This window comes from Oreochromis aureus, linkage group 11 (genome assembly GCF_013358895.1).
Source record: "Oreochromis aureus strain Israel breed Guangdong linkage group 11, ZZ_aureus, whole genome shotgun sequence".
In the NCBI taxonomy this organism is placed as follows: Eukaryota; Metazoa; Chordata; class Actinopteri; order Cichliformes; family Cichlidae; genus Oreochromis; species Oreochromis aureus.
Window position 1 is genome coordinate 26,983,219 of NC_052952.1, and position 102,768 is coordinate 27,085,986.

Below are 102,768 nucleotides of genomic sequence, written 5' to 3' on the forward strand. Positions count from 1 at the left end.
TTACCAAGAATTGTAAAACCGATTCGGCTCTTTATAAACGCTTTGGTTTCAGTTAGGCAAGGAATAACAGGCACTTTTTTTTCTCAGCGTTTCGGAAGTCAGATTATGACACTAAATAATCAATCCTAATACTTCCTGAAGTAACCGAGATTATCATTTTTACAGTAATTGTGTAGCCCTACTTTTTGCTGCTGTAGTGAGAAAAATTAAGCCACATACTCGTTCCGTTCACCACTTGCTGCTATCTCTTCTCCAACACAGTCATGTGCCTTACTGCTAGCTAATTTCACAGATTGTCTGCTGTTGTAAACAACGTCCCTTTAGTCACCCTAAAGACAGATACATGGGCCCACTTTATCAGATAAAAGAAATGTACTTGTGTAATTTGCTTTAAAAAAAAAATACAAACACCGTCGAGACCAAGTGTTATTTTTAATAAGTTCACACGATGGATGGAATAGGTGTTCTAAAGAATTTCCTGTGACCTTAAATCAACAAGCGGCGGCTCTGATTATCTACCTCTGTTACGCTGTGTGTCACTGTGAGTGTAACTGCATATCAGTGTGCGCTCTACTGCAGCTGCCAGCTTTTACTATCGCAAAGACTGTTCTAGTGTCTATGCTCATTCTCTTCCTAACATTTGCTCCATTCACCTCTGCACGCTGCTTGGATTCGTGCAGTGAGCATTGTGTGAAATTCTGTGGGGTCCTGGCATTCATGTGCAGATCGGCGACCCACTGCTTCCTCTGTTCCTGCGTGCTCTGGGTCATACACTGAAAAATAAAGAATCATGCTAGCAACAAATGGCAAACCCAAAAGTCAGCAGTTCAGTTCACGGGACACAGGATTTCACGGAATGGTAAAGTAGTGAGAGGGGAAACATGGAGGTCAAAGGTAAATGACCTTTATGTGTGCTTAAATATTAGTAACACATAGTAGCATACATTTGTACAAAACAATTTACTTAGTCTGATTGAGTGCAGAGGTATTTATTTCCATTCAAATCTTTTGGGTGCAGTTATTGCAAAATGCTGAAAAAAGCTCCTTGTGTCCTCTGTGTAACTATCATTTTCTATTTTAAGCATATTAACTGGTAATAACATTACGGATTAATGGTTAACAACATACCTTATAATCTCTTATAGTTAAAGTAATGTGTAATGGTCACATTGTAATTCCCAGGGTTTGTGTTTTGTTTTGACAAGTACTGTTATCATGTGTTGTTTACTTATTTACAAGCTTATTTGCTATTACAATAAAAAAAAAAACAGTAAGTGACATTTCCTTGTATAGACAGATTTTATCCTGATCTACAGTGATGGTGTTTATCACTAGCTAACAGTCGTCGTGTTTCACAAACTGTATTGCTTCTCTTTTATTTTAACATTCAGCTTCCTTCACTCTCTCATGGTCAGCTGGTGACTGTACACCATTTCTGAAATGGAGTCAGGTCGGGTGGTTCTGCCCTTGGGCATCTCATCCTCAGATAAAGCAGTACAATTGTCTTCTGCAGAGGGCAGTCCATGGCTTGAGTCTTCTGTGAGTTTTTTACACCTTCCTTTGCAACACAGCTTTTGCAGCATCCGCAAAAGAGCAATTCTTAGTTCTCGACAGCGCAGGGCATACAGCAGTGGGTTGACTGAAGAGTTGACCAGACAGAGGGTGCTGCAGAAAGCAAAGGCCCGCTGTTGGTCATGGGTCAGGATCACGGAGACATCTACTAGCATGAAAGAAAGCACAGGAACCCAACAGCCCACTAGTATGAGCAGAATCAGGCCAAAGGTGCGAGCCAACCGGATATCCATCCTTATGCGAGCTTGACCTTTTCCTGCTGCTCCCTGGAAGCTGGTCATTGAGGACTCATGGCGGTGGGCCTTCCACAGGATGAGAGCATAAGCCCCCAAAATCAGAACCAGAATCACAAGGATGAAGCTGGTCCAGCAGGCTTGATAGTGCTTATTGATGTAGGGAAACAAACGTGAGCAAGGTGGAGTAAAGCCTGTGGAACACCTCCAGCCCATTAGAGGTAAGAAGGAGAGGAAGATGATTGTACTCCAGAGAATCAGAAGGCTCAGCAGGGCTCTGCGCCGTGTCAGCAACACCTTGTAAGTCGAGGCCTGGTAGATGCAGAGGTAGCGGTCCAGAGCAGTCAGCAGTAAACTTCCCACTGAACCAGAGAAGGCCATGGTGACACCACCTAGCTTGAAGAGGTAGGCGTCTGGGCCATCTTTGAGATCATAGAGGTGAAAGTGTAAGAAACTTATGGTGAAGAAACAACTGGCAAAGACATCAGCCAGAGCAAGGCTGCCAATAAACAGATAGGATGGCCGCTTTCGCAAGGTGGCTGTGCTAGCAATCACCCCCAGCACAAGAATATTTTCCAGTAGTGTGACAGGGCCTGCCAGGAAACAGATGGCACCGATGGCTGTCTTCTCTTTGTCACTCAGGACCATGTAGCATGACAGATTCACACAGGACTTGTTAACTGGGAGAAAAACACAATCGGTACCGTGACAAGTCTTAGCTGACCAGTCAACTGTACATACAGATGTTCTTTTTTTATATAACACAGAACTGAATTTTACCATTTATGGAAAGCTGCATAGCTATTGTTGATGAGATATTACCTGTGTGTCCATGCTCTACAGAAGTAGCTGTCTCCCTGTCCGTCATTCCAGCTACTATAATTAGGAAATGAAGTACAAAAAAGCTGTAACAAATGTTACAAGTTATTTATGAAGCACAGATGTCTCTACAGAATCTGAACTGAATATAGGATCAGAAGATAAGAAAACTAATTTCATCCACATCTTTATGTGTTAAGATTCCGTCACGTTGACGTATGTCACATTAGGTTGGATGGGACAGGTAACTTCCCGTGGAGAAACAAACAAGCCAGAAAACGTGATTACTTTTTTATCTCGTTGTCAACATTGAAGCTGGAGCTTAAAGGGAACATAAACGTCTCTGAGTCAAGACAGAAAGTCATTTAGAGGCCAAGGCAAACAGACGATCATCACAGTATCAGCTGATGATGTTACGGGAGAGATAGTCGCCTGGTAGAACATGCTCTCAAGCAAGCCATAAAACACTTTCATTTTTACTGAAGGCTGAATTGAGTTTAAAAATACACAGAGATCTATCCTTGTGCTTGTTATGTTAAAAAATAAGCCAATTTTTCATCATGATATGTCCACTGTTACTGTGAAATTTCAGCTACTATATCTCTAAAACATTTAGCTTTCCCATTCATGTCAGGAACATTTATGCACATCAAATAAATGTTTATTCCCTAGGGTGGATACTCTGCATTATAAAATTATGTAGTTTTTGTTAGCTGGCTTTTTGTGCGTGAAATATTTCCAGGCTGCTGTTGTGCCATCACTGTACAGGAGCTCCATGTTGGTGCCCTCTTGTGGAATCAGAGGAGACTGTATTTACTCGTTTTATCAGTGGGTGAAGGTCACAGTTGAATTAAACAATCTCCAGTGAAGTGCGTCGCCCGTATGCAATCAATAGATTAAAGGGTTTGTGGGAAGCTGAGGCAAAAACATTAGATTGAAGTAAATCATGCTGTTATAAATGAAAAAAACTGCCTTTAAATGTTTGCACAAGGTGGCTTAAGATTGAGGATTTCTTTGTTCTTTTTTTTTTTTTTTTTGGTGGGGAACAGCATGACTGATGCAATACAGAGGGTTTAATCAAAATATTCCTGAAGCAATATATTTCTAGAGCAGCTGATAAACACTCAGAAATTATATAAATAAGATTAGGTGTGGCATTGTTCCAATTACACCATGCTATACTGTTTCCACTGTATCTGTGACACGGCCATGTGAAGACTATAAAAATTGCATATGTATAAGGCCAAAGGAAGCGCATATTGCGAAAGATCCTTATTGAGAGACATTTTATGAACATTGTGGTGACATGCACAGCATTGTGTGGCAATAACCCCTTGACTCACTTTTGCACCCTGACACATTGTTACAAAAGATCAGGAACCCTTTGGGCAGAATTGGAATAAAAAAAAAAAATAAAACTACTATTTGAAATCACTCTTCTTTTATGTACTGCAGGAAACAGAGACTTTATTAAAATAAGTCAGAAGTAGCAGGTCAACTCTCTGAACGTTAGATTAGAAATATTGCAGAAAACATATATTATTCTAACAATTTCACACTTGCAAAATGCTACTTAAACCAAATTGCTAAATCTCATATATAAGAGAAAATTTTTAACTGTGTTAAATAAAGTTATAAGAGCTCACCTTCTCTTCTTTCTTGGCAAACTATTGAAAGATCTGATTTCCTGCCTCTTAGCTGCAGAGCTGAAGCCGCATGACACGCAAAGCAGCAGATGTGAGTACTGGTGTGCACGTGAAGGGAGAAGACAAGGAGGGTATAGCTGTGATGACATGAGGGGGCGGGAGCTGCTTAGACGACATCGCAAGTCTGAGATAAAACAAAAACCAAGCCCACTTCTTGATCAATTATCCAATCTATGTCACAAATTCCAGTTTTTGTCTGTTTGTTTTTTTCCGTAATATTTTCTTAAACAGAAATAGAGATTACCAGTAGATCATTCAAAGATCAACCCTTTTGAATTTTGAAGTCTCTCATATATTTCAAGTATGCTTCATGAGGTTGGACTGTGGCGAAAAGCCAACAAGATTACTGAGTGTCAGATATCAAATGTTAAGTGTAAAAAGCATAATCATAAAAAAAGGAGGAAGTGGGTCATAACCACATTGGGTTTTGCAGCATATTTTGCAAGTGTCAACAGCTTCTTATGGTGCTTAAATATCTCAATAAGAGAACTTTTGTTATTTCTAACGAACTACGTAAGGTCAAGAATGAACTGTCCTAGTCACTGTGAAGCCCTCTTTCAATTAGATTATTTCTATTTAAACAGCAATTGCTTTCCACCTCTTTTTGTTAAAGATGGCTTTAATTCCTTGGTTTTCTTGTTTGTCCTGCAGGATGTACCTCGCCTTTTGCCCTATGAGAGCTGGGGTAGACTTCAACCCCCAACATGAGCCAGGAATTGGATAAGTGAAAGAAAACAGATGGTTACTACACTATTGTGAAAACCCGTATAAAGGTTTTTAGATGGAGAAGTTGGCATCCTGCATTTGGCTGGCACACATATTATGATAAATATGGTGCAAGAACACTCAACAGTTAAATGTGGATAGACATGAAATGTGTATTCTGGACTCACAAATAATTTATTCGGAAATAAAAGTTGATTCTGTTCATCTGGGCGTGGCGTTTTCAGTGGAAGAAATCACCCATTTAAGTGACTTCTTCAGTCTCAGCTCACTCCAGGTTCCCCCAACTTTATAAACAATGCATCTGCACAATGACTGAAACTAGCCCACTGAATGAACAATGGGCTGTAAGGACTACATGTTTGATTTTTGATCCTTATATTTCACCACCACATTCATTCTAATGTGAGCCACGCTACTTTGCCAGGATTTCAAGTGTCCAGTTCAGCATTTTGAAGTTGAACTAGTCAAATGCTATCTGCAGAGTGATAGCAATGACTCACTTGACTTGAAAGCCTTTTATGTAAATTGGCGAGTAGTCCACTTGCCCATTGTATTGTAGTACTGGTGGCAGTACATAGGGGGCAATACTAGGCAACCCGGATTCAGTAGACAATATGATTAAGTCAGTAAACTGGCCAAAAGCATCAGACTAAAGGTGACAAGTTAAAAGTTTGTTTAAAGATTATTCATTAGAGATACAAACTCACCAAGCAGTCCACTCAGCAATGAGGTCATTTAATTTAGATGAAGTCCCATGTGGTAAAAATAGGCTACATTAGTTTGACAACAATTTAATCAGATCTCTAAATCACATACCTGAGGCAATCTGAAATAAATTAGCAACCTATTTTAGCATTTAGAGAAAATCATGCTCAATAACACAAAGTCGGTAACTGGGTCTGACGAATTTAAGTAATATATCAAATTTCATGAAGGAAAGGAGTTAGTGTTCTACTACATGACTGTTTTAAAAGAAAAGGAAACAAAAATGTCTCGCGGAAAGGCAGCGATATCTGGTGCACGGGCTGTGTCTTCTCCTCCTTTGACCTGATAAAGTCAGCAGGACAGAAAGCAGGAAATGTGATTAGGAGCAGGCAGCACAGCTTCAATAAGATTTCTACTCGCTCACTGTCTGTCCAGGTGCAGCATAAACACGACAGACAACAGGACAGACCAAAAGCTGAAATGTTCAATTATCTGTTGAACTGCATCATCCTGTTACACAATCCATTTTCAGAAATTGCCTTGGACACAAACATCAGGGCCAGCTCTGCTGCTTCAGACGGATTTGGATTAAATCCATTAATCAAATTTCCGCTCCTCATTTCCAGATTGCCAGACCCTCAGGGAGCAGTATCAGTTCACTGACATGAAGAACACAGGAAAAAATGATCAGGCAAAAATCAAATTACTTGGATGCTTAATTCTTTAATAATGCTTAATTATTTACTTTGTTTTTGTTAAATGAAAGGTTCAACTTCTAAATATGGAAATGAAACGCACCAAATGAAAATTGCAAAAGCACACAGATAAATCTAAATCTCTGACTCAAATAGCTTTCAATTACATCGTCGTGGGAAACGTCTTACATTCATCATCCCCGTTTGCCGTTTATCATACACAGCTGTTATTAAGCTCTGTTTCAGCATCAGGTTACATTTAAAGCTGTGCTAAGGACTTGAAGTGAAGAAGAAGAACAGTGCACGAAGGGGTGGAGTGGGTGGAGACGAGTGTCCAGGGGGGATTTGTGACAGAAGGATAGCAGCAGGATTGAAAAGCAAGGTTTACAAGATGGTAGTGAGACCTGCTGTGATGTATGGTTTGGAGACAATTTGAAGATAAGATAAGATAACCTTTATTAGTCCCACACGTGGGAAATTTGTTTTGTCACAGCAGGAAGTGGACAGTGCAAAAGTTGTGAAGGAAAAATTAGAATAAAATAAGATAAGAATAAATACAGTACACAACTGTACAGAATAGAATAAAATAAAATACTATATACAGTAGAATAAAATAGAATAAAATATACAATAAGATAAAAATAGAATACAAATGCTATATACAACTGAGTAAAAATACAACGATGCCAGAAAGGATTATTGCACATTAGTATTATTGCACATGTGTGGATGTGTGTGTTAGATCAGTCAAAGTCTTTATTGTAGAGTCTGACAGCAGTGGGGAGGAAAGACCTGCGAAATCTCTCCGTCCCACACCGTGGGTGCCGCAGTCTCCCACTGAAGGAGCTGCTCAGTGCCTTCACAGTCTCATGCATGGGGTGGGAGATGTTGTCCATCAGGGATGACAGCTTAGCCACCATTCTCCTGTCACTCACCACCTCCACTGGGTCCAGAGGGCATCCTAGAACAGAGCTGGCCCTTCGGATCAGCCTGTTCAGTCTCTTCCTGTCCCCAGCAGAGATGCTGCCTCCCCAGCAGACCACACCATAAAAGATGGCTGAGGCCACCACAGAGTCATAGAAGGTCTTCAGGAGTGGGCCCTCCACTCCAAACGACCTGAGTCTCCACAGCAGGTACAGCCTGCTCTGCCCTTTCCTGTAGAGGGCATCTGAGTTATGAGTCCAGTCCAGTTTGCTGTTCAGATGAACACCAAGGTACCTGTAGCTGTCCACAGCCTCGATGTCCATACCTTGGATGTTCAGTGGTTGCAGTGGAGGATGTTTGTGCCTGCGGAAGTCTACCACCAGCTCCTTGGTTTTACTGCCGTTGATCTGGAGGTAGTTCAGCTGGCACCAGTCCACAAAGTCCTGAGTCAGTCCTCTGTACTCCTTGTCGTCCCCATCAGTGATGAGGCCGACTATTGCAGAGTCATCAGAGAACTTCTGCAGGAAGCACTGGGTGGAGTTGTGGGAGAAGTCTGCAGTGTAGATGGTGAAGAGGAACGGAGCCAGAACCGCTTCCTGTGGGGCCCCCATACTGCAGACGACCCTGTCCGACACACAGCCCTGAGTCCTCACATACTGTGGTCGGTCGGTGAGGTAGTCCAAAATCCAGGTAGTGAGGTGATGGTCCACCCAGAGTTCTCCAGCTTGTCCTTCAGAACCGAGGGAAGAATAGTGTTGAAGGCACTGGAGAAATCAAAGAACATGATTCTCACAGTGCTCCCAGCGGTCTCCAGGTGAGCGAGGGAGCGATGTAGGAGGTGAATGACGGCATCATCCGCTCCAATGCCAGGCTGGTAGGCAAACTGAAGTGGGTCCAGTGATGAGCTCACAAGGCGCGAAGCTGAGCCAGGACCAACCGCCCAGGGTCTTCATCAGGTGGGATGTCAGAGCCACCGGCCAGTAGCTGTTGAGGTCCTTGGGCGTGAAGTCTTTGGCACTGGTACAACACAGGAGGTTTTCCAGAGCTGTGGGACTCTCCCCAGCCTCAGGCTCAGGTTGAAGAGGTGCTCCATCACACCACACAGTTGGTCCGCGCAGGACCTGACGACCCTCGAGCTGATGCCATCTGGACCCGCTGCCTTCTTGCCATTAATCCTCCTCAGTTCCCTCCTAACCTGGGTGGTTGAGAGAGACAGGCTGGAGCCTTGTGTTGAGTGTGTATTGGATGCTGTTGTTGGGGGTGGGGAGGAGTGAGCAGGGTGAATAGAGGAGGTGTGAAGTGTCTGAGGTGTCAGAGGTGCAACAGCAGCAGTGGGGGTGGGTGAGTCTGCAGCCGATGTTGGAGACTGCCTCATGGCTGAATCAAATCTGTTGAAGAAATGATTCAGTTTACTTGCCCACCTCACATCCCTCCCAGGCAGAGAGTTCTGATGTTTGTGGCCTGAGATCGTTCTGAGGCCTCTCCAGACTTCACCAACGTTATTTTGCTGAAGCTGGTTCTCCATCTTCTGCCTGTAGCTGTCCTTCCCATTCCTTATCAGTCCCCTCAACTCTCTCTGCACCCTTTTCAACTCCTCTTTGTCTTTGGATTTGAAGGCGATTTGAAGATGGAGGTGGCAGAGCTGAAGATGCTGAGACCTTCAGTGGGAGTGACCAGGATGGACGGGATTATAAATGAATTCATCAGAGGGACAGCTCAGGTTTGACACGGTTTGGACATGTACAGAGGAGGGACAGCAAAGTGGGTTGAAGATAGAGCTGCCAGGCAGGAGTAAAAAAGGAAGATTCATGGATATACGCAATGAAGGAGGACATGCAGAGAGCTAGTGTGACAGAGGAGGGTTACATTCAGGTTCATAATGTTTTGGACAATAATACAATTTTGTAATTTTGCCACTGTTTGTGTCTGTGCCCCTGTAAATTGTGCATATCACCAAATGTTTCCTCTTATTTGCTGCTTGTTTATGGGTCTCTCTGCCTTCATATTAGAAATTAAGGCAACTTATAGCATTCTTTATAATAACTGAGGAGCATGCTTCATTAGGTTCAAGATCACGTGACTAACTTGGCCATTCAAGATTGCCCAATTTCTTTATGTTGAGAAACTCTTGGTTTGCTTTTTCAGAGTGTTTTGAGTCGTTATTCATTTGCACTGTGAAGCACATTTTGACCACTTTTTCAGCATTTGGTTGATCTGAGCAGAGAGTATACTGTGCACTTCGATAAATAGTAGTGGCCCAGTTCCACCGGTAGCCACACATGCCTACATATAACATAGTTCACAGACAGATCATGAGCTGTTCCTTTCTTTCACCATACTTTTATCTTGTAATCATTCTGATACAAGTTCATTTTAATCTTTATTGTTCAAAACAATGTTTTTCATACCTGTATAAAAATGGCTGTACTTCCTAAAATACCTCTTAAATTAAAGATTAAACTGTGCTCTTCAATCCCATTTTGATGGTTTGATTTGAAATTTACTGTGCTGGTGTACTGTGACATAATTACAAAAAAAAGTGCAATTGTCTAAAAATGTATGGACCTAGCTGTATGTTTATTGTAATAACTCAATTAATTATGACAAGGACAAGGATATTCACTTGCTTAAAAATTCAGTTTTAACAGATAAACTACAGCATTGTTTACTTTCACTTCAACTGGGACATGATCAGGGTTCTTTTTGAGGGAAGTGTTAGCTACACTTGTCAACATAAGAATTATGCATGCTGTGGGAACCTCGATGGAGTTCACAGAGATATCTGTTTATCTGTGTACTGTAAAGAAAATGCATATTTTAATAGGTCACAGCCACATCCTGTAGCGTTGACCAGACTAACCCACAACCCACAACTGTGTAAGCTCTATGTGTTTCTCACCAAGAGAATTAAAAACACAGCCCTGCTCTCAGGTCTGAGGCCTCTGACCTCGGACCTCTTCTGTGCCAACAGTCACACTCGACAGTCTTTTAACTGCAGTCGTGCTGGACAAGTTGGACAAGTTAATTACATCTAAATTTACATTTAGATGTAATTAACTTGATACCTGTGAATACCGCCAACCTCTGCTATTCAGATTTTTCTTTATTTAATTTAGATAGTAGTTATTGATTTATGTATTAATCAGTTCCAATTGATAGTTTAGTGTATTTTGTGGGACTAATTAAACTAATGTTTTGTCTAGATATTTCCTGTTAGTTTTCACAATTATAATTATTCATTTAAATCCAGAAATGAGTGGTGAAGGCAACAAGTGGGTCAGGAGTGCTAATATAAATTTTTAATTTTCTTTTTTTCTCCAGGAGTAGGTCATTTGTATACGAAAATCTGAGTTCATGAAACTTGGATGAATCATTTGTAGTGTCGGGGAATTTTCTGTAAAAAAAAAGGTCTGCAACACGGTCAGCTGTGGTCAAGCTATTTTATTACTGCATGCATGCAGGAGAGCGAACACACACATCAAAACATCACAGGTCTAAGTTACGAGCGCTCTGCCGTTGGGGTGTCTCAGCTCCTCTTTTATACCCTCACGCACAACTCTCTGTATCTTCCCAGTTACAACAGGTTTCTGTCCAATGGGCTGTTACTGGGCTGAAAACAACTCCCACTATCTTTTCCCAGGAAGCTTGGGAGTTTCGTCCTTCTACGCCCTCACAGTTAGCAGATAACATAGTGAAACATTGTTAAGCAAAGATAGGAGTTTTCACAAGGTCATGCTGACACATACACACACTTCATCTAAGCATATGCATAAGTACTTAAATACTTTAAATGAGAATAATAGAAATTTTCTATTAAAGTAGTGAATAAAAATGACACCTGCCATGCACATGCAGTGTGTCTCAGTCAGCAGCTGCCCGACCTTACCTCAGGCACCATGGGGCACTAAGGCAGGTTAATAAGCATAAAGAAGACAGAAGGACAGGCCTTGGTAACATGCTCTTGATGCCTTAAAATTATTCCCAAAAAACAGTCGTGACATATTTTGATTGTGCAGAAAGTCTGAGACGTTTGTACAGACATGCCTGCGATATTGCAGACCAGGTGTTTATGGATTCATTTATGAATTAATTCACATATAGGGAGGTATTTTCCCCAAAACACAAGATGATAAGATGACAAAATAACCTTATAGACAAAATTCTAGTTTAACAATCCAGTTCATCCATTCATGGTTGCTTTCATGGTTATTTACATAAATGAAAAGATTTTAACCATAAGTTGATGCAGAAAATTCAAATTATTGCATGAAAACCTGCACTTGGTGTCCCTGCCCCCAAAAAGTAAAATGAAACCTATACCTGTGATTGCAAGGAAGTCATTAATAATTCAGAAATCATGCACTGCTATTTCTGGTGTGGTGATGCCAGCATTAGTCGAAATAAATAAGGAGTTAAATGTATTTGTACATTTAAACAGCTTGTTAGATTCATAAAGCTGTAAAATAAAAGTGAACTGAGCCTTTGCTCATGTAATGACGGAAAGCGGGAAACCTGAGAGATGTTGTTGAAAACTGCCATTATTTCTCATCTGTTTTGTAAATCAGTGGTTTGTTAAATGCCACATCTTTTAAAAATATATTTGCTAAATGTACTACTAAAATAAAGGGAAACGTGTTGAGGCGTTTTTATCATTGGGTTATTATAAAATGGCTTGAAAACTTCAAATCTTCAAACTTGGCGAGTCAAACAACCATGCGCTGTAGTGTGCAAAGATGATAGAAAATAGTTCTGTCGACTATACGGCAACAATAATTTTTTCATTTGAAAAGTATTTTTTCCTGTTTGGTTTCAGTGGTTCATACAATATGCTCTGTGGGCATTTTTCACAGAAAACCGTCTGTGGTTAGTACATCTTCAAAAAAAAAGTGTTATGTGAGTGTACCAACTTCATCTGCACACTCTGGTCCTGTAAAAAGTTAATAACTAAATAAATCTTAAATAACAATAGGGATGAGAAGGACCTCCAATTTAGTGTGTCTGTCTTACCCAAACCCACTTATAGATCTATTTCACCATGGGTTTCATTTTAATATTTAAATTCTGTAAATTATGTGTTACTTTTATAGCGTATTAAGTTTCTTTGTTAAGTAACTAATGTACAAAAATGGTACTTCCAGTAAAAAAAGGTTTCATTTGAATATATTTACTGAGAGTACAGGCTGTCTTTATATGTATTGAACTTATTCCTGAGCTGTGTGAAACTGCTTCTGTACTTTCCCCACTTCCCTTTGCGTGGGCATATGACAAACATTTTGCACCATTCAAGTTCATATTCATAACTCCAGTCACTTGTTTGTAGGCCAACAGGACGCCGTAAATGATCAGGCCAAAGATAATCCGTAGTTTTGTTCTTTTTCTCTGTGTGAGGAAAAAAGTTTCCATCCAACTTTCCAATCCGAATGTACACTATCTGTGTGACGTGTTGACACTGCTTGGCTTCTGCAGCCAGTCAAATATGGCGAGTAGTCCTTTCCACCCCCCCATGTGTTTCTAGCGACCTACAGCGGTCTCTGAGTGACCTACTTTCCTTACATAGCTGACTCTTGATTGGCACACCATTTCAGAGATTACTTGCTTTGGGGAGTGTCCTGCCTTGCCATGGCCTTCAGCCTTCAGCAGCGTTGTGCAACTCTTTAAAAATCCAGGCGAGAAAAGAAGGCAAGGCTTCAATGACACAGACATTACTTAACCCCTTAGCCCTGCGTGCGCTCATAAAACCTACTGGAAGACTTTGCCCATGGAAGTCAAAGTCCCTTGAAAAGATTGGGAGGAAAAGTGAGACCAAAATCAAAGGGACAAACTGAGGGTAATATACGTAATATAGGCCCCCAACCCTTTTTAAGACCCCCACCCAATGAATTTAAATAAAACAAAACAATTTGGGGATGGGCAACCGCTCATAGACATTGTTATTACAGCCTGTTGCTGCTGTGTCAAGTTGGCACAAAAGGGGTTAACCTGAAAAAGCAAGAAATGTGATACAACCAAACCAAAACAGTTTCCTGTAGCACAAACGGTGCTTCAGTAAATCTAAACACTGGACGTGTTTACAACCTAACCGAAGGGGTGGCGGACATGGCTTGGTGTCTTGGTGTTACATAACACTTAACTGCCTCTATGCTCACTCTAAACCTTTATGTAATGTTTTACGTGACATCTGGGGCATTTCCTATCTATTACGTTAACTTCTAGAGCCCGAAAGTGGTATTTTTTCCTTCTTTATTTCACTTCTCTCAGGAAATACCCGAGCTCCAACAAAGGCAAGGAGAGGAGGGTCGGCGATTGACGTCACCAGTCTGGCAACAGGCAACTTGCCGCCTGCCTCTTCGGTGATTGGTTGTTTATTTCGTAGTCGCTTTGTGATTGGTTAGATTTGCGTTGCAAGGGAGTACATACCGCTGCTGTAGATTCCATTTTGTCGCAATTCTGAGTCGGGAGAGAGAGAAGTGAGATCTCTTCACCGGCCTTTAACACCAAATAAGCTTCGAGGGTGACGGATTTGTAGGAGATATAGCTTGCTGTGCTTCCTACATAGTCCGTAGAGGGAGTTTAGAAGCTAACTGTAAATTCTTTTCTGACGAAAGGCTTTAACAACCAAGCCTGAAGAAGTCGGTAAGAAACAGTTTTGTACCTCGTCGCCATATTAAACCGAGTTTCTTTGTTTTGGTTCTGTGCCAAAGTAGAGCGTCCTAGATCATAAAAAAACGTTAGAATTTTAACCAGTGGATTTGCTAATTAATTCAATGATCTTTTATGAAGGGTATAAATACTATTTCGTTTTATTATTAATTTACTACACAAGAACAAGGGAAAAATTGGTCGCAGTTTAAGCCCAGCCTGAGCAAACAGAAGTGGGCTATGATGTCGCACTTTTCTTACATAACATTTTCGTGTGCTAATCGGTATAGTTTACAAGTTATATGCAGTGTTTTTATAAATGTAATGGCGAGGAAATGTCATTTTGTCGGTACTCTAATGTTATGTAATAGAATATTTGAAGAAAACGTCAGTTCCCTGTCACACGTCACAACACCGTGAGCGCTATTGTTATGTTGAGTCTTATCTATTTAGCATATCTAATGGACGTTAAGTCCTGTCAAGTTAGCATATCTGATAAGCGTTTTTTTGTTAATGCCCTGAAGGGTCGGCGACTTCTTGGAGAATCGTGCGCCGAGGTGAATTGATGTTCAGCTCGGCTTCACGAGAAAACAACGCTTATTGGCACATGAAAACCTCAGACCCTGCTGGACACAAATGTGCAGCGAGAGGTAGACAGAAGACTACTTCGAGGACCTGGGGCCCGATTGGAGGAGAAAGATTGAAGAGAGACGTCTACTCTGTTAACTTTCTGACAACAAAGAGGTGAGCTGGCGCTGTTTTTCTTGTGTCCGTGTGGGGGATGGGCAAGCCTCGCTGTCTGGTGTTTCTGCACGTAGTCTCTGTACTTGTTTTTATTGTGATGTGGTGCGCCTGTGCTCGCGGTTGGTAGCCAACAACTTACGCTGTAATTGCATAGATTATTAGCGTGAATGGAAATGTATAACCAGAGTTTATTTTTAATAATACTATTCTCACAATTTAGGTGACACGTAGAGCAAAAGCAGTATGGGAGGTGGAGAGAGGTACAACATTCCAGTTACCCACCCTGAGCGCCCTTTGGCCAAGAAGAACCACCAGCTTGGCCGTGCAAAGCAGCGAAGCCGTGACCAGAACGGAGCAGCTGCATCCGTAGGGGGGCCAGGGGGCCTTCACCACCATGGCCACCGACGGAGCGAGAAAGGCGCTGCCTACCACAGGTCTCCAGAGACACGGCAGGCCGTGTCTGCAGAGAAGAATGCTTCTGTCCGTTTTTCCACCAACTATGATCAGAACTGGGAGGGTGCAGTGTCTCATCTCAACACACTCCTGGCAACCCAAGGCAGCCCAAGCTATGCAGGGCCTAAATTCAGTGAGCCACCTTCACCCAGTGTTTTGCCCAAACCCCCTAGTCACTGGGTGTCTTTCCCTATAGGCTCCTGTGACAACAGGGAGGTTATGACCTTCCAGCTCAAGAGCCTCCTGAAGGTGCAGGCCTGATGGGGGTGATACCAGTTCTTCATTTAAAGAAAAAAATAAGCCAATGCATGGACCCACCCACCAGGAACGCCTCAGTTCTGTAGTATTTTTAGCTCTTTTCTTTTTCTCTCCTTTTTTGGCTGACCTTCAAAGTTGGTGGATGCTTGACAGGAGCAATGTTTTGCAATTCCTGTTTACCATCCATTTAAAAAAAACTGATCATTTAAAATTTACAGAATTGCAGCCTTTCTGGTCGGTGATGCCTTTAGTGGAGTTTCTGTGACTATGACAAACTGGATATTCTTTGTACTTATGTTTTGTTTTGTTATTTTTAATCTTGGCTGCCAAGGCAGATTGAGTGTGCTTTTTTCCCCAAACAAGGATGGTAACATTAGTCAGGTAAATTCCCATCACTTTTACGGTCCACTTCTTTGGACAGACGTGGTGTTTCATTTATGTTTCTATGAAGAATGATCTTTGGAGTTATCTCCTTAAGCTTTAGGTGCTAAAGCAGGTTCATATTTGTAGCAATTTTATTTTTTTTTAATCAAGGGCCCACTGTTGTTTATATATCACATTCATTGTTTGGCTAAAGAAGGCACTCAACTGCAGTTCTGCAGGGAAAAAAGATATTTTACAGGAGATGAGCTGTAGTGTAACTACAGGTTAATGGTATAACCTCAAACGAAGGGTAGTAAGAGACCATGGCACACTGGCTTTGGACCACCAACTCACGTACCCTTTTTTATTGCGCTGTGCGCACATGCACTTGGAGTTGAGTGTGTCCAAGGTCTACAGCACTCTTATCATAGCATTATTTTGTATAAGTGCTTTCTGTTGTGGTTGTTGAAAGATGTATAATGTGCTGTGTATAACCAAAGCAATGTTTTGCTTTTCTTTTTTTGGACATTTGGGCGGATGGCAGTGTTGCCATTTTCACTTGCCAACTCGAGGTGAATGGTTTGACGTCTCCTTGATCACCTGTTCATCTGTTCTGATCAGTACCGTTACTGCTCCTCAGTCTGCCTCTTAAGGACAGTGCCTGCAGCTCAACATGCGGAAGGGGGCCTTGCTTAAATGTGGGACTACTGAGTTTCGTTTTCTCAGAAAAAACCCCACATTGCCTGGTCCTGTTGGCTGTATGCTTTTGTGCACAAGGTGAGACAGAGCTGAGGAACATTTCTGAAGCGGCCTAAGCGCCTCAACGTGAGACAGGAGGCTGGTGTTTGTGTTTACAAATAAGCCTCAATGGTTAACTACCCCATAATCAACAGACACTTGCTGCCCGTTGTCTCTTGCACTTCTGTCCCTTAACCTTCTGCACTGCAATCAGACTGTTTTCTTTTTTTCATAAGTTACAGGCCAGGATGCTGTTCAATTAACGGAGGCGTAATTGACTATCTTCTATGGATTCTCTTTCAGTTCTCTGTTGAGGCTCTTTGCTTTCCCTTTGCAGAATTGGAGCCATTTATGGCCAGCTTAAAGATGACAAAACAAAGTATGAAAGCTTGTTAGTGAGTTCAAGAGCCATGTAAATAATGAACTGTATAAAACACTTGTAGCATATGTACAGTTGCAGACCAAGTTTGTGGCCTGTTTGACAAAAGTATTTTTAGTAATAACACTGAATGTATGAGACATGCTAAGGTCATGTCTTGACTTCAATACTGAAGAATATTTTTGTTAAAAAAAAAAAAAGCTGCCTATAGCATCTATCAGTACCCCTACACTCTGATCTTTCCAGAGCTATTGCACATTTTTTTATTGTGTATTGTGCAGTGTAGGTTTAAAGATGCTACATGGGAAAAACAAGTAAAATAGAAAAAAAAACTCAATTGGACTCTAGGAGACTTGCATATGTATAGATTTGAGTTGTGAATGTGCTTACAATGGTGTGTAAGCATAGCACTTTTTTATTATTTTGTTTTTTTTTTTTACAAAAAAGAAAAACTTTGTGCCTAAGTTAAAACTCATTCTGAAACTGACCATAATCATTGGTGGAAATTCCCAAGTTGACCAAATATTTTTCAGACATTTTCGGTTCTCGGCTGTTCTTCCGCCTGCTGACAATTGAAAATGTCTATTATTTTTTTCTTGGTTCATGTAAACTTTTTTTTTTTCCTGCCCAGACTAAATCATACATGGCAGTCTCCATATTCAAAATTGAAATCTTTCAGTGAATTGGCTTTTTAATTTGTCCCTCGGATGAAATGTCACCAAGAACAATGAAATGTGCCCTGTTTACGATTGGTGTTAATTTGTTACAAAATGTAAAACAAGAAAGCACTCTTTGAATTGATGAAAAACTTGAACGAAAAAAGAAGAAAAAACTAAAACAAAAAATTAAATCCCCTCCCCTCCCCCCCTACTTTGTGTTTTGAGTATTTTTGACTTGATATAGTAACACTTGTTTGACACTACCTTTACAACACAGCTTATTCAACTAGAGCAGTGTAAGAATGTATTTATTGACAAAAGATATCAGGTATAACAGTTTAAACAAGGGAGTTTCTTAGGGACACGAAAAACAATTGATTCTTATCTTTAGTATATTATTACATAACAAAATGACTCTATTATTGGGTACCAGCTGTATCAGCATATCTTTCATTGTCACAGCAATCACAATAACTATAGTATACAAGTTGGCCTGCTGAAATTAAACCAGACATTTAAGACTAGGGCATGTTGTGAATAATGGCAAAACAGGCCTTCAGTTTAATTTAACACATGTATCAAAAGAAAAACAAAACAAAACAAAGGGCAGGAGCCAAATGTGCTTTCCTTACAGACATAACAAAATTGTTTATTTACCTTTGGCAAAAGATTCCTCCGTATTCAAATAAGAAATGAAAGCAGGAAGCACAAGACTCCTTTCACACATGCACACCTTTCTATAAATACAACCTTTTAACATGTCTACTTGCACCCTGGTCTCTTCATAAAGGTCATAACAGCAGTTCTTAACAGAGTTGGACCTTGAAGCATTCAACTTTGAGTGCATGCAGTTGCATTTATAGATAGTGACGCACAAAATCACTGCATGAGTTCCATAGCTCACTACAGTAGTAGCTTATATCCAATCATTTAAAAAAACAAAACAAATTCACAATAACTTTAAAGTACTCTTATGTTACATACTTTCCCAACCAGAAGCTAGCATTCTCTCTCTGTGTGGGAGGGAATTGGTGCAGTTCTCAGCAGCAAACGCAAAACTCTTAGTAATAAAAGCAACAATGGCAGAGGGAACCAAATGTTATACACACTAGAGTCAATACTGATAATGCTTGTAGCTACAAAAGCAAAAATCTTGTGCACACATACTGTGGTTCTCCTGTCACTGCTGCTTGTACGTCTGGGGAAAAACAAACAAACAAAAAAAACCTGGGAGGAACGTAACAGAACATTATTAACCAGTTAATTAATCATGAACCAGATTAATGAAGCCAACAATGTTAAGTAATGCATGTCCAAAAATGGCTAGAGGTGAACATTAAACAGAACCCTCTAGAAAAACATAAACAGAGGGCTCTGGAGAACAGTCTGTCAGTGGCCTCCAGACTTGCGTCCAGCCCAGGACCTGGAGCGAGAGCGTGACCGGGACATGGATCTAGAGTAGGAGCGTGATGGGGATCTCCTGACAGACTGTTTCTGGGATGGGTGGAAGTCTTCGGCAGGGCTGTGAGACCTGGACTGGCTCTTTTTACCTTTTGGTCTTGATCTGGACGCTGACGGGGAGCGGGAGGTGGAGTGTGAGGCTGTTTCATGGTGCGTTCTGTGGTGGTCACTGGGAGGAGCTTTGTGCCTATTGGGATTATCATTACAGTTACTATTATTACAGAGTACAGTGCCATGTTTATATGATTACTGAAATACAAGAGGACAGAAATGAGCCTACTTGTTATTTTCATGGCTTCTGCTTCGTCTGTGTCGGCTGTAGGATCGAGAGCTGTAGAGAGAACAAGGAAACAAAATTGTTGAGTTACTGTACAGTTTGAGTGAATTACTTTATATCCTTACAGCATGGCTTGTCTATATACAAGCAGTATATGGCTTCCTCTTTATTACATAAATTGTTTCCTGCAGAAACTGCCACGCTTGGACATTGTCCAAAGTTTCTGTGTACAAACCTGCAAACATCATGCCCGCTCACAAGCTGTACATGCCCCACACAATTACAGGAAACTACATTTAAGGTACATGTCACAAGCAGATCATAACTAAAACATAGTCACAAATAAATATTTCACAAGAGGTGGTAGACTCACTCATGTCAGCACAGAAATAAGTGCACAACAGCCACCAGGCACACAGCACATTATACTCAGAACACTGCAGTGTACAAACTCTCCTTTAAAGTTAAATGACAGAGGGGAGGAATTACAGCAGGAACTGGTCTTATTGTGATTGGTCACTTTCAAAGCAATGACACTCCAAACTTGCTAAATGACGGCTTTAATTAACTGTGTTGCACCAAGTTGCAATCAGCCAACAGCATGAGAGCCATTTCAGACTGTGTTCACTTAAATGAAAGTAAATGAAGTTCACAGAATTGTTTTTATTAATGTAATGACAACTGTCAATTAATTTAATATTTAAATGTTATAAAAACAACAACAACAACAAAAAAAACAGAACTCCAAGGAATGTATTTCATATCAGTTTGTAATTCTGAGGAAATTAATACTAAATATAGGCTCCACTTTAAAGTTCCACCAGAGAGACGAGTGATTCACCCACCATATGTTTCCTCAATCCATCATTCACCCATCCATTTTCTTTACCGCTTATTCCACTCAGGGTTGCAGGGGCAGGATATGAAGCCTATCTCAGGGTTGAGAGGTGGGCTATAACCTAGATAGGTCCCCAGCTCATCATGACAATAGCAAGTTGCTAATCTGCTCAGTTCAGCTATTGTTCCCCTGACACTGCACATCCAGTAACCTGTGTGGTTCTCCATTTGTCCATAATCTGCTCTGTCACAACTCAAAATTCCATCTGTGACTTGCTGTCCACAGGCTGCTACGTTACTGATGACAGGTGGCTAATGTTGCTATCATTTAGTTGCTAATAGTTAAACGGCAAATGTTAGCATGTTAACATTTATGATAACTCCAAATTACTGAAGTGTTGTTCAATGCCCTCTTTGCCGCCGGAGGTGGCAAAGATGGCACTGTTTGTATCAATATTGTTGATATATCGATTTTCTTTTGACAACTCTAGTGAGGGTGTCTGCGTGTTTAGGTGTGCAAGTGATTGAGCGACTATGGGTGTATGTAAACACGAGACTAGAACATCAACATTCTCAGAGCTGAGGTTTGGCCTGTGCTGAAAACATGTTCTATTGGTGTTTAAAATGAATAGTAATAATAATTCAGTGTCCAACACAAAAGCCCCAGCTCAGTGGCCCTTCTATATCTTGACCAGCCTGTGAAAAAAAAAAACCTTTTATTTTTATATTTTTAAATATTAATACAATTAATATAACACTGTATATTTTATGTTGTGGATTTGGATTGCATAATGTTACTAAAGCTTTGATATAAATGTGGGTTACTCCTGCTTGTTGCAGGTATTGCTCTGATATAAAGTAGGACAGCTGCTTGCAGCTTTTAGCTAGCTGCCTAATTTAAGCATCTTATCAGACTAAGCTAACAGTCCATCTCCATATTTTAACTTCAGTAGCTTTACTGTAGATTTTTCTTGTGGAGAAAACAAAAAAGTAAACAAAAACAAACAAATGAGGATGGCTACAGAGTTTGTTTTTCTTCACGTTGGAGGTTTTTAAACAGGTGGTTTGATGGAGCACTCCCACCAGCTTTTTCCAAATAAAGGTTTTAATAATGCTTGCAGGAACAAGTGCTGCTGTTTTGCACACTAGAAAATGTTTGCTTTAACCCCAGCTGAGCTCAGCATCTCAGTAACTGCTCTGCCTCTGCACTGTCTACCCACACAGAGCAGAGGCAGAGTGCCGTCTACCCACACGGCATCTCCCTGATAAACTATGACAGCATCTTCCCTGCTGCTGTTGTGTTATCCGTTTTTTTTGTTGAAAAATTGGGGGCTGCTTGGGCTTAATGTTGTAATACTTTTTAATTCACACGTGCGCCAGATATACTTCTATTGCATATTGATTTTTAATACAAAATGTGGGTGAAACACTCGTACTTACATGATGACAACTGAGTGCTACAGAGTTTAAACACCACCGAAGCAAAAAATTTGCATTGAGAATTTTATTTATATTCAAGTTACTCGAATTATTGCAGCCCTAGTATGTATACGCACGTTTTTTTGCACTTCCGGCGCTCCCCGTGTGCGGCAGCCTGTTACAGCAGCTCTGCTCATTCTGAGTTTCTTTCTTTCTTATCTTTTTTCTTCTCGTAATTTTTATAACTAACGTATTAGTAATTAGACCCTGCAACCATGTTCTACCGTTTTGTGCTAGTTCTGGTTGTTTTTCTTAGTTTTTTTCCTACTTTTTTCACCCGTGTCTGGGGACCCAGAGCAGGGATCCTTTGTTTACAGTAGGGATCAGCTGTTAGCGCTGCGTCCAGCAGTGGTACTGCCGGCGGACAGACTCGACATTCCCAGTGAACTGAGGAAGAAAAGACGGGGGTGTCGTGCTGGGAAGGAGCGCCGTCGCCCGAGAAGGAGACGTTATCGACCATCTCTTCCTTCTGTAATTATTGGAAACGTACGATCTCTGCTCAATAAGATGGATGAGCTAACGTCGCTAACCTGGTCACAGAGGGAGTACCGGCAATGTAGCATCATGATGCTAACGGAGTCGTGGCTAACACCGCTAACTCCGGACACGAGCGTGACACTACCGGGATTCCAGATGCTGCGAGCGGACAGGACGAGAGAGAGCGGTAAGAGGAAAGGAGGGGGACTGACAGTGTTTGTGAATGACAGATGGTGTAACCCTGGGCACATCACTGTGAAAGAACAACTCTGCAGCAGAGACATTGAGCTGTTAGCCGTTAGCATGCGTCCATACTACCTGCCCCGGGAATTCTCGCATGTTATCGCGATAACAGCGTATGTCCCCCCCTCGGCCAACGCGGATGCAGCCTGTGACACTCTCCACTCTGTGGTCAGCAGACTGCAAACACAATCTCCGAGAGCCCTCTTCATAATATCAGGGGACTTCAATCATGCCTCACTGGACTCCACACTGCCCACCTTCACCCAGTATGTGACCTGCCCAACCAGAGACAATAAAACACTGGACTTACTGTATGCCAATGCTGAAGAGGCATACAGTTCATCACCTCTCCCTCCCCTGGGCAGATCTGATCACAACCTGGTGCACCTTGTCCCTGTGTATGAGCCCTTAGTGCGCAGGGAGCCACCAGCCACCCGCACAGTGCAGAGATGGTCGGAGGAGAGCGAGGAGGCTCTTAAGGATTGTTTTGAGTCCACTGTGTGGGGGTGATCTGTGACGACCACGGAGAGGACATCGACAGCCTTACTACATGCATTACTGACTATATTAATTTCTGTGTGGATAACACCGTACCTACCAGGACTGTGCGGTGTTTCTCCAACAACAAACCTTGGATTACCCCAGAAATTAAAGCCGTCCTCAAGCAGAAGAGGAGGGCCTTCAAATCCAGAGACAAAGAGGAGTTGAAAAGGGTGCAGAGAGAGCTGAGGGGACTGATAAGAAATGGGAAGGACAGCTACAGGCAGAAGATGGAGAATCAGCTTCAGCAAAATAACGTTGGTGAAGTCTGGAGAGGCCTCAGAACGATCTCAGGCCACAAACATCAGAACTCTCTGCCTGGGAGGGATGTGAGGTGGGCAAATGAACTGAATCATTTGTTCAACAGATTTGATTCAGCCATGAGGCAGTCTCCAACATCGGCTGCAGACTTACCCACCCCCACTGCTGCTGTTCCACCTCTGACACCTCAGACACTTCACACCTCCTCTATTCACCCTGCTCACTCCTCCCCACCCCCAACAACAGCATCCAATACACACTCAACACAAGGCTCCAGCCTGTCTCTCTCAACCACCCAGGTTAGGAGGGAACTGAGGAGGATTAAAGCCAAGAAGGCAGCGGGTCCAGATGGCATCAGCTCGAGGGTCGTCAGGTCCTGCGCGGACCAACTGTGTGGGGTGATGGAGCACCTCTTCAACCTGAGCCTGAGGCTGGGAAGAGTCCCACAGCTCTGGAAAACTTCCTGTGTTGTTCCAGTGCCAAAGACTTCACGCCCAAGGACCTCAACAGCTACAGGCCGGTGGCTCTGACATCCCACCTGATGAAGACCCTGGGCGGCTGGTCCTGGCTCAGCTTCGGCGCCTTGTGAGCTCATCACTGGACCCACTTCAGTTTGCCTACCAGCCTGGCATTGGAGCGGATGATGCCGTCATTCATCTCCTACATCGTTCCCTCGCTCACCTGGAGACCGCTGGGAGCACTGTGAGAATCACGTTCTTTGATTTCTCCAGTGCCTTTAACACTATTCTTCCCTCGGTTCTGAAGGACAAGCTGGAGAACTCTGGAGTGGACCATCACCTCACTACCTGGATTTTGGACTACCTCACCGACCGACCACAGTATGTGAGGACTCAGGGCTGTGTGTCGGACAGGGTCATCTGCAGCACGGGGCCCCACAGGGAACGGTTCTGGCTCGTTCCTCTTCACCATCTACACTGCAGACTTCTCCCACAACTCCACCCAGTGCTTCCTGCAGAAGTTCTCTGATGACTCTGCAATAGTCGGCCTCATCACTGATGGGGACGACAAGGAGTACAGAGGACTGACTCAGGACTTTGTGGACTGGTGCCAGCTGAACTACCTCCAGATCAACGGCAGTAAAACCAAGGAGCTGGTGGTAGACTTTCGCAGGCACAAGCACCCTCCACTGCAACCACTGAACATCCAAGGTATGGACATCAAGGCTGTGGACAGCTACAGGTACCTTGGTGTTCATCTGAACAACAAACTGGACTGGACTCATAACTCAGACGCCCTCTACAGGAAAGGGCAGAGCAGGCTGTACCTGCTGCGGAGACTCAGGTCGCTTGGAGTGGAGGGCCCACTCCTGAAGACCTTCTATGACTCTGTGGTGGCCTCAGCCATTTTTTATGGTGTGGTCTGCTGGGAGGCAGCATCTCTGCTGGGGACAGGAAGAGACTGAACAGGCTGATCCGAAGGGCCAGCTCTGTTCTGGGAGGCCCTCTGGACCCAGTGGAGGTGGTGAGTGACAGGAGAATGGTGGCTAAGCTGTCATCCCTGATGGACAACATCTCCCACCCCATGCATGAGACTGTGAAGGCACTGAGCAGCTCCTTCAGTGGGAGACTGCGGCACCACGGTGTGGGACGGAGAGATTTCGCAGGTCTTTCCTCCCCACTGCTGTCAGACTCTACAATAAAGACTTTTGCAGCTGATCAAACACACAAACCCACACATGTGCAATAAGACTGCTGTATGTGCAATTCTTCTGACGAAGTTGTGTTTTTGTATTTTCCTACTCAGTTGTATATAGTATTTGTATTTCTATTTTATTCTATTGTATATATTATTCTATTCTATTTTATTCTATTGTACATAGTATTTTATTTTATTTTATTTTATTTTATTTTATTTTATTTTATTGCATTCCAGTGTTTTGTAATTTCTGCTACATAACTTTGCACTTTTGCTGTAACAAAACAAATTTCCCACCTGTGGGACTAATAAAGGCCATCTTATCTTATCTTATCTTATCTTATCTCTTCTCTTATCTTTTTTCCCCTCCCCCTCTATTGATTCATAAATTGTCCCTCCATCTTCCCTTTCTCCTTTCTTTTTTCCTCCTCTTTTGCAAGTGCCAGCTTTCAGAGCTGCAAACATCCATAGAGCACTCATTCACACTCACTACATTTATATCATTATGTTTTTGGTGAACTTTAATGTCTTATATTTTTTAAAAGGTGTAAAAGTTGCCAAGAACTCACTCTCTAGGGCTCTCAGATCTCCGAGGGCGACGGTCAAAAGAAGGGCTCCGGGACCTGCGGCGATCATAACTGCGACTCCGGGAGCGTCTTCTGCGGGTATCCCGATCATCCTCATAGCGAGAGAAACTGCGAGGGGAGTGGCGCTCCTTGGCCTTCATCTGATTAGGGGCTTTATTGACAAATCCACATCAAAATGTTATGTAACAATACAACATATTTCCCAAACACAGATGGCACAGTTAAGCTCAAGTAGGAATGTCAATTGCTCATACTCTTGCGGTCTCCCTGTGCAAACTGGATCTCAATCTGGCGCCCGCAAACCCATTTACGGTCCAGGTTGTGAAGAGCATCTTCTGCATCCCGGACATCTTCAAACATGCTGGATTGTTAAGGACTTAATTTGGAAAGGTAGAACTGAAAGCTGCATGCATGCAATACAAAAAACATAACAAGCAGCTGCAACACAAGTAAAATAAAAAACAAACAAACAACAAAAAAAAAAACATCACACAGCTACTGGATCAGTGAGGCCAAAAATGTATAAAAGTAATTCATCATCTCAGCATATTTCTTTCATTTATAATTGACTGTCTTCAGTAATACCAACTCAAATTATGTAACATTAAAAATAGGCCCATTTGTGACTTCAAATTGTGAAGACAAGACAAATACTAATGGTGATCAGATTGGGTAGGATACAAAAAGTCTGGCTTGTTACCTTTAACATGCTTGACCTTCAGCTTGATCTTTATAGCCTTGGCAGAAGAACTTGAGGTTTCCTGCTTGTCTTTGCCCAATAAACACTTTTCTTTTCCTCCCTTTGGCAGACAAATGGAAGCCTGGAAGCTCTCTTTTTTGTCCTCTTTGTATCTTCATGCTTTTGCTCTGTCTTTATTTTCCAAATTCCACTACTGCTTGTCGCCTGGATGTCTTTGGCTTGAATCTACTCTACAACCGCCTTTCAACTTTCTTTGGTGTGGGGTCTCCATACCTGTATCTTTACCATTCTGAGGCAACAACAGAAGAAATATTGGTTAGGAGTATATTTAATGCTAGAAGCATTAAAAAACAAAAAACAACAAAAAAACCCAATTACATTACAAAAACTCCTCTTAAAAGGGAAATATTAAATCAGGTGTTACTCAATTCACTGCACCCAACAGATCAGAGTTGATGCTTTACAATCCATTAGTGAAAAAGTACGAACATAAACTGAAAGAATAAAGGATATTGAATGTAAGCAAATCCTCTTGGCCGTCGTGTATAGAAGTCAAGTGGAATGTAGACATCTACAATAGGCCCATAACGACCAAACTCACGCCGTAAATCCTCTGGCCTAAAGTGTCATGAAATAAGCACATTTATTCTGCTGGCTACTATATGAATTTGGCTCGAGTCCAGTGTGCAGCACATACACAAGAGTTGGCGCCAGCAAAGCAACGGACATTGCTTAACAGCAAATAAACCGCATTACTTTCTTACTCATAAGGAAGTTTCCTCATCCAGACATTTAAGGTGAACTTGTGCAGTTTAACCAGAAACTGTCTTTTTCCACATATTCATTGTGGCCATAAAATCCGGATATGGCATTTTTCACAGAAGTGATTTTTTTATTTTGTGAAATTAATCACACTTAAAAATCTACTTATTATCTTTAATAATAAGTAGTTTAAGTCATACTATTCACATTTAGGCCTCTCGATTATCAAACAGAACTCATTACGCCCATTTCCAAAAACATTTTTTATTTTAATCTTGGCAGCAAAAACAATGTAGCACAAAGGCAGTTACACCTTAGGGATACCAGTGTCCCCAGTTAGGAAGCATAACCCATTCTGAATCCATTTGACCTGCTTTGGTGCCAATGTTGTAGCTGGCATCATGACATTTGCCATGGCATCGCCAGGCTCACTCACACCTGGCACATGTACTCACTGTGGACTTGCATCTGTGAAGACAACAGGCTAGTTCTAAGTGTTGTCTGGTAATGCCAAACACGGTGTATGACATGTGAGCACATGTCCTACTAAAGGATGCCGGGACCTCATGTCACCTACATAGAGTCTTTGGTCAGAAACACACACATGAGCAAGGCTCTGGCAGTGGTCCTCCTGTTCATCTTCACACAAAGGAGCAGATACTGGTCCTTTTGCTGGGTCAATTCCCTTCTATGGCCCTGTGAAACTCCCCTCAAGGAATCGCCTGTCTTCTGGGATCTCCTCAACAGTCTTGTGGAGTCAGTCAGCACTCCTGACTGTTATTCAGTCAGAATAATACCAATTCTATTTGAGGGACTCTTTGGAAAGGACACACATTGGCTAAAATTTCAAAAACATTCAAAAGACATTCTGTTTTAAAATAAAATTTAAAATGCCTTTACTCTCATAGCACAGTGGAGAAGCTGCCTGAATTCTTTTTAAAGTTAAACAGCCATGCCCGGAGGATAAAAGCATTTTGAACTTAATTTGAAAACAGAACACCTTGGAGTGCATTGAGATCTCTTCCACCGTCTTAAGCCTGTGCTGGGAGGCAATGCAACCCTCGTGACAGGGCTTAAAGATGTGCAATCCTGTAAGAGATGGACTATCTTTGTAAATCGAATGGACCACAGTCTCATGATGCCAGTAATGACATGGGCACCAGCATAAAGTAAAACAAGAAAATAAGTGAGAGGAGATATAGAGAGAGCAACGGTCTGTGGCCTCCACCTGCAAAACCAGTCTGTCGTACTGTTGCCTCTCCAATCCACCTGTTATCACTTTCACGCGTACCAAAGCAGATAAAATGAATTCACTATTTATATGCCCAAAGTTTTAATTGGCTGTAATGTTCAAGTGTTGCCTTAATATTTGTTTATTATTTTTTAATAATAGGAAGGGCATAAAATTAAATTCTATAATTAAAAAGTGTTGTGTTGGTACGATACCTTTAGGTGAAAATGCGGGGGGGGGGTTATATATATATTTTTTGTACCCCCCAGACAGGTCAGGGACTAACGTTAACTTCAGTTACAACACGAGTGTTTCAGCTCCTTATTTCTAAATTATTACCAAATATTACACGGTTGTGCTGTCCGTAGCCAGCTTCTCTGTTCGGAGTCGCTCTCTGACCGTTAACGTCAGTTTCCTAATTTTGATGATGACATCACGTTGACATGTTTGCTAACTAACTAGCATCACATTTAGCCTGGCCATGCCTGCTTGCACGCCGGCGGGGTTGAAAATAACAACGTACCTGGACTCGTCGGCGATGTTTCTGACGAAAAGTGATGTATTCGGAGGCCTTAGGTATCTCGCCATTTTTTTCAGCAGCCCGTTGCTACTGTTGAGAGGCCGTGAATTCGTGTATTGCAGCTATCTGTACCGCAGCTGATACAGGCTACGTGGTCAGTCAGAGCGCTCTGTCGGCACTGCGCATGCCTAGAAGTAACGCACAGTCTCTCTCGCTCTCTCTCTCTCAGACCTCAGACAGGGATGTCAAACTCGCAGTTTACATTGTGGACCACATATAGGCTACTTTGAGCATAAGTGGATCAATGAAACTCCCTCTTTCTGTGAATGTAAAGAGGTTTAATTGCATTACAATTAAGTAGCAAACGAAATAAGTTTGTCAGCACCACTCTTCGGGATTAAACTGGAAGACATAAATGTGCAAAAGTAAAGAAAAATATTTCATTCATTACTCAGACTGTCATGTAGTTATAAAGTTTTTGTTAATTCAATGTCTTTTGAATCCACAGAAATTTCTATGGTATATAACAGCCATTTAATTGTTAATCTATTATTTCATTACGTTATTATTATGAATGGCCAAAGGGAGCAGCAGGAAATGTCGTAATACAGTTAAACGTCTAAAATCAGTCCTTATGTGTGACATCTCTGTTTCATACTGTCTGTGATTATAAGAGAGACATATGGCAATCACAGAATCCTGAAATTAAATGTAATTCACTAACAGTTAATGTTTTGCCAAAATTTCCCTAAAATAACCTTATAAGCTTAAAGCTTCCTTAAGTTTTCATCTTAATCTTTCCTGATTTATAATTACTTTTTTCTTTCATCAAACAGAAGCCAAGTCCCCACACTGACGATAGAAACTGATTTATGCTTCCTCAAGCCCCCAGAAGTAGCTATCCAAACCAGTATCACGGCATAGCGTGCAATAGACCCGTTAGTCCACTAGAGGATGGTGTAGGATCAAGCCACAAGCAGATTTCTCAATATAGCCGACATGGCAAACAAAACTTTTATCAAATGCTTCTTTGCAAGGATATCTTTTGTTTACCTAGTTAATATTTTATAAAACATGTTAGACACAGGGAAAAGGCCTCACTAAGCAATGACCTCATGAAGACCATTGCAAATATAAGGGGACAGAAATATGACACACACGCTCTTTTTAATCAACACTTTTATTTAAATAGACACTGGTTTCTTCGCTGCCAAGTTTATATCCGTTTGCTCTTTCTGATGAGAGTTGTCGACCCAATGGTCATAGTCTGAAATGGGATAAAGAAAAGGAAACACTTTAAAATTACAGACAATATTAAGATTATAATCCAGCAAATAGTTTGTTTGGTTTTTGATACTGCTGCTTGTTTGAATTCTGGTAAGGTGGACTTTACCTCAACCATCTCTCCTCCTTTGAGCTCTTGGACGTGGTGGAGCCTGTCAGTTTTGCAGACCAGTTTGCCGCCCTCAATATTGACAGTGCACTGCAGATCATTGGAAGAGACATTATGCATAATGAATCCCTCAAAACAGACAAGAAAATGAATTTAAACCCTTCACATCTTCAGGCCCATTAACATGTAATTTTCTTTTACTTTTCCAGTAGGATAAGGAGTATTCGTAGACACAGATGACTGAACTTTTGTCAAACAGAAGCAGCAGATGCAGCAATCAGTGACCAATTTAACAGTGGTACTGTTAGCACACAATGGGGCAGTTTACTAAATATGAGTATCATTCGTGAATAATGAGAATACAGTATTTTTTTAGTCTCTCAAAAGTTGCATCATCCTGAAGTAAATTAGTATTCGAGAAAATGTCTCTTATAAAATAAAAGGTAAATGAAAATTAGTAACCTTGATCTTCCTTCCGTCCATGGTGGTGATATCAGCCTCCTTGCCGATGGTAAACGAGTTGGTCATGGACTTTCCGGGAGTCTTGGAGGTGATGACAAAGTCATTGCCACTCTGCTTGATCTCAGTGATTGGCTTGATGTCTTTGGCCACTTTGATGACATCTTCTGGGAGCTCTGTTAAGCAAAACACATGTATATTGTTAATTTATGCACAATAACCTACAACTTCAGCTACCGAAAATAATCCATTTTTTCTTTACCGCCCAACTTTTTTCTCACCCAGGGCCCTGAGGAACTCCTCGTAGTTCTCCTGAGCGTAGACTTGCCACGTTCCACTGAAGTCCATGTTGTCTAGAGGGTCTGGCTTCTCCTTCACTGAGGTGGCGGGAGGCTGAGGCAGCTGTGTGAAGCTCAACACAATGTGGAGATTGCTAGCGTATGCCCCACCTTCTTATACTTGATGGCAAAGGGCTCCCAGTGCTATGTCTAATGAGTAACAACGTCCTCTGAAGTAATCACATGTTTGAATAACCTGGAGTTCATTTATACCTGTGACACAGCGTTCACCAAAGGTCAATTCATATTGGTAAATTTAGTAAATTCAGTAAAGTTAGCGTTTAAGAGCTTCACTGGTGTGAAATATGTGCAGATCACACATGGACTTGGCAGTAAAAGGCATGCCAGCCTATTTCACAGCTTGAATATTTTGATCCTCATTAGTATTATAAGAGAACAGCTATTCTTCTTTGAGGCTCCACTTGCAATTTATGACAAAGGATCTGAATCAGCAAAGGAGCACACGAACAAAGAATCGAACCTTTTATCAGAAGGATATCAAATCGTAGAGGAGTTTAAGGATGAAAAGAAGAAAATGCTAAATGAAAGCATTTTATAAACATGACTAATGTGCAGACCTTAACTGATCCTCATTCACGTCTCCAGCCTACTAATGTAAATCTATCACTCTAAGGTAATGTAGAAGGGTTAATGACACTGCGGACTGTTTGCTTCCAGAGTGGAAAAAAATCATTCATTGCAAAATCTATTTTAGAAGTAATCCACCAGAGAAAAATTGCTGTAAATCCCTTTATTCACTACACACACACAGAAAAAATTACAAATCTGCTTCAACGGAAACTAAGATCAGAGTTTAGGGTTTTTCAAAAGCACTTAAAGCGAGACTTGTTGAAACTGGCAGCATGACCAAAAGCAGATAAATGATAAAATGCAGTGCAAATTCAGTGCTAGTGGAGCAAGTAAAAGCCAGCAAACTAGCTCAGTAATGTCAATTACATAGAGATAAATCAGCTTTTTCTTATCTAATTGCTTACAAAAAATGCTACCATTGTTTACTGCAGAACACTGGCTACTATAGTGGTAGTTTATGCAAGATAATCAGCCGAAAAGAGTTTCATTAAGCAAAATACTAGACACATCAAGTAAAGCTGTAGAAGCAAATCCTGGAGTAGAGGATATTGTGGTTTGTTTGCAGGAAATTCTCAAAAGCAACATGTACCCAGATCTTGGTAAACCCTCACTCCCTGCAGAAATATCGATTTTTGACTCAGTTTGGAGTCCTAACTCAACTCCACTGCATTAGCTGGAGGTTTCTCCCCATGCTTGTAAACACTCACGGTCACGTCAACCGTTTCAGAGCCGTGCTTGTTGCGTACAAAGATGCTGTACTTTCCAGAATCTTCCATGTTGACATTGTTTATAGTGATGCTGCTGCACTTGGGCGCCTTAGTGATTGTAAAGTGATCCTGGCTGAATATCTCCCTATCGTTACGAAGCCAGAAGATCTCTGGGGCTGGTTCGCCATCAATGTAGCACGTCAGACACAGAGACTGAGGAGAAGGAGCAAACAAAATATGAAATGGCAGGTCACAGAGAGAAGCACATATGCAAGATTTAAACAGTTATTGTACCTTGCCCTCCATAATGGCTACCACATCAGGAAGGCCTTTTGTCACTTTAGCCCGATCTGAAACAAAAAGGCAAAAATAACTCTCTGCTGGCATATGATGTAGAATCTTTTAATCTTTGCCACGGAAAGAAATGTCCTGGGATTAACACATAACCTATCACTCACTTTTCTCTGCAATGGCCAGCTGCCTGAGGGATGAAAACAAAGGGTTAGATCAAAATGACATTGCACAGTGTCAGGCAATGATAATCTGTTTTCGAGTAAAACCTCTGTCTTTTGGAAAACTGTTCTGTCAGTGTCAGTGAAAGCCTAGATATCTCATCTAGTGCATTGGGTGTAGCACTTACTTTAACCTCTGGTGCTCCAACAGAGCGTCATCAAAAGCTGTTGGATGTTTGAAAAATAATCACAATAAAAAATCTGGGGAAAAAACGATCTCACAATCTAAAAACCTTTAAACTAAAATGACATTTCCACTCACCTTGTCCCGACAGGTCAAGAAACCGCTTATGTGTATCTTTGCCATCAAACATCTCCAACGTGTATTTTCCTTTATCATTCTCTGTTGGGTTGAAGATTTCAATCCAAACCTTCTGCATGCTGCTGCCAGGCTTTGTTCTGGCTTCCTCATCAATCCTCTTCTCTCTAAGCACGGAGAAAAGCATGTACACAGTTATGTACTGCCGTATATTAAAGTTACTATATAATACAGTTATGTTAGATCAGTGTGGCAGCCAGTGAGAAATGAATTCCTTTACATCACAGCTAAAGCATTTTTAGCACTGATTAGTGTAAAGAGACAAATGAAAAATGAAATGGCGTTAAGGAGCTGTTATCATTGAATGATCCAGCAGGGGGTGCTAGCAGTTTAAGAATTTGAAGGCTGTTTGCAGGCTATGTTCTTCGTAAAGCATATGAGGAGGATGAATAGGATATTTTAGTGTGCAGATATGTATGTACACATCAAAACACTGCTAATTTTAGATCTTTAACATGTAGTTGTTGAACTTTATTAGACGTTTTATAAGTTGTCACTTTAAGTAAAGTACTCTCAGACTTTGCCATAAATGCAAGTGTTGCTGTAAATTATCATGCAGTGGTACAAATACTACAACTCTCCATTACAGCTTACAACTATTACAATCCATTACACTAAAAATGTATTTATGGCATCAACAGAGGTTAATAGAGCAACTTGTTTCCTTTTACTGCTTTGCTATTAAATATCACTGCATTGCTATTTCGCGTGCATTGATGTGCAGGATAGATATATAGAGATGTTAGCTCTTCTGTACAGTGCAGCAAAAAAAAAATAAAAAAAATAAATAAATCACTGTTCTATTTACTGATCTGATCATTTGCTGGTAATAAATCATAGTTATCCAGAATAATATTTTCACTGAGTTTTGAAGAACTCCCAGAAATTAAAATGTTTAAAAAATTAATACTTCAAGTATCGAATTCTGCGATTTAGGAAGAAGATTCAGCTCATTTTAGATTAAAAATTACTTCATTATGAAAAAAAATATATAAGTTGGCTGCTTTGTTGAAGAGTTTGAATTAATTTAAAAAAGTTATATGTCTGAAGCAGGTATTGGATGTTAGATCAGAGAAGTGTTCTCTTTGCGAACTCACTTGAAGTACCAGCTGGTCTTCAGGAAGCTTATGTAGTATTTAAGTGAGCAGTACAGCTTGAAGCCTTCACCGGTGCTCTGAATCTTCAGCGAGCTGGCTGATAATGCTGTATGGGGGGTGGGACTCTCGATTAATATAGTAGCACATTTTGGATATATTTTAGCAATTCAAAACAAAGTGTTTGTTATCTGGGGTGCTCGGCACATTAATATTCTGGGCACAGAACAGCTAATCAGCATGGCTTTCAGGTGTATTATCACCATCCCGACACAGCTCACCTGATGTAGAAAACAAGCCATTGGCATATTTCACCAAGATTGTTCTTCTGAATATGTGTCACTTACCGCACTGTTTACTCAGGTGCTGGAGAAGCTTGTCATACTCTGTGAATTAAAAAAAATCATCCATATTCAAATAGATTTTTATATTTTATTTTAAATGACTAATTTCCATGATAAATCAAATAACACACAAAGCAGTAATATTTTTTTGGCTAGAAAATCAAGTCTCACCTTCATCCAGCAAGTCCAAGGTGCTCACATCTTCTCCTCTCCCGTCTGACACCACAGCTCTGTACGAGCCTGCCTCTTTCTTTGTAACCTGACGGGGAAAAAAATCATCTACTGTATTAAAGTTAAACATATTCAGAACATTCACCACTTAGTATCTGATATCTGTGAGAACCAACTATTTGATTTAGAGGCATTTCCAGGGCAAAGCTCACTTCAAGGTGAATCCTGATTCATCTCAAGGTTAAGACTCATGTAGACTTAATCCTATAAATGTCAGCTGTCACTCTGTTTATCTTCTTTCGCTCTCTACATCAGCTACAGTGTGATGATTCATACTTGTCTTATCTGAAAATAGAACAGGACACAATCATTATGCATACCTGTGGGATAGTAAGCACACTGACCCCTGATGATGGATCATACGCAACCTGAGTCACCTCCAAACCATCCTTAAACCACTTGAGAGATGTCTCCTTTTTTGCATTTGTCACCTGCATCAGGAGAGATAAACAACACCTGTAAAAACAGTACAAAGCGTTCTCGAAAGCTGTTGCAAAAAAATCATCTTGTTTGGGTTATATTAGAATTTTAGCTTTGGGTTACAAGGAGGCTCATATGCTATTATACTGACACATTATTTTTTTAGTCACTTTAGACTGCCAAATCCATTCAAGTTAGAATATATGAATATATATTATATGAAGATAAATATGTGCTTAAATAATTTTAGTTTTAATGTAAAAAACTGAATAAACTTTCACGGACTGCGCAGGTTGAAATGTAAATGTTCCTACACTTTTTCTTCACAAGTGTACACAAAAGATGTAGACGATAACAGGTTTCACATTTGCATTTGGAAGCTGTGGCTATGAAGTCTGTAACATTTGGCCAAAATAGCTCTCATGTAAAACAGGCTGTCCAAAAATGCAAAAATAAAACAAGCCTGCTACAGAGAAACAGGAACAGTTCAGTTAGTTCTGATAAAAAACCAAACAAAGAATGATCACTGGTGAATTCAGCCACATTTAAAGGCAGAGAGGTGGATCATCACTGAATCCTTTAAATGATTAAAAATGACCTCATCCAAACAAACATCTATCCAAATGAAGAACACCATCCAGGAGGTAGGCATACAATTTATCAAAGGCTACATCTGTACCAGAGCAAATACAGTGCTCAACAAATGTAGTAGAGCACAAGAAAACACAAGTATTCAAGAAATTCAAAAACTCATTTGAAACTAAAAATTGTTGTTTTTTTTATTTGGCAAATAAACCATTTTTATGTTTAATTTTATGTTCATACCCACATTTGAAATTAGAAAGCAAAACATTCAACCACTAAAATGAATTTTTTCATTCAGAAATGCAAGTAAATAACTGTAATTTGGCATCTTAATAAAAAAATGTTTTTTTCCAGCTTTTTTAAAAACCAGTAATTCTGAAAATTCATGGATAACAACAAGAATTATATTATAGCATTAAAAATATCATTTTAGTTTGAGAGCTTCCACAGGCTGGTAGATGGAGATCTACAGAAAAATAAAAATGATTTTGGTAATTACCAACACGGTTAGTTTGGTGCGGCTGTGGCATAAACCTTATATCGGGTGATGATCTAATATATTTGCACTTTATGGACAAAAGTATTGAGCCACATCTTTGAACCACATGAATATAAAATTAAGCACCTACTCATGCATTTTGCCTTTGTGAGAGAATGGTTCATTATAAAGAGCTCACTTTTCTTCTATCCTACATTCTTCCATATTACACAATCGGCTGTAAGTGGTATTATTGCAACGTGGAAGCATAAAGAAACCAAAGAAACTCTGTATTAGGAGCTTCATTGCATGGGTTTCCATGGCCTAGCAACTCCTGTGTGTCCCAGTACTTTTGTCCATATTGTGCTTATTAATCACTACAAGGTCCAAACCATTCATCAGCTAACTGATGAAAAAGTCCTCTTTGGACAGATTAAAGTGGAATGACAGAAAGAAAAAGACAAGAAGGCTTAGAACAGCTCAGACTTAAAATTGTTGATGTGAAAAACATTAGTCAGTAAGTCATAACAGAGTTAGCATAATACTACTAAAATGGTTATAGTAGCACCATTTTCTGGCGGTTAGTATAAATGAGATATGTCAGTATTCGGACATATAATATGTAAAAATATAAAAGTACCTTGCACTTCATAATTAATTCACAATCCTCATTTACACTCCAGGACAAGAATTCCTGGAAATAAGGACCTTGAAAAACAGAACAAATGATTATCCATCTGTAGTGATCATTTAATTTATTCAAAACAAATAATTCATAACAGTATGTTCAGTACACGCACAGTGGTAGGCGTCTGAAGTATGAATTGTGGTATGATTTAATCAGGAAACATACTGCACAGGAAACATTGGCCCAGGTGGTTTTTCTTTTATAGCTTAGTATTCTGCTTGTAATAGACAGAATGAGTTCTGTGGACTTTGGGTCTCACATGGACTTTGAATAGTGGATCTGATTTGAGATATTCTGTTTACACAAGCGGACACTGGGACATTGGCCTCTACACACAAAAGAGTTTTAGAGCAGAGCCTCTCGTATCAGGTCTCAGAGCTCAGGTGATGAAAACAGAGAATTCAGCGGCACAGGAAGCTTCATGTCTCTCTCTATGCAACTCTCTAATTTTAATATGTTTCATCAATACAGCGATTATGAATGCCTGTTGCAACTAGTAGCTTTCACCTTGGAATGAGATAAACAAGTCTTTTAAAGCAACAAGGCATCACTGAATGAATAATATCAGTTCACAAAGACATTTCTCAGCATTAGGTCAAACACTCATCATAGAATATCTGCGCCACTGGCTGTCATGCTGGTCCTTGATTGTCGTCTCTGATTGCATTAGTTTTATGTTTTTGATGTGTGGAAAATTTCTTACCAGTCTTCCTCTTGTTGTCATGTCGGATTGCATTAGCCAAGGCCAGCGTCTCACGAAACTCTGACAGAGACACAGACAGTGACAGACTGAGTGCAAGAATGAACCCGAACAAGATCGAAATGGCATTTAATCAGGTGAGAAGTGATTTCAACCCGTTGAAGACTCACTGCAAAATAATATCTGTGTTTATATATCCTTTATCAATATAGACACACATGGCACACATCAGCAAAGAAAATCCAATTTTTACATCTAAGCACTATTAAATAAATCACCTAAAGTTGCACGAAACAATATCAGCAGACATTTTTTTGAATGCTCTTTTGCATCACCACCTTTTCAGATCATAGCACGTCAATTTCTCTCCACAACCAACATGTTCAACAAGTTTTCCATTTTCTGTTCCACTTCTCGATGACCTGCGCATGAGGATAAAACTCAGTGAGTGGGGGTGCGACGTAAAAGTGAAGAGAAAATCAGTTCCCATGAGCTTTTTTAAGCTTTTTATTTTTGCATTGCAAACAAAAAAAAGTTTTCAGAGATGTTTGCATCATTGTTTTATTTTATTTTTGTATTATTGTTGAATGGTTTTCACCCTTTTATGTGTGTTTCCGTGCTTCTAAATTATTAAGGGAGGGAGATGTATTTTAGTTAAGGCTGCATTTTGGTTTTTTTGAAGTAGCGTGTTTATTTATTCATTAAGTACCTTTTGTGACATGCCTGCTTTTCTGTGCAGCTCTTCCTTGTTTATTGGTGAACAGATTTAGCACTAGTCACTTACTATGAGAGAATGACTTACTTTTATCCACAAAGACCAAAGTGAACTGGTTCTTGGCGCGTCCGTCTCTCAGCTGTGCCGTGTACGAGCCCTCATCCTCCTGAGAGAGCTGATCAAACAGTATCTCCACCAAACCTTTGGCCTTGTCAAAGTTGATCTTGCGGTGCTGCAGAAAAGCAAACAAATGTTGCCACACATACAGCACACGCATCAGCTCAGATGATCCCAGATGGCAGGTGGACGCGCTGCTTGCAACTACCCTATAGATGGCTCCTCGTACAGAGAGAATACATCATGAAACAGTCACATAAAAGCATCTGAAATGCCATGTGCACACTGAAGATGAAATATTTCTTCTTTTTTTTTCTATAACACATGCAAACACGCAAACAAACAGTGACACAGAGAAAACAGCCTTTGAGCTCATTTTCACGGCTTTTATGCTCATCAAGATAAGTGTATGCCTTGCATGTTGATAGGCCTCAGTGGTGGATGTGATTTGTGATGTATGGCAAGCCTAAGGGCCCTAATCAGCTAAATGGCTTTTGAATTCACAAACCTCAGCTGTGATCATTTAGAAATAATGTGTAATCAGTGCTGTTCAGATGGAACTCTGATATTGGGAAATAATGGAATAAATGAAAATGAAATACAAGCGATAAATGGAAGCTGCTGAATATAAAGCAGCAGCAAACAAACCAGGGCAAAGAAAATGTAGCCGACAGAGTTGTGAAACCGCAATAAATATGCTGCCTTGTATTTGTTTTTCTCTCTGTGCACACATCAATGCACGGTTCAATAACTACAATGGCAGCGCTGATTATTCTGTGCTCAGTGTCACAACACATATAAGTTTGTTCACATTCAGTTTATGTTCCTTTACGATTATAATGTTTCTTTATTTTAGGCGATCCAACTTTGAATTGCACTTTTACATTTCCAAATTTGGTCTCTCATTACATTACATTACATTAACATTACATTAGTTTATCAATAATAGGGTAAGGATCTTTTTGAAATAGCCTTTTTGCTTCCTTGTTTTTGTTGCTAAAAGTTACTGAGACAGAAATTTTCTTTCTTTCTTTTTTTTAAAACCCTGACCCTTAGGTGACATAAGGTCCAAGCCTCCATGACCCTGAATGGATAAATGGTTAAAAAATGGATGTGTGTGGATATACACTAACTGTGCACTTTATTAAGTGGACTTTGCCAGTGTGTGGTTGGGCTCCTTTTCACCTTCAGAACTATCTACAGATTTGTTGGCAACATATCGATGATGTAAATCTCCCATTCCATCACATTCCAAAGGTGCTCTGTTGGCTTGAGATTTGGTGACTGGGGAGGTCATTTAAGTACAGAGAAGTCATGTTTAAGATACAGCTTGAGATAAAGAGAGAACTGCTGAAAGGAGCCATCAGAAGATACTGCTGTCATAAGGGAATGGACATGGCCAACAACTGTTCTTAGGTAGGCTGTGGTGTAACAAGTGGTTGTTTTAGCTACTGTTGCCTTCCTATCAGCTCAAAGAAGTGTGGCCATTCTCCTCTGACCTATGTTATTGACAAGTATTTAGTCCAGAGAATAGGCGCTCACTGATATTTTCTCTTTTTTGGACTATTCTCTGTAAACCTTAGAGATGGTTGCACAGAAAACTTCTACTAAATCAGCAGTTTTTGAAATACTCAAATCAGCCTGCCTGGCACCAACAACCATGCCACATTCTAAGTCACTTAAATCACCTTTCTTCGTCAGTCTGATGCTCAGTTTGAACTTCTGCAGGTTTTCTTGACAATGTCTACAGGCCTAAAGTCAGTATTTTGCTGCCACGTGATTGGCTGATTAGATATTTGCATTAATGGACAGGTGAGCCAAATCAATTGTCGGGTGAGTAGTATATTTCAACTAGTTGTGTCATAGAAAGGAAAAAAGAAAATTTTTCTTAATATACCGGACTTCTAAATTTCAAAGAGCTATTTCTTTATGCACTTAGTTTATGTTTATGTTTTAACTATTGATTTACTACCCTAAATGTTTTTTTTCCTGAAGAACATTGTCCAAATTTGTTTCATGTGTCTTGCCCAGATGTTGGCTCTTTCCCCCACCTTCACCTGAGCTGATCTTTCTCCTAGACTATGTAAAATTAGCACAGCTTCCAGGCCTGTCTGCTGCCACGCACACCTGCTCTTCATCTTTGCTGATAGCCTTACCATCCTGCATCTCAGGATGTTTGTTTAAACAGTAATTGCTGTTTTGAATTCACACTGACTTGTCATAAACACAGATGCTTGCACCTACACCTGATTATTTTCGCCCGGTAGGGTTTCATGACATCTGCAAATTTCCCACGTTGTGAGCATGAAAGGGGGGAATTTTCAGCAAGCTTTGATGTCACTACCTGGGGATTCAAATGTATTCTATATTACATAGCAGAAACGGAAAGCTGTAAATCTGGTTTGTGGCCACTTGAAGAATTTGAACGTGTGAACAAGTGTGTCTGTACAACATCACAGATCAGATAACTCTTAATTTGAACCATGACCAAATTACTGTGTTATAATTAGTGACGTGTTGTAGCATTTAATATCTGGTAGTTTGTTTTACACGCCCAGAAATTTGGAACCAAATCAATCAAAAATCTCATGACAACACTGAGCTTGTAGTCAAACCGTCCAAAAACCCTCCTTCCTTTTCCAAATCGCGACTTAATCCTGATTGAAAATGTCATGAGGTGTGTCAACAAAGATGCAAAAGATTTATGGACTTCACAGAAGAGTCTTGAATGTGCAGAGAATCCAACCGCACTGAGACTAGACTTCATTTCTAATCTGGGTCTGCTGTGTTGAAATGACAACATCCAGAAGACGGACTACAAAAAAGCTCATCTTAGATACTTTGCCCCATATTTTCTTACCATGTTGGGTTATGCAGGCTACATAAATGTAGACAACCAGGTAAAAAAAAAAAAATCACTCTAATTTTCTCCACCCGCTAAAAGCACAAGCCGATTTACTTTTTTCCCCATTTATTTCTCTTCGCTTTGATCATCTGTAGCTAATTACCTTTCTTAACAGATCACTAAGTTAAATGTTCACACACAGCAGCAACTCCATCACAAGCACATTTTGATAAAGAAGCTTAACCTTCATAGTTTGCCTGTAGTTTTAACAAATTGTAGAAAGTTCAGTAAATATCAGCAGATTTGTTAGTTATAGTATAAAATGCAAAACACAGAGGAAATTTATATGATCTGTGTTATATGTCAGTTTTACTGAGCATTTGTCTTCCTGAACTGCCAGACTGTGCATTTCTTTGGATTACGGGATACCGATATCTTTTCTTTCGTAAAGGATGAAGCACCTTATTTTAATTATGATGAGCTCCTATTATGGCTTTCATGCAAATATTTCCAAGTCACTTCACTCAAATAAGATGTTTCCTAGACAAACACGATCACAAGTGACCTCTACTCACTCATTTCTGCAGATATTGATGTGGGCTGGCCCAAAACTAACCTGGCACAGGTGATATAAACTGCTGTTCAACACTAATAGAGTAACCTTGAGCAGCTTAAAAAGTGGCCCATTGGCAGATCCTTACATTAACAATGCTTAACCATTTAAAGGTGAGCAATGGTAGTATTTCTCAGGGTTTGTGAACTCCTCAACTCTCAGATTGGCAAGGACACAGGATAACCAGATCAGTGGCTCTTACCGGCGTGCTGGAGATTTCCCGGTCATTGAAGATTAGACGGAGCTCAGCTGCATTACTCAGACTCTCAGTTTGAAGCCAAAGCCGTACACTGCCTTTCTCAGAAACCTCCACCTGCCAGGCCGACTTCAATGCAATCACTGCCAAAGATAAATTAAAGGCAGATTAAGTGATCAATATGTCATGAATAAATACTAATAACACTAATTCCAGTGATTAAAATAAGCCGATAGCACTATGTGAGCTCTTCCTCATATATTATAATGTCTTAGCAGTACGTACACGGATTTCTGACTTGCCAACTGAGTTCTTTGAGCCGTTCAAGATCTGGGAAAAAAAAAGTCCAACAGAAACTCAAGGTTAATTATAGTTTGATCTGAACACGGGTTACATAATGCAGTCGTATTGCCAAAGTACCAGTGAATAGTGCAATAGTTGACATGGTCTGACTTTAATGCAGAAAAGTTGATTGAGAACATCTGCTTAGCTGAGTGACCTTGTGGAAGCGGCTGTGAGCAGAATAATTACTTGCTTGCGAGAAAAGCTTGATAAAGCTTAAAATTAAAGGCTCTGTATATTCCTGCTGCCGTCAGCTTCTTCAATAACGCAAGAGACAACTGAACGTTTTTCATTCTGATGAAAGTTACATTTAGAAAGGGGCAAGGGGAGCTTGCAAGTTTACCACTTTACCTTCAGCTGTGAAATCGTAGCTGGACGACTGCTGGGGGTTGTCGCTCATGTTCACCGTGTAGAGACCCAGATCCTCCTCAGAGGGGTCTGTGAAGGTGAGGACTGACCTGACAGACAATGAAAAACAAACCGATGCATGTACAGAGCTTCATCTGTCTAACCAGAAACACAGGTGCCGTTTTGCGCTCTCTGCTAGGCTTTTGGCCTTAATTTGTTCGAGTCATCTGAGGATTATTGTCAGAAAATATAGCTTTAGATGCTATAAATAAGTAGAATAATGTATTCAGAGTGAATCCCAGGGAAATATGCGCTCACTGCCCACTTCATTAGTTATACCTTGCTAGTATTGGGTTGGTTCCTTTTTTGTCTTCAGAGCTTCAGAGCAGTCTTAATTCTCTATGGAATAGATTCAACAAGATGCTGAAGATGTCTTATTCCACCACATCTCAAACATGCTCTGTTGAACTGAGCTCTGGTGAATGAGATGATTTCAGCTTTGTGACACGAAGTGATGTCCTACTGAAAGCAGCTATCAGAAGATGGGTGCGCTTATGCTGTTCATGCCAAATTCTGACCCACCGTCTGTATATCACAGCAGTAATCCAGACTCATCAGACCAAAACTGTGTGAGTCCTGATCTCAGTGTCCTGTTCTCAGGAGTGGCACCTGGTGTGGTCTTCTGCTACTGCAGCCTATCTGCTTCAAGCCTCGTGGTGCTGTGTGTACAGCGATGCTCTTTTGCATACCTCAGTTCTATCAAGTGGTTATTTGAATATGAAACCAAAATGCACCAAGTCTTTTTTACAGCTTCAAACACACTTTCCCTTTCATAAATGCTGTTAGACATTTTCAGAGAGGAAATGATGATTGCTCCACATTGCACATGAAAAACCTACCTATTCGTCTTGGTTTCTGCTCTAGCTCTCTCAGCACCGATTGGGTCTGTGTAATTTTTGCTCCAGAGGAATTTGCTCTCATCATTCATCTCAGCAGCTTCGTATCCCAAAAATATGAAGCCATCATCATCCACACCAATCTCAATGTTTTTGGTGCCTGAGAAAGAGAAGCCTGCTTAGAAGGGGTTGTGTATTTCACTTTATTCTACAGTGCTTCTGTTGTTGTAGAAGTATAGCACTATATAAGTAATAGCCCATTTAGTGCCACCAAATTGAAGTGCATATTTTTCACTGCTTGGGTGTACAACACTATCCAAAAGTCTTGGTCCATTCCTCATTTCTTTATATTTTGCAAGGAAAATGAGAAATAAGGGCATGAATGTATTGAAACATGTGAATATAAATGGAAATACGCTGGATAAGGGAAAAGTTTGTACAATTTCAAGGTGCCTGAAAATCAGTGTTTATTCTCTTTTAAGCAAGCTTTAGTGTGCTTTCTTTACGTGGACTTTAGGAATACTTCTACAGTGACATTCAAAGCTCTTCTTATGGTGTTGGCTGCCTTTTGAGGATCCCACACTGCTTCAATAATGTCAGGGAGGGCCGATCCATGACTGACAGTGTTCCACTGTGTGTTTTCCTGTCCAGGTATGCTTTCACAGCATTGGCACTGTGTTCGGGATCACTGTCATACTGAAAAAAAAAAATAAGCTATTGCCAATCAGACACTCCATGGTGGCTTCATAGTGTAGTGATTTACACATTAGCCTAACAAATGAAAAATCACAGTTGGAATTTGGGACAGACATACATCCCTTGGGGGTTCCATCAGGAGGGACATCTGGCATAAAAATCTGTCAAACCAAATATGTTTAGCTACTTGCTGTGGCAACCCCATGAGCATAAGAGAGCAGCTGAAAGTAGCTTACCACTAAAATCCATCAAAATCTATCATTTTAGTGGATCAAAATCTGGCGTGATGTGAATCATAATCACATCAAATTTGACAAACTCTTGGCACGTCTCAGTCTTTTCTCCCTTTTTTCTGTCTTTAAAAATGAGTTCTTGACAGCCACACTTTCACTGAGTAATTTCTGAAACGGTTTAAGGACCAAATGAAAGGGTGGATCCATCTCTCAGGTCCTGTGTCAGGTCTTTGCTGGACTTTTCTAATGTTTTAAGGACATAATTGTCATATACTGTCCTTCCACAAAGCCTGGAGAGCTACTGCTCAAGACCACTTAAAAAAATTAAAACATAGAAACTCTGACTCCACATAAGAAAAATATAAAGAATGAGTTTTGGCTCAAGACTTTTGCAAAGTACTGCATAGTAGTTAAAGTACTGCATGTTTTGCTGGATTTAAAATGTATTATTTATTTATTTTTTTAGGAAACCGCCTTGTTTGCTTTGTTGTATAGAGCTAAAGCTGTTCCTGTTTCCTGTGTTTATGCTAAGCTGGGTTAACCATCTCCTGACTTCTTCATATCTGACAGACAAATTTGAGATCTTTTATTTTATATATATATATATATGAGATTTTAATTTGTATTGTATGTTTAGAAGCCAGATAGCTAACCTGGTTGTGTCTGAGCTATCACCGGCTCAGAGGGCAGAGAGGCACGACCCACTCCAGCCTCATTGATAGCCGACACACGGAAACGGTAGGTCTCACCCACCTGAAGTCCTGACACCTGGATGCCATTAGAAACACATCAAATATTTAACAGTCACTGTCATAATTCATCACAATCATTTAAACATTTTTACCCTCAGACTCACAAAGTAATGAAATTCTGGTATGGAGGTCAGAGATAATTTTTACATTGATAACAATCCAGTCATAGTCTAAACCACACCATCATCGCTTGCCCTGTCACCTGATTAAATTTTGAACATGCTTATACTTCGCTCACCTTGTAACGTGTGTCAGAAATAGTTTTTTCACTCAGAGCAGTCCAGTTCTCTGATTGGTCACCCTGGCTGATTTCGAGCAAATAGCCAGCGACTGGGCTTCGTCCTTCATACAGTGGAGCAGCCCATAAGAGCACCAGGGAGCCGTTTCTCACCTCCCTGATCTCCAGGTCGTAGGGGCAGCCTGAGAGAGAGGAGAACAGATCATGGACTTTGAACGCAGGGCAACAATGTGAGGCCAGAAAAGTTCGGTAAAAGTGCACAGACACAAAAACAGCATGTCTTTGTCACAGTGGAAAGTCATTACAGAGCAAACTATAAATAACAATAAAGTCAAAATGAGTACAATGACTTTCCTTAATCTACCCCGACTGACTTCATCCCAGAATGTGGTAGCTAATTTGCTTAATGATTTTGGGTCACTTTTAAATCATTAATGGCACAGAGGAAAGCCCATTTGCCAAGATTAACGAGTTGCGCTTTAAAAGTGGCAGATTTGAGAGAGCCTTTTTCCATTTTCAATATTAATGGCACGCAAAGCTGATATGAGCAGGGTCAGAGTGGCTGGGATGTCTACTGAGCCTCGACTCTGGACTCTAGGTAACCTAAAGGGAATGCCCGGAGACACTGCTCAGGGCTGAAAATGCATCTCCCCTGCCTTAAGTGTAGTGGGTGACACATCAGTCTAACGTCAATCAAAAGTAAGAAAACAACAAAATTATTATTTATTGTTACTGCATTAACAGTGGGTCAAAATATAAAGTTAAAACTTTAACTGGTTTCATTTAACAAAAATATAGATACTACATTATTTCCATCATTAGTCATTTATTGCTTCAGTGACTTTTTCCTACTTTTTCCGTAGTGTTTTCAGTGTCTTGCTTTGGGATACCAACAACCATCCATAGCAATATTTGAGCACAAGCCACAGATGATAAACACATAATGAATTCCACTAACTGCATCTAACTGCAGGCTGTTTTTGTAGATACTGTGTTTTCACTTGACCACTAACCTCTGCTATTATTCTGCGCTTTAATGGCACAATATGCAAATAAGCACATTTTTTTCTGGAACCAAAATATGTATGTATGTGAGGTGACCACACACACTTCCACTGATTTATATAAATGGGCCCTCAAGTTGATGGATGGTCTTGTATCTGTCTCATCTCCTGTCACAGAAGCCAGGGTGAACAAACAGAGGAAACTGAATGCCAGGAGGGCACTGACGGAGGCACATAGCTCAGGGGATAAAACAGTTTTGTGTATAAATGTAACAGAAAACTTTTAATATTTAAGTTCTTACAGTTACAGTGCAACATACAAATTACATTGTGGAAAGTGAACATGGATTTGAGCTCTGATCAAAAGCTTTTGTTAACATCTTCATATTAACAGAGTTATTTATTTCAGTAAGCTAGACCCTGTTTAAAATAAATAAAGAATAGATTTTTATTCATAACAAAGACAGGTCCAAAAAACAGTTTTCCAGCTTCTAATAGCTACAGTTCCACTAATGGATTCTAAAATGACTCAGTCCCCATTGACTCCCATGTTGAGATGCCTGACTTCAGAGATAAAATTAACATGTTTACAGACTGCTGAAAAACATGAGATGGGTCTCTACAGTTAATTTCCACTTCAAAAATAATTTATGGTCAACCTTTGCACTGTATCCCAGTATAAATGGTATTATATTAAAAAGGGCCACTAACTATATGTGTTGTGATGGAAGAAGTGTTTAGGGTCTTTAATTAAGTTAGGGGTGTATTGTTCAATGGGCTAATTCATGCATGAAAGGGTTGCTCACATAAATAAACCAGCGATAAGCAAAACAAAGTGCAGAATTGATGATTTAAACATTTTAGTACTTTAAAAGTAAAGCATGCATAATGGAAATTTAACTTCACCTGGCTCTGGCATCGTCCACTTCTCACATAGGAAAGCTTCACTGGGTTCAGACGGTTTCCCGATGCCGACCACGTTGGCAGCAAACACACGGAATTGGTAGAAATGTCCACTTGTCAGGTTGCAAACCTACAGAAACATTTACAATACACTTTGCAATACACCTGTGTCTTGGGGTAATATAGTAATTAAAAAAAAAACCCAGATATAAAATATTGCTATTTGTTTATGCACCTTATTGTAATACTGAGTTGTAATATTACTCAGATCTTTCCATTGTTAAAGCAAAGCTGTTCCCTGGTCATGAAACTGGTAAATACATGGCATATTACTCTTAACACTTTTATATTACTTTTAATACTGTTTCTAAGAACATCAGTGTAGTGTTATTTATCTGGCACAAACAGTGATTAAAGCTTTTATTCATATAAATCAAAACCAAGTACTTGAAAACATGGATATGATGTCCCATCAAGCAGGGCCAAAACGCTCCCTCCTTGAACAGTTAAGCCCTCTTGACTCAGGAAGGCATTTTACGACATATTTTCTCTGGAGATGCTGCCACAGCATTTTTCTGCAGCCTGTCCCCAGACACTTCTGCTTTGGAAAGACGGGGGAATCAGCCTTATTGATCGGCTCATTGATCTTTCTATTCACAGCCACTTAGACTTTAAGGCCCTTATCGGCGCTGTGAACACTTGTGAACCTCTGCTTCTACTTTCAGCTCTCCACCAGCAACTAATTGACACAACCACAGAGAGCTTTCTTCACTGTATCTAAAATACGCCACCCGACATCTGCTACCATGCTCGGATCATCAAGCTACAGACCCCTGGGCATGACGGTGCATGTGCCCTGTGCTCGTGCCCAGAATGCTCTCTGGACAATCCAGCCTGCAACAGTCTGCAAGTCTCTTTATTAACTAACGATCTCCCTCTAACCACACTTAGGTGGAGGAACAATCATGGTACTAGACTGAGATAAAGCCCATCACAAGAAATGACTGCAACTTTCATCCACTAGATGGCAAACAGGATGCATGTGATTATTAAAGAACTATTTTCCATCCTCCAGTGGGTCACCTGTTTTATAGAGAGTTTGATCAGCGAAGCATCTGCAAGGTTGGCTGATGAAAGGCTGAAAACATGACCTGTACTTCACCTAGACTTGAATGTATCCATATTTTTTTTTCTTTTGCAGCTTCTCTACATTTTAGGAGTGAAATATCATATTTTCTATTCCACTGTATTCATCTGAAGTTTTTTTTTTTTTGTTATTTTGCAGGTTAGGAAGGATATTTCATTAAAAAAAAGGAATCATAAAAAAGTGTTTCAGATTTTGATCATTTTATCTTAAAAAGCAGTCTAGACAGTTTTGATGGTTACATTTAAATATCAGTTTGAGGCTCACAGAGAAGCCTGTTAATATAAGTTGATTTATACTTTATAACAAGCAAGCTACAGCAAAAGATTAATTAATATGCATTTATGCATCAGACTTAACAAAGCAGTGTTAGTGTGTCACTCAAAGTAGCATTTGCTCTGGAAAACAAGTGCTTTTGCTCTTTTATTAACTGGTAAGTATATGCATATGATAATACTTCTGTACTGTAAGTAGGATTTTATATGAAGAACTTTCACTTGTTACAGTAGTTGTACAGTATTTTATTGATACTTCTACTTAAGTGAGCAATCTGTGTACTCGTTTTAGTTAAGTGAGAGAAAAACAGGAGGTTAAAGTCTGTTTTTGTCTTCTAAAATGGGCTCCTGATGTTCCTTTGTGACAGCTAAAGCAAAGAAGCTTCCAAACCAAAATCATGAGCACAGCTCCAGACAGAAAAGCAGCCCTGAGCTCAAAATTGCAGCACAATCGATGTTCTAATGACTCTAATTTGCATCCAGGAAGCCAGCAACTTGATTCAAATGAAAGCTCACACCGGGAAAAGGATTCTGTGCTTCTTGAAGATGTAATGTTGAAAGGGCTTGTTTAGCCCAAAAGGGGGCGCTGCGTGTTCTCATCACAGGGTTTCTTCTTCAGCAAAAGGGGTCTCCAATCCTAAAAAGTCTGCACTTTGCAACACGCGGGGCTAATCTTGATTTATGGTGGCGCAGTCATTTTCGTTCTAATTGGCTTTGTCTTTGTTTTTCTCAGGAGCTAAAAACAGCCACTCACACATAACACATTTGCACAATGTCTAATTACAGAGCACCTGTAATCTCTCTGAGACAGGTTAAAGATTTAACTTTCCTCTGGGTCTCCATGGACACTGCTTGTTGCCTAGTGACACAGCCAGTGCAGATGAGGGAGCTTTGGCCATTATTGCCATTATTTAGAGGCAACTGCAAAATCCAGAAATAACTTTTATTATTGTCATTATTATAAAAGTCCTTAATGCAAGGACTAGCAAGTGAGAAATCTCTCTGTGCACTTATTCTTTTTTTATTATTTTCATCAAAAGTATAACCGCATGTTCTTTGTTTTTCTGCTGCTGTCAGTAAGTGGAAATGCATGCAAACATGTTTTCTGCTGACATAAGGAAACACTACATAATGCTAGCACTTTTGTATCGTTAATGCTGCCCATACTAACTGTAAAATCTTTGATGACTGTATGAATAAATAATAATAATAATGAAAACAATGCCGGCCTGCTGTTGTTTTGCAGGTATAAATTTTACCATGTTGGCATTCTACCTTAAAGCTCTAGGCTCACTGTCTTAGCTGCTAATTAGCACAGAAAAGTGTGGAATCAGTTTTGACCAGATCTTGGTGCTAAATGGTGCCTCATGCTAAAGAGGACGCCGATGTCTTGACATTTTTAAAACCAATCCATCCAAACAGTTTGACATTTTTCTAATAAAAAAAATTACAACTGTACACAAAGGTTGACTATAAAAAGGGGATGAGCTCTATTTCCCAAGGAAGCTGAGATCTTTCAATGTGTGCAACAAAATATTGGAGATCAGTGAGCTGTGGAAAGTGCAGTCTGCTTAACTGTGGTCTGCTGGAGAAGAAGCATCAAAGCCGGTGACAACGACATACTGACTAAACTGATCAGGAAGGCCGACTCTGTGACTGGCTGTAAACTGGACACTTTTGAGGCTGTGGTGTTGACGAGGTCACTGAACAAACTGCTCTCCATCATGGATAGTCCTGACCACCCTCCACAGCACTTGCTGGACAGGCAGCAGCTGCACCCCTTACCTAACAGACTGATTCAGCTCAGCTGCCACGATGATAGGCAAATGCAATAACACTCTACAATCCAACATATCTGTCTGGCACGTAATCATGTTTCCTCTCATTTACAAAAAGTATTGACATTGCTACTTTGTCAGGGTAGCTGTAGCTCAACAGGTAGCGCAGGTCATCTATGCATTGGAAGGTTGCTAGTTTGATCCTTGGCTGCTCCAGCCTATATGCCAACTATCCTTGAGCAAGATACTAACCCCAAATTGGTCTCTTTAAAAACTGCATTGCAAAGTCTGCTCTGCTTTTTGTGCCAGTCTGGTTGACAGCAGCCAACACATTTCACTGAAATCCAAAAACTGTGCCTGTGTCTGTAACTGTAACCAGACCATCACCTAAGTCAGCACTTAAATTTCAGAGAAATGGTCCAAAACTTTCAGCATTACCCACCTTGAACTGGCGCTCTTTGACAGGTTTGATGTTGACCTCTCTCCATATTTCCATGCCCTTTTCCTTCTGGTCCAGATAGTAGCCACGTACAGGGCTTCCCCCGTCAGAGAATGGAGCCCTCCAGCCCAAAACCATCTCTGATCCAGTGCATAGCAGAAGGACGATGGCAGAGGGAGCAGAAGGAACATCTGGACAAGCAGAAGGAATTGGGGGAAAAAAAATCATATAGATGAGAAAGTCTCAGCAGGCACTCCTTCTTGCTAAATAGACCAAAAAATGCCAATAACTCTCTGGCCGACAACAGCTTCTGTCCAAATTTTCAAACTCACAACTCTAGGCCTGCATTAGACTTTCTCCAATGATAACGAAAGAAATATTCACCTCATATTCTATTTGACAAAAATGTATTCCTCACAAAGAATTGGATTCAAGCTATTATCCCACAGGTAATGGTAGAGTAGCAGAATAGATGTGAGATTATTCTGACAGTGAGTGCCAAGTGAAATGAGTCATAACTCTACTATACTGCAGGCTGCAGAAAGCATATTATCTGAGGCTGCAAGAAGGGTCAGTGGCTTTTCATGTATAGTCACTCTCTACCGGATTAGTCATTTGGTAGAGCTTACTTGACAAAACATATAGACTGTTAGGTGACAGGATCACAATTTCCGTTAGATATGATAACAGGAACAGTGAACAGTGTTGTGCTATATTAATGCAAGCTTTTATTTCTCTGCCTTCTTTGCTAAATATTTTCTGAAAATGATTTTGCGTTACCTAAAATGCTGCAACTATGTGGAGGACACCAAATAACAAATGTAGGGTGAATGTTGGAAGCCTTTCATTGTCCTGTTTTACAATGCATATGCATTAATGGGGACTCGTGAGGCTGCAAATGAAAACTACCAGTGTGAAAAACAAAAACCCATTCTACCAAGACTGAGTGAAAGCTGAGAAAAAGCAAAAGAAAATTATTAAACTGTGATGAGAAGTTTACAAACACACATTATGGGCATGAATGTCATGATAATTTGGGGTTTTAATGATTGACCAGGTCAAAGAAATCCAGAGTGGAGTGTTTTCACAGCGTACTTCTTTAATAACTGAGGGCAAAAGTTTGAATTTGTTTCGGGTTTTCTATAATCCACACATGGTCAAAATTATACATAGAGGCTGAAAAATATACATACACTCACTTAAATCTTTTAATAAGTGGTGCTGAAGGTTCTACAGTGTCTTTTCACATGACAAAACCAAGGCCGATTAACTTCTCGTTAGTGATCTTGATTGACTTCAGCTGGCAGTTTCTCTTTTCTAGCACTGAAAACGATTTATTAGACGACACTTATTTGATTGACCAATCAGATCCATGGGAAAATCTAAGGATTTCAGTGAAGATATAAGCAGAATTACAGATTTAAACAAGTTGTGAAGGAGCCATTTGTAAACAACTGTAACAGATTCTAAGATTATCAGTAAAAACAACTGTACGCAAGTACAAGTCATTTGGATGAATCATCACTTTGCTTGGAAGAAGACTCAAATGGTCACCTTCAGATGACAGGAAACTGATGAGGATGTTTAAGACAGTCCAGGAACCACCGAGTCTCAAGCCACTGGAGCTGGCACTGCTGGAGGTTTACATCGCCATGGACTGAGAGGATGCTGACTAAGACAGAAACCCCTACTCTAAAATTAACACCTTTAAGATCAACTGAAATGTGTAGCTGCCCTTAGGCTAACTTTACACTTCTCTAATGGCCTTCCCAAAGCCCTGGCCTCAACCCTATTAAAATTTGTGAACTCCACTTAAAAGCCAAGAAGCCAACCTATTTAAACTCTACCAACTCTGCCAAGAAGAGTGGTCAAATATCCAGGTTGAATAATGTCAGAGGGCTGTTGACAGCTATCTTTTAATAACAGTTAAAACAAATCATTAAAATCTCCGGATTATTATGACATTCATGCCTATGATTAGCATATGCATACCACAACTGTATACCAAAAAACCCCCTGAACATACTCAGTACTCACTGCCATTTAAATATTATAATATAGTGTAAGTGCTCTGAGTTAGATGCTCAATAACAGAATTACAAAATATTCACAAAGTATTTAGTATTTTATGTTTTTGTCTGGCAGGCATGCTTACAAATGGCTGATTTGACCATGATGGGCTGAGACTCGTCTGAATAGCTGCTGTTTCCTGCTCGGCTCACACACTTTACCCTAAACACGTAGTCCTTCCGAGTCTTGAGGCCATGGACTGTAAACCTGAGGAGAGATTATGTTCAAATCACACATATTGTAGTTCTGCATTTTCTATGATTTTCATTTCTATTTCTTTTTTACTTTATGTTTTTAATTCAGTTTATTTCCAGAGTTGATTTGCTGATTTCAGTTTAGCTTTTGCAGTTTGAACATATTTAGTTGTAGTCTAATTTCAATGTAGTTTTAGTCTTTTTAAGTATTAATGTCAGGTGGGCCAGAGGCAGGATTTAGGACAATTACTATAGATATAATATGAAAGGAAGAACTTTTTCAAAGCAGTCTCTTAGGTGTCTAAAGCCTCAATAAACATTCCCATCAAAGGCTCACCAGACAAGCTTTCATAACAAATTTTACCAATACTAAAACTAAAACTAAAGAAATCTGAAAGTAATATTGATATTACTTTCAGTTTTTCTGCTAAATTAAAGAAACTTATCTGTTTACACTTAAAAAGTTTCTGTTTTATTTTAATTTAATTCAATTTCTTTTTATATCTAGTGTTAGTTTTAAGATTAGTTTTAGTTAACTATAATAACCTTTATTTATCATGCATATCACTTACAATTATCTGGAAATGGCCTGTGAAAGTAGATCATTTTAGCTGTCACTATAACTTAATTGTATTCATACTAACATTTTTCCCACATACCTGGTTTTAGCAAAGGGCTTGTTGTTAACTGTCTTCCAGTTGTGTTTGCCAGCTTCACTGTAGTACAGATAATATCCCAGGATGCCGTTTTTGTCTTTGGGCTCTTGCCACTGCAGCAGCACAGAGGTGTCTGTGTCTCTAATTGCCATGACGGAGTGAGGTGGAGCTGGCACAGCTGGTAATAAACAAACAAACAAAAAAATATCAGCCAAAACATGAAACTTAAAATGGTAAAACGAAAACTGACTACAAGATAGAATAGACCTATTTTTCTATCAATAATCTCCTCAGGAGTTGGCCCACAGTAGAGCTTGCTGATTGTAACTTTGTTGTTTTCCATACTGAAATAATCAAGAGTAGCATTATAATTCAAGGACTCTATCATTGCTTCCCTGTCTTGTTTGTCTTGTGCATACGCACATGCACTCACACACACCTACACTTGATCTACAGGTCCTAGAAATGCCTGTGTGGGCTCTCTCTGGGTGATTCTAACACTGGCCAAAGGCGTGATCATGAATGGTTGTCTCTCCTTATCTCTCCGATAGAGTGCCAACCTGTCGAGAGCGTACCCTGCCTCTTGCCCCATGTCAGCTGGGATAAGCTACCACACAATCCTGAACTGGATAAGAGGAAGGAGATGGAAGGACTTATTATAATTTAACTACTGGTTGCATAATATAATACTGGCACCCCTAGTTTTTAGACTGGTTGTAAACCTTGCTTTCACCATGCAGCTTTCTGCCACTGGGTATGAAATCTTCTGGGAAAATGAAAATGCATTGTGTAACCAAAAAGGAAGATGATGTTTGTTTCACCCAGTAGCTACTGGCAGTTTTCTGCACATAAAACATTGGATTCTATAGGGTGCATAGCAATAACTGTAGAAAATCTACCCTTAGAAGGAAAGAAAACACACTACTGGTATATAAGGCAGAGAAATATTATTTTACATGGACTTACAATATCATTACTTTTTACTGCTACAGTTACATATCACATATTCTTGGATTTAACAGAGTGATATCTGCCCAGCAAACCCTGGTTGGTGTTTCTGGGGCAAGACTGCCAAAAAGTAAATGAACAGACTCATCATATATTCATATATTCATATATAGGTACAATATAAAATTATACCTATTGTTGTGCATCAAGATATTCACATTCTGTTTTTCAGACATGTAGAGGACCCCTTTTCTCTCTCACAGTCAATTTTGGGAGCGTGCATTATTGAATCACATAAGTTCACGTGGAGCATCTCCTATTTCACTTGGATATGTTTTGTACTTTTTTATTTATGGGTTGTTCCAAAACATCTGCCACTTTGCAGTGAAATGTTTTTTATACAATAATCCATTTCACATGTGGGAAACCTTAGAGGTTATCAAAAACACCGCTTTGCTTTGTTCCACCTCCACTGGGGGTACCTCCAAATTTTGGGAACATTCCACTGGACTAAATATTTTAAGAGGAAGAAAATGCACTCAACACATTTATTAGAGCACAAGGGTACATGCAAAGTTGTTCAGAACCACTTACTGAAAACGTAACTTCTTTTTTGCAAGAAACTTTCACGAATTCTATGAATCACGCACTGAAGGATTTTTTTAATAGAAAAGGAATGAAAATAAAAACCTTAGCACTAATTTTAGTTTTTTTATTTCTGTTTAAAAAAAAAGTAGTGCATGGCCATGTTCCAGTATTGTTGTTTGGCTTGTTTGTCCTGTTTTGGTGAATTCATACATTTAATCACATTGAGAAAAGTAAAAATAAGGAGGGTAAGTATTGCTTATATGCTAAAAATAGGTCATTTTAGATCATTGGTAGGCATATATGTTTCAGATTTTGTGGCTATAAAGAAGGTATTATTGTCATAAAAATAAAACAATAGGTGTTATTGGTCCATAAACTGTAAAAACATGTGAATTTAGCCCATTGCTAACCCCCCCACATAGATGTGTTCTAGGCAACATAATGACATTATATTATACATAATGCAAAATGTTTTGTAGTTTTGTAGATATAAATTAAATGTTATTGTGGTGAAATAAAAAAAGATCCAATGCTTTTATAATGAGTCTAAGTGCTAGACACAGAACAATCATTTTATCCTGATGCTAAGTGGTTGCTAGGCAACTTGACCACGTAATAACATCAGATACCGATATGAGCCAGCAGGGGCCCGAGATGTACCTATGTGCCAACTTGAGAAGTCGGTGGCCAAAGAAACTACCAACACAGACAAGGATTTGTGTATTATGGTATTGTTACTAGACCCATAAGATACGTCTCATACTGTCATTTATTTAAAATGATAATTATATGGTTGATATTCATATCGAGCCCTCGATATTGTACAGTGATCGGTTCTCAATAAGAAATCCAGATAATCTATTAAACCACTGAAAACCGAGATAAATATAGCCACATCATTTCTCTTGTAATATTACTGTATGAGTGAACATGTAGAGTAGAAATACAGTTCAGTGTGGAAATGCTGAACAATGACGGCACTCTTTAAAATCTAAGTGACCTTTACAAGAGGCAGAGTAAATGGCTACCGGTAAATAACATATTTAATCTCACCTTGTGGCTTTCCGAAGGAGATTGGTGTGCTCGGCTCAGAGGGATCACTGACACCATACTTGTTGACTGAACGCACTCTGAAGTAGTACTGCTTGCCCTTCACCAGGTCAAATACTGGGAACCTGGGAGAGTTTACCACCATGTCCAGACTCACCATCTCCCAGCTGTTTTTTCCTGTCAGGGACTGAAACAGGTGGGGAATTAGAAAGCACAGAGTTAATTTCCAAAGTGCTGTCTATCTCAAGGACATCTTCATAATTCAGGATCCTTAAAATATGCAGGTGGATTCAATCTGCACAGTTTGGAGTGACAGACAGTGATACTTTGATTTAGAAAGGCAGAAATATGAAAAAGGAACGATATGCCAGGATAAAGTAAAAAAGAAGACAGATGGGTAGGTATGCAAATTGTAGACCGCCAATTTGTCATCTTGAATTTTTTTCATTTCATCTTTGTCAATTAGCCATCATCATGCAGTGTCTACTTTATAGGCTACATTAACTTAGCTGTTGTCCTGCTCTGTATTGCCATCATTTCTTTCCTCAAGTCTCTGTTTAGAACAGGGTATGTTCCCAGAGATCGGTGATTATAAAGTGCTTGCTCAAGGGCGAATATGATATTTGAATGTTCTCTTCATTATATAAGAGGAAGTGAAGCTGTAGACTTTTAGTAATTTCAGATGCCTTTGACAGATTGGACAGTTTTATTACCTCAGTAACTTATAAAGCTTCAATAAAGATCTATTTCCTGTAGCAGTTTTTTTGATTATTGGAGCTAGAAGCTGTTCAGTGCCTGGGCTGATATTAGAGAGCCTGTAGGCCTTCTATTATTGTAAAGGCCAGGGGCTGTCCACACACTCCAGTATGTTGGAGAAAACTTTTTTGACATCACCGATAACGCCTCTGAAAAAAGATTTTTTTTTTAAAAAAGGTTGCTGGATTAGGTGCATGACTAATTTTAAACCACACAAAGCCTTTTAAATAACACATTCCGCCAACAACCAATCACTAGAAAAATCTCTGCATGCAAGCATATGTGGCATGTAAGAGCAACATCAAGGTCTGCTTGCTTTTAATAAGATGGTAAAGTTTCAGTTAAACTGACAGCACCGCAGTATATGTGGGTGTGTATTTCTTCTCCTTCTGTCTGTTTAATTAGTGCTGTTGTCAGCAGCCTGCTGTTAATTTGACTCACGTTCCAGCTCCGGACTTCCCAAACAAAACAAGGGGGAAGTAATGATGCAAGAACCCTGATTCTTGTGTTCACTGGATGTGAAGGTATTACTAATTACAATTGTGGTTTGTTGGATAATAATTAGACCAGCCCATCTTGCGCCAACAACTATTCCACGTTTAAAGTCACTTAAATTCCCTTTCTTCCCAATTCTGTGATTGGGAGCATCTAAATGCATTTAGATGCTGCTGTGTGATCAGCTTAGATATATGAAGTTGAAAAGATTTACTTAACAGAGTAGCCAGGTGAGTTTATATCCAATTGTAATTTAAATGTAGATTTAATGTCTTTTACCGTAGTAGGTGTGTGTTTGTTCAAAAATCTTAAAAGTGTGTGTGTTTTCTGGATCATCGCTTCCTTAAGATGGAACTAATAATCCAGCATCTACAGAGCAACATTAAACTTTTGTTGGAAACCTGAAAGTATAAAAATCACTGCTCTGTCAGGTCTGGATTGCTCTCTGCCGTCTGCTGAGGTTTTAAGTTGCTGTATGCTGTGGTTGCGAGCTAGATGCAATCATTGTATTCTGCTTGGTACAGAGTAGGTAAAGTACATCATGTCTATCGTTGCTAAAAACAGCTGTATGCACGCTGCAGGCAACAATGATGCTATGTGACTCGAAACTGAACCAAAACACTAAAGCTGCAGTAAAACGCAAGCAATTAGCTGAAACATGCTTCGTAAAGTGCAAGAAGCTGCAGACTCTGGTGAAAATTCTGCTGGGTTTTCAACTTACACAGGCCCATTACATTTTTTTAATTTATAATTATGGAGTTAAAGAGCTTTGGCTCAAATGAATGTTTAACATTTTACTGCTGTCCATTTCCCACATATGCATATATTTTTAATTTAGAGGCAGGTCTTTTTAAAATGAAATAAAAGCCAATTTGTAAAACTTTACAGAAGGTAATCAGTCTCATTTCTCAGATTTGTAAATTAAACTGTATAAGTTTATCTCAATTATCCAGCCATCTTAGAAATCTAAAATCTAATCATGATATCCTAATCTTTCAGTTTTTTTCCTCTTCTGGCATGAACAGTTACCATTGCGATTTCAGTTTGCAGTTCTTCAGAGAACATATCACGTGATTGCAGATTAACCGTGACTCACAGAGCAGGCCACTTTTTCAAATAGCGGATCAAAACAAATCAGCTTGATAATAAACCTCTGATATGTGGTAGTGACCAGTTTCAAGTCGCTGTGAGGAGATTTTCTACTGGCTGCTACAAAGATTGGAGATTTTTCTCCAAGTTTAAATTCAGAAATGATTGATCTAAAAATGATTTTTAGTAGGTGTGCTAAAACTTCACTTATGAGCTCATAAGATGAAAGAAGTTTAACCAAGAACCCTCGGAGAGGCCTGCAGCCAATCAGAGTCTTCGGAGTTGTTGTAATATGAATATTTATGTGCCGCGACTGACCCGCTCCACGTAGAAGGTGAGCGGCTCCCTGCCTCTGGGTTCAGGCTCGGTCCAGCTCAGCACCACGTAGGTGTCGCTCACCTCGCAGGCGTGGACATTTGTGGGAGGAAAAGGAGCTTTGATTCGACCTAGAGAGCAAAGACAGGAGTAGGAGGCGGAGGATGACGAATATAAAAGTTAGAACAAGGTCAATGAGAATGAAAATCCCAAAAAGTGTTGGCTGAGAAGCTGCGTTTGATTCTCTTTCTGTTAAAATGCTTTGCTGCTGAATGTGTGCTCAGCACCTGGCTACCCCAGTTTCACCTCCTTTTCTAATACCTAAGTATAGCAGATAACATGTAGTCAAATAGCTTAAGTCAGCACACATTCAGTGACACTCCAAATGATTCAAGGACAATAGAAGTGTTCAGGTTTAGCCAGAAGTGTCCCATCTGTGTCTGCACGTTTGTGTTCCCTGTAGAGTTTGTAGAGCTGCAGTGTGGATCAGAGAAGAGCTCCACAGCTGAAAGACTAGTGAAGAGAGAGGGATGGTAGAGCCAGCAAGCCTTTGTTAGTATACACAGGAGTATCTAAGCAGCAGGACACTCTGTGCTGTAAAAAAAAAAAAGTTATGTAGTGCTGCAGCGGTTATGGAAAAAACCATAAAGCCATGTAGTAAAATCTGCTGATGACAGACAAAAGCAATGATAAGCTCCTTAAACCCATTTTCAAGGAGGGGACAGCTATTTATAATGAATGCTGTGAAACTGTGAAGACATACAAATATTTGTGTGGTATATGTGAAGAGAAATGAAAGTTTACTTAGAACACAGATATTATTAAGCAGGCTCATTGGCGGTTGTACGGGTTTTCTCAGCGGGGTAGACGAGAGAGTAATTATAACATATTTCACCTCCTCTATTTAATGCATGCTAGCATTTCTTTCATTTGTTGCTCCAGAAAGACAAGAACAGGCTACAAAGAACAATTAACACCAGTTTTAAATTTATTACAAGAGCCCAAAGATCCCTGATAGAGCTCTATAAAAAAAAAGCAAGTACACAGTAAAAGCCAAGCCATCACTAATAACCCCACACATGTGCTTCATAATGAGCATAACAATGCCTCCAGGACTGAGTTTTAAAGCACAGGCTTGCACAACAAGCCAACAATGCTTGGTAATCAAATGATCAAATATTGTCCATAAGAGGGATGTTAAGCACAGTGAATATTTTTTGGTCTCTAAATGGTTTATGTACTTTGCAGCTTTACTGTTTTTGCTTTTACATTTCTTTTGAACATTTAACTGTTTTTGAATGCTGTATTGTTTGACTGTTGAATATGCAAATTTAAGGGAAAAATGATTTGATTTTTGTGGCTCTTAAAGTGCTCAATCAGACTCTGTTTGAAGCCAAACAATATAGTCATTTTTATGCACTTTTTCTTACGACTAAACAGTAGGAAAATTATGTTTAATGTGCAGCTAAAATGAGCGTTTAGGGACAGTAAGTGGAATGCACCTGATTGGTGAAGTCAGTCACCTCACCTCAGTTCAAAAGAAGATGACTGCAGCACATCTTTAGATGTCAAACATAAAGGTGTTTAGCATTTTATTATTTACACATAATGATTCAACATGGCAGACTGAAGTTTTCTCCCATACGGTGTGTATACTGTACACAAAAGGAAAGGAACGACAATACATGTCTGCGAACTGTGGCGAAGTTTTTTCTTCCCACTGTCGCCGAGGCTAGCCTCCCCTTTTTAGAGAGCCACAATAAGGAAGAAAAGTTCCTCTTTCATTGAACTTAAAGACCATAATTCAGCGTCTCTCAAACTTTTCATGCCATGCACTCCACCTTCAAAAGTCAAACAAAGGTCAAACCTCCAAACGTCACAATTTTTTATAGATCATAAATAATAAAAAAGGGATCCAAGTTTAATTTTAGAGGAACAAAGGTCAGTGAGACAGCATTAGCAAACTACATACATCACATTCATTCGGCTTAGTTTCTCTCCAACCTTCCCACAGCTCTACAGCATATAACCTTTCAAATATTCTGATCCTTTATTCTACACACAACATACAATCTGGACAAGTGAGCGTCTGAAGTTATGTGTATTGCAACAGAGTCAGTCTGGATGGAGAATGATCTTAAAAGTTCAGGATGTTGCAGTGCTATGTCATTTGACTTCTGTAAAAGCTGCACACATGCACTTCTTTGTTATACATGTATACACTTCTACTCTAAACCTCCCCTGGAGAACAGAATAAAGAGAGTATAAATGGACTCCCTGTGCTACATGTTTTAGATGGCTCCAAAAACACAAATTCCTCCTCCCGCTTTCCTTTTTATCTGTCAGTGGGTTACATTGCCAAGGTTATCAGCCCTCTTCACAGGCATTCACACTAGCTCGAGCCATTATGTGCATTTACCAGGACACCGCCAGGGACTGTTCATTCTTTTCAGTTCTGTAAATGGAGCAAATGCTCATTGCTACAGTCATACAATTACTGCAGCTCATTGTTAAATATAATATGAAGATGCATTAAGCCACAAACCCCGAGGGATCCTGCAGGCATAAAGGAGGCACCATGCGTGCCGGTAAAACATGGATGCTGTTTTAAATCAAGGGGGAAAATGTTCAAGTGGCTTGTTTTTCTGACAAAATTATGCACTGAAATAAACATAAAGCTTCTCACCTTCCAGTTCATCTTTTGTGATAGTAATGGTCCTTCCTCTGTCCACTGTAACCACTGAGAAAGGAGAACAACACAGACAGATACAGGTTGAAGATAGAGAGGATAGAAAGGAAAGTGGTACCAGGGTAATGAAGTTATATATGAGCTTACGATAACAGTATTATTGTATTAATGTTAGAGGAGCAGCCACTGATAAGAAAGTCGGACTCAGAGAGACACAAAGAAGTGAGCTAGACCGACATGGGAGGATGAAGAGCAGGCCGGAGGCAAGTCAGCCTTCTGTCTGTCCTTCATCTGTGTTTAATGATCCACAGCATCTGACCAGAGTCCCATCTGTCCTCCCAGTTACACACAGGCACGCACACACTCCACGATCCACATCGCATCTTATTAATTGCTCCCATCATTCCAACATTACGCCGTTGACCAAACAGAAAAGCTTTAAAATACGTAATCTTTTAGGAAATAATGTGTTCTACCCCACAATGTAATTAAGAAGCTGTCACAGAAACAACTGCAAAAGCCCGCGGCTCTACAAAGTGAGATCTAAATCTGCACACCTACATCTGTTCTCTCTGCTAGTGCTGATTTCCTTGCAGGTGTAACATGGCAACTGAGGCAGATGAGGTGAATAAACAGTAGGAATGAGCTGATAACACATTGTTGATGCTCTCTGTAGTCATTTGTAGATGTAGATGAGTGACAAATTAAAGGAAAAGCCTGAATAAATAAGTGGGGATACATAATGCACGCAGATGCTTCCATGAAAAGGTGCAGGGGTCGCTCAATGACTTGATGTGTTTGAAAATAATGTAAATCATATGCTGCGATCACAGTCAGCAACAACCCAACAGCTGCATAAGATTTTGTGCCCGATTTCAGATAGAATTGCCCAATGATTAAGCTCCATTTCCATCTTTATTCTGCCATTAGGTCCACTCTAACTAACTACAAGGGAGAGGGAACATATTTTTTCTCTAATCACTCACTGGACATGACCATATCCACCTGAATCCAAAGGTATTTTAAGTTGTTGTCCTTGGGGCAGGGTGCTAGCTATGTAAAGTACCCCTTGATAACAGTGGTAAACCCACCCATGGTGCTGATTTGGTAGGCATTTGTCCTCCAATAGCACTTATGGAGCAACTGTATTTTCAAACCACAGTGCTTGATGAAAAAGTCTGCTGGAGGAATTTAAACTTTCTTTGACTTTGGCTCTCAAAAGACCAAAAATGGAAATATGTAGAAAACTGCTGAAACTTCCATGACCTTTTCTAAGGAGCATGGAGTCTGTTCATGTGGCGCTTTGGGTCAACCGCTCTTGTTCGAAATGTACTATATAAATAAAGGTGACCTAACATTAGTCTGAATGAAGGAAATAATGATACAGTGACACCTTTTCACTCTGGCACACGTCGTGTTTTCCTCTCATTACCCACAATGCAGCTTGAAAGCCAACAGTTTAGTCAGAGATTTAAGTCAGTAAAGTCCAGATGAAAATCTCAAGGTATAAGAAGAAATTCTTCTTCCTTCTGACTATAATCTTAAATTTTTGGTTTTCAAAGTAGACCAACTTTCTCTAGAGAAGAAAAGCATCTTTATGCATCTTTTTTCAGACATCCAAAAGTTCTACCAAAGAAAAACACTTTGATGTGTCATGGAAGTTCCCCCATTTTTACAAACCACATGAAGTATATGAACCTGACAGCTAACTGATAGGACAGTTTTGGTGCCTGTCATCTTACATCATCAAGGCTGCCCAAGAGAGAAAATGACATCTTAGAGACCGGGAACATTTCTTTATTTATTCATCTTCTTTTATGAACTCAAACAATTAATTAATTATGATAAAGGAATAAATACAACTGCATCGCAAAGCCTGATTCAGTAATTTAAGGAATTTCAGGAAAGTGTTTTTCTCACTTGCTAATTGATTGGGGAAAGTTCCTCCACTAAAGCACTCATGCATATTTGTTGTGCATACTTTGGCATTATTCATGATATCAGATGCCAAAAAGACAAAACTCGTGAGGTATTCTGCTGGTCAGGTTTAAATTTCACTCCACAAATAAATTAGACGATGCAGGAAAAATCAGCAACGTTAACAGTGGATTTACATTTTACAGCTTTTTATATGTCAGTGTTGATGTTTAATGTGTTACCCATAGTCCTGGTGTTTTCCAGGGGGTCTGCAGTGAGGACGGGCTTCGTGGCTTTGGAGGGGCGCCCTGCACCGGCCTGGTTCACACTACGTACTCTGAACTGGTACAGAGTTCCTTCCTTCAGCCCGAACACCGGGTAATGGCACATCTTTTGAATATCCACATTGCAGCGCACCCACTCACCCTGGCCGAGGTCACATCTGAAAAGGAGACATGGTGCGAGGGAGAAGTCAGTCCTGAAAATACAGTAATAAAGAAAAAAATTGTACAAGAAAAACAAAGAACTAACCCATTGTGTTTGAACAACACTAGGTGCAGTCTGCGGGGTACAATATTATAACACCAATTCTGAAACACTTTATCCCACATAACAGCCAGTACGTACGCCACAAAAGAGTATAATTGTGACCAGAGAGCATCGCGAAAATAACAGGGCTCCAAAAACAGAACAAAAATGTTTTTTAAGTACAAGTCCAGGCTCAAATTGTACAACATCAATGACAAACTGTTGCCACTTTTCTAACCAGACGCGGGGGTTGCTAGGGAACTGGGAAGTATCTTGCACTTTGTTTCGTTGTTCAGTAACCAGTAGGGTTTAGAGCTGTGTGTTGTGACTAAAGAAGAAAATACACAAATGAACATGAAATGCAGAAATGCAAATATATGAGCACACGTGTTCAGGTGATCCTGACTGACTGATTTTGGTGATAGCTCCAGCAGCTGTTCTCCTCAGAGAGTCTTTGAGTCTGCTGTTAACACACAGTTGAGGGTTGATAATTACCATGTATACCATCCATCTCATTAGGGCTCTGCCAAATTAATATGTCCAATTCAAATTCCTCAGCAGCAGAAGCACACAGAAGGGTTAGCAGTGTAGGCTTGCTGTTGGTCACATGTTGACTTGCAGTACAGGAAATCACTGTGAGTCCAATCTAAAATAAGCATTTTAATGAATGCCAAATCAATGTGAGCTCACTGTAGGAGATCCAATCTCTGTGCTGGATATTTCTGGCAATGAAAACCTGAAATCTTTTCATCAATACTTTTCTTTCGTTGTTTTACTGAATTCAAACATGCACACAGTCTGAAAAGGTAGTGTAGTCGGACTAATTGTCTCACAGTAATCAGTTGATTAAGTGCCTGTTGAAATGACATAATCAGCTGTCATTTTAATGAATATTGAAATGACATGATAAATCACCAACCAAGCAATGACTTAATGAAGGAGTTTAATGTAAAAATCAATATGAACACAATGAAAAAAACAAAACAAAAGACAGTTCTGACAATCGAAATTTCATCAGTCAATTTTCAAGGTTAAAAAAAAGAAGAAAAAGAAACCCTGACATTGCATTTGCAATATATAAAAATGCATGAAGGTGACTCGATAATAATGTGTACGTGTTTGTCCCCATAGGGAAACTACTCTTCTGCATTTAACCCATTCACCCGGGGACGGTACCTTGCTCAGGGGTACCTCAGGGTAGCCGTTCAGTGGATTCGAACCCCCGAGTTTCCAATCATGGGGCAACCACTTTACCTACTGAGCTATCCCTGCCCCTGATGTCATGGTTTGCTGTGTGGCAGGCAGGATGTAGGACCCAAATGCAGGACTCACGAACAAGGAAGGAGTGAACTAAAGAAGGCAGCTTTATTTTGGCTGTAAATGACTCTTCATACAAAAAACAAAACCTGAAAGCGAGGAATAGAAATACGAACTAAAATCAAAACACTAAGACACTGGGAAACTAAGGAACTAAACTGGGAAACAGCTAAAAAACTACGAGCAGGAAAAACACACAGCGTAGTGAAGTCACAACGTGACAACACACTTGCTCAGTGTGTGTGAGGACTACAATACACAGGTAGAAAAACGAGAGGATGGGGAACGGGTGGAAACACAGCTGGGACTAATCAGACGTAACGAGAAGCAAAACTCCAAACACTGAACACAGGACAGAGACTATCAAAATAAAACAGAAACCACAGGACAGGCACAAGGGCACGGACTTGATACTGAAGAGAGGGATGACGGAGCACAGGGACAGGAGTGACATGAGACATGACTGACTGGGGAACAAGAAAATAAACATGAAGACAGAACTAAACCTACACTGAACATGAAGGGCACAGGAACAAAACCCAAGAACTAGAAATCAAGAAATACTAGAGAACTTAGAGTGCTAGAAACACAAAACAGAAACCAAAACACTAACAGTGATAAACCATGATGTAATCAAAAACTAATAATAACACAAAATGGTGACAGAGTGCCACTAGGACCGTGGCACTCTGTCTTCTGCACAGTGCTGTGTAATATAGAAAATAACAGGAAAAATTTGTCAGAATACAGTGGTGGGGTGTACCTCACCTCTAGCCCTATAACATCTGGGAGATGCTCAGGTTTGTTGAAATCTAACAGTGTGTGGAGACATATTTACATTTGGAAAGAAAGTGCAGATGGACGTGATTGCACCAAAGCTGTTAAATCATTAACTTTTTAAAAGTGAAAATCTAGAAATCCTAAAATACACAAAGAAGCACATTTCGATGTCAACAGGACAAACACCTGCTCAGTGGACTGTTGATTTGCCAACACGGTCAGCTAGTTTTCAAAGGTCTGAAATAAACTTTCAGTGTTAGCTTTCACTTTGTTTTACCTGATTTATTTGAACCCAATGGAATATTTGAAGTAAGCGGTACATCATGATTCTCACCGTTCCACATAATATCCCTGCACAGGTGAAGCTCCATCAGCGCTGGGCGGCTGCCAAGTCAGGAAAACGTAGTCCTTGTTCACGTCAGACACCTGCACTGCGAGAGGAGACGCGGGACCGCCTACCACTGCAGCTGACGCATCTATGGATGTCAGCAGAGAGTCAGTTAGCGAGAAGAAAAACAGCATAGAAATACTCAGCCCCCAGCTATGTACTAATTATATATAACTGAACTGAATTTGTGTAGTTCTAATGAAGGCTGAATGAACCAGTAAACAAGTCAAACAGGAGCAATTTGTCCCAGCTGACAGAGAAGTTTGTGATGTTCTGCTTTTTTCACATTATTTGGAATATATTTATTGGATTTCCAGTTTAGCACTCAACTAAATCATTTACTGTGGAAACACAGGGTTTGTTTTTCCAACAAACAAAGTAGGAGAAAGATAGTGAGCCAAAGGAGGAGGAGATGTGTAAAAACAAGAAAAAAAGGAACTGGAAAGTTTAATTATATATAGCAATCTAGTTCAAACATATAAGCCTAAAAGTAAAAAAAATGGCCACCAATCCTGGGTTACATCTTTTGTTTCTTAAGTTTTCATGTTTGCAAGATTTTCAGAAAATTTGACCTCTGACCTTGAGGTCAAGATCACTGAGATTCCTGTCCAAGATTTTTAGTAGATGCACCTATGGCATCAATTTGAAAATCCTACATTGTGTCAGTCTCAAATGATCATGTTCACAAAGTTGGGCATTCATGCCACCCGTGATCTAGTTTTTTGTCCAAACCACTTAAAAGAACATGTGAACAAATGTAATTCTTCCATTTCAGAGCCATTAGTGACAGTCAAGTTATGGTTTATTAGAAAATTGTTTAGACAGAGAAGGAATCATTGCTAAATGACGGGCCTGGTAGAGCACGTATAGGTATAAATAAGACCTTCCATGAGCTCTAACTTGTTTTGACCAGCCACCTATCCCACATGGTGATCTCCCTGGAAAGTTTACCTAAAATGCACCTTTTGAAGTCTTCTTCAGCAAATGATCAGAAAACAGATGAAAGTTCTCCGGTAGCAGTCGTTGTTTCTGATGATCTACATCACAGACTCTGCATTAGTGAAGTTTTGCTACTTTAAACTTGATATATCCCACGATACTGATGCTCAAAGCTGGTTATGGAAAAAGCTGTTCTGAACACAAACAAGACTTTGGCTTTAGATTTTGATATTTTAACAGATCAGTGTTTAACAGATCAAGTGTGTTTTAATCTCTGAAATTTCAAATCTCCTGCCGTCTAAAATTTGACACACACACACACGCACACACACACACACTCGTTTTCATATCTTAGTGAGAACATCTAATTGACATAATGCTTTCCGCAACCCTAACCATGAAACCCTAACCCAGGGGTGTCGAACTCCAGGCCTTGAAGGCGGGTGTCCTGCCGGTTTTAGATCTCATCCTGGGTCAACACACCTGAATCAAATGATTAATTCATTGTCAGGCCTCTGAAGAACTTTAAGACATGTTGAGGAGGTCATTTAGCAATTTAAATCAGCTGTATTGGATCAAAAACACATCTAAAAGCTGCAGGACACCGGCCCTCGAGGCCTGGAGTTCGACACCCGTAATTGTACGTAATTGTAACCCTGACACTAAAACCACATTTTGACCCTCAAAAATGCCTTCAAACTCGTGGCGATGGGAATTTTGTCCCCATAAGTGACTGCTGGTCCCCGCAACTAATTTTCTGTCCTCACAAAGATACTTAAACATGTACACACCCACACACACACACACACACACACACACATAGCGAAAAGGACAAAAAAGGAATGAAGAAATAATTCAAAGCAGACTTGAATAACATAGTGTGACATGTTTGCAAACCTTTTCTTGATGCTGAGAATAGATTGGTTTCTTTAACAAAAGGCTTAAGTCAACATTTAAATAGGAAACATGTCTCGTTCCTGTTTAAATGCGCATCCACCAGCCACCCTCCCTCCCATCCTTCATTTCTTATTTGTTTTTTATTGCAAACCCCCCCATTTGTAATGCAAATATGACGGCTGAATGATGGAAAAAACACACATTCAGAGAACTTCCCTGATTCCATAATTAGTACCTACAGCTCTGGTAAAAAAAATGAGCTCCTAAACAAAAGAGAGAGCGAGTGAGTCGAGCAGAGATTTTAAAAGGGGCAATGCAGAGAGGTTTACTTTGCATTAAGTGTCCATATACATGTGTTTATTTGGGCTCAGATGTGTTTTTTGGTGTATGTGCACAGGAGCTCATGAATGATTCAGAGCACTTCATGCTGTCGCTGTGGGAGTTAAGGTTGAATACATACATGAACAAGCACTACAATTACTTTAAAACACATACTGCACATGTGTCAAACCTCCTCGTAGTGCTGCTTAGATTTCAAATGCTTGATGACTCAAGTGTGAGCTACTCTCTGGTTTATTTGCATGTTGAAAGAAGAAAGCGGCATATGAAAAATATATACTTTCATCAAACAAAGTTAACAAGCCCTCGACGGTGAAATATTTTGATTGATGGTCCAATTTCCCCGTGTGAATCAGTTTGCTGACAGGAAATGAAACTAGAACCAAAACCTGGTGAATACAAATAATGTTTGGAGGAATGTTTGCTCTGAACTCGAAAGAAAAAAAAAGACGATTACATTTTCCAAAAGACAGATATTTTGTACGCACAGGTGACAAGATCACACTTTGTCATTATTTATCATTTTGCCGAAAACTGAAAACATCACATCAAACAAAGCGTATAATTTGAAAGACAGCTGGGCAAGTTCTTCAAAGAGGACACTTTTTTACACCTTATTTATAAATCGTATTTCTGTTTATACTTCAATGCAAACAGCACCCTTACCTCTTTAAACTGTATTTATTATAACATTATTTAGTATAGTTCCAACAGCACCCCCCCACTCAATGTGCAATATCATCCCCCACACACTCAATGTGCAATATCACTGATCACACTGCACCTCTCAATGCACCTGCTAGTTAGATGGCATGTATGTATGTATATAGATGTAAGCGTGTATGTGGAAATATGTGTGTGTGCATGCATGTACGGATGCAAATATGTATATATACATATATGTATGTATGTGCGTGTATGTTTGCAGGTGTATGTATAACTTGTACATATCTTTCTTGTGTAAATGTAAATTTGTCATTGTGTAAATACTTACGCTATTGTGTACTCCACACACATGGAGAGATGACAAACTGCCTTTCACTGTTCTTGTAACAGTGACAATAAAAAGCTATTCTATTCTATTCTATTCTAAGTATTTGAGGAGTTTCTGATGTGATATGACACCAACTTACAAGCGTGACACAATGCCTATGAGTGGCTTAAGGAAGTCATTGAAAACAAGCTACATACTTCAAAAAAAGCAGCATGTCTGCAAAATTGATCATATATTTGATCATCTGCTTAGATAAGCATGAACTGTTACCAGCATATATGTTATTATGTAAAGAGAAGTAGAGTTTTAAGGCATCATGTGTACTGATTTCTCCATGTCCTTCCAATTTTTGACCTTGGGCATGAACAAAAGTGAAAGTCACAGTCAAATGCCTAGGCAACATAGGTACTCGTGTTCCCAAGGCCTATTATATTGTTGTGAAGTTTGACGATGATCCACAAAAAATTGTGGATACTATAAAGTTTTTACTAATTTTCAAATTTGGTGCAAATTTGACATTTACACCCGATTTTCACCAAAATGAAATCAGTTGAATCTGTTATTAGTATCTACTATCACACAAAATTTAGAAATGATTTTTTGAAAACTGTAGATGCTAGATGGCTAACAAACAGAGAGACAGACAAACAAATGCAAGTGATTACATACTCCCTCCCTTTGGGGGGAGAATTACTCAATCACTTGGCAGAAACTCAATGCATCTAGGAAAACCAGAGTTCAAACCAAGCATTAGAAGAGAGAAGAAAAGTGCTTTAGCTAACTTTGAATGTGCCATGGTTGTTTGTGTCAGACGGGCTGGTCTGAGTATTTCAGAAAATGTTTTATCTACTGAGATTTGCCAACACAAGTCATCTATAGAAATGACAGAGAATGATTGAAAAAAAAGAGAAAATATCCAGAGAGTTGCAGTTATCTAGGTGAAAAAGCCTTGCTGATTCCAGAGGTCAGAGGAGAACCACCAGATTGCTTCGAGCTGTCAGCTATGACAAGAAACTGAGGCAACAGCTCAAACGGGCTCCCCAAATCTGAACAACAGAAGACTGAGAAAAACGTTAGTTTCAATTTTCTGTTGCAGCTTTTAGATGATGGGATCAGAAATTGATGTAAACAACATGAGATCATGGATCTCTCCTGCATTATTGTTGCTGGCCATGTCTATCCCTTTATGACCACCCTGTATAATCTTATGATAGCTGCTACCAGCAGGACATGATGGCCTCCACAGTGACCAGATTTCAATCCAATAGAGCATTATCAAGACTTAGTGGAATGAGAGATTTACATGATGGATGTGCAGCTGACAAATCTGCAGCAACTGTCTGATGCTATCATATCAAAATGGACCAGAATCGCCCGAGGAGTGTTTCCAGCACTTTGTTGAATCTATACCAAAACAAATTAAAGCAGCTCTAAAGGTAAAGGGGGTCCAACCAAGCACAAGCAAGAGGTAATTAATAAAATGACCTTTGACGGTAAATATGCTTAAAATGAATTCACATTCAGTTATTTTAAAAATGTTTGCAAAATTTGTAATATGACCAACAGTGCTGGGCACTTCAAGGAACAAACGAAGAGTATTCTGTTTATCAGATGCATGTTCTGCTTAGATGTGTTTGTAAAAACAGTGAACGGGTGAAAATTTGGGATATTACAAGACTGTGACTGGTGGTTATAAAAGAGACGTCAGAAGGAAAGAAGCACATGGTCAAGAAATTTCTTATGTTATATTGAAATAATGTGAAGCTCTTGCGTTATTACTTAATTAGAGTTTAGTTGGTTTTTATTCTAGCTTAGGTTCATCCATGTCTCTGTGTTTATGAGTCTTTTCCTGTCTTTGGTGTAAGTCTGTCTCGTCTTCTATGTTGCACTTTTAGCTGTGCCAGTACTTTCGTCTCTCCATGTGTTCCGCCTCTCCCCTCTGTCATGTGTTTCATGTATGCGTTTCCATGTTGTAAAGCTCGTGTTGTCATGTCTACATTCTATTATGTTTCCTGTTTTATTGTGAAGAGTCCGTTCCATGCTCAGTGTGTTTAGTTGTACTTCCCCTGTGGGAAGTCTCCAGGTTCGTTTGTGTCAGCTGTGTTTCCCCAGGTGTTTCCACTTCCCTCATTACCCCTCAGTGCATTTATGTCTTCTGTCTTTGTCTGTTTGTCACCATTTCAAGTTACATCTGGTCAAAGAGTTTTCTTTCTGCTGTTCAGGTTCATGGTCCGTTTATCTCTTGTCATAGTTTTTCATGTTCCTGTTCAGACCATGTTCAAGTCAGTTTTTATGTTTTAGTTTTTCTCCAGTTTGCTTTACCTTGTTTTGACATCAGCCGAGATATAAACGGCACACTTTTTTTTAATACCTTGTTTTTCTCCTGTGTCCGCATTTTTGGTCCACACCTCAAACACACCGGCCCACCCCCCATGACAGTTTTTAAGACTACATGAATGGTATGTTGGTTTTTTTTATAATCATGATGATCCTTTTGAGAGCCAGCTGAGGGTTTCCTATTGTTTCTAAACTTTAAGCTAAACTAATGCATCTGGAGGTTTGCTGTTTGTTCATACTAAGCATTTGCACATAAAAAGTGGTCTTAATTTTCTCTCAGTGAGACTGTAGAGGTATATTTTCACATTAGTGGATAATTTTGAAAGCACCAAAGCCAGCTTCAGTATTTATATTAGATCCATTAATCTTTGGGCTCTAATGCCCTGATAAATTGTGAGTGTAGGCTAACAATCTTAAGTAGAGCAATTCATTTTGGTTTCACCTGTGAGATAGACAAAAGCGCTGTGCTCTTGGATTCCATCCGTGGTTCTCAGTCTTGCAGTATAAAGACCTTCATGCTCCTTGTGTGCAGCCCTTAAGGTGATGATGGCCTTGGTGTCAAATGTTTTAATCTCCACATTGCTGGACTGATGCAGCTGTACACCTGGAAAATGGGAAAAACAAGCTAAAAGTCAAGAATAATGCTTTTATGACTTATTACTTTCATTTTACCAACTTCACTGTTCAAAAAGGTCTTTCACGCCACTAGACCATTGGACTCGAGGTAATTAATGCTTTAATTTGAACTTCTGGCTGTGTCCATATTTTAATGAGGCCATTATTCACCCTCTTTTAATTTTAGGAAAATTTTAAAACTGCCTTTATGTCCAAAACATTATAAAAAGTGGTGGCCAACCAACTACCAGAAGTTTGAACTGCTCACAACATTTTAGATAACTTTCAGCCTGCGTTTCTCCAGATTCACTCTACTGAAATTCAAATGAAATTTTAACACATAGAATGAGATGAAAGGCAGGTAACTATTCAATCCTTATACTCTTGCTTCTGTCAGCTGCTTTGACACAGTTGATCGTAGAACCCTGATTAAGAGACTTAGATTGTGGGTGTGCATTTTGACTTATTTTCTTCCCATCTCTCTTACTGGAGTATTACACTTGCTTTTGCTAATTTTGTGTCCTCTCCTGCTGCTTTATCCCGTGGTGTGCCGCAAGGTTCGGTCCTGGGACCTATCCTGTTTGCTCCCACTAGGACACATCCTGAATAACCTTGAAGACATTTCATACCATTGTTATACAGCTGATATTTCATTGTACTTGTCTTTGAAACCCCAGAATATGACCAAATTATCTGTTGTTCAAGACTGCATCCATGTTCTAAAGGACTGAATGGCAGCCTATTACCTGTTTCTGACTACACAAAAACTGAAGTTATGATCTGTGCCCCTGACATCTTTGTTCCCAAAAGTAATTTAAATCTTGGACCTTGGGATGTTTTGCGCTGAGTAAATCATCCCTGGATTGCTTGCAGATGATCCAGAATGATGCTGAGGCTTCTCACCAGGGCCTCCAGAAGGTCCAACGTGACCCCAGTTTTGTCTTCTTTACACTAGCTTCTCAAGAAGTTTAGGGTTCAATTTAAAATTCTGGTGATCAGAGCCCTCCATCATCAGTTGCCTCCATATATCAGTGAGCTACTACAGCCATACATAACTTCTAGATCTCTGAGGTCTGATGATCCTTAGATCTGTGCTTTTGAGGTGTGGAGAATTTGCTTACTCTGGACCGAAGATCTGTGTTGATACATTTCTAAAAGAAACTTAAGACCAGCCTGTGTAGGCTTGCCTTGATTTAGTTTTATACCATTTTAATTGTTGTGTATTATTCTCTTCTGCAAAGCACTTTGTGAACTTTGTTCTTTGAAAATGCAATATAAATAAACCTTACTTACTTAATTACTTTATATTTGCAACACTTACCATCTCTAAACCAGCTGACATCCTTCTGGAAGAGGAGCAGAGCTGAGGTGAATGTACACTCCAGGGTGAGGGTGTCACCCTCTTTCACCCAGGTCGGGGGAAAGGAGGTGCCAAACCGAGCTTCCTGTAAGGCTAGAAGAGATGGGAGGAATGGAGCAGGAGTAAGAACACACGGGCGATAGAGACAGAAATGCCTAAAAAGACCATCTAATGCAGACTAGAATAGCCAAACTAGAAAAAGACCCACTGCTTTATCCAAGCACAGACACACACAGCAGCTATAAGAGAATTCCCCGGGGGAAACGTCACAGGACAGCAGAAAAGCTGCAGATGGCACACTTTGTTTTTAAGTGAACAGTTCCTGACAAGTTATTCCTTTAGCTGCCTGTCATTCTCTGCCTTGTCAAAAACAGCAAAGCAATACAATCCGGACGTGCAAGATATCTGTGCCATGAAGTCTCGTCAAATCCCATTCTCAGGGATGAATCTGAAAGATTGTGACATGCTTCTCGTAATGATCTTGTTCTGCATAGAAGTCCGGGCTATCACAGCAGTGTGCGTAGCATTATTGAAACACACCGCAAAGATGTTTGCTTCCCATCATTCAAATCCTGCATTTCCCTCAGTGCACTGATGTTATGATAAATTTACCGCAGTCACGCTTTTGTTTGAGTGATTTGTTTTGGAAAATACAATCAGCTCCATATGAGATAATCAAGTATCTGTTACAAAAAAATAGCAGCATGCAATTCTTCAGCACATTCTCGTAGCAAGCGGCCCCTGATGCCATTACAAGCTGATAAAGCTTCATTCAACATGATTGCCACTTAATTTCTGTGTGCGTAGTGAAAATATTGGATTGTCTCGCACCTACATGGTCATTCCTCAGATGCAATAGTGTAATACATACATAAATTATATTGCTCCTGACTTTACTTTTCCAGTTTTGCCACATCTTTAAAATCCCTTTACGATAAAATCAGCACGCTTTCAATAGAAACCTTGCTTTCTTTAGAAACGCACGCATTTGCACAGTCAGTATATGAAATCTGTCAAACCTGACAAGAAACGAGCATCTGTGCAAGATGATGACAGTGGACAGAGTTGACTACCAGTAAATTTTCAACAGTGCATACACCATTAGGTCACAACATTAAAATAACTCGTATAAAAACAATCCAGCTTGTTGAGAAATGGTCACAGGCCTTTGCTGTCTGAGACTGGTATCCTTGGGTCCTATGGGTTACAGGCAGGGTTTTCAAAGGGTGGCCTGCAGGCCAATGGGAGCCCTTGGTAACCATTGCGAGGCCCGTGGGGGCAACAACCAAATAATCTAGGACTCGATATTGCCCTCATTCACTTTATGTAACAGCTCAGAGCAAAACTAAGGGAGCTTTTCTCTTTATTTACAACACTTCACACATTCCCAGCCTCACCAACCCCCAACCCCATGGTTAAATAAAACTATAAACCAGAACCAGAAGATAACACATTAGAAGCATCTGTGCTTTTTTTTTTCTTTTGGAATTTTTCTTTTAGGCTTGGCAAGTGTATATAGAACATACACATCAAAGTAAAATCCACATGAATACCAGGACCCAAAGTTTCCCAGCAGGACACTGTGTGGTACCAAGATGATCAATGTTATTCACGTCACTATTAAGCAATTTGAATGTTGTGGCACATCAGGGTAGCTAGACAGTAAAGCTTGATTGCTTGTGCCCTGCAGTCAAGCAATAAAACTGATGGGTAAAATAACCCATATTCACATCCCTAATATGAATAATAAAAGATATATACACAATATGACCCATTATGGTTGTTGCTTCATTGAAAATGTGTGAGAGTGCAAGTGGATATTATGTTTCTAAAAATTTATTTTGGCTCCTCCTTAAACCGACCCCTCTGCATGTCCTCCTCTACATCCATGAATCTTGTCTGTGGTCTTCCAAAGTCAATGTCCATTGCCCAGTATGTTTCAAAACCACATCACCGTTGTCTCTTTATCCTGCTCACTCCCAATGAAAATTCTAACATGATAAACTCTGCTACCTCCAGCTCCACCTCCAGTCTCCAAACCATTATAGAAGTCTCACTCACGAGACCTGCTTGATTTGGCAAAAGTTCTGCCTATCCTGGTGCAACTGTCTCCATTTTCTGGGCTTGGGACCAGCATTAAGGGTACACAGGGTTGTGGCCACCTGTGGCTGGGTTATGTTTGCAAAAGTCATTTATATAAGTGTTAAGTTAAATCTGGGCACTAAAGCTACTTGGAAAAGGTTGGATGAAGATGGTAATTTGTGAAAATACTAATAAAAATAAATTAAAAAACAAGGGGAAGTTGAAGGGACATTAACTAGTTTAATATAAAACTCTAAACAGTGTATATATTTTTTCAGGATGTCATGTTTTATACAAAAACCAGAGGTCCTTGTAAGATAAACATGTCTATATCAGATAGCTGTTCCTGGCAAAACCGCTTTTTTGGCTTGATCAGATTGCGAGCATATATATGTATATAAATGATGTAGTTCTAGGTTAAAAAGTCCTGAACCCCACACATGGCAGAAGCTAATCTAGGCCACAGAGTGCCACAGCTAGTACGAGGTGCTCCGCAGCTTGAAGCGAAGTGGGATAAATCTCCCGCTGTCCCTGGAATGAAATATACATGACTGTCGTTTCTGCTCACTTGGAAGCAAGTCGTTTTATCCCTTCAGTAACTACCCCACAAATAGTCTTACTTATGCCTGTACATCTATGAACACCCACACAGAAACATAAATTCCCGTGATATCCAAACAGCATCAGTGTGCAGCTCCCTTTCATTCCTCCCATGTCTTTCTTTAAGAGGTGCCACATGCACAGCAGAGCCAAACGTTGTGTCACAGTCTTCAAAGTCACTCAGCCTGCCCTCGTTTACTGGTGGAGGGAGGAACTTCAAAGGGTGGCAGAGAAAATGAAAGGGGACACTTTTCATTAGGCCCTGGCGTGAAACTTACCGGAGGTCTGTGAGCGCTCTGAACCAGCCACGGCTCCTTGATATGCTGAATCGCAGAGTGGCAGGGCGGCAGAGCAGGACAGATTGGAGAGTGGCAGGCAGGGTCAGAAACAGAGAGAAAAGCAGTGAATGATACTGTGAGACTGAAGAAGAAACATGTTTTTTAAAAAAAGAAAGATAAAGCAGAAGGAAAATCAAACCTGGCAATGCCACATTTATGCAAGTCACATCTAATATTCCCTTTAACCTAAGGCTGTGTTAAAGCCTGAAGAATACCTGTGAAATGTAGAAGAAGCCTTGAAGTGTCTCATTAAAGTCATTAAAGTGAGCTGGAGCATTCAGGAAGTGAAGCCTTTTCATAAAAGGGCAGGTAGGTCAAGGAAATAAATAAATAAATAGTTTCTGTAACACTGCTGCGAGGCAGTATAGCTCACTGTAGATGTTATTAGTCACTGCTACACCCACTGTCTCATTTTAATTTATTATGCATGAGCACAGCAACGGGACCTGTTTTTCTGATCATTTCCGTTGATGCCGGTTCTCTTACAAACACCAAATTTATATAGAAACTCAGATAATGAGGATAGAAAACTGCACTGTGGAGACCCGAGGCATTAGGAGGATGGAGATACAAACATTTGCTCAAATTTAGCCAGCATAGCATCTGCACCCTGGGGACCTTAATGATCATCTGTGCAACAAAATAAAGCAAAAAAATAAATGAAATGGTCATTTATTATAGCAGGATTTCAAAATATGCATTTACGTTAGATGCAAGTAGACTAATGAAGAAAAACATGCCTTCAAGGAAAAACCCAGCGCTACATTCATGGTGCAATGTAACAAGTAAATATTCATGGAAGCCTCAGGCGCTGGTTAAATTTAACGTTTGAACTTTATTTTAGTTAAACACAATATCGTCTTGTTGTCTAGTTTCTCAGTGGCTAGCCGAACCATGTCAGGGGCGGAGCTTCTTTAATCTGAAATTAAAGTTAAAAAAGGTAAAAATAATTTAAAAAAATCAGTTTTACTTACTACTTTTATTCTACTTGTCAAACTAACAGGTGCATGGCTGACAGTTGGACAGGCTGCAGTTGAGACACTTGTTTCTACAGGCTGTTTGTGCAAACGATGGTTCACGGACACCAACAGGCTGGGATATAACACCATCTTCAAGGCAGAAACCGCATCAGAGTTGTGCACTGGTGCTAAAAAGCCAGATGTCCTAACCTGCTGATTGTGTGAACTTGCCCATAAGAGCAGAGATGATTGAAGAATGCCCTCCAACACTGACTGCAGATGATGGTGAGTAAATTTACTTAATATTGCTTACGATTAATTTACTTAAGATGTTAGTCTGTTAAAATACTAGGATCGCCTTGCATGGCTGATGTCAGTGGTCTTAACTCATGCAGTGTGGTTTCATAATTCATCCTTTATAAGGATATTTCTTTCAGGTTATGTTTTTTTTTTGCAGTAGATATTTTTTAATATGTTTTAGGTGGTGTTCTTCTTTTGTTTTGACCACACTTCTCCAGTTTTCCCAATGTTTTTAAGGGTATCCTGCATACCATGGTGAGACGTTTTCAGCTAATACCTCTTTCTGAATCACCTTGTAGGTGCCGAAGTACTATATCTAACTCGAGAAACTAGCTTAAAAATTTGATTTGAAATCGGTTCTTTGGTAATTTGTCTGTTATGTGTGGACAACATTCAGATGTTAGGGACAGAATTTGGCATAAAAGGTGAAGGCATGAATCCATCTTGCCTTACATCCGTGTTTCTAGCTGGTGATAGAGGTGTGATGCTGTGGGGGATATTTTCTTGGCACACTTTGGACCCTTTAGTAGTAGCTGAACATTGTTTAAACACCACAGCCTACCTGAGCATTGTCATTCACCGTGTCCAACCCAACATGACCACATGTATCCATCTTCTGATGACTGCTTTCAGCAGATTAACACATAATGTCGCAAAACTCGGATCATCTCAAACTAGTTTCTTGAACATAACTGCGAGTCAACTGTTGGCCTCCACAGTCACTAAATCTCAATCCAGTAGAGACTGGGATGTGGTGGAAAGAGAGATTTGCATAGTTGATTTGCAGCTGACAAATCTGCAACAATTGCATCTGCCATCAGGTCAATATGGACCATTTCTGGCATCTTGTTGAATTTGTGTTGAATGATTAAAGCAGAGAGGGTTAAACTTCTCCAGTGAGTGTATGAAAAGTATGTTTATGGGGAAAATAAAGAAGTTTGAAAATGTTAGAATTGTGAGATCTAAAGTTCATTTTTTCATGCTTCCGATGTATGATCTCGAAGGAATTGCACTCAGGAAGCCAGAACTCAGGTTGTATTTGAAAATGGGAAAAGATAAGCTAACAACAAAACAACAGCGGCGGTATCATCAGTGTGCAATAGTCAAAGAAGTGTGTGTGTGTTTGTGTAGTTTCAGGGGAATATTGTTTCAATGGTGTTGATCAGAGGTAAAAATTGTGTAAACCAGGTTTGAAAAATGTTCAAACTAAGTGAAATTCTGCAGTGTAAATGCCCTTTAGACAAGTCGCACTCCCTCCTCAAATAATTTACCCTGTCAGTGTCTCATTGCCAGCCTGACTGAAACTAGACTCTTCAGTCTTTTGGGGGCAGTTCTACTGTATTCCATCTTTGTGTTGTTCCTACTGGTTTTTGAGCAAAGCTGACTCGATATGAAACAAGAAACCACTCACAGTTCACCACGAGCGTTCCAAAGGTCACAGCTTCACCCAGGAGACTCTTGGCTACCACTCTGTACTCGCCAGCATCATCAGGAGAGCACCTTTTGTAGAAGATATAGAATGTCATCTGTTTGTGAGTGGGAGTTGAAAGTGGGTGAATTTCAAGCCACAAGAGATGTTGAAAAAGCTGTGACCTCTTTTCATGTGCTGGATTTGGGCAATAGAAAAAACCTGCAACACAGCACGCACATTTATTTCTTAACTGAACAGGCACGTTTTATCTCATAACACCACCATTTCATTTCCTTATCTTACCTACAAGTAGCTGCAGTTTCTTATTCCATTCCTAATTTGTCAGTGGCAAGGTCAAGTAATCTGCAGCGTGCCCTATCTTGCACGCTTCCATCACATTCATTCCAGTTTTCCAGACTTAATTAGGGATTTGAGCTAGTGACCCACCTTCTGATCTCCAGTGTGTTGAGACCAAATTTTTGTTGAAGATTGTAGTTCCACGGTCGGTCAGATATTATCAGCGGCTCGCCATCCTTGTACCTGCCGAAAAAGTACATAATTTTTGTTTTTTGAATATCAAAGGAAATGAACATCAGGCTGTACTTGGGTGGTTTATGCTCCTGCCTACTAATTACTCATGCACAGCTTTCATAATCAATTGTTAGTTTGGCTGAATGTCTGACGACTACAGGGGGTCTTTGATCTGTTATTCTGTCTTGTGCTGGGCATTGTTGAGGGCAGCCCTTTGTAGCTCATTGGGCTTGATGGGTCCCATATGGGGTAGTGAAACTCATGAGCCACAGGTTGTGTGGATCTCATAGCTCATGAATACTAATCTTACGCAGTCTTTTCATCAGCGAATCTCACAGCAGCTCAGGTATCAAGGTCGACAGTTTGGCACATTGCCTGAATTAACACAGATTATTTCATATTAATACCGCGTGCAATATTCAGCTCAGGGTTCTGGACAGTAATGTCATGACTCTTGGTCTTTTCGGTTTTTTTTGCAAGTAAGTTTTGGACTTTTAATGTATCCTTTTGTTAATCTGTTAGCATACACAGATGTATAATCTAACCTACCCTCTTACCTCTCACATCAAGTATAAACTTCTAAAGTCTACACGACAAACACAGTGTTTCTGTGTTTTTGTGTATTTTGGATCAATCACATATTAAATAATGATACAATGAGGACCTGCCACTAAGGACTGTTTTGTTCATAGAAGATTTATCTTTCTGTTTTTGCTCTGACTTCCCAATACCCAAGGATATTCAGTTAGCATGGATATAAAATATAGAAAGCAACAAATCATCAAACTCAACTCTGAAACCAGAATGCTTGCTAGCTTGATAAATGACTTAAAAAGTAATTTTCTAAACCTGTTCGTTTTTTTTTTGTGTGTTGATAGACTGATTATTTCACCTCTGATTATATAAAATGCAGTTTCTCCCCAAAAGGTACAACTTTGCAAACAATTTATTCTGCTCTAACTCACTCTAACCGAGCAAGAATTGAAATTAAAGGGACACAATTATGCAGATGACCCCATGTCAGATTGAATAGAAACTTTTGGAGCTCATGTTTAAAGAAGCAGTCACCGGGGGAATGACATGGAGGAAATAGCCATGGGTGGGCTGAAACAGGTGCCTGGTCTACAATATGCAGTATTCTCAGTCTCATGTTTTCCTTTTTACACACCTATGATTCAGTCAAACCCAAAAATACAAATGGTTTAACATACCAAAATAAAATTCCCCTTCCACTTAGTGATGTTAGGTCAGCTCTGCCATTAAACTTTCATTTTTATGAATTTTTATGAAATATTATTTAAAAAACAAACAAGCACTCCAAAAAACCTGTCACTTAACCCCCCCAACAAAAACGTTAATAGATTCCAAAGTCTGCTATGATGACAGTCTTTTTCCTGCTTTCCTGTAGAGCAAGATCTCAGGCAATCCAATTGTTCCTTAGGCCGCCAATCATCAATTTTTCATTGTGAAAACTACAATTACCTAAATAAAAAATAAATGTATAAAAAGGATTCACAACATGAAAATTTGCTGTGAATGACATAAACACACGTGACACATAAACACCTAAAACATAAACGAATTTCCTTAATATTTATTATATGTAGCTATTTATGAGATTATTTATGAGATAACATGACAATGCAGTTCAAAATATACAAATTTTACAATAACAAATTGTTGATTCCTCTTTATGTCCGCTAGCTGCTGTGCTGGAAGTTCCAGAGTGTTCAATGGTGAATTAGCTATGCTGACGAATGTTTCTCCCGTCTCTTCTTTACTTTTAAAATGTTCATTTATCAGCTGGAACAAATGCAGATATCAATATGTATGGCTAGACCAGAGGATAGGAACCCATTTCCCCAGGATATTGCACCTTGTGTCACAGACAGTGACCAGCTATGTGTGTGTGATGTGTGTCTGTATATAAAAAGGGTGGAATTTACAAGTTGAAGGATACTGCATGCTCACAGAGTAGTCAATTACAGGGTCGACCCACCATAAAGCAAGCCCTGCTTTTTCCTCCTCAGTGACTGTAATGGGAACCATAATTTATTAAATAAGCTTCATGTTGTGTTCAGTGAAATTTGAAATCAGTGACAGTGTCACTGAATTCAGCAGCAAAATGTCGAGTTCACACATCAAGAAAGCTAAAGACTTTTAAACAATCTGGCTTCTTCTTCATTTAAACCCGAGTAGTCGCATCTTGCTGGCCATTAGAACAAATGCAGATTTAAAGCAATTAAACATTGACTTACTGTTCATTTATACTGTTGACAGTATAAAAAAGTAGTTCCTCCAGTAAAATGCTTAGAACAAGTTTTGTGGTTTGTTATTTTTATATTTGTATTTATTTTGCTTAAGTTGGTCAGGATTTTATAGGAAGAGTGATGCTCCTGGATTTTTCAGTTGTAGTTTTTGGCCCTTACAGCTCCAAAATAGGCAAGGCACATCTGGTTGTATTATATTTAAGAGATTGTAGATGTTTCTACAGCATATCTACAAAACTAGACAAGTGACGTCATAGGTTAACACCACAGGACGCAACTTTGCCTATGGTCCTGTGATTTTGTGGGGAAACTGCACATTTTTTAGCATAAAGAATGCAGTAGTAGAAAGAGATGAGGGTACTCACCATGTCACCTTTGGGGTTGGACAGCCCTGGACAGTGCAAGAGAGTTTCACAGTCATGCCTTCCCAGACAGTGTGAGCCCTCAGAGGGATTGGAAAGTCTGGGGCCTTCTGACTCAGTTGCTCCAGGTACCTCATGTGGGCAGATGCCTTCATTTCTGCCTGAGGTACAGACAGAGTGGTGAAATTATCCATGGAAGGAAAACATGAATGTCTATAAATATTTATTGTAGATGGATGGAGGATGGAAAATTATATATTAAAATTAGCAACAGTAACCAAGAGGGAGCCTTTCAATAAAAATATTCTGGTTGTTATCTACCAATCAGAAAAGCTGCATTTATTTAAGGTGGTCAAACTGTGGCACCTTTTCTCCAGAAATGCTAATATCTAAACAGTTTTGCAGTCTATTGATGAATAAAATAAAGGGATTCTTAAGACAAATACTTGACTGTACCTGTTTGCGAAGAGCTATTTTGTTAACACGAGTGCGTAACAACTGCTGGTTCCTGATCACATCTATTTCCACCCTCTCCGCCTCATTCCCAAACATTGTCCACTGCTCTCTCTCATACTCTTCATCAGCAGCCATGGTTTCTTTTAGGATTTCCCTGTTGGTGTAAAGCATGAAGTAATTTAAACTTGTTTGGTGGTTATTTATTTGCTGTTTCACAATGTTGGATGATTTGTCCCGAGTATAGTATTGTGGATGTTGTTGAAAAGAAACAACACTACTACTACATTGCTCCATCCTGCAGTAGCACCTTGGTAACTTCTGCAGCCTTTGGCGTGTTATATAAGCCATGCCAGGTCCCAGATGTTTTTGGTTTTTTTTACTTTATTGCCTAAGAAGGCTCACATTAAGTCTACTTGTATCCTTATTTGGGCATTCAGTCGGACAGTAGTGAGCAATTAATTTTCTCAAAGGGCCACTGGGACTGGTTTGGAATACCAGTTATGCTAATGTGGCCTCTTGATGTAGTCCACAACAGTCCTAGTCCCTTGTGTGGCCTCTTGGGGAAGTTAATGGCCCACCCCTGCACTAGGAGGTGCCAGATTGCCATTTTGGTTGTCTCACTAACTCGAGCCATCCAATAGATCAACAGATTTAGGTCTAATATTACTGTAGTTTCTGTATCTGTTTCTCTCTTTCTAGACTGGGGTAATTAATCCCAAGGCAAACTTCGACTGCAGTGGACAGAGTTTTCTGTCTGGGTTGTCCTTACCAAGTATGATTTAGATCATTCTGCTTAAAAATGTGAATTTTCAAAAACAAAAACAATTTTCTCTCATTACAGCTCCAAAGTTGTTAGCTACATACTTTTTTTTACAGCTCTCTTTTGGATGCTGTTGAGGCTTGTGCACTGTGACTGATAGTTATGCTGACACAGGCAGCTGTAGCTGGTGCCTGTCTGCTAAGCTTCACCTACGTTAATTAGATTCACTGAACTGGACCTCCCAAAGGTGTTTGTGCTGTTGGTGTGAGTAGCATGTTAAAAAACATCTAGCATTCATCAGAGGTAACAGCAGAAATTTGAAATGCAGGCAAAATTTTAAACATGTTTTGCAATAGATGGCTTTACCTTTTGAGAGAATCCAAATAGCATTTCTTTTTCACTTTAAGAGGGGCATAATAAAATTTCAGTGTGTCCCACTTCATTTACAGTCAAATGCTAGTTTTATGATATTTGTCAGTTTGTCTTCTCAAAAGCTCCTTGATGAGGTCATTAGTTCGCTGCTCAATTTGTACCTTTCTGTCATTTCACATAAGCACAGTTCTCGCACACGTTCAAAGGCTTTGAGGCGTTGGTATTTATGAGTTGTACATCAAGCCCGGCTGCCACTGCTGATTCACATCGCTGTAAAACGATGCAACGCTTCTACTCTGATGAACACCTCTTCAGCAATCCTTCAGGTGTGGACAGTTCAAAGCGACACCGTGTCGTCGACCGTGTCACATCCTCGACTTGCCTTTCATCAGGCTGGTTGTCATGGAGATGCAAGGCAGCTGTGATAGTATATTCACTCAGAAGAAGCAAATTTAATGTTTTTTTGTTTTTTTTTTCAGGGCAAAAAGGTGACACACTAAGTAGGAAAACTTACATTACTAGAGGAAGAGGTTCAAGGCTTGTTTTTGATTCGTCTCTTCTTTTGTGTTAATCTAAGTGTTTGTGAAGTTACAAAGTTAATCCCTACCAGCTCTCAGCTCTTGAACCTGTGCTCTGATCTCCTTGTAAAAGCTGTTAAACAAACCAGACGCCTCTTAAAAAATTAATGAAGCCTTACTGGTAGCCCATGCACGTTTGCATGACATATTGATGGTATGAATATGTATACATCTCCTCTGTACATCCGGTTAATCCATTTGAATAGATATATACGTACTGGAACACGCTATCATGTAGTTATAGTTATTATGAATACTCTCATCATTTCTCATCATGGGAGAGGTGTGCATCTTGAAGCATTTTTTGACTGACAGACCCCAGGGATTAATTATTTGCCACAGCAGAGAGAAAGAATCTGTAATATTCACACGAGCAGTTCTCTGAGCTTCGATGGATGCTAGAGCATGAATCGCTCTGTAAGTGGCCGAGATCTTTCAGTTAAATGCACAAACTTCTTGATTAAATGGGCAAATAAATATGTGCAAACACACACTAACAATCCCATGTGCCTAAAAACACAGTTTTTAGTATTTGTTGCCACCGGCTCGTTTAGCAAAGTGTGTTGGTGCTTTTAATCTCTCTGGGTTCAGATTTTAGCCTCGAGTGAAATGAACCACTGGATCACATCGAGTCAGTGGGCATGAAGAGGTTTATGGGTTTGTTATTTCTCCAAAACCTTTCCTGTCTCTGCAAAGAAAAGGAAAAACCTTCTTACCAAGACAAACCGGGCATGCATGAGTCAGCTGCATAATTTATTTCTTACCTCAGACTATGTGGGGAAGATACCAGAGAGACCATTACGTGAATCTGATAGGAACATGTAGTTGCCAGTACAGAATGATCTAGCACATTCGTTTCCGCACAAATCAAAGCGAATGTCATGCTCCCCCATCTTGCAAACGCTCAAGGTCTAGAAATAGTGTGCCAGTTCTCAAGAGCGTTCAGCTTCATCCTTCCATCGTTTCGTTTTTGGCCCGTAGAGGTCAGTCATCTTCAGCTTTTTCCAGCCTCCATCCTAAACTATCCGTCTACACTGTGTTCATCTGAGCACATCTGAGGAGAAAGGAAGTTTGAAGATGCACTTCAGAGGGAGTCGACCTTGCAAATTTGCGCGGTAGGGTTTGGGTCTTAAAATCTGAAGGTGACACAAAACTGCAGCATTAGCTGAGCATGTTTGTGGATGGATAGGCACTGGTTGATGAGATAGGAGGGTTGTCGTGGTGATATGGAAGAGGGGACATAATGAGATGCTAAGTTGGCAGGACTACATCATTGCAGCTGAGGCTCATTACTTTCAGTTGTGTTTTGTCTTTCAAGAGGGTGTGATTTCACCCTCGATGACTTCCCCTCTTTTCACTCTTGCTACTTGGCAACTGTCTTCTACTATTTCTAATCTGCTACTTTAATACTCGTTGTGACCTCTGTTCATCCGTCTATTTCCTTTTTTCGGCCACTTGCCAGCCAGAGCTTCCTTTCATGGCCTGAAGAAGGAAATATCTTTGGTATTTTTAGCACTTATGATGAAGTCTACACTAGCGATGTCAAATCCTTTTTGACACAAGAGTGTAATCAGGTTGTGGATAGACTGGAGAACAGGAAACTGGCTGCTGCTAAGCCTTTAAATTTGAAAGTGCTATTGAATTGCAATACAGACACTACGTGACCCAGACAGGACAAGGTGCCCCTAGAGCAGAAGAGGGATTTTGGTAAAGCAAATCAAGTCACTAGAGGCAACAGTCCCTCAGCTTGTGTTCTCTGTGACCTAAACCTCTCTATTCTGGGATTATTTTTAGATATGACAGCCGAGCAGTAATCCTGTCCTGGCAACATGATCATAAGACACTTAGAAAGAAAAAGAGTTCATACATGTCATCAGCAAAATCCTCTTATATTCTGATTCACTTACTAAGTTAAAGACCATGTGTTCTGGCAAAAGAAAGAAGTCCGGCTTGAGTACCAGAATATTTATTCTTTTGCGTCGTATATAAAGTCCAACACAATTAACCAACATGTCTTTCAAATCGACCCACAAACCAGTTTTGTAATTCCCTCTTGAACACATGGAGGCCTTTTTTCTTTAAAATCTCGTGCTCCTTTTGGCAGACTGCCTTCACTCTTCACATGTTTGAAAACAGAACCGTTTGCTGCAAACATAGGCTGTTATCAATGGATGTGACTGCACCAGACATGAGAGCACTGTGTAGGTGGTATATGTTCTATAAGTGGAAAAAAAGACCTCTAGTTTTTTTATTTATTTATGTTTCTTTACTTTCACAGAAGGGTTCGCAAGGTCCTTATGCGCAGAAATGGGTCATGAAGTCATTTTTTAATAAAATTCAATATCTTTTAAATTAAACTAAACTAGTAGGTTTAGTCTCCAGTAGTCTGTAGATGTTAACTCCACACGTGGTCAGAGATGAGTAACTTCCACTGCAGGTGTAGCCTGAAAACATATTCTGCTGCACATCTACTCTGTATATGCTACACATGTGATGAAGCTAAAATAACTTTGAGGTCTATGCTCTCATGGTTGGTGCATGATCACGATCATGCATTTAAAAACATTGATCTACTTTGTAGTCTTTTTCACATGTTGCTGGATAAGAGGCGTTTTACACCCTGGGTAGGTCATCATTTTATTGGAGAGCTAGTGCGGAGAAATAGTCGGCCATTTGCACTCACTTTCATACCTGTGATCAACTTATAATCACTATTTAACTCGGCACGCATGTGTTTGGACTGTGAGAGGAAGTCAAGAGTCTCCAGTGAGGACTCATGCAGGCACAGCAGAACGTGCAAACTCCACATACAGGCCATCACATTCAAGCCAAGGGCTTTCTTGCTATAAGGCTAACCACTGCCCCACTCTCTGTAAATGAACCAGAGTCAAAAACGAAGATATTAGATAGCTTGAGTTTATCAGGCAATCATCAGTATCAGCTGACTCCCATCGGCCTATCTTAGATTAGCTGACATTTGAGCATGGCAGCAGTTGATTTTTATCAGTGGTGTCCCATCAGTCTTGATCCTGGTTACAGTTTCATGCATTTGTGTGATGAAGGGTTTAATGAACATTAAATAAATGGGGGGAAAAAAATCTGTATTATAATTAAACAGCAAAAACAAAAGATAGCTTTATTGACTAACAAATAAAACAGTGCTTTGTGCTCTACATCCTTCCACAGGATGTGAGACTCCCCTGCTTCTATCTATGAGCACAAAAATACAAACATATAGCTTCTTCTGCATGACTGCAGTTGAATAGTTATTGCTTATTTGGTTCATGACATCAGCAAGCAAATGAAGGGACCCAGCTGGCCTTTTATAGACGGACGAGAACGAGGGAAAAAGCCCTGATTTCCGTTGTTTATTGAGATTCTCTATTGACAGAAAAGCTCTTGTGCTTTATTAGCTCGCTGGGCAAAGCATCAGTGGAAGTTGACCCACTCTTCTTTCTCAAATAAAGTGGAGAGAGAGAGCATGGATAGTGACGGAGAGGCAGGGGTTTTATGACATAAACAGATCATCCAGGAAGGAAGTCCTCAGGGAAAAAAAGTGGAGCCTTGTTGACAGTGTGAAGAGACTCGTCCATGGTTGCTGCCCTTTTTTTTTTTCATACACAGAAGACTCATCCGGCATTAGAAATCCCCGCATCAAGACTTGCAGATGCAGGCTTCTGGTTTTTGTGAGCCTCTGCTACTAGGACTATTTAAAGGATCATTTGGTTGCACCACTTTCTATGCTTTTGAGTCACATTTTTGGACCTCAAGGATGTTATTGTTTTTAAAGAGGATCATTTGCCTGCATCGTCCTGCAAGGTGATATGAATTTGTTGATAGAGATCCGTTTAAATTCCCAGGACACATTTCACTGACTCAGCTTATGGAAATATTGAATATTTACGACACTAGAATTAACATGTTTCAATAAAGACATTCTTGTCTAGTATTTCATCCACAATTATTAAAATGTAAATTTAATGATTTCAAATTTAAATTAAAACATAGTTTAAATGTAAAAGTATTTTTCAACAAATTACATCTGTATGAAGATGATCTGTGAGCTGTTTTGTGCCTCACCATGTCCTGTGCCGAGGAAAGTTGTCCATGTCGAGGACCTCTTTGACTGACATCACATCACCGGGTATGATGGGAAAGACACCTGAATAGGAGGCCTCCTCATCGCTGTGACATCCAAAGTGTTGTGGAGGACAAAAAAAATAAAATAAAATAAAACAAAGCCCGATTAACACGTATCTTGCAGATCATCAAACAACACACAAAGGTGACAGATTACAAAATAGATAACCGTGAAGGATGACAAGGGAAGATATCTATTCTGCCGATAGAAGGATATTAGCACGCCTATTAATTTTGTCACGGATTATGACACAATATCCAATCTGTTGTTCATCAGGCCATTATTCTCCTCTGCCACTAGAAAGCAGCACTGCCTCTAATATCCTCTATCTGAGAAGCACAGGAGGCCGTGCATCAGAGAGCGCTTCGGTTACTGTAGGCAAATGCAAAGTACATGAGGGTTCATTTATTCAGACACTCCAGGGATTCACTTTAAAGCAGGCAACTCTTATCTCAGTTAAGAAAACAACTTTTATGCATCTTTTCTGGTTCCTGTTGTGAAGACGTAGCGAGGTAAACAATGGCAAACCAAAAATCAAACAAGACAAAGGGAACTGCAAAGAAAATGTAAATCCATCACAGGCAGAACTTCTTTGAAACACATCCTCTGTAATGTTTGTCACACTAATACCCTCTGTCACTCTGCAGCTCTGGGGTAAACCCAAAGCGTGGTTCATAGGATGGTGTAGCATGTTTGTCACTATTCAGTTTACACTACTCCTGTGTTGTCAGTAGTATTACTGTGCAAGCTGCTAAATAGGATTCGCTACTATTTTAAATGGGAAATACAAAATACTGCCTTTTTAAAACATCTATATTAATTTTAGCTATGATCCCGTGGCAATGGGATAAGAGCTAAAAACAGGATATTAAACACAGTGGTAGGGCTGAAACAGTTGTGTCTTCAGGTACTTGTCTGTGGGCAGTAAAATGTGCAGTGTTTGCAGAACTGTAGCCTCGTGCTTTATGCGATTAGTCAACTAGCTTCATCCCATGTGGGCTTTGAAAAGCCCTAATATAGCCATTCGAGCTATATTAATATGAATATTTAAGATTCTTTCTCTCTGCTGTGGCATATGACCCCTTTTCTCCTCAAGTGTGAGAAATGTCATAACTGCAATCAGCTGCTGCTTCTGCTCTGTCAGTGTTCCCCTTTTCCTCACTGGTGTACAAACACATGTTATTATTGTGTTTATGTCATCAGGAGGAACAGCGGTTGGTGATGTTAAGCTCATGCAAATGTATAGGTGAGTTGATTGGATTGTTTATGACACGGTCACAGCCATTTGAAAGTTTTACTGGCCACTATACTGAACAGTAAAACTTTCAGGGTCTACAGTATGTTTGATTCAGGCAGTGGTTTGGCTGTTTGAGCTACATTTAATGAGGTGGAACATACCAAAATGAACTAAACATAAACTGCAGTCACTGGTCACATACAGTAAAGTGTAAATATTGATGCACTGCCAACTGCTGTCTCTTCTCCTAGTTATCGCTTCATCATATACTGCTCCACAGGACTGTTACACCGCCCCCATTTGTTTATATTTTGCTTCCAAGAATTATTTGTAGTTTTTTTTCTTACATGGTCTTTTACAATAAGTCCTTAGTCTTTCTTAAATTTTTTCAAAAGCCTTCTTTAGCCACTGGATGCTTTTCACTCATTTTTGTTTCAGTCCTTTTAGCTGTCTATATATAACAGACAACTTAGCAAATTTTAAGCCAATTTCAAATTGTGTCTTTATGCAAAACTTATCATTACCTAGCCTAACTTGTTTCCAAATTCTTTAGTTGACTGTATAAAAAAATCCCAAAGATAACATCATTTTACAGATGAAATAGTATTTTTGTACCAACAAGGTGGTTTCCAAAGTGCTAGTAGCTGATGACTTAACAGATCTCAGCAGCGTGTGCAGTATGTCTGTAAAAAAATAATAAATAAATAAATAAAAATTGAGGAACCTGAATTAGTGGAGGACAAAAAAAAAAAAGCCGTAGGCCTGACAAAACCTATCTACGGTAGATGACCAGTATCCGAAGGTAGTGTCCTTAAAAAATAAAATGTAACTGGTCCTTCAGTTGATCCATCTACTGTTCACTAAAGTGTCATGAGAATTGGTCTCAGTGCAAGCGTGGCTGTCAAGAAGCCGTTAAGAAAGGGAAACTGGGAGAAGAGGCTCCGGTATGACAGATTCCATAAGAACTGGACAACAGATCTTGTGGAGTGATGTTTCCACATTTTGAAATTTTTTGTTCAGCAATCTGTAAAACATGGTGGTGGTTGTGTCGTAGTTTGGGCCATAGTCTTAGTAATCTTGTAAAAACTGATGTAATTATGAATACAGAAAAATACTGTCAGATTTTGATCCACCATGCAACACTGTCTGGAAAGCATCTGACAACCTGGCGACTGCTTCATTTTATCAGCAACAATGATCACAAACACACTGCCAATGCAGTGAGAACATCGGTCATTAGAAAAGCATACAGCCATGGATTGGCCTTCCTGGACCTCAACATTATTGAAACAGGGTGGGATCATCTGGCGAGAGAATGGAACCAAAAGTTAGTCAAAATCCAAAGAGTAGCTTTGAAACATCCACCAAGACCATGGAGAACTACACCTACAGACTTAGAAAGGAAATTACAAGAAAGCATGCCTAAGAGTTCAGGCTGTGCTGAGGAAAGGTGTTCATAACAAATAATGATTGTTAAAAACTCTGATTTTGCCTTATATGTTTTGCATGTTTCAGTAAACCGCTGCACCTACTTCCCATTTTTCTAGAAAAATGTAAAGAAACGATTTTTGCCCAGTACTATAGGGGCAATTATGCAGATATATACATTTCTGAGCCTACACTGCACCACAAAGTCTACATCTGAATTTCCAACATAAAACTGAATTGACTTTGTCCACAGTATGTGCACCACCATGGAGGGAAAGAGGCTTTTGTTGTTGTGGCAGTTGTGAAACTGAATATCACATTTGTAACACGAGAAGCACAAATTTGAGTTTTTTCCTTATCTGAAGATGAGGCTTACTCTTTTAGAGTAATTGCAACCTCAGTGAGAGGCTATTTTACAACTGTGGAGGCTTCCCTTATTTTTCTTATGTAATGCAAACCTTTTCTTTTTGTTTTTATGAATATAGATGAGCTTTTTTGGATTCCTGTTAATTAAAAAGCTGCTGCTCTTATTCTTCCTATGAAGTAGCGTACGTTACTTTACCACAGAGTCCCACTGTAATAAGTAAAAGTATCAAAATCTCAAACGTCATGCCAGAACTGTATTTTTATCCAGCTGCGTCACACAAACCCCAACCGTTGCTGTTAAAATCTAGCCTCAGGCATTTCTTTCAACAAGTCATCTTACAAATGGCAATGCAAATTGACGTGACTTCTCTTTTTCTTTTGTTTGTAATCTGGGAAATTTCCCCATTTCACGGTGCTGAGAGAACAACTTCTGCTTTTGCTTTCTTATTATTGTATTTTCTTTCCATTGTTTGGGTTCCCGTTGAATGTGTGTACCACTGAATAATGTTGTGTGTGGCTGGGTAGTACATGTGTATATGTGTGTATATATAGATATATGTATGTGTGCACACGAGGGCGCATATAAACAGGAACTTCCAAATGCATGCAGTAATCCGTGCAGGCCAAAAATGTCATGCCACTGTTGTTGGTGAAAAGAGAGTGGTTGTTCCTTTGTGTTTACAAACACTGGGCTTCCTCAAAATATTAACTTGGTGTAACTGGAAGGAGGAAATAAAAAAAGAGGGAAACTTGATGGAACTGGACGTTCTGTTATCGCTGTTTCATGCATGTCAACATACTGTACAAAGACTGTTTTGTGCTATTCTACAAATACAAAAAATGAAACCACTGTGGAGAAAACTGTTCCCTTCTCTGGTGTTGGCTAAACCTACCCACAGGCCACTTTGCTCAGTCTAACATGAAGATAAATTTGAGTGTGCTCCCACGAGCATGTTCTAAGTATAAATTTCACCAATGCACCTGCTCCCTCTCATGCTTCTTTTTTTAAACAAAAGGAGACATGACCTCTAAGTTCAGCTGAACTAAGCTAGATGGAATAATTGCTTATTTTCATCTTCCCCGAGGAGAAAAATTGGCCAGTTCCCTTTATTCTGCAATGGAGATTGTAGACCCACAGGTTAGCCTAATTTAATAACTCACTACAGCAAGAGGGGTGAATGAAAATTAAGGCAAATTTGGCTTGAGAGTATGAGAGTATATGTTGGCTTGTACCTGTGTGCCTGCTTTCATTTGTGTTCTGCCATAGTGTAAATTGATAGGCCTACTGCATGTGAGTGTGGGCAGCCAAATGAAAAGAAAGGAAAAAAAGTTATAAAAAACCTTTTGAGAAAATTAAAATGTGGCAAATGACATTACATATGACATGTTTATAGTGGGTTAAAACTTTAACCTTTAATTTAAATTGTTTGAAACTGGAGAGTTTAATAAACCATCTGATAATTTTATTTATAAAATGTTCATTTCCATATATAGCTTTAATTTGTATCATATTGCTACGTCTTGAAATTGCTTTAAAATGGTTTTTAGGTTTTTCGGGAGAAAAAATCACACAGTTGTAGACGTCTCAAAAATAAAACTTTATATATCAAATATGATGGACTCGGTGTTAACTTGTTAAACTGACAGACAGCCTTTGACCTTGAGATTGTTTTTGGATGTTTGTATAGCAGGTTGCAGGTTAACTGAACGCTATTCATTTCCTGCTTCAGGTAATTGTCCTGCTAACCACAAAGTAGCTGAACTGACGCTTCTGTACACACAGGTGTCTTAATTTATTCGTTAGCTCAACCCGCTATTGTCTGCTTATCATATGATCAAGAGTTTATGTTTAACTTTAGCCTTTAAAACCGGCTGTAGTACAATGTCAAAGGGACTTCTGGAGGAAAAGACTGAAATATAAAACTGTTTGCTTGTGTGCATGTGTAAGGTTGAGGTAGTTTTTGATTGAATGTGTCATTGAACCATGTAATGAATCAGTACTTTTCCATTCATCCCCAACTGCAGGTGCCTTGATACCACAGATACACTCTTCTGTGATGGAGTGGGTCTCAGCGACATGTGCTTGTGAATACTGTGTATGAATTTGTTGTGCTAGCAGCTACCACCAGTGGTCCATAGGGTACACTTGAGCGAACGTAATGTCTCTCTGTTGCTCAGAATAACCAGGCTACCATATGTTTCTCTTGATAAATACTTAATGTCAATTGTCAAGTGAGCGAGCGAATCAGATGTAATTGGTCAGGACAGCTTTGCACACATTACACAGTATAATAAAAATGAAATTTACATAAAGGATACATTTGTTTTATAAAAAAGATGCATACGGATGTCCTCTGCTATTAGTAAAGCTGCAAGGAGTCCTCATCTTAACAAGTTGCTCAATCTGTTAATCCTATATCCTGCCTATTTCTTTTTAATACTATACAGAAAGCTGCTTATGGGGCGAGACAGTTCTGCCTTTTTCAAATATTAATCAGTTTGCTTCATCAATTCTAAAGCCTCAAGCTCCACTTTCCTATTACAGTGCAGTGGATTTTCTATTGTAATTTTTTTTTAAATTGTCTGTTTCATTTAAACATAAACGTACAATAAACAATACTCACATAAAGTAAAACAGAACTAGTTATTTCTGGACTTTTGCTTATGAAATTTGAGTTTGAACAGAAGTCTTCATGATATGACAACACAAACATTATGCTTATCAGTTTTCTGTTTTTGTATTATCTCAAGCTGTTACTGTAAGAGTGATTACAGAGCTTCTTTTTAGCCACTTTTTAGACTCTGAGGTGTCCCAGAGTTAAGAGGAGTTTAACTTAGATCCCTAGAACAAGAAGAGTACTGTATAGTAAACAAAAGTACTGTAAAGTTGCTACTGCTAGCCTTCATAACTGCTTTGGTCTTTGTGTCATAGACTGAACAATGTACTGGAAACATTCCTCTGCGATTTTGCTTGACATGATAGCATCGCACAGTTGCTGCAGACTTGTCAGCTCCACATCCCAAAGCTGCTCTACTGGATTGAGATCTGGTGACTGTGGAGGCCATTTGAGCACAGTGAACTCATTGTCATGATCAAGAAACCGGTTTGAGATGGTCTGGGCTTTGTGACGTGGCATCTTATCCTGCTCTAAGCAGCCATCCAAAACTATAAAGAGATAAATGTGGTAAACACTAATGGCTTTAGTATTTAAACAATGCTCAGTTGGTACAAAGGAGCTCATAGTGTGGCAGTAAAATATCCCCCACACTATTACACCACCACAATCAGCCTCAACTGCTGATACAGTATGGATCCATGATTTCATGTTTTTTACATCAAATTCTCTACCATCCAAATGGTACTGCAGAAAGTGAGACTCATCAGACCAGGCAACAGTTTTCCAATCTTCTGTTGAGTCCTTGGGAATGAATTTCCTGGTCTTAGCTGACAATAGTCACCCAGTCTGGTCTTCTGCTGCTTTAAGCCCGTATGTGTAGACATGTGAGATGCTCCTGTGCATACCTGTATATCTCTGCATACGAAAATAACTCTGCAAGGTATTTTCAACCTCAAAAAAACACCCCCACCCTGGAAATTTCCTCCTTTTCAATCATTCTCCTCAAACCTTAGAGATGGTTGTGTTTGAACATCCCAGTAGGTCAGCAGTTTCTGAGATACACGGATCAACCTTTCTAGCACCAACAAGCATGCAACATTCACTTACATCATCTTTCTTCCACATTATAATCTTTTGTTTGACTTTCACCAGGTCTTGACCATGTCTGTAGGCCTAAATGCAGCGAGTTGCTTTCATATGATATTTGCAATAATGATCAGTTGAACAGTTGCACCTAAGCATCTAATGAAGTGAATTTCATGTGTATGCAGTACTTATTGATCACTGATGACAGTAAATCCATGCACAATGTAAAGGCCACATGTTTGAATGTGTTTAGTTAATTATTTGATAAGTAGTGGTTTTTAAATGAAAGGATAAAGGATTATTCCTCCTTATCCAAAGCCAACTCTTTATTAGAATGTTTTGACTTGACTAAGCCTGTATTTTCTATTTAAGTAATAAAAATGGAAAATAAATCATATGAAATTATGTACAGAGAAATATGCTACCAGAAACAGTTACTGAATAATCAAATAATCACCAGAAACAGACCTGTTTTTTGTTTTCTTCCTTTCGGGATGGTGTGTCGATGTTTCCTAAACACCTTAGGCAACTAGTTGTTTTAGAAGTGTAACAGAAAGCGATTTCTAGCAAAATTATCAGAAGTTCTGATCTGACAGACTTCAAGCTTAACACTGCATTTTTGTGTGCCCCCAGCAATACACCTGCCAAGTTTGAAGTAAATCGAAAGAATAGTTGTTGAGAAAAGCGGAGAACACATACCCCGATATAAAGAGGTTCCTGTGTTTATTAGCGAGATGAAGGAACATGCCACTTAGTGTAGCTTGTTGAGATTTTTATAGGTTTTGGGCAACAAAGAAAGCCTTTGGCAGAAAAGAATAAATTGGATCTGATGTCAAAGACAATACCTTTAGGATTAGTTCCTCTTTGGTTGTGGCATTTCCTGAATTTTGTTTAAATGAAGAGAAATATTATCAAATTAATTCATTATAAATGGCATGCAGTGATGTTGCTATCACTGTGTGTCTGTTTGCACCTTGAAGTGAAGGTCTTCTTCTTGATCTGGGAGGACAGCTGCATGCTGTGAGACATCTGGGACGACTGCTCCTCCTGCTCTCGACGCATCACCATCCTGGTTTCCATGGTAACCCCCCAACCGGCACCTGGGAGGGGAGGGGAAGCTACGAGTGAGCATGCAGAGGTGTGTAGGAGGCAATGTGATTGTCAATGGGAGTCAGTCGAGCACTAAAGGCACTGTAGCCTTAGCCAGGAGGGTATCTGTATTAGCAATAAGCAACCTGAAGCTGTGTTTGAAATTGAGTTCAGATGAGTTGCACAATTATGCATATCTTTACAGTGAACACCCTTTACCTGTGTGCTTTAAGCTTTTAAAAAGCAATAGATTTATAATGGGAAATAATCAGCCCAAAGTTTTAATTGTATATAAAATATTTGCCTTAGTGCTTAAATCTCTTATGATATTATATTGAAGTGACTACAAATAACGAACAAGGTGATAATAATAATTATATTTCTAAATCAATATCTACAGCAATCAAAAAAGGTTATCAGACACCCAATACTACTTCAATAAAGGGGTTTCAATCCAATATGTCAATGATACACTTCAGAGAGAAAAAGAAACTGTTCTAATCCATTTAATACATTAAAACTGATAAAGCATTTTAATACGTCGCTTTACAAAAACATTTGAAATACTGCTGAAAATACTTTTTTTCCATTAAGCTGCTGATTATCATAGGCTCTTGTCATACAGGTCTAGAGACTGAATGGTGACTGTCTAACAACCCGTGGTTGCTAGGGAGAAACACATATTCCCCAACCAGCTGGCAAGTGGTTGCTGGAGGTTTTTTACTGTTGCTAGGCGACATTGCTTTCAAAGCGATAAACGGTGCTGGAGAAGACGGTGACTTGTCTGCAGACATTCGCCAGCTACTTGCTAAGTGGTTGTTACCCTGTTAAGATTGTAACGCGAACTGGAAACGAAGACTATTCGCCTTTTGAAATGTTTTGTGACACAACTTTTACTTTGAAGGTGAACGTTCTCTAATTTGTTTTGTGTCGCACTTTTTGTAATTTCACTACAGCTCGGAGGTTAGTGTGCAAGTTCTTGTGTCAGGGTTCTGGGGTTGTTGACCCAGCGTTTTCAGTTTTGGACTTTGTCACTGTTTAGTTTTCACAGTTCCTGTTTTATTATGTTAGCCCCGGTCTGTGTCCATTATGTTCTGTTCCACTTCCTGTGTGTGATTAGTCAGATTCAGTTCAGCTGTGTTCTCACCTGTCTCTCATCATTATCACTCCTGTGCATTTAAGTCCTTACTTTCCTCCAGTTCATTGTCTTGTCATTGCTGTCGTCAATTCTGCATGTGTTTTTCCAGTTCAGTTAGCCAGCCAGCCAGCCATCCCGTCAGTCAGTGTCAGTCTGTTATGTTCCGTTCATCCTACCTTTATAATAAACACCGTCCTCATCCTTCACGAATCCTACGTCCTGACATCTTGCAGACAAGTTAGTATCTTTTATGCAAACTGCAGTTGACTGTGGAGATCTGCTAGCAACCAAATCAACCACAAGAGGTTTTCTTGGTGCTCCACCCAATTTGGCTAAATCCAAAATCACTTGCCAACCAGGCAGGGAATGATCATTTTTTCCCAGTGACTGGGGTTTCTACTGGGCCTGTAACTGGAAATTGGAGCTGTAGGTATTGGGTTAGCCTATAAATCGATGAAATAAAAAAGAAAACTGAAGAAAAGTGAAAACCTACAATTTATTTGTGTGTTGTTCACTGTCCAGCCTACTGTGTTGTGACATGTTGAAATGGTATGTTATAGTGAATCACCCCCTTTTTTCAGCCACTGAGCCACTAGTTGAGCTTGGCCATGGTGTTGCACACACCCTGCCCATCATTAATCATGTGTTTGCTCTGGGGAGGTGAGTGCAGAACGCACCCAACAAACACAATCAGGTCATGCCTGAATGATAGCTTCATTCACCCATTCCCAATAGCAGCTACCTGTGTTAGCAATATAAACAAGTGCTATATGTTATTTCTTCTCATCTCCTTCAATTGCATTGTGGAAGAACAGGCTAATACGCTTGCAGGTCAGCTGATTCCCTTGCTGCTTTACTTTATTTTATTTTATTTTTTATGCGTCTCACTGCTGCCCAAGGGGAGAGGTTCGTTTGAACACAGAGGATAGCAGGTCAACCTCTGGCACATTGGAATTGATCAATCTCCGTGGGGAAGCCTGGATCCCCAGGCCCCTGGAGGGAAAGCAGCTAAAGCAAAGTGGTTCTGTTTCTATGCACAGTGCAATGTTTTTAAGTCTCTGGAGTAATGTGAGAGCTGATTTTCTAGGTCTGATGTTAATAATAATAATAAAAATCTATCAACCTGAGACAAAACAAGGTAAATGATTCACTGTTTTAAACATTGAAGGGAAAGAAATTATACAAACACATCAGGAGCTTGACTTGTGGTCTCCCAGGAGAGTAATTAAAAAGCTACATCCACTAAGGCCATCAAAAGACAAGACAATTAAGAAGTTCAGCTAGCAGAAGAAGCGAGCAAACATTTTCAAGAGAAACAAGAAGAGAAGAGAAGCCTTTTTGACAAAGCAAAAACACTAGCGATTAGCTGCATTATTCAAATGTACTGTAGAGGTACAGTGCATGCATTTTGCCCAGGCTTAGTGTTATTAGGTACTCTAATTCCTCAGTAACTGATGAACAGCAAAAAAACACCCTGCTTGCTATTTGTGGTAGATCTAGCTAATGGTTGAGGAAATGGAAATCCCACTCACAGTTTCTGTTGTTGGTAAAGCTCTGTAGGACGAATATATCCCACTTCCTTTTGTCTCCCTGTCTCACTCCTTGAAGATGTTTTTCACTCTTAGTGTCTCACCTCTTTATTGCCTTTGACTGTCTGTCTTCATCTATGTACCTCACTCGCTCTATGTCTCTTGAGTAATGAGGGTGACCCTGAACTCGGTGTCCTTCACTGCCAAGTATGTGGACAACACAATGCTGTCTCATTCTTAAGTTGGTAAATATAGACCAATGACACCCCTGTGTATACAGAAACGTACACACACACACACGCGCGCGCGCACACACACAGCTTTCAGCCAGATCGATTTAGAAAGATCTTTGTGGACAAGCAGCTAAAAGATGAGACAATAGCTCCCTGTACAATGAAACCCGAACAGCTGAAAGTAACAGCTGGAACGGCCTCAGGAGAACAACTGGCTGTGATAGAACTACAAACTGCCACTAAAAGAAATATATATTTATTTCAGCCCTCTCAGCACTGTTCCACCTGGGTACAAATGTTAGGAAATTAAAGGCTAAAGCACTCAGGAGGTAGATGCCTGTGGAGAGAGAAGAAGGATCCAAAGAGAATGGGAGAAGGCGAGGAAGAAAACAAAAGCAAACGACAATAAGTAGTATTTGAAAAGGAAAACCATCTGTCACATTAACAGTATGACCAGTCTGTTTTTAAAAGACAGCCGTTGGTATAATGCAGGCTTCCTATGTGATCGCTCGTGAATACAGAGCAAAACCTTTCTACTGTTAAAAGGATTGCAATGACTTTTGGTTCAGAAAACGATGATGATGAAGCCCACAGGATGAACCCTAACGATTGTCACCAGCATTTCATAATTTACACACATCCTCGATAGCTTAGCATACATGACAGTAACATTTATGGCCCTCTGATGATTAATGTACTACGGTAGCTTCACTTATACTTTCTAGCCCCACAGTTTGCAATCTGTTCAAAACAAAAGGTTTTAAATCAGCTTTCCTCTGATTGGCTACCCAGTCAGTGTTCACATAGATGACCATATTAGTGATATCCGCTTGCAATGACATCAGACAGGGCCAAGAGTTGAAAAGAAAGTTTGAAACTTAACCAAAGCAGTCCGAATCCTGACCTTTTGGCTCTCAGGGATACTTGTACATATAGTCACCTCACCTGTGGGTGTATGTGTAATTTTAATCTCATTTTAGTCTTTTGTTTTGCTACTTAAACAATGATAACACGTTTAACGATGAAACTAATTTGAAACCTGCTACACAGGATTGTGTTTTTGTGGCTGGCTTTAGTAATTAGTTCAGTAAACACTGGATATCAATGGATATCATAGTTTCAAACTTTCCAGAAGTTTTTTTCCGTTCATGAGTTGATCTCTGCAGCACAACTTTTTTTACATTCTTTCCTGCCTTTCGTTTGCTGTCTTGCCCATTGTTTCGTCTCGTTAAATATGGCACTCTATTCCCAAGAGTTTATTGGAACTTCGTCTATTTATGTTGCTCTCAAAACTTTGTTTTTTATATCTGGAAACATAAACTTGAAATCCACATTTTGGACATTAATTCTGCAAACAATTTAAAGGAAATTGACATTTTACTATAAATGGTACAAGATTTTCTTGTGTCTAGTGGTCATTTGACTGACAGAGACTCAAAGCATGCAGAGGCTGCGTGGAAAAAAAGGCATCGTTTAAGGCCATAGCAGTGTATAAAAGGTTGAGGAGTTATTTATAAGCTTTTAGTTGCCACACCTGCCTCTGGAATATCAGTACACAATACAAGCTCAGGTTGCCAGGCTTTCTTTTCTCATACATACAAGAGCAGTGACTGTCAGACTAAGAATAACTGCTGAGACAAAGCAGCTGAGGGCCATCTTTATTAGTTCCTCTTTCTCTGAAAGAGTCCTCAGCTTTAAGGTTCACCAGGACCATCTAATGTCAGTGCTGTCTTATATTTTTACCATAACTGCAGAACAAAGAAGAGGCCTTTAACGTGTTTTCTTGGATCCTCAGAGAGGCATGAATGATTTAGCACGTTTGCTACAAAATTGCTGAAGTGTTGTCATGCTTAAAAGCTCGATGAGAGCAGCTTCTGTCTGTTTCGTGCCTGATTTATTTAAGCCACTTATGCAGATCAGTTTGTTTGCATGTTTCCAGAGTAATAGCTCTGGGAACATACAGTATAGTCAATTACATTCAATTACTACACGTGCCAGGTTAAACATGTACGGGAAGCCAAGAGGAAATAAATATTTGCAGCACTTTCAGAATGACTTATGTGTTATTAATCATTAATGCTTATTCACAATTCATGCTTGGACTATACTTCTACTTCTTTGAAGTATGAATAAAAGCCCAAATTGGGGGGGGGTTGGGGCTGTATGGAAAACATATCATTTAATCTGAAGCTCACAAAGCGAGAGGTTGCTTTGACGAGAACTGGTATATCCAAGGTGTTTCTTCTGACTGCTCGTGCTCACAGGTCCAGGATATTTTATATGGATCAGTGGTGGCAAAAGGAAAATTAGGAGAAGCTGTATCAACTGATTTGATGACAATAATTGATCAGAACCAACAATAAGAGCAAAAACTCAAACTACTTAACAACTGACAACCTGAACATAACAATAGAGTAAAATAACCCAAATTTCTTGACTTATCTGATCACAGTAGAAGACTTGGAGAGAATAGGATGTTGAGAATAGGATGATGCATTACACTTGTGAAATGCCTTGAAACTGCAGACAACTTGCTCTCCACCGCTGCTAAAAAGTTACATTGCGAGCACCAACTAATAGAGAGTA

At 39.8% G+C, this 102,768-nt stretch overlaps 5 protein-coding genes across 6 annotated transcripts; 1 reads left to right on the forward strand and 4 right to left on the reverse strand.

Moving 5' to 3' along the window:
• Window positions 1-888: 888 nt before the first annotated feature.
• Window positions 889-4,376, reverse strand: cnr2 (cannabinoid receptor 2). 2 transcript variants are annotated; one of them, XM_031740723.2, is made up of 3 exons: window positions 4,271-4,376; window positions 2,628-2,681; window positions 889-2,485 (listed from the first exon to the last, which is right to left on the reverse strand). In XM_031740723.2, the coding sequence occupies exons 2-3, from the start codon at window positions 2,671-2,673 to the stop codon at window positions 1,398-1,400; spliced, it is 1,134 nt and encodes a 377-aa protein (XP_031596583.1). In that variant the 5' UTR covers window positions 2,674-2,681; window positions 4,271-4,376; the 3' UTR covers window positions 889-1,397. The 2 variants fall into 2 exon arrangements, with proteins under 2 accessions (XP_031596583.1, XP_039474965.1); XM_039619031.1 differs by having other exon boundaries at window positions 889-2,536.
• Window positions 4,377-13,809: 9,433 nt separating this feature from the next.
• Window positions 13,810-17,442, forward strand: pnrc2 (proline-rich nuclear receptor coactivator 2). Its single transcript, XM_031740635.2, has 3 exons — window positions 13,810-14,013; window positions 14,544-14,763; window positions 14,984-17,442. The coding sequence occupies exon 3, from the start codon at window positions 15,007-15,009 to the stop codon at window positions 15,475-15,477; it is 471 nt and encodes a 156-aa protein (XP_031596495.1). The 5' UTR covers window positions 13,810-14,013; window positions 14,544-14,763; window positions 14,984-15,006; the 3' UTR covers window positions 15,478-17,442.
• A 105-nt stretch (window positions 17,443-17,547) lies between these two features.
• Window positions 17,548-28,815, reverse strand: srsf10a (serine and arginine rich splicing factor 10a). The gene is made up of 6 exons (XM_039619225.1): window positions 28,648-28,815; window positions 26,645-26,749; window positions 25,686-25,789; window positions 25,414-25,582; window positions 19,355-19,405; window positions 17,548-19,261 (listed from the first exon to the last, which is right to left on the reverse strand). The coding sequence occupies exons 1-6, from the start codon at window positions 28,710-28,712 to the stop codon at window positions 19,003-19,005; spliced, it is 753 nt and encodes a 250-aa protein (XP_039475159.1). The 5' UTR covers window positions 28,713-28,815; the 3' UTR covers window positions 17,548-19,002.
• A 990-nt stretch (window positions 28,816-29,805) lies between these two features.
• Window positions 29,806-30,938, reverse strand: fabp10a (fatty acid binding protein 10a, liver basic). Its single transcript, XM_031740685.2, has 4 exons — window positions 30,778-30,938; window positions 30,500-30,672; window positions 30,038-30,127; window positions 29,806-29,911 (listed from the first exon to the last, which is right to left on the reverse strand). The coding sequence occupies exons 1-4, from the start codon at window positions 30,842-30,844 to the stop codon at window positions 29,861-29,863; spliced, it is 381 nt and encodes a 126-aa protein (XP_031596545.1). The 5' UTR covers window positions 30,845-30,938; the 3' UTR covers window positions 29,806-29,860.
• Window positions 30,939-31,570: 632 nt separating this feature from the next.
• myom3 (myomesin 3) lies at window positions 31,571-100,027 on the reverse strand. The gene is made up of 37 exons (XM_039619691.1): window positions 99,953-100,027; window positions 97,167-97,293; window positions 89,398-89,502; window positions 83,608-83,761; window positions 83,155-83,312; window positions 80,436-80,528; window positions 79,989-80,077; window positions 77,259-77,303; window positions 74,260-74,391; window positions 72,766-72,927; window positions 66,764-66,905; window positions 64,047-64,246; window positions 61,885-61,938; window positions 59,202-59,329; window positions 56,547-56,730; window positions 53,961-54,135; window positions 53,193-53,314; window positions 51,041-51,228; window positions 47,405-47,531; window positions 45,495-45,676; window positions 45,158-45,272; window positions 43,579-43,735; window positions 42,683-42,789; window positions 42,275-42,319; window positions 41,996-42,132; window positions 38,306-38,450; window positions 37,507-37,566; window positions 36,756-36,823; window positions 34,953-35,063; window positions 34,573-34,660; window positions 34,405-34,443; window positions 34,061-34,166; window positions 32,907-33,070; window positions 32,773-32,809; window positions 32,591-32,613; window positions 32,427-32,482; window positions 31,571-32,345 (listed from the first exon to the last, which is right to left on the reverse strand). Exons 2-37 carry the CDS (start codon window positions 97,271-97,273, stop codon window positions 32,076-32,078), a joined length of 4,275 nt encoding a protein of 1,424 aa, XP_039475625.1. The 5' UTR covers window positions 97,274-97,293; window positions 99,953-100,027; the 3' UTR covers window positions 31,571-32,075.
• Window positions 100,028-102,768: the final 2,741 nt, after the last annotated feature.

Coding starts and splice junctions, on each gene's coding strand:
- fabp10a (XM_031740685.2), bottom strand. CDS start 30,844: ATGGACTTCAGTGGAACGTGGCAAGTCTACGCTCAGGAGAACTACGAG. Junction 30,673..30,777: donor GGAGTTCCTCAGGGCCCTGG/GTGAGAAAAAAG, acceptor TTTGCTTAACAG/AGCTCCCAGAAGATGTCATC. Junction 30,128..30,499: donor TGGACGGAAGGAAGATCAAG/GTTACTAATTTT, acceptor AATGATCTGCAG/TGCACTGTCAATATTGAGGG.
- cnr2 (XM_039619031.1), bottom strand. CDS start 2,673: ATGACGGACAGGGAGACAGCTACTTCTGTAGAGCATGGACACACAG. Junction 2,537..2,627: donor TGTAGAGCATGGACACACAG/GTAATATCTCAT, acceptor CTGTATGTACAG/TTGACTGGTCAGCTAAGACT.
- pnrc2 (XM_031740635.2), top strand. CDS start 15,007: ATGGGAGGTGGAGAGAGGTACAACATTCCAGTTACCCACCCTGAGCGC.
- srsf10a (XM_039619225.1), bottom strand. CDS start 28,712: ATGGCGAGATACCTAAGGCCTCCGAATACATCACTTTTCGTCAGAAAC. Junction 19,406..25,413: donor AGATCTGAGAGCCCTAGAGA/GTGAGTTCTTGG, acceptor TTCTCTCTACAG/CTCTCGATCCTACAGCCGAC. Junction 19,262..19,354: donor AGAAGCCATGAAAATAACAA/GTAGGCTCATTT, acceptor TAATCCCAATAG/GCACAAAGCTCCTCCCAGTG.
- myom3 (XM_039619691.1), bottom strand. CDS start 97,273: ATGGAAACCAGGATGGTGATGCGTCGAGAGCAGGAGGAGCAGTCGTCC. Junction 42,790..43,578: donor GCAGAAACCAAGACGAATAG/GTAGGTTTTTCA, acceptor ATTGTCTGTCAG/GTCAGTCCTCACCTTCACAG. Junction 33,071..34,060: donor AAGACCAGCTGGTACTTCAA/GTGAGTTCGCAA, acceptor CTCCGTGCTTAG/AGAGAAGAGGATTGATGAGG.